The 144,179-nt window shown below is 41.4% G+C and overlaps 4 protein-coding genes and 1 long non-coding RNA gene across 9 annotated transcripts; 1 reads left to right on the top strand and 4 right to left on the bottom strand.

Annotated features, from left to right (window-relative positions):
- Positions 1-19,604: 19,604 nt before the first annotated feature.
- On the bottom strand, positions 19,605-50,599 carry NDFIP1 (Nedd4 family interacting protein 1). Its single transcript, XM_039485862.1, has 8 exons — positions 50,234-50,599; positions 37,028-37,115; positions 33,302-33,432; positions 31,831-31,918; positions 30,132-30,256; positions 27,855-27,921; positions 25,098-25,203; positions 19,605-20,156 (listed from the first exon to the last, which is right to left on the bottom strand). The coding sequence occupies exons 1-7, from the start codon at positions 50,279-50,281 to the stop codon at positions 25,100-25,102; spliced, it is 651 nt and encodes a 216-aa protein (XP_039341796.1). The 5' UTR covers positions 50,282-50,599; the 3' UTR covers positions 19,605-20,156; positions 25,098-25,099.
- Positions 50,600-59,043: 8,444 nt separating this feature from the next.
- Positions 59,044-66,214, bottom strand: LOC120370977. The gene is made up of 3 exons (XR_005584091.1): positions 66,078-66,214; positions 61,321-61,440; positions 59,044-59,167 (listed from the first exon to the last, which is right to left on the bottom strand). It is a non-coding gene; the product is annotated as an uncharacterized LOC120370977 (long non-coding RNA).
- Positions 66,215-67,690: 1,476 nt separating this feature from the next.
- Positions 67,691-77,453, top strand: GNPDA1 (glucosamine-6-phosphate deaminase 1). 4 transcript variants are annotated; one of them, XM_039486371.1, is made up of 7 exons: positions 67,695-67,910; positions 70,019-70,148; positions 71,393-71,494; positions 72,872-73,054; positions 74,140-74,324; positions 75,186-75,360; positions 76,484-77,453. In XM_039486371.1, the coding sequence occupies exons 1-7, from the start codon at positions 67,830-67,832 to the stop codon at positions 76,579-76,581; spliced, it is 954 nt and encodes a 317-aa protein (XP_039342305.1). In that variant the 5' UTR covers positions 67,695-67,829; the 3' UTR covers positions 76,582-77,453. The 4 variants fall into 4 exon arrangements, with proteins under 4 accessions (XP_039342309.1, XP_039342305.1, XP_039342308.1 ...); XM_039486374.1 differs by lacking the exon at positions 67,695-67,910 and adding an exon at positions 67,982-68,035; XM_039486372.1 differs by lacking the exon at positions 67,695-67,910 and adding an exon at positions 68,384-68,974.
- Positions 77,454-78,384: 931 nt separating this feature from the next.
- Positions 78,385-103,413, bottom strand: RNF14 (ring finger protein 14). Of its 2 annotated transcripts, none has more exons than XM_039486369.1 (9): positions 103,087-103,413; positions 95,194-95,379; positions 94,333-94,495; positions 91,367-91,518; positions 86,977-87,504; positions 86,212-86,437; positions 84,616-84,803; positions 82,848-82,978; positions 78,385-81,001 (listed from the first exon to the last, which is right to left on the bottom strand). In XM_039486369.1, the coding sequence occupies exons 3-9, from the start codon at positions 94,484-94,486 to the stop codon at positions 80,959-80,961; spliced, it is 1,422 nt and encodes a 473-aa protein (XP_039342303.1). In that variant the 5' UTR covers positions 94,487-94,495; positions 95,194-95,379; positions 103,087-103,413; the 3' UTR covers positions 78,385-80,958. The 2 variants fall into 2 exon arrangements, with proteins under 2 accessions (XP_039342303.1, XP_039342304.1); XM_039486370.1 differs by having other exon boundaries at positions 84,616-84,788; positions 86,209-86,437; positions 103,087-103,406.
- A 3,309-nt stretch (positions 103,414-106,722) lies between these two features.
- HSPA4 (heat shock protein family A (Hsp70) member 4) lies at positions 106,723-143,656 on the bottom strand. Its single transcript, XM_039486367.1, has 19 exons — positions 143,133-143,656; positions 136,050-136,107; positions 133,616-133,756; positions 132,213-132,335; positions 131,580-131,679; positions 130,821-130,954; positions 126,957-127,201; positions 125,507-125,583; positions 124,980-125,131; positions 123,317-123,423; positions 122,772-122,905; positions 122,001-122,182; positions 117,602-117,691; positions 115,898-116,050; positions 113,518-113,643; positions 110,988-111,095; positions 109,287-109,406; positions 108,564-108,725; positions 106,723-108,078 (listed from the first exon to the last, which is right to left on the bottom strand). Exons 1-19 carry the CDS (start codon positions 143,237-143,239, stop codon positions 107,872-107,874), a joined length of 2,526 nt encoding a protein of 841 aa, XP_039342301.1. The 5' UTR covers positions 143,240-143,656; the 3' UTR covers positions 106,723-107,871.
- Between the last annotated feature and the right edge of the window lie 523 nt (positions 143,657-144,179).

Raw genomic sequence — 144,179 nt, 5'->3', positions numbered from 1 at the left:
CATACCTGGGAAGCAGCTGTACAAACAGCTGATCCCTTTGGACCATATCTGGGGCCTGGCTGGCCTTAGTGCTCTTAGAGTTCTCCTTTCTCTCTAGGGATTTTAGGTCTAAATTCTATGGGCACAGTGTACAGACTGCTATTCAGGCTGGGCTGTGCGCTGCAGCCCAGAATCTACTTACATAGGTAGAGTCAGAGGAGAAAAATCTCCTGCGCTGAATTGGGAAATCCATTTTAGCTGTTATAATAAGCATGTTTGTTACTATGGAACAGCCTCACTTCTTCCAGTTCACTAGGCTGTCCCATAGCAGAGTGGTCTTGGGAAAGGCTATCGGTAAGGCTGTTTTTTTACCAGCCTCTAAAATTCAATTTTGCCGCATTTATAGTGAAGCCTTTTTTTTGTTTCAGGCCAGAGCTAGTGTCTAAAATCAACACCAAAAATTAACCTTCTCCTGGGATGATCCAACTCTTTCCAATATCAAGGGAAATGCTCCTGAGTTGGTGAAAATGGCTTTTTAGTGGTAATTGCCTCAAGCCTCTCCAGGGAGCACAGGAAAGTCCTTGCCATTTTCAATGGAGACAGCTACTTGGCTTTGTCTTCATGAGCCTTCTTCTCCGAACATTTTTCCCCATGACTTTCCCCGGGGCCCTGGAACGTTAACCATCATCTCAACCAATTGTTCTCAGTTGTTTCCATATTGGAACAACCTCAGGATGCCCCTAACATCTAACAGTATGGGAAGGGCAAGATGGTTTCAGGGTAACAGCACCTGTGTCCCCCCTCTGTGGTTCACTGCAGGAGTGCCCAGTCCGCTCTCAGGTCTCCAGACATCCCCTGTCTCTGGCCAGTGATCCTTGTCCCAGTCTTTTCTGATTGGGAGTTTTAAGGCTGCACCGCTCCCTGCCTTACATTGTGATATCCCCAGCAAGGCAGTCTGCTGAACGGCCAATGCCTGTGCCTTGCTCTCTCCCCAAGGGCTATGAACAACATATTGCCAGCAGTTTCAAGTTACCACACAGCTCTTTCTAAGCAAGCACATTTATTCTACAGGCCAGCGCATTACAGAGGAAACAATCAAAACAATAAGTGTTCCGACCTGCATGCTAAAAGCTTACAACCATCTTATGGGTCTCTAGTAGGCTGCGCTCTTTCCAACCCTTCTGCAAGGGTTGGGGCACCCCATGGATAGAAGGTCCTGTCCATTTGATGGCTCAAGAAAGGAGGCCTGGAGTCAGTTTAAATGCAGCCTTTTATTATCAAAAGCCCTTTCTTTGTGTGTTGGTTTCTGGAAAACTCAGTTTGAACCAATCTATGCAAACCACCCCAGGGATAGTCCCTCTCTGGACACGTTTGCATCCTAAGTGATTCACCCCCCACTGTTTTAGGTTCCTGGAGGAACTCTGGTAACGCCCTTCCTCACAGAGTTACATACAGTCCCTGGCCCACTGGGACACACAAACCGTTCATGCGCTTAATACAATATGGTCCCCAAAGTCATTGCAGGGGGTTGTAATATCTGTCACAGTCATTACCCTCAACACCAGGATCTAGCCAGGACTCTCCTACCATTGAGCAATGTGGAAAGGACAAGTTGATCACAATATATAGGAGGTCAGACCAGATGAATTGGTGGGCTCTTCTGGCCTTCAACTCTTTGACCTCCTTACAGTTGCTTGTGACTCCCAGGTTGAGGATTCCTACTCCAGACGTACCCTGAGCAGGGTTAAACGAGCTGATGGTTATAAAGCCAGCACTCAGACAACATTAGTGTTCCCACCACTGTAATTTGATGGAAAAAGCTCTGGTGTAGATACAGTATTTGTCCGCTTCCAATGTTTGCTTAATTATTAATAGCCCTGTGTGTAAGTGGGAGGTTGGAGCTATTGTTTTTGTGCTTTGTTCTTTTATTCTGCACTATAACTTCACAATTGTTAAATCGAAACACAAGGTCCTGAAGTTGATGGAAGACACTATGTTATGTAAAAGTCACAAATGGAAAATCCAGGTATCTGCTGATTTCAAATAGCCACAATGCAATGGATTTTTCACGCATTAAAAAGTACAACTGAAAACTAACCCCAGCCAGTGACATCGATTCACACAGGCAATAGACATACAAAAGGCAAGTCCAGAGGCTTAGGCCTTGTCTGCACAACAACTTTTGGCTGAGTTTGTGTATAGACAAGGCCACAGGGAGAGGAATACGCTTGGAGGTCAGTGGAAATTTCCATTTCCCCCCCACACTACAAATTTACACTTCCTGTACCACGGCACTGAAACATAAAACCTTCCCCATCTCTGCATAGCTCACCCCTCACACCCCAGGAGGGCATGGAAATCAGACACTATTACACTTTCTCTGCCATATGTTGTCCCCTGCATTATTCATTTGGCTTTGAAATCATCTCCCATTTGTTGCCAGCAATGAGATTCTCGGTAGCACTCCAATCGAGTCCGATTGCTGGAATGGCCATTGCTCTTCCCTGGGATTCACTTTCTAACATGTTCAAACATATGTTTTTAAGTAATGCTGTTTGTGGTCGCTTTATTTTCTTATCACGCCTGTGACCTTTGCTTGTTATAGATTAGTGGCTGGAGCCAGTTGGATTTGTTTGATTTTTATTCATGGTTATTAGGAAGAGGAAGTGCCAGAAGGGATTTTGACCTTGAGTTTAAATCTATTCCCATTACAGCCACTGGGTCTTTAATTATAGATCTCTAGCTGCTCTGGTTAAAAAAAAAAAAGGTCAAAGATGCACTTTCTTTTTATCGTTCTCCAAATCTTCAGGAGGCACAGGATTCTTTTGTCTATGCATCATGTTATTGTAAACTCAGGGGATGCTCAGTTAATATAGCCCTTGCTTGCTAAATGCAGGATAGGTTACAAGGATGCAAGCTGTGTGGATTGAAAGCAAAGATTTACAAACAAATTCAGTCATACATGTATGGGCTAGATCTCTGGCTCCATTCAAGCTGTGATCAGCCCAAGACTGGGTTAAGGCAGCCAGAGATGGCTTTAAGCTGTTGTACTCCTTAGTCCTGGGGCCAGCTATCTATGGTCCCAAAGGCTTGCTAGTGCGGGTGCATTTCAGGGATGCCCCTATCACGCCCCTGCACAAGGGGCTGGGAGAGGTGATAGCGTATGAATCACTGCTCTGTGCCACCCAGAGAAACACCCCAGGGCATCCCGAACTGCTGGCTTCATGGGTGCTTTGCAGTAGGACTTGGGATCTACCCCCATATATACGTACATACGTGTGTGTGTGTGTGTGCGCGCGCACGAGAGATGGGGCTGAGTCACAAAGTTTAGATCTGAACTTCCCCAACGTTAAGCATTTTTGGATCTGAGGTTGTGTGTTAGGCTCATCTCCAATATATTTTAATGGCGTCTAGATAATCTGTTTTATCAAGGATTTACCTTCACCATAGAGCATGGGGTTGCAGTGTTATTTTTTCCACAGAGGCCCAACCCTCATACACAGCTTCTTCTCCTGTTTCCTGCCTGCTTTTTTCCAGTTCCATCTGAAATCAGCAGCTTTCCAGCCCATACCCAGATTTGCTTGCCTGAACAGATGGAAAAGCAGGTTCTTGCAGCAAGGTGCTATTCACCAGGTGAATGCTTTATCCAGCTCACGCCCTCAGTCACAGAACAAATTACCTCACGTTTGTATTATGTCAGCAGCTCTCTGCCAGCTGAAGGTAACAAAGCTGACACATCTAAGTAATCCCTATCAGCTCTTCCCACCACATGGAAAGCCAGTTAGATTAATGGGAGCGCTACAACATGGGGGATTACAAAGAACACAGCTCCCATAGCTCAATTGTGCAGCAGAGTTGCAGTTTCCAAAACAGATCCTCATTAGTTCACTTCCTGACTGTCGAGCAACGCAAAAAAACACGTGCGGACAGCGGGCATGCACAGCTGGAGAATGGAGGGTCTTTGTCTCTTCCCCAACCCCACCCTCTCTAGGCAGTAAAAGTGGAGGTGCTGCACCCACCACACCCTGAAACTATAGCTGTGCCCAAGCACAAGAGAAACCATTCCTTAAATATGGGACCTGCTCCAGCTTGTTGATGTCAATGGGAATCTTTCCACTGACCTCAGTGGGATTTGTATCATGCCCATAGAGCATAAAAACCAGGGTATAGAATCACGTCTTGGCCATTAGGCCAAGTTGAAGTGCAGCATAATTTAAGTATCTGATCAGTAGCCTATTAGGGAACTATGTCCTGCTCCCACTATAACAGAGCTAACACCACAGATCCTTTGCTGTTATGGACTCAAATTCCTACGCAATAATGAAGGCGGAGATAGCAGTAAGTGATAGGATGTAAGAGGTCCCCGCTCTAGGACCCTAAAGTAATTTTTATACAATATAAAGAAAGGGCTGGGGGGCCCACAGCTGGGCTCTGGGGAGGGGGTGGTGCATGTGGGTATCTGGGCTGGGGGGCCCACAGCTGGGCTCGGGGGGGAAAGGGGGTCCGGATATATTGGCTGGGGGGACCCCCACGGCTGGGTTTGTGGAGGAGGAAGGTGGCAGAGAAACAGGAAGTGGGTTGTTATAGGGGTTTCTTTAACTCTACTCCTGGGGGAATTTTTACGTGTGTCTGTGTTGTTACAGACATACTTGCTGACAGGTATTTTGAAATTAATTACCAAAATAATGGAAGCTGGCATGATTACGTAGTGTTATTTTGAGAAATAAAAATGTGCAGATTTTTTTAAATTTTTGGGCACAGAATGCCCCCAGGAGTATAGTGGTTAGACACAGGTAAGAACATCCAGCCCTCCTTGGCCAGAGCCACCCTGAGTTGGAGTCTTTAAGGGTGGCATAATGTCCTGAAACATTCCTTCCACATTCCTCCTCAGGGCTTTGAAACCACCAAAGAGGAGATGAGCCCAAGACAATCCAGCCCAAGTTTTACACCAGGGTGGATGAAAATCAATTATTTTTAAAAAAGTTTTTTTAAATTGGATTTTTTTTTAATTTAAAATCAGATTTTTTTGATAAAATGTTTTTTGAGGAAAAAACCTATCTGAAGATAGTTTTAATTAAGGTACATTATAGCTCAAAGATATCTCATCATGGAATAGGGATTATAAATTCTAATTCTATAGTATGAGACAATATATACATGAAATGTTTCAGAAAAGTTTTGTAAATGAGTTCCAAGTTCATGGATTAAGGGACCCAATCTTATGGGGATCCAGGGGCTTCTGTATAGATTATTTAGGTTAATCTTTCTATTTACTCAATGGGACTCAGTGCTCAGTCTAGAGGATACCATCAGAGATGCTTAGTTTTGCAGTTCTCAAACTATGGATTTGTGTCTCCAGAGATAACATGCTTGTTAACAGCAAAAAATCTTTTAAAATAAATAAATACTATATAGAGGTGAGAAATAACAGACCTCAACCCTATTGTCCCTCTGCAAATTTGTGTACACAGGGTCAATCCCTTACCTCTCTCTAAAAGTGCAAAGTTTCAAAAAGTTCAATGAATACAAGATTGTTGGGGACAGAATAGATCTGGACAAGGAGAAGAAGTCTGGAGATAAATGTGAGAAGGGAGGGACAGGCAGGAGAAACAAAAGTGAAACTGTTTGAGCAGCATTTTCCAGAAGTCTTGAGGTCTTTCTGAGTGTAGCCTTCATTGATTTGAGACCTACCACACCATTCTCTCACTAGAAGGGAAAACCTATAATGGCAGCAGGCCATAAAAGAGACGCAGTTTGGGAATAAGAACCATTCAAAAAATAGATGTTTGCTGAGGATTTTTTAAAGAAAGTCACACCAATGAACTGGTGGAAGTCACTTAAGCACTTGGATTCAGAGACTGCTGAAGTGATAATCTCACTTTTAACAGCAGTAGCTTCTTCTGCCAGTGTAGAAAGAATATTTTCTTCTTTTGGACTAATTCATTGCAAATTGAGAAACTGACCTAAAAAAGCAGGAAAGCTTGTTTTTCTTTTCCAGACTATGGACAAACAGGAAAATGAAGGTGAAGATGACTGAGTTAGCTGCAGAAGCCAATATTTCAAGTTTCTCATGTTGACCTGACTGACATATTTGTTTAAAAAAAAAAATTAAAATTGACTATTTCATTTCACTATTTTAACAAAAACAAACCTGATTTTAAAAAACTTGAATGTTTAACTAAATTCAAAAAAATCATATGCGTGTTTTGTTAAAATATTATATGTTTGCTGTTGAAGAAAAAAATCCAGAATACATAACGTTGTTGTTTTAGTTAAATAAAACAGTTTAAATGTCTGTCTGGTGATGTTCTCATCCTAATACAGCACGGCAAGAAAATCCTCCAAACATTAATGATTAACCTGTTGAATTGGAGATAGATATTTATGAAGTCACTGGGAGGTGAACTATTTCGATTACCTTTGGTAAATGAAATAACCAATCATTCATTTTCTGATATAGCTGTAAAACTAATCTGAAAAGTTTTCAAAATAAATCACTTTAAAAATGAATAATGTGCACCTTTTAAAAATGAAGCCTACAGCTATCTCTGAGTTGTGAAGAATATATATTAAGGTTATAACAACCAACAAGAATGTACTTTTATGTAGAAATCCATGATTAAATTAAGTCTTCCTGATTAGTGATTTAAATCATGATTTAAATCAATTTGATTTAAATTAAATCCACCCTGTTTTATACCAAGGCTAATGCAACATGGGACAGGACTGCGAGTTTAGCTGGTGCTATGTGAATACTCATTCAGTGCAGACACAATCGATCAAGCTCACGGCTTTTCTACAATATGCACGTCCCAGTGCTTTAAGGAGCTCCCTAGTAATCCGGGATGTTACAGAAGTGGGGAAGAATACCAGACTATACTACCAGGCAGAGAAATGCTGTCTCACTTCTTGAGACTACTAACTACACCAGAGTCTAACACAGCTGAGAGCCAAGGCTAAGTAGCTTGGTGTTACAGCCAGTCCTGCTCTAGTGAATGCAAGTAGTTAATGTTCATTACAGATGGAGTCCAAGGCAGAGTTGTCTTGGTTTCTTTTTACACCTACCTAAATAAACCATCCCAACTAATTAGTCCTGGGCTACTATAAGCATGTTCTTAAGGATACCACACCTGTATAATTAAATAAAACATCCTGTTCCCAGCACTGCCTGGCAGACATTTGCTCTAGAAGGAACACTGAAGCCGCACCACTGTGACACATCTGAAATTTCAAACTTCACACTGGTGTAGGTAGGTAAACGCATGTGACTGATGAATATGTGCGAATAAACATGGTCCCAGATAAGGCACTGATACCGTGTGCTTGTGCTTCTGCCAGTTCTATTTAAACACCGATAGACTCTGACAAACAAAAGCCCTTTTGTGCATTGTGCATCTGTGGTTACCATCCCCTGGTTTTCCATACGGTCTAGGCTTGTGCTCAGATTATTCCTCATGGTTCATTATTCCACCTTGTGCTTGCACCAGCACAGCTCACCACAGTTCTAAGGCGGAATGAAGGCGCTTTCACCCTAGCAGCAGATGTCCTATTTACCTTGGGGCAAAAATCTGCCTCTTCTGGTTCTGCTGCACAGGGGACAGCTTTGTGTGGCCCACCCCCAGGTCCGCGCTCCTTCTGCCCCAGAGGAGACAACACTATGAGGCTTCCCTGCATGCCAGGGATGGGGTAGGTTTGTGGATGGGGTGATAGGGCCACAACTAGGCAGATATTCTGGACATGCTCCTTTCATGGAGGGAGGGACACAGTGACAGAGAGGCTAATGCAAGCCTGAATGCCAAACAGAGCTACATCATCAAATCCTCCTACAGACTAGTGCATTTTACTATAAATTAATCCAGTTCTAAGCCTCAGTAAAGTTAGATGAGTATTTTGATCACCTGGCTTAACTTTGTCCCGTTTCTTCCAGTGGGTGCATGGAATGACAGCTGCCTTATGGGAAAGCCCCCTTATATTTATTTCCCAACTCCATTTTTTCTTTTCCATTATACTTTCCCAAATACTATAAACTTTATTTGGAGACTGGGGGCATTTGGTTGTTTCCAGCTGGCTGTAATTTTACATTAGACAGCAAAGAACAGAAGCAGATACAAAAAGAAAAGAAAAGAAAATATACCTTTATAATTGTAGGACCCATCAAGACAACCACAGTTCTATCCTACATCATCTGAGAACTGCTAACTGATGACGTGCCCTATCCTGCAAGTTGCTAAGTACCCTCAACTCCCATCCACTACACTGAGTACCCTCAACTCCCATCCACAGTTATTTAACTGCTCCTGCCTGAAATTGTGGGAGCTCAATACACCTCAGGAGTCACTCAGAACCTCACATAACTGGAGCTTACTGTCTTCTTATAGTGGTAAATATGTTATTAGATAGAGACAAAGAAGCCTATTTAATTACATTAAATTCCAGTTTGTCTCTACTGAGCACAACTTGTCTTCCATAAAGATTCCCTTGCTCTTTTATACGTTATGAGACTCACAAGGGCAAGGTAGCACTGGTCCATTATTTTAAATGTATTTTCTTTTATCATAGAGCTTATAGATGATGAGACAGTTCTACTCCATATTTGCATACACAGAGCATCTATAAAAGGTATCCTATTCTTGACCTGGACTAGTTATTTAACTGCTCCTGCCTGAAATATACACAAATATTATAATTCATACAACTGTATGTTCTGTAAAAATGTTTTTAAAAAAAGTACCAGTGGGTAGACATGAAAAAAAGATGCAAATCTGAAGAAAACGAAAAACCACCGTTTTCCTGCTACCCAAGTTTGCTGGAGACATTTATTGTGCTTCATAAGTGATTTTTAATACCTATTAAGTCACTGAAAGTTTTTTTTTTTACGTTAAAACACTAAGGCAGTTTTTAAAAAGATTGGGTGTTCAAATTCACTTGTAGCTGGGGGAGACTGTGCACCCAAATGGCTGAAGCATTTGCATGCAGTTTTCCAATTTATGCACGTAAACCTGCCAACTACATGTTCAAATTAAACATGCAGGGTATTTTAAATGAACGAATGAAAAATATTGATCAGACAATAATCTTTTAGTCTTCACTTCCTCCTTTCTATGAAGAGTGCTGTAAAAACCCCAAACATACACAACGACATTTTCACACAGCTAAACACAAAAGCTAAGAAATGTTTGATTTGCACATGAAAAATCATGGTTTAGACCTACTGTGTGACAGACAATAAATGGGAGTTATCTGGTAAAAACTGTGCAAAAAACCCAACAAGCTCTGCTCCAGGCTAAAAAAAACCCTAGGTACCGACTAGGGTCCAAAGAAATAGCAACCCTGAGAAGTTGCTCTTAAACCCATTACTCTAAGGATAGCATGCTTGACTTGGTCATTTCAAAGCAATGACACCACTTTAACATGAGGATTAGGTAAGAAAGTTGTAAGAAACAATTATAGCCTGCACCTACTTTTGTGTTAGATAATAGACAAGAGTTGATGTTTGTTGCTCGTTTCAATAAATTGAGCCCCAAACCATTGATTTGCTGATATTTATGAACAGCTGCAATAGTTACGAGAATCTCTTTAACCAAACCTGTCAACAAAGGAGATGAAAAATATGAAAAACGTTCCAACATTAGTGGGAAAAGGAAGAGTGTGGGCAACTTTAACCAATGAATCAATTTTCCCATGAGCTCATTCTTTTTGTAAGCAAATGTGAAAGAGTTATGCATCTTCTAATAAAAGGAACTAACTATCCAAAGGATTATTTGCAGGAGGAAATCATATGCTGTTGCTCACATTATTGGAACACCAAGCATAATGCAATTTCTAGTACTGTGATGTTAGTTGTTTCTGTTATAACTCTTAACAAAGAATACTGGGCATACAGACTCAAGGGAACACTTTTGCATTGGTTAATTAACTTCTAAGAAGCAAACATTGCAGGGAGGTGCAATCCTGAGTTCATTTCTTGAGCAGCGGCTGTACTCAAAACAGTATTTTATAAAGGGACTAGCTTGAATGAACTTAATAACCTTTTCCTGTTCCTAACATTGGTAAATGTTTTTATATGATGAGTAATAAGTGTCTTTAATAAACCCAGCCTTGTAAATGCTCCTTATTCAAGGAGTTTTTAAAAGCCTCTTTAATCCAACTGCTACTAGATTTGGCTTATTGTACATATTTTCCGCAACACATTTGTTTATCTTTCCCTCTAATTAAAGTATACTCTGCTCTCAATATGAAGAAATAAAAGCAACAGTATGTGCTCTGAAAACTTATTTCATGATGTAATGAGATGGCAGCAAGTCCCGCATACTCTCTAGATTTGATCTGAAAATAGAGAAAAGCTACACACCAGCAAGCTACTGTAGGTCAATCTGCTTTTTGCCTAAATTATGGGCCCAATCCTGCAAAGTACTAAGCACCTCCTATCTGATACTGAGTGCCTTCAACTTCCACTGACTTCAAGGGTACTCAGCACTTCACAGCAGCAGTCCCAAGAATAACTTAAAAGATCAGGCTACACCACACTGTAAAATGGGCCAAGATAATTCAAGTAATGAGTCATTTATATAAAGGAAGCCACCAAAAACAAATTCAAATCATTGGCTTTGTGATGGCCAAAGTGCTGCACAGTGAATGCACTTCAAACACATTTTTCTTGTAGCCTTTGGCATAAAGCAAAGTCTATGGAAGTTTTTAGGTTTAAAAAAATATCTACTAGTATTCATCAACCACTTCTTGGAAACATAATCGTGTTAAAAAAAAAGAAAATCAGCTGGAATGAAAAGAGGAAAAATTCCTCACTCTTTTTAGGCAGTGAGGAGGTCTCCCACTAACTTGTTTCATTGCTCAGCCTTAAACCTCACTATTTTCACACGAAGGCCATGGACAATTAGCACCAAACCTTTTCCTCTGAAGCTGAACTCCCATTCAAAAGGACAGGTTTCATAATTTCCCCACCTGACAGTCCTCCATTCTTTGCAGACAGATTTAATTTCCTCCAACACATGGTGTTCTCCTCTCATCATCATCTCATCCTGTCTCCATCCACTTGCTTTTTCTTCCTTCAGGGGAGCTGGAAATAAGACATCGAGGAACGTGCTCTAAAAAAAGCTCCAAAAGGGACTTTTAAATGGTTGCAAAGAAAAATGGTGAATCATACAAATGTTTCTAATATTTATATCAAATTAAAGAGTGGCTCCTCTCTAGCACAGCCTGTTCTTTCTGCATATAGGCTAATGATGATGTAAATGGTTAAGCCTATTACTTTATTAGACTTACAATGAAATAATCTTTTGGTCACAGCAGAGGACTGGGAGCCAGAAAATCCTGAATTCGAATCCCATCTCTGCCAAAGGCTCACTGTGTAAACTTGAGCATGTCAATCTCTCTGTTTCTTGATCTGTAATATGGCATGGATAACGTTTGGCTACGTTAGTAAAGCACTTTAAGACCTGGAATGAAAGATGTTAGGGTAAATGCAAAGTACCATCAACCACCAGGAGAGGTTAATAAAAATCCAACAGTTTTACCTCCAAGCAGAAAAGTTTGGTTCCTAAATGGAACAGACAGAACACTGGGCCAAGGAAACAAGTCAGCCTCCTTGAAAGACTAAACAGTAAAGATTGGCCTAAACACCAACAGCCTCAGGCTCTAGGGAAGTCTTGTGGCTCAAGCCCGTCTGCACTAAACAACACATATTGGGTTTTATTTTGTTAAAAATTTCCCCATTAAAATTTCATGGAAAAACAAACAAAAGCATTTTAATTATCACACACTAAGCTAAAGCAGTTCTTAGTGAGGCAAAGAGATAATGTACCTTTCTTTCTTTACAAGCAGTTTTGGGTAGTCCCAATTTTAAAAAAGTCTACAGTTTAACTCCTTAACGTTGGATTAAAGTGGATTAAGGGAGATGTCAGCTCCGGGAATTTGATGCCACATACATGAATTTACCATTTCTGCATGGAAACCCAGACATTTGCTTTGCACACTTTGATAGGGTTTTAAAAATGTTGGATGCCGTTTACAACTTTAATGGCAGGCCTGCTTAAAAGAAACAGATCCAACTCTTGGAATCACTGAATTAAAAAAACAAACCTAAGTTAATAGTACCACACCCTACCAGTATTACCGCAACTCCAAATGTCATTTTTAAGGTGTGGTAAAGCCTCTCTATAAGCTAGTGGGTAAAATAGGATTAAAGATTCATAGATTCTAGGACTGGAAGGGACCTTGAGAGGTCATCGAGTCCAGTCCCCTGCCCTCATGGCAGGACCAAATACTGTCTAGACCATCCCTGATAGACATTTATCTAACCTACTCTTAAATATCTCCAGAGACGGAGATCCCACAACCTCCCTAGGCAATTTATTCCAGTGTTTAACCACCCTGACAGACAGGAAGTTTTTCCTAATGTCCAACCTAAACCTCCCTTGCTGCAGTTTAAGCCCATTGCTTCTTGTTCTATCCTTAGAGGCTAAGATGAACAAGTTTTCTGCCTTCTCCTTATGACACCCTTAGATACCTGAAAACTGTTATGTCCCCTCTCAGTCTTCTCTTTTCCAAACTAAACAAACCCAATTCTTTCAGATGGACAAGACAAACTAGATCATCAGGTCAGACTCCTGGAAAAATCAGAATACTGTCATCCCAATGGAAAATGTATCAGATATTAAAATAATACACAACACTGATACTGATGATATAGTCTTTTAAATTGCATGTGTGACTTCAAAGCTGACATTTTAAGAATGGTACAAGCAGGGCCAGCTCCAGCATTTTTGCCGCCCCAAGCGGCGGAAAAAAAGAAAAGAAAAGAAAGAAACCAGTGGCACTTCGGCAGCAGCTCTACCACCACCGCTTCATTCTTTGGTGGCAATTCAGCGGCAGGTCCTTCCCTCCGAGAGGGACTCGCTGCCAAATCGCCACTGAAGAGCCGGATGTGCCGCCCCTTTCCGTTGGCTGCCCCAAGCACTTGCTCCCTGCGCTGGTGCCTGGAGCCGGCCCTGGTACCAGCTCTACAAATGAAAAGAACTGAACTTCAACAGGAGGATCAGATACAACTCATTGTCAGAGCCTGACTGCTATGGCCCCTTAAAACACACCCAGGGCTGGATTAACCTTTTGTAGGCCCAGTACCAAATATATTTGTGGAACCCCATAGGGGCAATGGGGCATGGCATGGAGGACGGGGTCCCCAGAGCCAGGGGCCAGCCAGGGGCAATGGCAAGAGTGGCCCTGCGCCGTCCAGCCCAGTGCGAGGGCACTGTTAACAAACCGGCAGCCACCAGACACACACTGGCCCAGCGCCCAGCTCTGTGCTGCTAGTGTGCCCCTTCCCCTCAGGGGCAGGCCCACACCATGCCATACTGCCCCCCTTCCGAGCACTTCCTGACTCCCTATGCCCAGCACACACCCCTGCTCAGACCCCCCAAACCTCTATGCCCAGCACCCCCCCACAGACCCTATGCTCAGCATCCCCCCTGCTGAGACCTTCACAGACCCCTATGCTTAGCACCCCCCACTCAGAGATCCACCCCCCCCAGACTCCTATGCTTAGTGCCCCCCCAGACCCACTATGCCCAGTGCTCCACCGCTGGGCCCCTTCCCAGTGTAGGTCCGGCCCCATGGTGCCATTGTAAGCCTGGTACTGGACACACACCAGGAACTGAGTCAGAGGGTATGTAACACCTCTCTAGAAAAAACTGTGCAAGGCAGGGCTGGCTCCAGAGCTTTTTGCCACCCTAAGTAGAAAAAAACAAACAAACCCATGATCGGCAGCACTTCAGCAGCAGCTCCACCACCGCCGCTTCATTCTTCGGCGGCAGGTCCTGCCCTCCGAGAGGGACAGAGGGACCCACCGCCAAATTGCTGCCGGAGAGCCGGACGTGCCACCCCTTTCCGTTGGTCGCCCCAGGCACCTGCTTGCTGCACTGGTGCCTGGAGCCGGCCCTGGTGCAAGGGAACAATTGTCACCACTGCTAAACACAACGTCCTCATTTTTATAGATTCATAGATTATAAGGCCAGAAGGGACCACTGTGATCCTCTACTCTGACCTCCTGTATAGCCCTGGCCATAAAACTTCCCCAAAATAATTCCTAAACCATCTCTTTTAGAAAAACATCCAATCTTGATTTAAAAACTATCAGCAATGGAGAATTCATCATGACGCCTGCTAAATTGTTCCAATGGTTAATTACTCTCAACATTAAAAATTTCCAGTCTGAATTTATCTAGCTTCAACTTCCAGCCATTGGATTGTGTTATTCCTTGGCTAGATTGAAGAGCCCATTATTAAGTATTTGTCCCCATGTAGGTACGTATAGATTGTAAGCAATTTACCCTTAACCATCTCTCTGTTAAGCTAAGTAGATTGAGCTCCTTGAGTCTATCACTATAAGGCATGTTTTCTCATCCTTTAATCATTCTTGTGGCTCTCCTCTGAACCCACTCCAATTCATCCTTCTTAATTGTGGGCACCAGAACTGGACATGTTATTCTAGCAGCGGTCACACCAGTGCCAAATAGAGAGGTAAAGTAACCTCTCTACTTCTACTCAACAGTCCTTTGTGTTTATGCATCCCAGGATTTCATTAGCTCTTTTGGCCACAGCATCACACTGGGAGCTCATGTTCAGCTGATTATCCACCATGACTCCCAAATCTTTTTCAGAGTCACTGCTTCCCCATTGTGTAATTATAGCCTACATGTTCCTAGACATACACATTTAGCCATATTGAAGCATATATTGTTTGCTTAAGCCCAGTTCACCAAGCAATCTAGCTTGCTGTGAATCAGTGATCTGTCCTCTTCATTATTTACCACTTCACCAATTTTTGTGTCATCTGCAAAACTTTATCAGTGATGATTTTATGTTTCCTTCCTGGTCACTTATAAAAAATGTTAGATAACATAGGGCCAAAAACCGACCCCAGTGGGACCCCACTGGAAACGGAACCCGTTCAACAACTATTCCATTTACAGTTACATTTTGAGATCTATTAGTTTTTAATCCATTTAATGTGTTGCAAGATAATTTTATATCACTAATTTTTTAATCAAAATGTTGTATAATACTAAATCAAAACACCTTACAGAAGTCTGTTATGTCAACACTATTACCTTTATCAACCAAACTTGTAATCCCGTTAAAAAAAAGATATCACCTTAGTTTGACAGGATCTATTTCCCATAAACCTATGTTGATTTGCATTAATTACATTACCCTCCTTTAGTTCTTTATCAAGTCCCATATTAGCCACTCCATTATTTTGCCTGGGATTGATGTCAGGCTGACAGGCCTATAATTATCGGGTCTTCTAGTCTTCTGGAACTTCCCTAGTGCTCCAAGACTTATTGAAAATCAACATTAACAGTCCAACAAGCTCATAAGCCAGCTCTTTTTAAAAATCTTGGATACATGTTTATCTGGACCTGCTGATTTAAAAATGGCTAACGTTAGTAGTTTCTGTTTAATATCCTTCAGAGATACTAGTGGAATGGAAAGAGTGTTATCACCATATGAGATCATCTGTTCTTTCCTCAAATACAGAACAGAAATATTTAGTGAACACTTCTGCCTTTTCTGCATTACTGATAATTCTAACATCTCCATCTAGTAATTGACCAATACCATTGTCAGAATTATTTTTGCTCCTAATGTTTAAACACGTATTGTCCTTAACCATGCTGGTCATAGATTTCCCCTTGTATCTCTTGGTTTTCCTTATCAATTTTCTACAATCCTTAACTTTTTATATTCACTACCGGTTTCTCTTTCGTGTGTGCGTGCGCATATCTTTTTTTTTTTTCTTTTTACAGCTGCTTTCATTTCCCTTCTAGTAAGGTGTTCTTAAAATGATTCCCAATTATCATTTTCAATGCCTCTTTGGAGTAAGAAGCAAAATAAACTCTCTTGTTTCTGAGCACGGCCTGGTCAACTCAATTTTTGTTCTGGTATAACTATTTTCATGGAATCAGATATATAGGGCTTGAAGAGATCTCAAGAGGTTATCTAGTCTACCCTACTCGCCCCTTACCTCAGCCTATGTTGAGGCAGGATCAAGTATATCTAGAGTCTAGAGACAATCCTGATGGGATTCCCCAATCTCCCTTGGAAGCCTATTCCAGTGTTTAACGATCTCTACAGTTAGAAAGATTTTTCTAATAACTTTAAAGTCCCTTGGTGCAGATTAAGCCAATTACTTCTTGTCCTACCTTCAGAGGACATAAAGAACAATTGACCATTGTCCTCTTTATGCAGCCCTTAAGATCTTTGAAGATCTATCAGGTCTTCCCTTAGTCTTCTTTTCTCAAGATTAAACATACCCAGTTTTTTTTAACCTTTCCTCATAGGTAAGGTTTCCTAAACCTCTTATTTTTTTTTGTTCTCCTCTGGATTGTCTCCAATTTGTCCACATCTTTCTTAAACAGTGGTGCCCAAAACTGAGCTGAAGCCTCACCAGTGCAAGGTAGAGCAGAATAATTACCTCCCATGTCTTACATGCCACATTCCTGTTAATAAACCCCCGATTATTAGCCTTTTTTGCAACTGCATCACATAGTGGATCACAAATTGAGTCTGAATCCCCAGATACTTTTCTGTAGTACTACTGCCTAGACAGTTATCCACAATTTTGTACTTGTGCATTTCATTTTTCATTTCTAAGAGTAATACTTGGCACTTGTCTTTACTAATTTTCATCTGGTTGATTTCAGACCAATTCTTCAATTTGTCAAGGTCATTTTGAATTCTAATCCTGTCCCCCAAAGTGCTTACAGCCCCTCCCAGCTTGGTGTCAACTACATTTTTATAAGCATATTCTCCATTCCATTAGCCAAGTCATTAATGAAAATATTGAATGATACTGGACTCAGGACAGATCCCTGCAGGGCCTCACTTGACACATCCTCCCAGTTTATCAATGGTTCATTGTCAAATACTCTAAGTATGGTTTTTCCAGTTGTGCACCCACCTTACAGTAATTTCATCTAGACCACATTTTCCTAGTTTGCTTATGAGTATGTCATGTAAGACTGTTTCAGACGCCATAAATCAAGATAGATCAGGTCTACTACATCCCCCTATCCACAAGGGCAGTAACCCTCTCAATCTCAAAGAAGGAAATTAGGTTGGTTTAGCATTATTTGTTCTTGACAAATCCAAGTTGGCGATGTATCACCCTATTATCCTCTAGGTGCTTACAACTGATCTTTTTATAATTTTGGTTAGAGGTGTGATTTATTTTTTTAACTGAAATAGCTATGTTATAACAACCTCTAGTGTGGACAGTTATGCTGATATAAAGGTTGCTCATAGAAGTATAGCTTATTCCTCTTCCCATACAGGAATAGTTATACCAGGGTAAAGCACCTTGGTATCACTATAACTGCATCCACATTAGGGGGTTGTACTTCTTTATACCAGTATAGTTAAAGTGCTATAATTTGGTGCATGCAGACAAGCCCAGAGTCTCCTAGATCTCTTATTCCGTACACAGCTAACTAAAGGGCCCAAAGCAGCTTGACATTTCTTATATGGAAATTGAGAGATTTTTAAACCCAAAGTAATTCACTATAGGGTCATTCTCTTTCCTCATCTGTGCTTAAGCCCTCTAGATTCCCAGAAGTAAATTCTCCTTTGGTGTCTGTTACCCCATCTTTTAAATTATCAAAGTGAACCCTTACTGGGTCATTCTAAGGGAGAAGTATAGACCTCTGCAGCATTTTCTCTACTTCACATGCCACCCCTCCCCCCACCACATACTCAGAACCTGTTCCTCTTGCATTTCTGTGCATGTTACTTCCATTTAATGGGAGTTATATGTGTAGAGTTAGCAAGATTAACATGACTGAACCTAAGACCTTGATCAGAATATAATTTTATCTAAATAAAAAGACAAAGGAAAACACAGTGGTGTGGCATAAAGCTCTTATAGGCATGAGTTTAGGATGGCTGCATTACTGAGTGTGCTATACATGTCATCCCAAATATGTGCCAAAAAAGCCTCACCATCATGTATTCTGCATAGGCCATGGCATGAGATAGCAGACACTATAACTGTCACTGGGGCAGAAGTGAATACTCAACTTAGGCTTCAAGCCACTATCCTTTTGTTTTGGGGGGTGGGCAGAGGGGAGGAAGGAAGATAGTCTACATTCAAGGAAAAATATATTTTTATGCAAGGTTGATATAAAAAAAAAACAAGCCTGCTATTTAAACTTGCTCAAGAATTTAGAATATTGGGAGTCCTAGGGTGATGAACTAATGGGCAAGGGAAGAAGACAAAGGTGTGTGATAAATAATTTATCACACAACTATCTGCACCACCTGTGTGGTATAAAATGGTTTAACTGCCATAAGATTTGCTTCTTAACCCCAAAATAATTATTTGAACTTGGAATTTAGAGAAGCCAGTGTAGAACTCCATTTAACAACAATAAATCCTTCAAGCCCAACCATTCACCCATTTTTACAGAATATTCCCCCCACATGCCTATACATCCCCCCAATTAATGATTCCTTAAACTAGAACCGATATCTTAAACAAGTAATTGAACACTATGGGCGTCTGACAAGTCTTTGGCCACTAAATGAACGGAAACAGGAATGCAAAATATTCCAGTTCTCTGAATATACAAGACCAAATAAGGCCCAAATGTCGAGAGAATAAACACGAGGCTAATCTACCAAGTTTGGGCAAATGTGAATTAGAGTTCTCTAATGCTGCAGATATTACTTTGCCGGGTAAACTTAATTCTTCCTGCTGCAAATGTGTACACTTATTCCTATTTAAAAAAGAAGCCTCTGTGTAATCTGCACAGATCTTTGTAAATTCAACTGCTCATTTGTCACAACTGTATAATCACGAAGACTATGAATAAATCATTTGACAAACAGATAGAGTTATACATTCTAGACTAACAAAAACAATTTAAAATTGTTCATATAACCACTCGTTTCGAAACTGCCAGAAGGATAGCTAGTATTTGGACATTGCCTGAAGGACTTGACAAACTGTTTATATAAAGGGAGAAAGACCTTGAATTTCAGGAAATAGATGTGTAGAAAACTTTCTTCTAGCAGAAAATAAAGTTCCATTTGTACCACATTGGTTTGCAAGACATTAAATAGATGGTATTGGCAGCTGATATCCAGATTCCAATAAAGTTAATTTTCTAAATTAAACACTTATCTACAGCAAAAATTGCTACATAAGTGACATTTATTAATGTTCTGCTATATTTACAGTTTTAACATAGTAAAACTCCAAAGTGAATTACCACTTGGCAGAAAGCACGGAAGTGCACATTAAATCTACACTTATAATGCATCATAGTTTTTGCTAACACAAATTATAAAAGCAAGAATTACAGGTATGTTAGGGATCATCTCAAAAGTCCCAAAGCCAACAAAAAAAAATGACCTCTCTTTTGCAAGGTCAAATTTTTTTAATACAAAGTTGCATTATGATCTTTGAGCTTTACACTACCAGTATATATTGCGGAAATCCCTATATAGTCCAAAAAGTATGCAGTATGAAAGTAAAATATACTGCAAGATTTAGAAGAGACTATAAAAAAAATACTGGTGCCACCTTCAAAATAATACTTTCGCCCCAATTATGCCTTAAAGAATCTATTGATTTTACTTCCAGGTATAGAGACAGCACAGTTTTAGATTTAACAGCAGATAGATATGTGCAAAAATGTAGTCATAACAAAACAGTCTTCTAAACTTTTGAGAACACCCCTTCAAAACAGCCAGCATTATACATATTTTACACTAAAATATTGGATTCCAGAATCATTTTTAAGATGGAGAATGAAATAAAACAAGACTGCCCCCTACTGGCTACAGGGGCATAGCTCATGCTATACTACAAATACTATATAAGGCATTATTAGTACATCACAGACTTGACTGCAATAGCTTTTTCAAACATTAGCCCACTAATGATTCAATGATTACAGAATTCTGCATTAACTATTAAAATTTTACACCTAGAAACAAATAGAAAGAAATGCATCTCTTTATCAACAGTACTTTTATTTATTTATTTTAAAGCAGGTGATTATTTTTTCTTCTGTGTTCAGTCTTGATTCACTTCCTGCAGGTGTCCTGTTACTTCTTGAGGGAGAATTCATTAACGCAGGAAGACATTTGCCAGAAAACATCTGTCAGAGAAGGATATTGAATATTGAAACTATAGTTAGATTGTTATTTTGGTTAAGAGAAGGATGTAGTTCACAAAGAGTGCAGGATGTCGGAAGACATATGACATGCATCTGAGCACAGTTACAAGATTATAGCGATGGCACAATTACACAGTAGTTTTCTGCCTATTTGACAATTTCAGAGTTCAAACCCCTTTAGAACATAAAGCAACAGAAAAAGGAAGACAATGGGCCAGATTCTGCTCTTGGTTATGCTGGTGTAAATCCATAATAACGTCACTCAAGGCATTGGAGTTAACCTGTATTTGAATAATGGCAGAGGAAACTTTGACCCCATGTTTGGTTTGATTTGTTTGCGCCCCTAATATAGCTATATGCTAGCAAACATATGGGATATTGGAGAAGCCAAACCTCCTAAACCCTTTGTCCTGATTACTCTGACTAGGATGTTTTTGCACCAAGGATAAAGTATGAAACTAGTACACCTACAGTGTAGTTTATATCTTCTACTTGGATACTGATTTGCCCTGCCAACTGCATGCAGTCATATACCAGGAAGATTTCCAGCAGTGATAGATAACATGACCCATTAGAACACAGTATTTAAATAGCATATGCCAAGCTTTCAGCCAGGTTCATTTTACTGTTAACTAGTTTTGGCTTGCACAAAGCACCCTCCCCAGTTCCTCAGAAAGCTAAAACCAACAATCACCGTCCTAACAGTGACAGGTTCCAGAGTGTTCTGTGCACTTCTGTCACTCACTCAAAGCGGATGGGATTTTATCCAAGAACAGCTCTGTTCATTTATTTTTTTTTAAAAAGTGATACATACTGGCTTGTAATTCAAGTTAACTAAAAGCAGTATCCTCAGAAAATCCCCACTCCAAGTTCACAAGCCACTCACAAGCAATGATCCTTGGGCCTCTTCCGGAAGCCTGAGCCATGCTTTGGAATCTTTTACCCTCTCCTCATTCCTTGTCCTCGCAAGGTCAATCAGTACAGGCGTATTTGGAGAAAGTTATGACATGCTGGATTCCATCACCAAATTTAAATGATCTAATTGGAACTGTTTTTTAAGGAAAAGTAAACAGAGAAAATGCAACCCTAACTTCTTCACAAGGTTCCCAATACATAGGTAGTGATTCTGTCCACCTTCAATATTACTAAAAATCGTGTTTTTATAATATCCCCTCTTTATTAAGCTCAGCATGTCTGGCTCTCATCAATGGTGTTATGATGTGGGTGGAATGTACTAGCAAGCAAATGCTAATTAGAAGTAATAGTTTCGTTTTTTCAGTGGTCAGCATTTTTCACAGCTATTTATTCTCGTATTCATTTTTAAAAGAAAACAAGTGAAAGGTCTTATTTTAATGATGTCTACTTCAGCTCTCTCAGAAGGAGAAGAAAGCGACACAAGGGCAACAGGAGGAGCTGGTGTTTTGTTCCTACAAAGCACCTACACAGACCATAGAGGCACAGCAGATGTAGAAACCCCAGTGAGATATGTGCAGCTACAGCAGCTGCATGGGAACTGATCAAATATGTGCTATAATGTTTTTTTAGACATATGCAATGCAGTCCAAATAGTTGACTTACACAAGTCAGTCTTTGGTATTATTGCTATGGACAAATTAGCCTCTATTTCATCCTTAAAACAGCATTTTAGAGAAGGATGGGGGTATGTTCCTGGGGCTATGGGGAAAGAACTTTTTTGTTGCTTTGATTTACTCGCTGGTGGTTTGTGCATATCCAGATAGGATTTCTGTTGTTGTTGCTGGATGATCATTATTATGCTGTTATAAGACGTTCAGGGCACCTACAGCTCTTTGTATAGTTTGTTTTAAATCGAAATAAATAAAACAGATGTGGTTTAAACACAGGCCTGAAAATCCAACATTTTAGGGTCACAAAATCCTTTAATAAAACTTTTTGTCTTCTCTGTAGTCAAATGTACACCTCACATATAATTATATTCAATTTGAACAAGACAAAGAATCTGAAAGGACTGTCAAAGAGAACTCACATTTCAGTATATATATAGCATATACATGCTTGTCAGAATTGAATAGTCTGTGTTGATTACACAACAGTCGTCCGCTCTGGCACAGCCAGTATAATTAGATAATATTTTTGGGTAACTTTATAAATGTGACTCTTCTCCACAGCAAGCACAAGTTTTGCTATACATGAGATGTCTCAGTCAAAGAGGAGTAAAAGGTCATAACCATTCTGATATGGACTCTACGTCCCTTCATATATTTTTTTTTTAATTACGTTCTCTATGCTATGAAGACAAATAAGCCAAACACAAACAGTGAAAACAAGCTACTGTACATAGGAACAGTTCCAACAGACAACACTCTCACATGAATCAAATTCCCACCCTCCTTGTAAAGAGCAGGCAATACTCAGATCTGGTTCTGCCAATTAAAATTTTAACTTACATACCTAATCTTCACTATTAATTATGGTCTTGTTCTCAGCCTCCATAACATCTATCCCAAAGAATCTCCTTTTAGTATACATGTATCTCAATTCCTTTCTTAGCGAAACAAACCAGACTTTTGGTGACTAGCTACAATTAATATATGGCAATATAGATGTTCTTAAAATATATCCCTTCTTTCTAGATACAAATATGGAATGAAGTTAAGACTACCCTTCTCAAAACATCTGCGTTAAAGAATCAGGAGAATGAGAACATCACCATGTAGTGCTTGTTTTAGATACTAGAACCAAATATATGAATTTAATGTTAATCTCCAATATCCTCTGACTTTCATAATAAATAATTTTTAGATATATAATCAAGTTTTTTAAATTGTGAGAAGGTAGGTAGTGAAATAGCAGCTTCCCTTCACTGGCACCAGAAAAAGTAAAAGAGGAATCTGATTTGAGGAAGTATGTTATAGTGATACCACAAGTGTTTTGAGATGCTTCTCCTCAATATTTCACATTATAGGTTTATCTGAAGAGTCCAACAGAGTGAAGTTTAGGGCATGTAGAAACATCAAGGCCTAAATTTTCATAGTGCCTAGTGTTTCTGGATGCCCAACTTGAGACATCTTAAAGAGGCCTGATTCAGAAAGTGCCGAGGACCCACACTTTGAAAGACAAGCCCCTTTAATGTGTGTCAGGTTGGGCACCCAAAAATGTAGGCACAAAAATTACTACTTGCATTTCAAAACATAGGCTTCAAGGTCCATGCTACCAGGAACCAAGCAACTCCTATAAGAAATGAAGAGTCAAGTCACTTGAAGAAGTTTGGAGAGGGTCCCATATGAGGAAAGATTAAAGAGGATAGGACTCTTCATCTTGGAAAAGAGGAGACTAAGGGGCGGTATGATAGAGGTATATAAAATCATGAGTGATGTGGAGAAAGTGGATAAGGAAAAGTTATTTACTTATTCCCATAATACAAGAACTAGGGGTCACCAAATGAAATTAATAGGCAGCAGGTTTAAAACAAATAAAAGGAAGTTCTTCTTCACACAGCGCACAGTCCACTTGTGGAACTCCTTACCTGAGGAGGTTGTGAAGGCTAGGACTATAACAGTGTTTAAAAGAGAACAGGATAAATTCATGGTGGTTAAGTCCATAAATGGCTATTAGCCAGGATGGGTAAGGAATGGTGTCCCTAGCCTCTGTTTGTCAGAGGATGGAGATGGATGGCAGGAGAGAGATCACTTGATCACTGCCTGTTAGGTTCACTCCCTTTGGGGCACCTGGCATTGGCCACTGTCGGTAGACAGGATACTGGGCTAGATGGACCTTTGGTCTGACCCGGTACGGCCGTTCTTATGTAAGAAGACCAGAGTACCAGCTGCTGGGACCAGAATTAGCTTTAGTATTCAAGTATTAAATACGTGGCAGTACAACCAGTAACAATGAGAATTTAAGAGGGGTTCAGAGGTTACCACAAACCCTAAGCAGGGGAAAACCCAACCAACCAACCCATCACATAGCAATTTCTTTTTATAGCGTTTTCAGGTTCAGTTTAATAAAGCAGAACCATTTGCAATGTGTGTGGTTCCTGGCCTAGTGAAGAGACAATGGAACAGGAAAACAAAGCCTTGGCTTTGAGGGCCAAACAACTTAATGACACCTGATTTAAAGTTTTGTTTTTCTACTATTGCCCTGGCAACAACTGCTTCAGCTCTGTCCTGGGGAAAACTAGCTTCATGGAGCACTCATCATCTGTGAAGCAACTTCTTACTTACAGGGATTTTTTTCTGCCTCAAGAGAAAGAAAGTTAATGCTAGCCATTATCTATTGTATGAAGGAAATGTGCTAAACAAGTTGAACTACTTAAGCCTCCATCAAGGTCCCACCGAGATTTCAGCAAAGGACAAGAACAAGACATGTTAATGTGCAGCCCAAAAGTGGGAGAATTTTAGATTTAAAAAAAACCCTTAACATTATTCAGGTACTACAATTAGTTAAAGGCATGTTGGAGTGGCTTTCAGAGTTTCTCCCAGAACTTGGCAGAGAATGAGTAATACAGAAAACCCAGATGAAGTGCTGGTTCTGGGACATAAGCCAAAGACATTGCTATATGCCTCTGCTCAGGCTTGGTCTGTGACCTTAACTCATGTTGAAGGTATGCCACATGTTTCAAGCGCATTATTAGTTCTTAAAAATCACATCCTCCAGGGTGCACAAGTGTACCAAGCAATCTTGGAATCTAAAGCATCTAAAATTCCCTTCATCAAATTCTGGAACAGATACTTGATACTTCAAATTAAACTCCTGCTGTGCTGTCATAGGGAAGCTGGACTAAGAAGTATGCACAGTAGCTGGCAGCCCAGGAAATAAAATTTCAGCCACTGGCTTCGGCCTGTGAAATTATAGCAGAGCAGACCCAGCCTAAAGAAATTGCCAAGTAAAGTAAAACAAAAACAAAAAACAGCAAAAAAACCCTCAAAAGTGTATAAGATTTACCTTTAGTAAATAAAGAGAACTCTGGTCCTGGGGAGAGTGGAAAATGTGTCCGGCATCTTCCGAACCTTTGCATAATTGATAAATCCTCTGAGAAACAGCAGAAAGCCTAAGGGGGAAAAAAAACAAACATTTGTTCACTTAAGAAACAAAATCTATATAATTTCCAGTGTTTTCTTCTCTACTTAGAAAAGGACAGTCCATCTCAGAACATCTTACAGAGAAGGCCTCTGATTCTTAGCAATTGTGGCATTTAACTGAATATAGACTTGTTTCTGGACTACGATATTAAAGCTTTGGATTTCCATATTAATGAACAACAAGAAAGTTTATTTTAAGGGTAAACTTAATCACCAAGAAGTTAGTCCTACAAATCTAGAAGTCAGCTAAAGAAATCTAAATTGCTGATCAGAATGAATGCTTCAGTGATCAAGTCAATCTAGAAAAGGTAGTAACTCAAATAAATGAGGAATAGTTTTATGAAATTTAGTCATGTTTCTTGGAAATTTATGATTATGTCACTAAAGATCCGGTACCATTTTTTCTGACATATTCAGTATAATTCTGCTGCAATCTTTTTACAGTTGATTTTTGCTGGTTCCTGGAATGCTTCCTACAACACATTTTACCTAATTTAAGAATCTTGGCATGTTCTGAGTTGCTTGTACTAGGTTAGCAATTCTCAAACTGTGGGTCGGGACCCCTAAGTGGGTCATGACCCCCTTTAAATGGGGTCACCAGGGCTGGCTTAGACTTGCTGGGGCCCGGAGCTGAAGCTCGAGCCCCACTGCCCAGGGCCGAGGGTTTCGGCCCTGGACAGCACAGCTCAGGTTGCAGGCCCCCTGACTAGGGGCTGAAGCCCTTGAGCTTCAGCTTTGACCAGTGGTCTGGAGCAGTGGGGCTCAGGCTATGTCTTGTGTGTGTGTCCCCGCCCTCCCAGGCAGTGGAGCTTGGGTGGGCTCAGTCTTCAGCCCCCACTCCTTGGGTCATGAAGTAATTTTTGTCAGAAGGGGGTCACGGTGCAATGAAGTTTGAGAACCCCTGTACTAAGTAAAGGAATTCCGCCATCTAGTGGCGACTTTATTTGTTGCACATAAAGGAGGTAAAAATATTATTTAGTACTGAGGTAGCATTTTCCATCTGATGCTCTCAAAAACTGGAAGGAGTATTGATGAACTAAGCCTCCTGCAGTGAAAGGAGAAAAAATAATGGTAGTAACATCAGAAGTGTGCATTGTGGAACCAGAAACCTAATTCTCTGTCATGTTGCTACTTATTTTGTGTGTTTAAGAGATATATAATATACATATATACATATGATTTGAGATCTCTAGATTAAGAGTGTTATAGAAAAGAGATTATTATTACTAATATATATTTAGTTGTGATACTTTTTTCTATACTTAACCTTATAGAAAATAAAGGCATTTTATTAAAATATTACAAATTAGAAATTAGAAGCCCCAGTCCCCAAATACACCACTTTTAATGGGTTCTCTCGCTTGAGTACGGAGTTTGCAGGATCAATCTCCAGAACAAAGTCGTTGAAATGGAAAGTTGAAAAGTGTGATACAAGAGATTTCTCTTATTAACATTATGCACCATTGAAAGAACAGACCCAGTAAATTTCTGAATTGAATTACTTTTGAGGCAGAATTCAGTATAAGATTAAAGGGAAAATATATATTAAAAATATTACTCATTTTCCCAACATGACAAAAACAACAATAAGGTTTCTGGTTCCACACTACACACTTCTCATGTTATTACAATTATTTTTTCTCCTTTCACTGCAGGAGGCTTAGTTCATCAATACTCCTTCCAGTTTTTGAGAGCATCAGATGGAAAATGCTATCTAAGTACTAAATATTATTATTTTACCTCCTTTGTGTGCTACAAATTAAGTCTCCACTTGATGGCAGAATTCCTTTACCTAGTACAAGCAACTCAGAACATACCAAGATTCTTCAATTAGGTAAAAAATGTGTCATAGGCAACACTCTAGGAACCAACAAAAATCAACTGCAAAAAGATGCAGCAGAATTGTACTGAATATGTCTGGGGAGACTTTGAGGTGGTCTTTTCAGGCAACAAGTTGCCTTAGAAAGGTGGTCTTTTGTACCAGTTTCACTGTACTATCACTTATATTCTTCCACATAGGTAGATTTACAGCTAAATATTAGCCACAGAGTCAAAGAACAGACTTGCTGAGTATCAGCTGGCTACAGCTCCAGGAGGCATATTTGGAACAGTGACATGCATTACAGATTAATACTACAAAGTTAAGTATTACTTGGTACCCACGGTAACTGGTGTTTTGGTGCAGCAAAGTTGATCTACATATTTTCTGGGTAATTAATTTCCCAAAGGGCCCACCAGTCCTCATGATGGTCCCAAGAGTGTCTGAGACTCAGTATAGGATTTAGAACAAATCACAGTCTACTTGCATTTTAATCACCTCAGTGCCATAGTCCAGTGATTCAACTCCTAGCAGCTACTGTCAGTGTGAGGAAGTGCTGCTCTCTGATTTTCTTACCTCTTTTTTGGTAAGAGGATGTGTATGCTTTTGCTCCTTAATTTTTTGATGACAGTAGAGGAATTTAAATATACACACACAAATCTAGAAGACATTCACTACCAGAATAAAATCATTTAAAAAAGATAACATTTTGGCCATACACCTTTAAACATCTGGTAACGAATACAACACTTGTCTCTAAAAGTCACTTTTTGCATAACTTCAAATGTTATAAGGACTTACCTAATACAAGGAAAACCCACCAGAGCCAGTACTGACCATCAAAGTAACCAGGGAAATAGGTTGAGAACTAAAAAAGAAACAGAAATTATAACACTTGATATTTTCTAGACCCAATCTTGCTACCACTGATAACAGTAGTAGCCAGACTGTGGCCTCTATGGCCTTGTCTATGGCCTTCTACTGGAGGCAGCATGTAGAATATGTATATCCACAAACCACAGTGAAAAGCAGGCTGCATCCACACTGTAGTGTATAGCCACACGGGACAGTGAAAGGCTCTGGCAGTGGGATACTACACTGCTTAAAATAGCAGTGTAGACAGGGAGGCATTTCTTGGGAGCGTAGAGGGCCATACAGGGTATATACCTTAAGGTTCTGGTGCATCTTTACTCTTCTTGCCTAAGCAGTGCCTCACCATCTACACTGCTAAATTTATACCTGTGCTAGGGAGGCATGCGGTATGTGTACTCGACACACCGCCATAAGCATAGACATACCCTTACTGTCAGAGAAGCACAAGTTACAAATCCCAATTATTAAAAACTGCTCCACTGTGACCAAGATGTATACAAGACAGTTCAACACTCACTAATACCTCTCCTGAGATCAGCTAGTAGGGAGACACTGCTGAATGACAGCTCTTCCCATTCTCCCTCACCCACCTGCTGCCTAACAGCCTCTGCCAATTTTGGAAGCGAAAGGCCAGGTTTGCAGTAGTAACCCCTGCTAGCTACACTTCAAGGTTGGATGATGTAACAAAACAGCAGTGATGCCGACGTTAAGTTCTTGTGGGTATGAGGAATCCTCAGACTTGAAAATCTGTTACTAGGAAAACTGCTTCCTGTTAAATGAAAAGTACCCTTGGTGCTGATATAATTATAGAATCCAATTTCATTATGTTGTCAGTGGTAGATTATTAACTTGATTTTTCATTTTTTTAAAGTGTAAATCAGAAGATAGATAATTTAGAAAAACTAGATACTAAGGTTGAAATCAAATTCGCAGTTAAGGCTGCCAGTCTCTCTCACTTCGTTTTCTTATTATCTCAGGAAATGGCACTTAGATCTTCTGTATGAGACACCTGTAGTACCTAAGCACTGTACAATGGAGACAGTTATCTCACTAGATGTCATATTTGCAAGATCTGAGTCCTGGCACAAAAGGATTAAGGATAAAGTGATGACCTTAACTCTGAGGTGTGCAGCCTGTGTGCAGTCACAGGCTGCACAAACGCCATGTTTGCTTGGACAGAAATTGGTTTGACATTTTCACAAAGATATAGCTTTATAATTTTTCATTCCTTTCCCCATTAAAAGCCTTTGCTTTCTTGACCTGCTTTATTTTCACCAAAAGGATTTTTTTTTACTTCAAGAATAAAAACACTTGGGGTAGGAGTATCTCTTTTAAACAACTATTGTTTAACATACAGCTACATATTACACAAGCTGCTTTACTTAATAAGAAAGAGAGACTTATAAAAATGCAGCACTCCTCTGGCACGTTATTCTTATTTATTACACTAACAAGGACCATCCCAGAGCAGTGTCACGTTACCAGCTCTCTTCAAGCTCTAGACAGTCTATCGCAGCCCCCATTCCCAAAGCACACTGGTAGATGTGCCACAGCTGGCAAGTTTACTGCTTCAGATGAGAATAAAGCACGCAGAAAGGGTTATTTAAAAATCACACCTGGATCAAAACAGTCCCCAAGGAACTTTTGTGATGGTCAAGGAAACAAACAGGCTAATCTTCAAAAAGGAACTGCTGAAGGATTTAGGGCAAATTTCACTCTTGGCATGAAGAGTCAGCACAAAGCCCTCTATGCCTCACATTAGCCCTACTGTGAGTTGCCTGAGGGGAGCAGCCATGCAGAGAGGCCTTATATCCCCTGTAGGCTGTGGAGGTCCGCTCCACACCGCCCTGAACAAGTCAGAGAGCAGAGGTCTTTGTGGAAGCTGAAATGTCAGACTGAGTGGTATCAACAGTGGGTGTGGAGTGGCAGCAGCTACTCATGTGGGTTGGGGCACTAGCCACAGATGCACTGTACCCTGCTCATGGGGTGGGAAAGGACAGGATTCTTCTCCCTCCAAAACACCCTGCTTAGTGCACAGTACAACGCCCAATAACTCAGGCTTTTGCAGGTGCAAGTTTTGCCAGGCAAAAAAGCTATTTAATTGTGAACTGAGATGAGTCACTTATTAAGTAAAGTAGCAAATACACAAAGGCCTTATGTTTGTCTGGGCTGCCCTTTTTTTTTTTTTGGGGTGCACTAACTTACCCTGACAATCAGGATCCACTTAATGAGAGACAGACCAAACCCCGAAATAGCCCCATATCGTCCTGCAGCTGAAGTGGTCAGACAGAAGGACAAGAAAAATCCAATCCAGTTGAAGAGGAAAGCCACTGAGAAAGCAAAGGGAAAGCAATAGGTCAAAATGGCTGGAAGCTGAAGCTAAACAAATTCAGACTACAAATAAGGTGTAAAAATTTAACACTGAGATTAATTAACTATTGGAACAATTTACAATTGGATTCTCAATCACTGACAATTTTAAAATCAATATTGGATGTTTTGCTAAAAGATCTGTTCTAGGAATTATTTTGGGGAAGTTGTATGGCATGTGCTATAGAGGAGTTCAGACTAGCTGCTCACAGTGATCCTCTCTGGCCTTGGAACCTATGCATCTATTAAGAGCCTCTTCATATTTTTAGGCTGTCTTCTTCTCGTGTCCTTCCACCACACATCACATGTTTTTCCAGTGTTCGGCACATGTGTAGCCCTGCTGAGATCTTCCGCAGTACATGGTTCCTCGAGGAACCAGCAGACTAACAGATGTTCCACTGTGTGTGTTTCACTGCAGTCATATGTATGTGGGTCATTGGAACAGCCCCACTTCCACATACTGACTTTTGACCTGCCCAATCTTGTTCAGAGGCAACTTAAACTTCACATAAGTTGTTGCAAGTGAAATGAGTGTTGGCTTCAGTCAGGGTTTGCCCACAAATCTTTACGAACAGCAGACAAACTTAGATTTAATATCTGACCCTCTGTGCATTCTGCGCTGCGAAACTCTACATTTCCCCTTTTAACTCAGACTAAGAGAATGCCTCATGACAATTTAGCAACACTACATTTCCAGTGCTTTCATGCTCTTCATATACACACGCCGAGACAACTACTAGCCCTTTCCTAAAATACTGAGAGCTACTTCATTTTTAATTTTAATGCATTGCCAACTAAACTCAATTTTTAAGAGTTCAAACAGTGTATGGGTTTGCCCTAAAAAAAAAAAAAAAAAAATTATATATATATATATCTCCAAATAAATAACTAGTTTTCATAAAGAGCAGAGATGTTTTAGGATCTCTCAATGGCATGGTCGGCAGCATACTACGTGAATGAATAGCCTTGGAACCCCTGATCATCAGTTCAGGTTTTTGTGGGTTTTTTGGAGGGAGGGAGCTGGGGGGGAAGAGGAAAGATGAGACAGCATTCACCATACTTGAGCACGCTCTAGTGGTACATTATGGAGTGGCAGGAGTCTCTACTGCTATTACCCTATAGCTAGAAATTTTGGTTTGCATTATGGGAGATATATAAAGCAAGAGTTGGTTTAGTGAATGAAGAGGTGCATCTCCACATTCTTGTCACTGCCTTGTGGAGGTGAACAGCTCTTCACAACATGTTATTAATGAGGTTTATAGGGAGCAACAGATATTGGGGGATGCGCTTTAGTGGAAAAAAAGAAGAAAAAGAAGGGGATGGGGTTTGTTGGTAATGAAACCATAGACTAACTTGAAGAGTTTGACACCTGCCTGACTGGTAGATCATTTCTCAAGGAGGAAGGGAAATTCTTCCCTTCCCAGAATTTCATACTGGCATATCTAGTTTTTCCAGCTCTACGTCACGTACATGAAAAGGTTAACTTATTCTTGTCTGGACTGAGGAAAAGTTCAAGGTTCTATTGGGTACTTACTGAAGAATGTTAGCATGAAGATGCCATCATTTCCTATCCTCAGCTGGTCAGTATCATCAAAATCATCCCGTGCCACAAAGTCATCCTCCTAAAAGTGAAGAGAGAAAAGGGAATGGCGGGAGGTCAGGTTTAATGCAATCAAAGTCATACAGCAAGCCTGAGGTTATGAGCTTATACAAGATTTTATGGGAAAGGGCTATCAGCTTGCAGAGTTCACAAAGCTCACATTGCAAGGGTACAGAATATCTTTTCATTCAAGAAAAAACTCCTTAAGGACAACAACAACAACAACATTTCTGCATCTAAGACTTCTCCCCTTTGTACCTGAACAATTGCTAAAGATAATACAAGACATGAAATACTGACTTGTCAGGTGAGATTCCCCCTTTTAGGTAGCCCCCCCCCTGAAAAAAAAAAAGATACTCCCAATACGCACCATACAATTTACCTCCCTGTCTTTCTCTAACATTTTCCCTCACTGGGACGACATCATATGTGGTCTCAGTGGGACTCAGGCTCTTATGGGAGAAGACCTACTAGCATTAGACAGCAGATGCTGGTAGCACTACTACCAAATGCTAGCTGTGATCAAGGAGCATGAGGGAGGAGGGCAGACAGCAATGGAGGAAGAGAAGAGGATAATCTCTCCTTTCAGAGACAATGGATTTTATTATTCACAGACCAGAAAAGCCAGTTCAAAAAGTGGTGGGAGTGATGAGGAAAGCCAAGTTACCTAACAAGGTAGGAAAGAAATTAAAATATGACCACCTACTTTTCAAGTTTTGTTCTTATTTGATCACTGGGTAGGATATGGTCTATCAGACAAAGGTATGAAGTGAGCCCTGACCTCTGAAGCTTTGCCAACTCCCGTTTCATAACAATGAATTTGAACTACAGGAACTTACTCAAAAATTGGGTGCTGAGAGATCTTCTGATGGGAGCACAAATTAGTAAGCCATAAGATAAACAGCGAGGCTACACATGTAGCCCATATCAGCTTGCCAAATTAATCAGTACTGCATTCTATGATTTACAACTGTCTAGATTGTAATCAGCACCTTGAATTGGCACCTGGAAATAGATGTGTATGCAACATAGATGTAATATGCATTCACCAAAACTACATATTCTGCACTATGTGAAGGTTTGGATTGGCATTCATTATATCATTTTCATTATAGAGATAATTATGGTCATAGACATGATAATCTCTTGGTAAAAATGGGAATGGAGACTGGTTAAGCCTTCTAAGGAGAGTGCCCATGAGGAAGCTATCTATCTTTTATGCCTTACACTATGCCAGTGGACCAGACAAAAAGTTTTTCAAAAAAAATATTGTAGAACACTGGAAAAAAAAGCCAATGAGAAAAAATAAATCAATATTTTCATTAACAAAGTATTTGGGTTAATTCAGTTATATACATTCTACAAATGGACCTTTCGGGACATTCAGCACACAAAGTGAACTTACTCTTCCAGGAACCAAGGGAATGGTAGCTTCAGCCTTACTTCGCTCCGCTTCATCGTAACTAGGCAATGTTGTGGCCACATTGTAAGAAGGGGGCTTGGGAAACCCTGATTCATCTTTGTAGTCAAAATATTCTGCAAAGAGAGAGTTTACATGAATTGTACGATGTAATATGCCTCTGACGCCTGGTATAAGCAGCTCTACAACCAGCAAAGAAAACAAAGTACGAAGAAGATGATTTTAAAATTACCGTACATTCTTTGGTGAAAGACTGTAATTTAAACTCACATGTATTGAACTATTATGCCATAATAAAGAAAACATTAAAGCAAATTTGAGACCTACAGTAGGATACTAACAGACTTTCAAAAGGGGAAGGGAATTCACCCTAAATAAATTAGTATGACAGTCATCTTGACCTAGACAAGGAAAAGCAAGGAAAGTAGAAACCTTGTTAGAAACTTATGCACCCTATGATACCACATACAGAGGTACTTGAACTTTTTAAGGACTGAAATATAAGAGTTTCACAGCAGATACAGAGTATGAACAAGACCACTTTATAGAGGGTGCACAAAGGCACCTCCTAATCTAGAGCAACAGAGACAGGAACACATGCTGTTCCTTCCCTGATTTCAGTAAGAGACAGAGAAAGATATATTTTAATATTTCAAATGGTTTTGATGAGTAAAAGAATCCCCATAAGGTATTCAGCCAAAGGTGGTCTGAAAAAGACCCCAGTTTCCTTTCGGGGGAAAGAGAAGGGGAATAGGACAAAGTCAAACGTACTGGTTCTGAACGCCAGGCTCTCAGACCTGTTGATGAATTAGAATACACAGGGGAAGCTTTACATGTAGAGAGCCCTGATAGCAGCATATTTTACAGATTCCCTGTGGAGATATAAAAAAAATGTATGTTTCTAGGTGTGTGTGTGTGTGTGTGTACTTTACACAACTATTTCCTCCGTTATGCAGAGAACCATCTGATAAAAAACATGGGCACCTCAGACCATATTGTGTGATCCGACAAGGCAAATGCTCATCCAGACCCCATTCAGTAGCAAGACAGAATAGAATTCAAAACCCTCTACCCAGGGAGACAAAGATCTTCAGAGGTATTTGGGCTCTTAACTGCCAGTGATTTCAATAGAAGTTAGGAGCCCAAATACCTTTCGAGGATCTGTGGCAGAGGACTGACTGGTAGCCAGTTTGCAAGGTCAGTGACCCTGAGTAAAGAGTTTCTGCCCAAGAAGGCAGACTGAAGAGCACCCATTATCCCAGATCGTCCTACAGGCTGTATGAAAGGCAGACCTCTAATGAAGATAGCTGAATTTTTGGATTAGGTCTAAAACTGACCTTTTATAAAAAAAAAAAAAAAGAAAAATGCAACATTTGGAATGGATTGTGATAAGGCTGTACACGGAATTCCAGTTGGGTTTCTGTCTACGTTCTCAGGTTTTTTTAATTTTAAAATGATAACTTTACTGGTTAATTATCCTTAGCTATTTTTTTAATGTCTATTTACTCCTTTGAGCAGTATAAACTGGGACAGGGAGGGGAGGTTACCAGACTGATGGGGCTATCATTTCTTTCCAGTACAATCTTTAAACTTCTCCTTTTTCCCCTCCCACCTTGGTTTCCTTATGCTGCCTTTATGCATCTGATGTGCCTGATTCTCAAATGTGATTCTGACTTTTTATTAAGAAAACGTCCGTGGGGGAAATCAGGATCTAGATTATAACCAGCATGAATGTGATAGCTCCTCTGGAAAGTATTATTGGCTTTTAACTTAGGTCTGATCATGCAGAAAAGATAGATAGCTTCCTCATGGGCACTCTCCTTAGAAGGCTTAACCAGTCTCCATTCCCATTTTTACCAAGAGATTATCATGTCTATGACCATAATTATCTCTATAATGAAAATGATATAATGAATGCCAATCCAAACCTTCACATAGTGCAGAATATGTAGTTTTGGTGAATGCATATTACATCTATGTTGCATACACATCTATTTCCAGGTGCCAATTCAAGGTGCTGATTACAATCTAGACAGTTGTAAATCATAGAATCATAGGACTGAGAGGGACCTTGAGAGGTCATCTAATCCAGTCCCCTGCACTCATGGCATGACTAAATATTTAGACCATCCCTGACTGGTATTTGTTTAACCTGCTTTTTAAAACCTCCAATGATGGAGATTTCACAACCTCCCTATGCAATTTATTCCAGTGCTTAACCACCCTGACAGTTAGGAAATTTTTCCTAATGTCCAACCTAAAAAGCCCTTACTGCAATTTAAGCCCATGACTTCTTGTCCTATCCTCAGCAGTTAAGGAGAACAATTTTTCTCCCTCCTCCTTATAACAACCTTTTATGAACTCGAAAACTTATGTCCACTCTCGGTCTTCATGGTTTGGGACTTGGCTACCTTAGAGACTGCCTTTACACCTATACCCAGGTGTTACAGCAGACATCAACTGACTTTTACCAAGTCCCTAGATGTGAACTGAAGGACTGGAGGAAGGGCATTCTCAGGCCTGGTCTACACTGGGGGGGGGGGGGTGTTAGGGGAGGGGGGAAAAATCAATCTAAGTTATGCAACTTCAGCTATGTGAATAACATAGTTAACGTTGATGTACTTAGACCTACTCACCGCGGTGTCTTCACTGTGGTGAGTCGACTGCTGCCGCTCCCCCATCGACTCTGCCTGCGCCTCTTGTGTTGGTGGAGTACAGGAGTCGACAGGAGAGCGCTCGGGCATCCATTTATCGTGTCTAGACTACACGCGATAAATCGACCCCCGCTGGATCTATCGCTACCCGCCAATCCGGTGGGTAGCGTAGACATACCCTCAGAGGCAAATCTCTGTCTGTGGAAACTACTCCCTGGAGTAGGCACCAAAAGCTTGAATTTGTTAGAACAAGAAGTGCAAGGTTTATGTTTTGGGGCAACATTTTATCAAACGGGTCTGAACAAAGGCATTTTTTCTAACTTTTCAGATATCTTCATTTTAAACTGATGTTTGCTTTATCTTCTATGTGTTCTGATGCCACAGAACACATACTGGATAAGTTACTGAAAAAAATATAAGCGTAGCCTCTTAATGGGTCTATTTCTACTGGATTTCTGCTCTAATTAACAGAGAGTAAGAAGACTGCCATGTTATATCTGAGCTGAGTTCTCTTCCAAGATTTCAGCTCCAGCCACTTTTTTTCCCCTATAGTTGCAGATGATGGGTATTTAAAACATTGTAATGCATTCAAGCATTATTAATCTACAGTATCATAAAAGCATTTGTATATTCTTCACAAGACAAAAATTCAGCATAATGACTAAGAAAGAAGCCCTGAAAAAGTAAAAGACACCAGTAAAGATACCGTTAAAGATCACTGGAAGAAGCAAGATATTACTCAAATACCAGATCATTACAGACCACAAATCCTCACTGCACTACCATTTTCACCTTCTTCTGTATGCTAAGATTGCTGTAGAAAGTAACTTGAGCACCATTTTATGGAGATGACATCAGTTGATTGCGACCAAGGCATGTTTTCTTTCAAATCACAAATAACCACAATCTCTTTGGATCAGGTCCCATCCTTCTCAGTCTTAATAGATGCTGCAATGTCAGACAGCAGTGAGCATATTATAGAAAAAGAAACAACTAAAGGGATGGGAAAGAAAACCAAGAAAAAAAACAACATTTATTTCCTTGCTGTTCAGTTTACCTGCATTCTCCCCAGAAATGCTGCTGTAAGGTGGAGGGGCATCATTCACAGTGTGTTCAGTCTCTCCAGGCTCCTCCTCATTCTGCAACTGAACAGAATCATTTACATTTTAACAGGGCCGAAGAAAAAGGACAAATAAATCAGACTCATCCATAACACAGAAAATTACACAATCATGGTGTCCTGGTCAAAATCCAATTGGGTTAGTTACATTCTGCCTACCTAAATTACCCTGCACTTTCAGGTGCATATGGCAATCTCTTCTTGTCTTAAACTGTTGTACAGAAATGCAGTGCATTCTGTTAAACACGTGACACATTTCACCTCAGAGGTAGCCAAAGTAATCCCATTGGTAGATTTTAATCAATGTGCCAGTTATGATAAGTCTGTATGTTAAGTCGTATTTCTACTTTTCAGGTTCCAGACTGCTACAGAGCATACATGTGTATTTATTATTGTACCTTTCCACTTCCTAAGCACTAATTTAAAAGCTATCAGGTCACGCAAATTGTGAGAAGACCAAATTACATTTGTTTTCATAAAAAGAGGAAATGTTAGGAGACAGTCAGTCAAAATCTCCATTACCATCTGTGGCTTTGCTAAGAAAACTGGTGCTCAGCTGAGTTATGCAAAATAAACTGTTTATCAGTCAGTCATGCTGTGGATAAGAAGGATCCAGTGGTGAGATTTGTAACTGTACACTCTGTTTTGGAGTAATATACACACACAGTATAAATAGGCATACAGCTTTTTATATATACAGTACGTGACTTATATTATGTAGAGTTTGCAAACATTCTTTGATCATAAAAGCTGGCAATACTGGGTTAGGCATGTCCAAAGAAGAGTGTATCAGCTATCATCTAGCTACTTCACTCTTTCTATTGCACATCACTGAATCAACAACACACACACACACACACACACCTGCATAACAAATAGACTCAGATTTAGAAATATTTTTTGGGACTGAACCACTTTCCTATATCTGGAGAGAGATACACTTTTTTTTAAAAAATCATAATTAAATGACAGTAACACTGCAAATGCCAATTCCTTTCTTAATATCTTCATTGACTTCCCTTCATGCATAATAATGCTAATATCCCTGAAGCCATCTGAGACATTTTTCTTCCTTTTCTCTACTGAGACACTTATGACCTCTTTTCACTACAGTATCTGACTGCTTCCCAAGTATTTAAAAATAAAATTCTCTCTCTCTTCCTCTTCAGCCTGCAGAAGTAACAGATCTATTACTTTTAGGGCTGGGTTTCTGTTTTATTTGCACATATGTGAAGTCCTTGAAGGTCTTGTTTTACACGAGCTTGGTCTATATCTTGTATTCAATATGTATTTTTTGTTGTTCATACAGTCAACACCTAAGGCTTAAACTGCATCCATACTGCTTCTGAAAGTCAACCTCAAAAACTTTAAGGACCACATATTCAAGTAATGTATGTGTGCAGTTAATACGTGTGTGCATTGCAAACATTTGTGTCTAGGTTACTTGAAAATCAGGCCCTAGAAGTTTGCTAGAAAAAACAGTTAAATGGACAATCACATGCCTAATTCAGTTGTAAAATTATCATGATTGCATACATAACAGGTAATTGTGCATGCAAATGGCTAATTAGGTACAATATAAAGTCTCCCTAAATTCCTCAAATCTTCATTCTGAAGATGAATTACTAACTCCATAAGCCTCCAAAAATTGCCATTATTCTGACACAGTGGCTTTCAACCTTTCCATAACAAGTCTCCCTTTTCTGTACCAGGATCCCCACTACTTCCACTGAGGTCACCCTCCCCTTCTAGCTAGGATACCACTCATTTACCAATATGGATATACTGGTAGCAACTTAGGCCATGTCTATATTTACTAGATCAGCTGCAATAAATGCAGCGGTGTCAATTTAGCAGGTCTAGTAAAGACCCACTAAGTCAATGGGAGGGCACTCTCCCGTCAACTCTGGTACTCCAGCTCCCTGAGAAGAGTAAGGTAAATTGGCGGGAGAACATATCCCATCGACACAGCGTGGTGTAGACACTGTGGTAAATCAATCTGACAGTGCCTTACTGGGTGACTTTGGGCAAGTTCCTTTTTGCTGTTTGTTTGTTTGTTTTCCCATCAGGCTACTAAAAATTGCTCACAACAGGAGAATTCTGATGTAAGCACAACTTGAGTTAAGTCAGAACAGTCTCCTGCTCTAACTACTACACCATATTCCCCCCAATCTAATTTTAAATATATAATCTAAAAAAAGATTTTAGATAAAAAGTAGTATCAGATTAACTTCCTGGACATGCCCAGCTCATTAAGTACTATTTTATTAGTCCAAATGCCAATAGGTAGGAAAAGATTAATTAATCTGGGGACAAGGAATGATACATGTTGTTTGGTCATTAGGGAAAAATATTCTCAACTTGAAGAGTAATCCTATTCTGAAAGGAGGCAGCTGAGTTATCACTGCAGAGATTGAAGAACAGGTTGGAGAAAACACAACAAGTAATCTAGGGAACAATCCCATAAAATGCAGAGATTCAGACCCGATGACTCTTCTGTCTTCCCCTTCTATGAAGTGTAGGCCCAATTTCAATTCTTGAAAGTTACACTTGAAAATTAAAGCCTAAAATGCTACCCAAGAAAACTGCAGCTATGTAATCTGCTGAGAAATAAACTTGCATAAAAATTCATTTACATTAACAGTGAATGAGGTACAGGTCTGGCACACTAGATGTTCTGTTATTACTCTCCGAGTAGCATCACTTGCTATCTTAACAGTGGAAGGAAGTGTCCCACTGCCTCTCTAATGTTTGTAAGTAAAACGGAGTTAGAGATTTGAGAGATGTAATCCCAAAGGGAGGGAAAGTGAAAGTGCTGGCTAAATGACATAATATTACAAGATGTAATAAAGAAGAAAATGCACTAGTGATGTAAGAGGGCAGAAAAAAACATTCTTGCAATTAAGAAGAGTTTAGAAGATTCCAAGGCCCACAACATTCTAAATAGTTATATGAAACAGATTTCCCTTCTAATGCACATGGTATGCAGACCTGCCTTGCAGCCTTTTTAATGTTTCCAGGCATCTAAAATTCAACTAAGTGCTCATTAACAAAACAGTAAAGGTTCATGTGACAGGAAGAATGAATCATCAGGCCTCAAGTGGCTCAATATTGCCATGACAGCACTAGTCTTGCATTTTCCATGTAAGATGGTGCAGGCACCTGGCATACACAATTAAAAATGCTTTATTGTCTGCTCTTGCAAGTGATTTTTCCTGCTTCAGGCTACTAAAAAATTGCTCACAACAGGAGAATTCTGATGTAAGCACAACTTGACTTAAGCCAGAGGGGGACTTTTTCATTCATTGATCTAAGACAAGAGTTACTTTCCTGTTGATTCACTGAAGTATTTTACTTTAAGAACATTCTTTTTGGTTGGGTTTTAAAGAAAAAAAACATTGGATTAAAATGTTAGTAGATATTTAGAGTGTTAGTTAAAAAAAAATCAGCTAAGTATTTTCCCCTCAATTACTTAGATACTGGAGCAGTAACGTGCTGTGGTTACAGTATGTGATGAGATCCTGGAATATTCCATTCCCAATGAAGCCATGAGGTCACTGTAGGCTATGGGGAAGGCACTCTCCCTCTGTGCCTCAGTTTCTCCTTGTGTAAGAGTTTTATAACAATATTTACATATGTCACAGTGCTGGTGTGAACTTTAACCTTTGTAAAATGCTTTGAGAACTTTGGCTGAATATTTTTCTACTGAAGTGCACAGTCTTCATTTAATAACAAATATTTTTATTTTAGCAATCTTTCAAAACATACTGTTACATGGGCTTCAGATATAGAATCATTTCTGAAATATCTTTTGGTTAAACTCTATGTCTAACTTATCCACAGATCTCACACATCAATTCCAAACAAGTGTTTAAAAATCCATACCCTGGGTACTGAATAGCACATTTAGATAATGTGTTTTATAGATAATCAGGAGTAAAATCTGCAGTTGACATACTACTCAACAGCACTGCAAGATTACTTTTGAACAAATTACAAAAGCTATCAGATTTCCTACCAAGTTCTAACTCTTAAAAAGCCATAGTCAGAAAACAAGATGCTTTAGAAGAATATCAGCACGTGATAACTCGGGCATTTAAAACTGAATCTAACAAAAACTAAATTAAATTAGAAGATTATTGCAAATGGAATGGAAAGAGACAAAATGAAATCCATTCTCCATGCTTTTCTGAACTATTCCAAGTGCAATCCTACAGAATAGAACAGGTGCCAAAGTGTCTGAGTAGAAAGCTGCCTTTTAGATGTCCACAGTCACAAAGCAAATTGTAATCAAACAGAATAGCCTCCAAGAAAGCTTCTGAATTTTTTCTTGTAAAAATCATTCTACAAAACCGTGATTTATTACCAGCAGAAATAAATGAATGTAGATCGGCCTCTGATATTACTGCCATGACAATATGGCAGTGTGCAACAAAATAAGCTCTAAATAGAACTTCACACCCAAGTGTTCCTGAAAAAAAATCAAACTAAGGGTCTCAAGATTGGTCAGGCCAAAACTCTGACTCTCTATCCAGCACTCAAGATCATCCCTATGATAAGATTTGGGGTGGGAGAGAAAAAAGTAAGGAAACAGTTTCTAGCTTCCAAGAGGTATTTCTAAACAAAAGAGAAGTTCTAAAATATGCCTTGATTGGGTCTATTTTAACAAGTTCACAATCAAATTAGTTCATCCACCATTTTTGAATGAGTGAATTTTAAATTACATTTGATTTTAATTTGACATCTTGTAGATATTAAGCCAAGATCTGTTTCAGTACTGCTAAACATTAATTAGACCTCAGTGCCTGGAAAGAACAGATGAGCTCTGCAGTCATGGGCCACAATCCGACAAACACTTATGCACATGCTTAATTTTACTACTGTGACAGGGACTGACTACTCATGGTAGTGAAGTTAAGTGTGCGCATAAATGTTTGTAGGACTGAGGCCTTAGCAAAAAGATGACAATGTAGTTTAATTATTTTTTTGAGCTCAAATGTTCTTGTTTTAAAAGTTCCTTAATATAAAGTTTCCAATCTTAAAAAAATCTAATATCATTTAAAACATGCAACAAAGATGACTGCTTTAGCATTTATCCAATACTTTATTGTTATCAGTGGTCTTCTATGATTCTGTTTGTTCCATTAAAATTTAATCAGTTTTTGAAGGGTTAAATCACTAAGAAACCTTTTAACAAAAAGGATTCACAGACTGGAAAAATTACCATTGCCACTAGTTCACAACTGTATATACTCATTCAAAGGAAACTCTGATAAGTACTCAGCAACACCCGCGCTACTGGGCAGAATCTACACTGAATATGTATTTCAGTTACTGAAATACATGCTCACAACTTCTGGTGTGCTCAAGCAGAAATGCTGAACAGTCCTAGAGTGACAACATACAAGAAGCTCTAACTGCAGATAACTTACATCTGATCTTACATCTCATGCTGTTTCTATGGTAGTGTAACAAGTTCTCTGAGATTTCTAAAAGGAAAACACTGAAGTCACAGACTGCATAAGAATCAATACCGAAAGTTACAGCCTTCCAGCAAGCACAGGTAATAATAACTATGAAGGCAGTGCAGCGCAAGCTTCAGCATGGGCTAGTGAGCCAAGTACCGTATTTATCGGCATATAACACGCACTTTTTCCCCCTGAAAATAGGGGGCAAATGATGTGTGCGTGTTATACGCCGATATAACCTTAACAGGGCCGGCTCTAGGATTTCTGCCGCCCCAGGCAGAAAAGAAAAGCGCCGCCCCCTCCCCCCAGCGGCGCGGAGCGGCGCCCTAGCCCCTGCCCCACTCCCGAGCAGCGCAGCACTGCCCTAGCCCCCCCCCGGGAGGCGGCCCGCAGCTGGCTACCGGTTGGTCTGGACGGTGGGGGGTGGCCGCTGCCCCCAGGAGAGCAGCGGAACAAGCTGAGGAGCGGCCCCTCCTCTGCAGCCCGAGCAGGGCTGCGCTACCGGCTCCCGCCTTTCCGCGGTAAGCAACCCCCCCCAGGCGGAGCTGGTAGCGCGGCCCTGCCCGGGCTGCAGAGACGGGGCCGCTTCTTGGTGTGCACCCGCGGGGACAAGCCGAGGAGCGGCCTGTCCTCTGCAGCCGGGGAAGAGCTCCCGCCACTCTTCCGGTAAGCGAGCCCCCACCTCCCGAGCGGCGCGGCCCGGCCCTAGCCCCCTCCCGAGCGGCCCGGCCCGAGCTGCCTTAGCCCCCGCGCCCCTCCAGAGCGGCCCGAGACCCCGTCCTCCCTCCCTCCCCCGAGCGGCCCTGGCCCTAGCCCCTGCCCCCCTCCCGAGCGGCGTGGCCCGACCCTGCCCGAGCCCCCGTCCCCCTCCCGAGCAGCCCGGCCCGAGCCCCCCTCCCCGCGAACGGCGCGGCCCGCCCGCCGCCCCCTCCCAAGGCGCCGCCCCAAGCACCTGCTTGGTAGGCTGGTGCCTGGAGCCGGCCCTGAACCTTAAGAAGCTTCAAAGTCCTTTATTTGAAATTTAAGTTTTTTTCCTGAAATTTCCCCCTTAAAATGAAGGTGCGTGTTATACGCCTGTGCGTGTTATACGCCGATAAATACGGTATGTACCTAGGGACCATGCTGGGCTTCTACTCCCCATGCTAAAGCCAGTATTGTTACTCATGCTAGCTGGATCATTCACGGCGTCACTCTGCACAGTAAGGCACATGATGCCTCTTCACTACCCTTTAGCAAACTCAACTGAGCTAACAAGACTGAGGAAGAAACAAAAAGCACCAATACCCCTTGGAAATGTCATGCCATCAAAACTTCACCTAAATGACAACAGTACATTTATCAATCACATCCACTACTAACTGCAAGAGTTAAATAACAAGGAAATGAACAGTTGTGGACATCATAAATCTAACTGTGCCCACACAATAAAGCATTAAACAAACATGCCCTTTGCATTTATTTTCATGCTGTAGGGATTAAAACCTCACTTCAACTGGAAAACTGAATATAACCTTAAGTACAAAGCTGCTATTGATGTCTCCATAACCTTTATATTTAGTTACAACTTCTAAAGACTGCTGGATCTTCCCAGACTCTTACGTACACGTACACTGCAATAAAATGCCTGCGGCATGACCCTGGCTGGCCCAGGTCAGCTGACTACGGCTCACAGGGCTCAGGCTGCAGAGCTAAAAATTGCAGCGCAGTCATTCAGGCTTGGGCTGGAGTGCAGGCTCTGAAACCATAGGGGAGGCGGGGCCTCAGAGCCCAGTCTCCAGTTTGAGCGTCTACACTGCAATTTTCAGCTCTGCAGCCCAAACCTGAGTCAATTGACCAGGGCCCTGAGATTTGGTGCCACAGGGTTTTTGCAGCGTAGACATAACCTCATCCTGATCCTGAGCCACTCCAGAGGGTGGAGAGACCCTCAGCATAACTCAGCTTTAGAAGCCAAATTATGGCAGCTTCATGGGGCTCCCCTATGGTACACAGTGCTGCCCAAAATTTCCACTATGCTATGGCCCCATTCCCAACACATCCCTCCCACTTCAGCCTCTCTCTGGCATACCCCCTCTACGCCACATCTTATGAGGGGGTCCCTAAAAGACAGCCTGAAACTGTCTTCCGCAGTTACCCTGGCCAGCTCCTGTAAGCTACTCCAGCCCCTTTTCTCTAATGTAGAGGAGATGGAGTGGGGTTGAGGATTTCACCACAAATGACTTAAATCTATCAAAGAAATACAGCAGTCCCTGAGCCTAGTGAAAAAACAATAACCATAGAAAGCAGAATATACATTATTAGATTAATTGTTGCATCACTTTCACAGCACAAGCATATGCTATTTTTGATCAGTATCATCGCATATTTGAGCCAATCACAATGGTTAAAAATGCCAAAAGATTACCTTAAAAAAAATCAAAATCAAACACCGTTTTTATGTTTCTCTTATTGGTGAAGTGACTTAACCTCTGATCGTGCACCAAGAGAAGGCTCATGGCGGATATGGGGGCCTGCACACAGTTCTCAGTGGAGGATTGGTACTGAGAGAAAAAAAATCTGTCTTCTTTTACACTGAATTTTACCATTCATTCCTGTTGTCTTTAGGATATCTAGACAAACTCACTTTTTCTGAAACAATAACTTCCAGTTTATCGAAGAAACATACTCATAAAAACATTTTACACATGCTAGTTGTCCCATGAACTCAATGGGATTGTTTATGCGCATAAAGTTCAGCACGTGCATAAGTGTTCGCAGGAGTGGGGCTTAAATTACCATACTGTCATAATACATCTAAACCCCTCATATTTAGCCAGCCATGGACCTGCCAGTAATTCACCACTGCTATTATACAATCTGAAACCCACTGACAAATTAAAATTAAGAAAAATGTTAAAAGCAGGATTTCCACCCTCCTCTACCCTTTCATAATCCTGTAATGTAAAAATTACATGTGTGATTTCGATGTATGAGCCTGTTCTATGAGTTGCTTTCTGGGAGCACAGTTTGTCAGTTTACCAGTTCCTGAATTAAATACATCCGCTGTGGTTATTAACTCAGGGCTGTATTTCATGTCATAGTCACAAGTGACTGATCCTTATTCACTTATTCATTACAATACATAGCAACATGGGATAAAATTGATTTAAATTTGACATCTTCAGTGTTAGAAAATGATTCTCCTCATCCTTTCTACACTACAGCTAAATCTCAGCTGTGCATCTTTATTTTCATAGCATACACTTTTGGAGCAAGACAGACTACAGCATACCAATCAATCCAATAACATATTCTTTAAGAGAAGAAAAGAAGAATTGAGAAACTAAGATTTTTTTCCCCTTTCCTGCATGTCCCTTAGGGTCCCGCACTCCAATTACATTTACTCTCAAAGATTCTGTATTGTGACAGCCTTTTCATGGTACCTTCCATTTTCTGATGCTCCTTTTGGAGCAGGGACAATCTTTCTAATCTGTAAAGTACCAGGAAAATTACAGCACTATAGTAACAACAACCACCCTGTTATGTGCATGGTTAAGAGATTAATAGGGCCTGGCAAAATGACAGCTTTGATTTCCTTACAGAGACTCTGTAATGTCATTCTTATCAGTCAGAGGGGTAACTAAAGAGTAATACAATATTCTCCTTCTAGGGAGCAGTATGCTTCCTCCACATATACCCCTCTGGGCTCAGGACCATAAAACCAGAACTTGAATCCTTCTGTAACATAGGCTATGACTTCACTACGGGGGGAGGGATAGCTCAGTGGTTTGAGCATTAGCCTGCTAAACCCAGGGTTGTGAGTTCAATCCCTGAGGAGGCCATTTGGGGCAAAAATTGGTCCTGCTAGTGAAGGCAGGGGGCTGGACTCAATGACCTTTTGCGGTCCCTTCCAGTTCTAGGAGATTGGTATATCTCCAATTATTACTATTACTTTACTTTAGAAACACCGCACCAGCACAGAGGCAGAACTACATACTGTGCCACTACAGCACTTCCATGTAGACACCCACTACAGAGATATAAGGGGTTCTCCAATTGCTGTAGTTAAGCCACTTCCCTTCGGCTTGCATCCGAAGAAGTGGGTGTTCACCCACGAAAGCTCATGCTACAAAACATCTGTTAGTCTATAAGGTGCCACAGGATTCTTTGCTGCTTCTACAGAACCAGACTAACACTGCTACCCCTCTGATACTTCCCTGAAAGACAATAGCTAAGTTGATGGAAGAATTCTTCTGTCAACCTAGCGCTACCTAAACCAGGGCTAGGTTGGCTTAACTATGTCACTCACGGGTGTGGATATTTCAAACCTTTGAGCGACGTAGCTAGGTCGACCTAACTTTTTAGTGTAGAACTGGCCACACTCTGGCTATATCTACACTACGGGTGCTACAACTGCACAGTTATGATGCTGTAGCTGTGCTGCAGCATCTCCATAGTGTAGACGCTTCCTACAGTGACAGAAGGGGTTTTTCAATTGCTGTGTGTAATCCACCTCCCTGATTCTTCCATCAGCCTAGAAGTATCTACAGTATGGTGCTTCTTCACATCCCTGAGCCTCGTACCTATGTTGATCTGAATTTTAAGTGTAGACCAGGCTTCCGACTCTCAGAGGCGTCGTACAGATTAATGTTTAAATACTTTGAGATCCTGAGATAGAAGGTACTACAGAAGTGTGAATATTAGCGTAAGAAGTTTGGGATGGGGGGAGTAAAGCTTTTTTAAATATCTGAGACCAAAAAAATATGACTGAAAACTTTCTTAATGGTGAAAACACCTAAAATCTCTCTCTCTATATATAATATATTAAAAGACTAAATAGACTCATAGACTTTAAGGTCAGTAGGGACCACTATGATCATCTAGTCTGACCTCCTGCACAATGCAGGCCACAGAATCTCACACATCCACTTCAATAACAAACCCCTAACCTATGTCTGAGTTACTGAAGTCCTCAAATTGTGGTCTGAAGACCTCAAGCTGCAGAGAATCCTCCTGCAAGTGACCTGTGCCCCATGCTGCAGAGGAAGGCGAAAAACCTCCAGGGCCTCTGCCAATCTGCCCTGGAGGAAAATTCCTTCCCTACCCCAAATATGGCGATCAGTTAAACCCTGAGCATGTGGGCAAGACTCACCAGCCAGCACCCAGGAAAGAATTCTCTGTAGTAACTCAGATCCCATCCCATCTAACATCCCATCACAGACCACTGAGCATACTTACCTGCTGATAATCAAAGATCAGTTGCCAAATTAATTGCCAAAATTAGGCTATCCCATCATACCATCCCCTCCATAAACTTATCAAGCTTAGTCTTAAAGCCAGATATGTCTTTTGCCCCCACTACTCCCCTTGGAAGGCTGTTCCAGAACTTCACTCCTCTAATGGTTAGAAACCTTCGTCTAATTTCAAGTCTAAACTTCCTAGTGCCCAGTTTATATCCATTTGTTCTTGTGTCTACATTGGTACTAAGCTTAAATAATTCCTCTCCCTCCCTAATATTTATCCCTCTGATATATTTATAAAGAGCAATCATATCCCCGCCTCAACCTTCTTTTGGTTAGGCTAAACAAGCCAAGCTCTTTGAGTCTCCTTTCATAAGACAGGTTTTCCATTCCTCGGATCATCCTAGTAGCCTGCCTCTGAACCTGTTCCAGTTTGAATTCATCTTTCCTAAACATGGGAGACCAGAACTGCACACAGTATTCCAGATGAGGTCTCAGAGCTTTATCTAGCTTTTAGACATGCATAAAAAACCCTAACCTCTGAGTTGAGAATAATCATGAAAAATTTAATCCCAATGGGAAATCGTTTTGAAAGTTTAAAGAGACTGAAAAGAGAAAGTGCCGTTATGGTTTACTATCTATAACTTATTATAGTGTCACTGCTATGACACTGTAATAAGTAGTAGATAGTAAATATTTCATACAAATTCATTCTTTCCTTAAAAATCTAATATGTTTTTCACTGCCCATACTGTTAGTTTACTTTCTGCACTTCACTCAGCTAGAACAATTAAGACCTGTCAGTTTACCTTTCTAGTTCTGATGCATGAGCACAATGCTGAAATATTTGAATTACAAATGCAGGAGAAAGTGCTTTATTTTGAATTTAAACAATTTTAATCAGAAATATTGTAATGACATCAAAACTATTAATTTAATTTGGAGTTGGGTAATTTTCAATACCCACACACGGGAAACCTATATTTTGGAGACTATTTCACATAGGCATTTTAAACAACAAAACAAAATTTAAAAAATTTTCATAAGGAAACCTTCCAGCAAGCTCAAGCAAACCCCTGAGTCTGCACTACATATAAGAACAGGAAGAGAAGATAAATACTGTGTGAAACCAAAACTGAAACTAGGAACGAAAACTATATACAGAATCAAAAGATTTTTGTAATGCTTTTATACTGATCATAATTATTCTCCTTTGTTCAGTCTGCAGCCAATGGACAATTTAATGCCAGTCTACTGAGAAGGCTTCATTGACACTGTGGTTTTCCACCCTCCTGAGTTACCTAGAGTCATGCCTAGTGACACCAACACATCAGTCTGCAGCCAATGGACAATTTAATGCCAGTCTACTGAGAACTTCCATTTGATCCATCACAGAATAGGCACCAACCACTGTGCGGCTGCTCGACTCACGCCCATCTTCCCATGCAGTGCTCAAGTGGCATGCAAAACACTATTCTGACCCTCTATGCTTGGATGAGTTTAATGTCACATACATTCAATTATCTCACCTAACTTCCCACAATTAGAGATTTTAGTTTAGAACTCTTCTATCCAATTTGACCTATTATGGAGACCTATTATGGAGAAGGTGCTTTAACCTGTCAGTGACGGTGAAAAGTCCAAAACACCCAAATAAATGTTACATCCTTGGTTTAGTTTACACCTGACTGAAGATCACTTAACTATTAATCAGCACCAAGTAAATTCATCCCATTAAATCATACTGATGCTAACACAGGATTCTGCTAGACTAAGACACATCAGATCTCCCTCCTACCCTCCCAAATTCCACTTGCACACTCCACCGAGCAATACTGTATGTTCATTCAATGCCACCAGGCGCAGTGAAGCCCCATCTGTGTACGTTGTGATCACACTGATGAGCAAGACCTAGATGATTTTGTTCAGGTTTTCATGCCCGCTTGGCCAGGCTGCATTAGGGCCAGCACTTCTGTTCCGGGAGGCTGCTGTCTAGTTCTTCCCCCAGCCTGTAATTTTCAGGTGTGTCCTGGGCTCTCGGCCAAGGCACCGGCATTGACTTTTGGAAGGGGGCGGTTACAATCCGTACGGTAGTTTTCCTTGGAGGGTCTCCCAAGCCCGGGCTCTCGGCTGCCCTCCCACAGGGCTGTAAGGGGCAGGGAGGGGTTCAGGCGGGTGGCAGCGGTGTGTCGCCCTGGGTGCTCGCAGCCCCACGCCCAGGGCAGGGGCGGCAGATTCTCGCAGCCCCTAGACCCGCGGCTCGGGGTGCCCGGCAGGGCCCCGGGGGGCGGGCCTGGCTGGGGGAGTCACCCTCCCTCTGCTCCCCGCCCCGGTTCCCCACCGCGACCGCTCCCTCTCTCGGCCGGGGCGGGGGGATCGGCTCTCCCTGGAGCCCCACAATCCCCGCCGTGCGGCCTAGAAAGCCGCGGCGCTCGCGTACCCGCCCTGCCGGGCCTCACCTGCTGGTATCGGCCGCTGCTGGGCTCGGCGGCCGCCGCCGCCGCCATGGCGCTGGAGAGGGAGTGGCAGGCGGAGAGAGGAGACCGGGCGGAGGCCCCGCGGGGCTGGCTGGGGTCGGAGAGTCCCGACACAGGTCGGGGCGGCTCTGGAAGTGGCGCGGCTCCGCTCAGCCACCTCTGCCGGCCTCCCACACTCAATGGGCGCCGCCCGCCCCTGCTACTCCCGCTGCTGCTGCTGCTGCTGCTGCTGGAGGCGGAGGTTCGCAAGCGCAGCGCTGCCGGGTCACTGGCTGCTGCCTGCTCAGCGCCAACCACTTCCCTTCCCCCGCCGCCGCTGCCGCCCTCCCTCTGCTGTCACACTCCTGCCTCCCCGTGCTGCCGCCTCGCCTGGCTCACTCCTGAGCCCGCCCCGGGGGCATCCCGCACACCTGCCTCAGCCACCATTCAGCTCGAGACTGATTGGGTTTAATAGGTAGAAATGGTAACGACGGGGCATTCCCAGGTTCCCACCTTCCTAAGGGCCGGGAGTATGGACCCTGCCCTCCTCTTCTGAAATTGGGGCCTTGCACTGTCTGACAGCCTGGTGTCATGTCCTACTACATCCACCCTAGGGCCGGATCCTACTAACCCATTCCAAGCCTTAGCATTTCCCATTTTTTTAACAACTGGCTGACCACCGCTTATGGAATTTGGACTAGCTAAATTCATCCCTATTAAATCTTTAGGCTGATGCTGTCCTGATTAACCAGCACTCATTACCATTCACTACAGCATCTTGGAGAAAAGGATCATATCTTTTCATGTCTTTGTACAGAAATTATCACAATGGGTGCTTCAGTGGGAATGAACAGAACAGTAACCATCAAGAGATCCATCATTCCCTGTCGTCCACTTCCAGCTTCTGGCAAACAGAGGGTTGGGACACTCAGAGAATGTTGCATCCCTGTCCATTCTGGCTAATGGCCATTGATGGACCTATCCTTCTGGAACTTATTTAGTTCTTTTTTAAACTCTGTTATAATGTTGGCCTTCACAACATCTCCTGGCATAAAGATCCACAGGTTGACTCTTGTTGTGTGAAGAAGTACTTCCTTTGTGTGTTTTAAACCTGCTGCCTATTAATTTCACTGGGTGACTCCTCACTTTTGTTATGTGAAGGAGTAAATAACACTTCCTTATTCACTTTCTCCACATCAGTCAAGATTTTCTAGACCTCTATCATATCCCCCCGTTAGTCATCTCTTTTCCAAGCTGAAAAATCCCAGTCTTTTTCATTTTTCCTCATATGGAAGTTGTTCCATACTCCAAATCATTTTTGTTGCCCTTCTCCGTACCTTTTCCAATTCCAATATTTTTGGGGGGATAGGGTGACCAGATCTGCACAAAGTATTCAAGATGTGGGTGTATCACAGATTTACATAGAGGCATTATGATATCTTCTGTCCCATTAGCTATCCCTTTCCTAATGCTTTCTGACAATCTATTAACTTTTTTGACTGACACTGCACATTGAGCAGATGTTTTCAGAGAACTATCCACGACTCCAAGATTTTTCTTGAGTGGTAACAGCTAATTTAGACCCCATCATTTTGTATGTATAGTTGGGATTAGGTTTTCCAATGTGCATTACTTTGCATTTATCAACACTGAATTTCATCTACCATTTTGTTGCCCAGTCTCCCAGTTTTGTGAGATCTCTTTGTAACTCTTCTCAGTCTGCTTTGGACTTAACTGTCTTGAGTAATTTTGTATCATCTGCAAATTTTGCCACCTCACTGTTTACCCCTTTTTTCAGATCATTTATGAGTATGTTGAACAGAACTGGTTCCAGTATAGACCCCTGGGGGACACCACTAATTATCTCTCTCCATTCTGAAACCTGACCATTTATTCCTACCCTTTGTTTCCTATCTTTTAACCCATTACTGATCCATGAGAAGACCCTCCCTCTTATCCCATGACTGCTTAGAGCCTTTGGTGAGGGACCTTGTCAAAGGCTTTCTGAAAGTCTAAGTACACTATAACTAGGGCCAGTGCAACCACTAGGCAAACCAGGCAGTCGCCTAGGGTGCCAAGTGGTTGGGGGTGCCAAAAAGCGGTGCCCTGGCTTGGCAGGGAGGAGCCACCTTCCGGAGGCACCGAAGAGCCAGAGTATTGGCTTGTGGGGGCTGCGAGCCCCAGCCATGGAGGAGCCGGCGTGGCGCAGGGGGGGCAGCAGCCTTGCAAAGGCGGCAGTGCCGCTAGCGGGGAGCAGCCACGCCCCCCACCCCTCCTGCCCAGGGTGCGACCCGGCACCCCCCCGGGGGCTCCTACAGGCTGCAGCAGATGCATGCGGGTGCTGGCACCCATGCACCCCCTGGCTCCTCTCTCACTGCACTCAGGCTCTGCAGCTCCCAGGCATGTGAGCCACCCTGCTCCTGCTCCGGGAGGGGCAGCAGCAGCTCACACTCCCGGGAGCCGCAGAGTCTGAGCGCGGCGAGGAGGGAACCAGGGGGGCGCATGGGGGCTGGCACATAAATGCATATTTAGGGTTCTTCAATAACTTGATATCCCATCACATTGCATTTTTGGCCTTTTGTGTTTTGTGTTTGAAAAGCAGATTCTGTGTTCACCATTGAAAATCTTGGTTACATTCCAGAACAATGGTACAGAATTCAGAAGAAGCCCTAGATTATAGCTTATCATGCAAGATGGGAATATTCTTCAGATTTCAGATTAAAAAAAAGACCAATTACATGGTTGAGAAGTAAATATAAAGTATTTAATGTGTTTATACAAAGTGAGTTTGTTTATATTTGGACCATCACGTTTCAAAAAAAGTCTTGTTTTCCTAACTTTAATATTGTTAAAAATTCACAAAGAAAGAAAATGACTTTGAAAGTTGAGTATGGAAAAACAACCTTTTTTTTTTCCTTCATTTTTTTTCGCGCCCTTTTCTGCTTTTTAGGTACAGTTACTCAAATATTTGCACAGCATATTTTGAAAGTCAAATGAAAAACAACGAACTCATATCAACTAAGCCACCAAGTAGTTCGGTTTCCAGAGGATGGGGAGAGAGAAATACATTTTTTATCTAAGAGCCTAGTTTTTCATGAAAGTTGCTGAAAGTTAGATGAGCAATTAACTGATTTGGCAACTGCAAAGTTGATACTTGGTAGGCTATGCCAAGTGACTTTATTTATTAATTTGGATTTCATTCTAAAAGAAACATCCCACAGCCATACGCACCACTGACAACCTGCCCAGGTGTTTGTCTATGCACCTGTTATATCTTGTCTTTAGACTGTAAACACCTGGTGACTATCATTTACTATGTATCAATTTAGTTCCTAGCACAATGGGTCCCCAACTTGGCTGACACCTCTGACAATATAAATTTTTAATATTAATATTTTTAAAACACGGTGCCATAGGAATTGTAATACATAACTCCATCCAGAGTAGCAGTATTTATCCAGCCCCCATGCTACATGCACTGAGCATGTGAGTAACCTTAAACATAGCAGGACTACTCACATGCTTGAAGTTATGCAAGTGCTTCAGTGCTTTATTGCTCTTTAACCATAAACTGACAGATTAGTGTTGTCCTGCACCCTAGGACACATGGTACATGGTTGCAAGTAGTCCTGCTTAAGGGACTCACCCTTGGTGCACAAATTCCCTCAAAAGGTGCTGGGCTTCAGACTTGGTCATGTTCCCCTTACACCTTTCTCCACATTGGTTGCAAATATGGTAGCATGTCCTCTAGGGATGGTGTACCATGCACACTCCCTATCCCTTCTCTCTGGAGTTCTTGGGAGGCAATTGAAAATGAGGCATATGGGTGTCATGTTGGCCCAAGGATATGTCTATGTAACATCTAGCTCGTCTAGATGTTCCTCTGAGTTGCCTTGCAAGGGAGAAGAATCTGTGTGTTGCAGGAATTCTGAGGAAAAGCTGGGAATAGAACGTGGATCTGCTCACTCCCAGGCATGTGACTCACACACAAGACCTTCCTTCTTAGCAGCATGTATGATTTATATTATAAGAGAAAAAGATTTACAACCCAATAATAAAATATCCCCTCTGCCCTTGTATTGTATGATTGTATTCATTGTATTCATTACTGATCATTAAGAAATATCTTTTTAAAAATCAAGAGGTAACAGGTGCAGTTACAGCTATAAAGGCTCGTTGGGATTTGCCCTCAATGAACCGATGTGCAAGGGGCGAGGGAGCGCAAGGTGGAAGTTTCGCCTAGGGCGCAAAATATCCTTGCACCTATATCCACTGGATGACCCTTGTTCACATTTGTTGACCCCCGCTCAAAGAATTCTAATAGATTGGGGAGGCATGATTTCCCTCTGCAAAAACCATGTTGACTCTTCCCAATAAATCGTGTTCATCTATGTGTCTGATAATTCTGTTCTTTACTATAATTTCAACCAATTTGCCTGGTACTGAAGTTAGGCTTACCAGCCTGTAATTTCCAGGATCACCTCTGGAGCCTTTTTTTAAAATTTGTGTCACATTAGCTATAACTCCAGTTATGTGGTACAGATGCTGATTTAAATGATAGGTTACATACCACAGTTAATATTTCTGCAATTTCATATGTGAGTTCCTTCAAAACTCTTGGGTGAATACCATCTGGTCCTGGTGACTTATTAAAGTTTAATTTATCAATTTGTTCCAAAACCTCCTCTAACTCTAACGACACCTCAATCTGGGACAGTTCCTCTGATTTGTCACCTAAAAAGAATGACTCAGGTGTGGGAATCTCCCTCACATCCTCTGCAGTGAAGAGTGATACAAAGAATTCATTTAGTTTCTCGCAATGGCCTTATCTTCCTCGAGTGCTCCTTTAGAACTTCAATCACCCAGTGGCCCCACTGATTGTTTAACAGGCTTCCTGTGTCTGAAGTATTTAAATTTTTTTTTGCTGTTAGTTTTAAGTTGCTTTTCAAATTCTTTTTTGGCCTGCCTAATTATACTTTTACACTTGACTTGCCAGAGTTCATGCTCCTGTCTATTTTTCTCAATAGGATTTAACTTCCAATTTTTAAAAGATGCCTTTTTACCTCTAGCTGCTTCTTTTACTTTGTTGGTAAGTCGTGATGGCACTTTTTTGGGTCCTTTTACTATATTTTTTTAATTTGGGATATACATTTAATTTGAACCTCTATTATGGTGTTTTTTAAAACTTTCCATGCCGCTTGCAGGCATTTCACTTTTGGGACTGTATCTTTTAATCTGTTTAACTAGCTTCCTCATCTTTGTGTAGTTCTCCTTTCTGAAATCAAATGCTACTTTGGTGGGCTTCTTTGGTGTTATCCCCCACACAGGGATGTTACATTTAATTAGAATATGGTCGCTATTACCAAGCAGTTCAGCTATATTCACCTCTTGGACCAGATCCTCTACTCCACTTAGGACTAAATCAAGAATTGCCTCTCCTCTTATGGGTTCCAGGACAAGTTGCTCCAAGAAACAGTCATTTATGGTGTCAAGAAATATTATCTCTGCATCCCGTCCTGAGGTGACATTTACTCTTTTTATATGGGGATAGTTGAAATCCCCCATTATTATTAAGTTGTTTTTTTTATAGCCTCTCTAATCTCCTTGAGCATTTCACAGTCATCATCACCATCCTGGTCAGGTGGTCAGAAGTATATCCCTACTGCCATATTCTTATTATTCAAGCATGGAATTTCTATCCATAGGGATCCCATGGTACAGTTTGGTTCATTTAAGATTTTTACTACATTTGACTCTATGCTTTCTTTCACTTTTAGTGCCACTTCCCCACCAGTATGACTTATTCTGTCATTCTTATATATCTTGTATCCTGGTATTAATGTGTCCCATTGATTATCATCATTCCACCAAGTTTCTATAATGCCTGTTATATCAATATCCTCATTTAATACCAGACACTCAAGTTCACCCATCTTAGTATTTAGACTTCTAGCATTTGTATTAAGAACCTACGAAATGTGTCGCTTTTAAGCTGTCTGCCTTCATGTGATGTAATTGAACGGGACACCTCTTAATTTGATGTTTCTCATCAGATCCTACCTGTACTTTATCATCTTCCATCCTCTCTTCCATAATAGGATACAAAGAATCCCCATTAATAGATTCTCAACTGAGGGAAGTCTCTGTCCAAACCACATGCTCTTCCACACCTGTTGGCTTTCCCCTAGCCCTTAGTATAAAAACTCCTCTATGACCTTTTTAATTTTACATTCCAGCAATCTGGTTCCATTTTGGTTCAGGTGGAACCCATCCTTCCTGTATAGGCTCTTCCTTTCCCAAAGGTTCCCCAGTTCCTAATAAATCTAAACCCCTCATCCCTACACCATCATCTCATCCACGCATTGAGACCCTGCAATTCTGTCTGTCTATCTGCTCCTGCGTGTAAAATTGGAAGCACTTCAGAGAATGCTACCATGGAGGTCCTGGACTTCAGTCTTTACCTACCAGCCTAAATTTGGCCTCCAGGATCTCTCTCCTATCTTTCCCTATGTCATTGGTACCTACATATACCACAACCACCGGCTCCTCCCCAGCACTACACATAAGCATGTGTAGATGTCTTGAGAGATCTGCAACCTTCACATCCGGTGGGCAATTCACCATGCATTTCCCCCAGCTATCTATATTTCTAATGATCAAATCCCCCACTACTATTACCTGTCTCTTCCGAATAACTGGAGTTCCCTGCCCCGGAGAGGTATCCTCAGTGCCAGTGGATACATGACATCATCTGGAGAGAGTGTCCCAACTGTGGGATCATTTCCCTCTGCTCCACTTTGATGTTCTCCTTCCCTGAGACTTTCATCCTCCTCAACAGCACTAGGCTGTTCTATTCTGCATGTAGTTGCAATTTTCATTGGTTGTAAGTTGTAATGATAAAAAGTGCTCTGTCATTTCTGGAGTGCCTAGTTTGCTGTAAAGAGGAATACTCCCACAGCACACGTCTCAGACTAGATTACTCACAGCTATGCGTTGTTAATCCAGGCACGTAGCTAAGGCTCTCCAAGTCATGGAATATTGTGGGGGAGGGGAAATAAGTATACCAGTGGTGCCAAGATGGCATGGAGGGAGGAGGTATTATGAGCACACTCCTACTCCCATTGAAGTCAGTTGTAGAACTAACTCTCAATGACTTCAAAAGGAGCAGGATTGGCCCTGTGCTTTTACAAGGCCTAATGGTTGTAATGATTCTCCAGGGTGCTGTGGGAGTATGCTAAGCAGCAGCTTTTGGTATCCCTTAGTAAAGGTGTAGGTTATGTTCCCTCTGGTGCCGTTTATTGGCATTTGTTGAGCACAATCATTACCACCTCCTGCTCCACCAAGACAATCCCCCTTCAAGGGGTGGCCCGCACTGTTGGTTACATCAGCCAACTTCCTCCTTTTGCTGTCAAGCTGCCTCTTGAATGGATGAGTAAGAGCAGCCATGCAGGTTCAGCTACTATTTGGTTTGATGAGCACAAGGCACTCAGTTTGGTACCGCCATAACTTTTTCAGTTAGAGTTGTGATTTTTTTTACCATTATAGGCCAGGTTGACACTATCAAGTTTGGTCAGGTATGAAAACACCACACACCCTAACTGACATAGCTTTGCCGGCAAACCCCCCTGTAGACACAGCTATGCTGACAGACTGCTTCTGTTGGCTTAGCTAACATTGTCCAGGGAGGTGGTGATAGCATGTCAACGGAAAAACTCCTTCTATTGGCATTTGCTGTGTCTACACTAGGAGGTTCTGCCAAATACCTCTACTGGCAAAGCATTTGTAGTGTAGACAAGGCCACACTTACAGCACCACAACTCTAGTCTGGTTGCAATTATGCTAGTATAAAGGTGCCTTCAGGGGCGGCTCTACAAAGTAGGCTGCCCCAAGCAGCGCGGAGCGCTGCGCCGCCCTTCCCCAGTCCCGCGGCGGGTCCCCTCTTCCCGCGGCTCCGGCATCCTGGAGAGGGCGGCATTTGGCTCCGGTGGAGCTCCCGCCGGCATGCCTGCGGCAGGTCCACCGGAGCCCGGGACGAGCGGACCTGCCGCAGTCATGCCTGCGGGAGCTCAACCGGAGCCGCGGGAAGACGGGACCCGCCGCAGGCATGACTGCGGCAGGTCCGCTCGTCCCGGGCTCCGGTGGACCTGCCGCAGGCATGCCGGCGGGAGCTCCACCGGAGCCAAATGACGCCCTCCCCAGGATGCCGCCCCAAGCAGGCGCTTGGCCCGCTGGTGCCTAGAGCCGCCCCTGGGTGCCTTATACCAGAATGGTTTATTTCCCTTCGCATATGGGACTAACTATAGTGGTGTAAACCAACTATATCAGTACAGTTAAAGCATCACAACTTTTGTGTGTAGACAAGCCCTCAGAAAGTGCAGCAAAGAGCTTGGTATAAATGCTTAGCTGCATTGGCTCAGACTAGAGAAAGTGAGTTTAAATCACAAGGAAGGTTAATTGTGTGATAAGGCACTGCACTGAGACAATGGAGATCTGGGCTGTATACCTGAGTTTGCCACAGACTCCCTGGGTAACCTGAGGCAAGTCACCTAATCTCTCTGTGCCTCAGCTCCCCATTGTTGAGGATAAATTAATTGTGAGGCACTGAGATACTACGGGGATGGGGGCTGTATAAGCATACAGTGACAGTACTGGCAAGCTCTGGGCCTCCTAAGGCAGCTGGGCTTTGATGGTGACTTGTGTCACGAAGCCCCTACTTCTGACAAACTCATGATCCAAGACTGGCATCCAGGTTCTGCTGGCAGAAGCCAGACAGTGAACCAGGCTCCCAGGGTGCAGTAGTTTCACGTTTTTCCTTCTTATTCATCTGTTTTGTTCTTTTTTTTTTTTTACACCGGAGTGAGAGGAGAAGTGGAACATGCCCAAGCAATGAGAGATGTCAGATGGTAAAGCTGAAAGAAGCCATGTCAACTGTGGGATCTAAAAGAGGCTCCCTGGTAGTGGTGGTGTTTTACAGACATTAAAACAGGAATTTTCATCCCCCCCCCCAAATTAAAAGCTTCTCAGGCAGCTCCCAAAGGGGAAAATCCTGGTCTCTAAACTCTGCTGGGTTCTGCTGAAGGTAACACAGAGAGTAAGAAAAAATATTCTGCTTATTAGTCACCTATTTAAAATTTACCTGCTCTGAAGAGCGGAATTGTTTACTCCCCACAATCTGCTAGTTGTGAGGAAAGGAAAATGATCCTGTACAGGTACCATGGAGCTGTTTAACATTTAAATCACTGACAACAGCCGACTATAAATAGGAAAACATTGAAATGTGTAAATAATCATAACTGCACATGGACTGCACGTTATATTCACACAGCTGCTCATTACACAGACCTGCATAATATGCAGACCACATAGTACTTGACTGCTCTCATAACTGATGCATGCACCTGGGTATCTCTTGGATTGTTTTCCCTCCTGCTTTGGGTTTTTATTTCTGCTTTGCTTTTGTCAGGAGCTGCCCATGGCCACTGTGCCTTTGTGCAGTGTGACGATCAAAGTATCTTTTGAACAGAATGTAAAACAAGGGCTTGACCATTTGTGACCATTAAAATTTCATGGCATTTTTATGAGCTGTGGGGAGTTAATCCAAGTGTCCTGGGCAAAGTCTAGTTCATGTACTATGAACTAGCTCCATTCAGCCTATTCTGGAGGATTGGTTGGATATTGTGGGATCAATCCTCAGATGCAGCAGTGTTCCACTTAGTGCATCTGAGGGGCCAAAGGGCCATTGAAGAATATGCTGCAGACAGTGACAGGTCTGAGCAAGTGCCATGTAGAAGCCTTTGAACCGGATAGTGTTCTAATCACAGCAGATTGGGTGACCTAGCTGCTTCCACCCAAACCCCTAAAGTGCCACTGCTGGGAGAGGCTAGTGCTGTCGCTCTCATAATCAATTCTTATGCAGTCTGTGTCTTCAGTGTTTGCTTTTTAGAAAACTCAGAGACCTGACCATGTTACCATAGTAACAGCATGAGATGTGAGCTCTGATGAGGGTTATCTGCAGTCTAGAGGTTCTTGTGTGTTGTCGCAGGGGGACTATTCAGCATTCTGTCTTTGCACACCAGAAGTTGCACATGTGTTTCAATAATTTAAATGTTTATTTAATACCGATTTCAACAAGTGACACTGGTATTGATAGGGAGATGTACCAGATTTCCCTTCAGATGACAATATGAGAAAAGAAGAACCAGGGATCAAGGCTCTTTTTTTTCTGACCCTATGGACCAGAACTGGTCAGAACTTAAAACTATCACTGGTCCCTCTGATTAGCAATGTTTGCTGGCATTGGTCTAGAAGTGAACATTTCACGTTACAGCTCTGAGATCGGTGTTTGATTCCCCAGGGATTGACAGAAGTCGAAATTCATAGCCTATGAATTCTCTTGAGATCAACAGGTACATTAAAACGATTTAACCCTCACAAGGCAAAACATAACAAGCATCATCACGGAGGGCCATTGATACAGGTGGATTTATTGGCCATTACATTTCCATCTCGTTGTGCAGGGGAAAGCACGTGGGGGAAGCCCAGGCTATCACTGCAGCTGCTCATGATGTACCCACTTTGTGGACGCTCACAGTTGTCAGGCTTTGGCTCCTTTAGCCAACACTACACTCATTTAAATTATTAAAACAGGAAAACCACACAGGCAGGATCACAAGAGAAACTGCCTGTGAAATTATTCTTAAAAATAAAGAGCTCTCTACATAGGAAATAATGAAATAATCTGAGAGAAGAGCTAGATTTATAAGGGCCTGTGACAATGTATAAAGGTGCTCCTTAAGTCCCAGGCAGCATGTAAGGGGTTACAAGGAGAGCCCAGGTTGTGTCTATCACATGGGGGAGCTAGGGTAGGGCTATAAAAGTACAGATGAAGCTACTACAGGGGTCATTAAGTAGGGATGCTGTGTCTTTTCCCCTTACGATCCCACTTGCTGAAAGCTAGAAAGGCCTCTCTCTGGTGCTTGTTACCCAGTGTTCTGGGTTGTTTTGCTCTTGTTTTTTTAAACTTTTGTGTGTGAAAGCCAGCCTTGAAGAAGGGGACTTGAGCTGTGCTATAATTTGGGATGTTATTTTACCTTCCCTGGCTGGTGTCTTGAAGTGCCTCCTTCAACCAAACATAAAGCAGACCTTTAGGTAACGGACTCTGGGCCCCATAGTCCTGTGTTCCATTTCTCTGTGTCTCAGTTTCTCCATCGCTGAAAGAGAGAAGATGGATTGGATAACATGATTGGCTGTACCTCTGCATTAAAGACTGGTGGGGGGAAAATTGATCCATTTCATATAAATTAGGAGGGCTTTAGGAAGTTGCTAGTACAGTCCTCAGATGGGCAAAGTTTGAGCATTTCTGACGTACACTGCGGCTAGGCTCTTGGAAATGCAGGCAAGACAGATATGCTTATGCATCTAAAAATGTATCAGCGTGTTTGGGGCAATGTTTTAACTGACTTTCTGTTCATTTATGAACCATGTGAAAGTGCTAAAATAACTTAATAGGGGAAAGGGTGGGGGACAAAAAGAACAGTCACACATTAAACCTAGAGAGGAAATTTAGTTCTGCAAGGTCTAACTGTCTGTTTCTGAAATCTGGCATCGGCCTAACGAAAGAGCATCACATCCAACATAAAGAACCAACTTTCTGCAGCCAAAGGATGCATTACTTCTTCACAAGGAGAGGGGAAGCAGAGAACTGAGGCTGGGATGAGGTGGCCCATTGGCACAACATCCATTTCTGCTGATACTGTACATTACCTCAGGAATGGGAGGTAGGGGGGTTTGTTGTGTGTGAAGAAGCTGAATCAGCCCAGAGCCTGCTTCCTTTTCCACCCTTGGCTAGCTACCTACCTACAGCATTTATACCACTCACCTCACCATGGTATCTGAGCTTCCATCAATAATAAAATCCCCAGTTAATAATAATAAATAATTCCTAGCACTTATAGTGTGTTTGTCCAGTAGATTCCAAAGCACCTTACTAAGGTGACTAACAGTTATTGTCCCCATTCCATAGATGCGGCAAGGAGCCCAAGAGAGACGGAGTGCTGTTTGGATGTTCAGTGATCTAATTTCCCCTTTTCTGTCCCAACTAGAAATCATCTTCTTCCTCTCCCTCCCCTGTTCCGGAGGTAAAGTGAAGCCGGAGAAGTGAGTTTTAGGTTTGGTTTGGAAAGAGGCAAGACTTGTGGACTGTCTGGCCCAGATTCTCAAAGGTATTTAGATGCTTAACTCCCATTGACTACAATGGGGCTTAGGTGCCTACAAACCTTTTATATAAGAGTTTATAATGATTAGGGAGCAGGATCAGACCCCAGAAGAAAGCTAATCTAAAGCAAGTCTCTGCAAAATGCTTTTAGGAGAAGGATTTAGATAAAGTACATTTGAGAGAGCGAGAGAAGGTTGTTTGTCTCTACCCCAACTGAGACACTGCTCCTGGCTTTGCTTCACAAAGATCTGGTTGCTGAGATACCATGTACAAAAGCTGAACAGCTGGGCCAAACAGACCATTACAGTGAAATACACCCTTCTAAGAGAAGGGGGGAAAAGAGAGGAAAATGTAGGGTTTGTTGGCCTTTTAATGGCAAGGGAAAATGTGCCATTAGTTCCAAAAGATACTTATTTCTTTATATTTCTAAAAACATTTTAAATGATTTTCTGAAGAGGAATACACTCAAACAAATAATCTCTAAAGAAAATGTTTTATCTGAATACACTTTTAACAGCCCAAGTACTTTAATTATAGAAAGTATTTAAACTAAAAACACTACTATTTTAAGTCCCGATCCTGCAAAAACTTCCATAGGATAACGTGTGTGAGTAGAGTTAAGTATGTGCATAGATATTTGCAGAAGTGGGGCCTTATTATTAATTATTATTATTATTTAATTTGTACATCCAATTCTGAGTAGCTGCCTCAGAAAAGAGGATAGGTATTTTTAAATGAATTTTACAAATACTTTTATAATAATTTCCAATGGATTTAGCCCTACATAATTCCTTCTCTTCCTCATTTTTCAAATCAAAGATCCTGCAATGTACAAGATTTTATGAGCAGCATTAAAAGAAAAATACACCAGACATTTTTACACTGATAAGGTAAATAAGGAATTACAGAAATGTAAAGTTAACTGCACAAAGGATTTCATTTTCACCACTGGGGTTTAGATTGTGACAGCACTTTTGCAATAAATTTAGCTTTTCATGGGTTCATTATTCACCCCTGAAAATTTTACTCCAAGGTTAAACTTGTCACAATACATCTTACCACAAAAATTAAATTTGCGAAGGATAATAGGTGAGAATTCAGTGATGATCTGGACTTGCCATCAATTCTAACCAGTTCAAAATGCTACTATTTGCATTTCAGTAGAAAGAAGCTACTAAATCCTGAGATGGAAGTGGAAGAAACATTGTAATTCTCCAAATGCCATTATTGTAAAATTTACAAGCCAGAGGGTTACGGGTGAGTATTTTTGAAATCTCAAGCCTCCAGTGGGGTGTGGTGAAATCTATTGTCAAGAAAGATTTTCAAGGGACAAAGATAGGTCTCTTAAGAACTGTGACAGTTGAATAAATGACTCTTGTGTGGATATCTGTAATCACTGTAATAAAACCACCCCCTCAAGAGGTGGGAAGTAGGTCAATGGAAGAATTCTCCCATTGATTTAGCAGTGTCTATAGTGAAGCATAGGTCGGCTTAATTGCGTCTCTCAAGGGTGTGAATTTTTCACACACCTGAACGACATAGCTAAATTGACCTAAATTTTAGGTGTAGACCAGGCCTAAGGCCCTAATCATGCAAAAACTTAAATACTTTGTGCACTGTGAATGGTCCCACTGACTGGCAGGATCTGAGCCAATCGCTGCTTCCTGCAGCACCTGTGGGTATCCCATCTAAGCACTGACTATTGTCCCATCATGTCTAAAGTAAGGTCCAACTCTGCACCAAATCCCATATAGGTGCCTTAGACTGAGAGCTCTTTGGGACAGAGAACATCATGTCTTTTAATTCACTCTATAAAGCATTGAGCACATTTTTGGCATCATATAAATAATATGTAGTAATAGTGACCCAACCTGCTTAGCTTGAGAGGGCTAACAGTATCATAGCACAAGACAGCACAGCTTTGGCATAGTGCTTGCAGCTATTCTTACAATGTGTCATGTCAACCTTGGCATAGTCATTTATATCACTGGTATAATCTTCTCCTGAATACAAAATAGAGAAGACTATTAACCATGAAACAGAGATCAGAATTAAGGTGCATTTTCCACCTTCTTACCCAGCAGCTCACTGTCTCACATATACACCTACAAACTAATTGAACTATTTATCACACAAACAGGGAAGGAAGAACTAAAAGAAAAAAGTTACTGTTATATCTATTTTTAAATACATAAGAGGATACTTACATGGATACTACCATGCCCCCTGCAGTCCACCTTGTCAGATTGGGGTCCATACACATACCTACTTAGATTAGCTATTTTATAAAATAGTGTCATTGTGGTTTTAGTTTACCCAGTATTCTCAACCCTAACCCATTCAAATCATGAGTCAGGACCCCCAAAATCATGAGACTGGCTTTAAAAAAGAATGTGGTTACAAATAAAAATAAAGGTTGGGTTATATTTATTCGTTGTCTAGTTTCTGAGCTTTAGAATGCACTTGGGTCACATTTTCAAGCTTTTCTCTGCAACCATGAGGGCTAGAAAATTGTTTTTTAAACAAAAGGTGTGGTTTACACAAATCATATGAATCTAGGAGCTGGGGCTTTAAGAAATAACCAAATACGGCAGGATTTAAGATAAAATCCAGATTATTGACAATGTTGTACTTTATCAGCTCTTTTCCAAGAGATCCTTACATTTCTGACAACATAGGAACAGCCATATTGGTCAGACCAACGGTTCATCTAGGCTAATATCCTGTCTTCAATGCCAGATGCTTCAAAGGGAAAGAATAGAACAGGACAATCATCAAGTGATCCATCCCCTGACATCAAGTCTCAGCATCTGGCAGCCAGGGATTTAGGGACACCCAGAGCACGGGGAAGCATCCCTGACCTTCTTGGCTAATAGCCATTGATGGACCTATCCTCCATGAATGTATCTAATTCTTTTTTTAATCCAATTATAGGTTTTGTCTTCACATTTCCTGGCAAAGAGATCCACAGGTTGACTGTGTGTTGTGTGAAGAAGTACTTCCTTTTATTTGCTTTAAACCTGCACCCTATTAATTTCATTGGGTAACTCCTAGTTCTTGTGTTATGTGAAGGAGTAAATAACACTTCCTTATTCACTATCTCCACACCCTTCATGATTTTATAGACCTCTATCATAATTCCCCTTAGTTGTCTCTTTTTGAAGACAAATAATTCCAGTCTTTTTAATCTTTCTTCATATAGAAGCTGTTCCATACCCTTAATCATTTTTGTTGCCCTTCTCTGTACCTTTTTCCAATTATAATGTCTTTTTTTGAGATGATGTGACCAGAACTGCACACAGTATTCAAGTTGGGAGTGTACCATGGATTTATATAGTGTCATTATGACATTTACTGTCCGTGACAATCTGTATCCCTATGCTCATCCTTTTTACAAGACTATGATAAATGTTATATAAAGTATGCCTTGTAAGGTATCATTTGAAAACTCACAATTTACTGATCATTCTTGTCCTGATAAAATATGTGTGGCAACATTGTATGTAAAGTTATAAAATTCTACTGTAAAAGACATGTTCTAAGTCTAGGGAAACAGCTTCAAACCAGTTCCCCAGAGCCAAAAGGCTAGCCAACACCTCAGCCCAGTGTCAACACAATCATATGGACTATTACCTGATTAAGTGGCCATTCTTTGGCAGGAAGAAGGGTCTGAGTGAGAAATTTACATATTGGCAATGGAACAGCTGGAAGTTCCTGACCAAACAAACTTTCTGTCTCCTGAATCTCAGCTGATGATTTTCAAAGTGGAAAATAACTGTAAGAAGTGAGAACAGAGGACACAAATTATCTCTCCCTTCATATCTAGTCACGCACAGCACTGACAATACTTGAAAGACAAAGTAAGCACCAGTCAACTGGGGAGGGATCCTGGCTGAAAGATCCAGTCAATAAGACTACTAGAACATGTGGTGAGAAAGATCCTTTTGCTTTTAGTTCACTAAGCTTGTTAAATTAGGTATTAGTTTGCATTTCACCTTTTATTCTTTGAAACCAATTCTGACTTTTATGCCTTATTCCTTGTAATCACTTAAAATCTATTTTTCTGTAGTTAATAAACTTGTTTTATTGTTTTATCTAAATCAGTGAGTGTTTGGAGTGAAGTGTTTGGGAACTTTAATTAGGATAACAAGATTTGTGCATATTCTTTTCTATTAATGGATTTTATACGAACTTGAATTGTCCAGGAAGGTGCTGGGCAGAAGATGCACATTACTGGGGGGAAATCTGGGACTGGGAGTTTGCTGTTGTTGTCCTGCTGGTGTAATTCATGGGTGGATAGCTAAGCACTCATACAGTATAGCTGGGATTGATTTATATGATGGAGGCTGTGGGTAGGGAGACCAGGCATAGTTGCTCTCAGAGCAAAGCAGTGAAAAAGGCCCCTCAGGGTGGAAAATTGAGGGGACATAGCGATCCATCAGTCCAGACTGTACCCTGGGAAATATCACACTGTCTTATTATCTACCATCGTCCTAATGGTTCCTAACCTTGTTAGCTTTTTTGATTGCTGCTGCACATTGAGCAGCTGTTTTTAGAGAACTATCCACAGTGACCCCAAGATCTCTTTCTTGAGTGGTAACACCTAATATAGACCCCATTATTTTGTATGTATCCTTGAGATTGTTTTCCAAAATGCATTACTTTGCATGTCTTCAACATTGAATTTCATCTGCCATTTTTTTGCCCTCTATAGGAGCAGCAGAAGTGCCCTAAAAGTGGGGGGAGCACAGGCGCTGGAACCATGCCCCCCACTCCTTCACCCCAAGCCCCAGCACTGCCCACCTCACTATTTATCCCTTTCCCCAACTTATAAATGTATGAGTATGTTGAACAGCATCGGTCCCAGTACAGCTCGCTGGGGGACACGCCTATTTACCTCTCTCCATTCTGAAACCTATTCTTTCCTACCCTGGGTTCCCTATTTTTTAATCAGTTACTGATCCATGAGAGGGCCGTCCTCTCTGGTCTCATCCCATGCCAGCTTGCTGTGCATAAGAACCTGTGGTCAGAGACCTTGTCAAAAGATTTCTGAAAGTTCAAATACACTGCAGCCTCTGGATCACGCTGGTCCACATGTTGGTTGACCCCCCCCCCCCCTCAAAGAATTCTAATTAATTCTGTCCCGAGATTGTTGTTTTGGCTACTTTAAAAATGAAGCGTTAAAAACACAGCTCCTGGCTGGTTAATAAATACGGTATTTCAGGAGCTGCATGGAAGCAAACCAGGATTGTGTTGCCCAAGCACAAAGCTCACCGGGGAGGAGCGTTCAGCCTGGGAAGCGAAGCATCTGGCCGGCCGGAGCAGGGGAAGTGCTCGGCGGGGGGGGACGCCTGGAGGCCGCGCTGCTGAGTCAGCTCCTCCAACATGACCCGCCCCCAGTCATATGACGAGGGGCCGCGGCTTGGGGCGAAGCCGAGTCGGGGGCGGGCGCAGCGCGCGGGACAGGTAAGTGAGCTCTGCGCTGCTGGCGGAGGGGCTGCGCCGGGGAGGAGACGGCGGCAGCAGCAGCGGCAGCAGCAGTAGAGGCAGCAGCAGCAGCAGCAACAGGCGCTAGAGTGCGCGGTGCGGAGGTGGCTGCTCGGGGGGGCGGGGCTGGGCTGGGGCCCCGCGGGGAGGGCAGGGGCAAGAGTTCGAGTCCCAGCCGCTCCCTCGGGGTTAAAATGGCGCCCGCGGGAGGCGGCTGGCGTCCCTTTGTTGGAAGGGCTTTAAATTCCCGCTCCCGCCGGCCGTGCAGCGCCGTGGGCGCCGGAGTGCAGGCTCCACGGTCAGCCGCAGCCTCCCGCAGTGACCGTGGGCAGGTGCTAGCTGAGCCGCCGGCCCAGGGGCGGTAACCGCCTCCCTGCTGGCACAGGGGCCTCAGCGCCTGGCCAGACTGAGGCGGGGGGTTGTTGGTAGCCCCTGATGAGCGGGGATGGCCCAGCCTGTGCCTGCTTTGAAAGGCCCATTGCTGCCTTCCGCTCCCTCTCTGCCCCCCCTGAAGGAGGCTAATGCCCCTGTCCCGGAGCGGGGCCGCTTCCTAGTAGAGCGGTCACCCAGCTGCCCCCGCGGAGAGGTGACACTGGAAGGTCTCCGGGCCGAGGCTGGGACTGGGTGTGTGAGGTGGGCCTGATCACCCGCAGGGAACGTAGGACCAAGCTGACGCCTTCCCAGAACACTCTCTGGGGTGGCCTTGTTCTTTACCTGGGGTTAACTAATGCCCGTGATGGATCCGGGGAACCCCCACCCTGTCTTTAGTTTCACTGTCAGGTCACCTGCAGGCAGTGGGTTGCCTTTAGCTTAGCTCTCACTCCCTTGGGAAGAGGGATTGCCTTACAGACAGCTCCCCGAGTCTTCAGACTGGGGGTGGGTTCAAAGAGAAGCTGCATTCCCTGTATCTTACTACACCAGAGTGCCAAGATGCCAGCTTCCTTTTAATTTGGGATTGTATCCTCTTCTGCTGGCATGTGGAGAGGCAATGAGGATCTAGTGGAGCCAGGTCTGAAAAGAAGCCAGGAAGTGCTGCCTCCATGGTATTGTTTGCCTTTCTCCCCATCCCCACTGGCTGATCTGTGTTTATAGGATTTGGGGTGGGGGTGGGGAAGAGACAGGGTCCTGTGGAGGAAGCTGTATACCCCTCAAAACCCAAACTACTAGGATAAGCTAATGCTGCTCTGGTCAACGTTAACTTGCCCCTTTCTTTCCCTTTGTAAGTGGTAACCCTATTTGGGCAGGTTCTGGGGCACTGGCTTGCAGAGAACCCCTTGTAGTATGGCCGCTGCCAAGCTATACCACCAAGAGTCAGTGACAGCTGGGAAGGAGAGTCAGCATGAAGGCATAGGGTCTGTCAGATTTCCCTGTGCCTCCTCTGATTTGAGGAAGGGTATCCTTAGGAATCTACATCCAGTTTCTTCCAGATCCAGAATGCCACACCATTTCAAGAAACTGGATGCTCAGTAAACCCAAGCTCTTTTCCTGCCCCTATATGGGAATAACTTGCCTAGGGAGCAATCTCATCCTTAGTGGCTAATTCTTCTTGGTAGTACCTGCACCCCAATCTGGGTCTATGCCGGTTATGCAATATCAGGGCCGTAGCAACAAAGAACGTGGCCCCCTCCGAACATATGTCCGGGGCCCCTTACAATGCAGAAACATTTTTTTTGCCACTTTTAGGGGCCCCCTTCCTTGCGGGGCCCCCTCCGGTCGGAGGGTATGGAGGGCGCTCGCTACGCCTCTGTGCAATATGTATGTATCTTTTCATCCTTGCAAACCATATCTGTAACCCCCCATAACCCAACCTGACCCCATATGTACAGTACCTTCCCTCTCAACCTGTGTATATTTCATTTTAAACATTTACTTTAATAAAATTTTTAAATCTGCTATTGGCCAACAGTGCTCCTTTCACAGGGCCAAAGTAACTTGGTTATTGCTTCATGAATGCACTCAGATATTATATGTACCTCTTGCAGTGAATGTAACTGGACAGAAAAATTGGTAGCGATATGAGTTCCCAATATTATTTCAATTTAGAAAGTGAACTCCTTTGTTTAAGCTTCTTTATTTTAAACGTGCAGGAGACAATGAAACTCATCATTCTTGAGAACTATGCGCAAGCCAGTGAGTGGGCTGCAAAATACATTAGGAATCGAATTATCCAGTTTAACCCTGGCCCGGACAAATACTTCACTCTTGGACTTCCCACAGGTAGGCTTTGAAAGAAGATTCATTAAGATGCTGATGGTACCTTCTGTTTAATCAACTGTAAAGCATTCTGACTGTTTCACCAGTTGGAGCATTTAAGTGGCAGAATATTCCCCTAATGTGAAGGGAGTGTCTCCTTATGCAACATATAGATGGACAGGTCTGTTGTTGTTTGGAGCGCAACAGGCTATGTAATTTACTTAGCTTAAGAAACCTTTCTCTGTTTTTAAAGTAAATAAATTATATAGAGTGAGGCCTCCCAAATAACGATAATATAGAAGCTGATGCATTGCATAACAAAATACCACTTCACATAAGTGGAATAGTCAGTGGTGCTTTGGAGAACTGTGTGCTTCCCCAATGTGTAAAATAGAGACAGCATTCAACTACTTACAAGATTAGACCCTTACTACTTGAATTAAAAGAGAATCTTCAATATTACAACTCAACAGAATCATAATTGCTCAACTGTGTGTCATAGCCCCTTTATGGCTAATCATGGAGAGTCTCCTTTAGTTCAAGTAGTAAGGGTCTGTAATCTTGGAGCAACAGAAGCTGGACTCTGAAAGTTGACGTAGATTTGTTTCCATATTATTTTTTTTATATTAGGGTTGTGATCCAACCACATTCTTGATTTTGGGGAGGCAGCATCAGAAGTGCAACCCACTGGGCTGCCCCTCCCACCACACCATGTAAGAGCTAGTTTGGTCTCATCCAGGCAACTTATGTGATGTCTTCGTAAAACCACTGTTTAGTACGTGAGGCTGCTTTTATTTTTGTTTTATAATATTTAGTACTAAACATCTTCAAAGCAGCTGTGTTCAGACATTGCCAGTCTCACAACACCCTGCTTTGTAAGGTAGATGAATGCTGTCTTGATTTTACATATAGGGAGTCTGAGGCCCAAAGAGACCATGTGATAGTGGTTGTGTTATTTGCTATACTTAAGTATCAGAGGGGTAGCCGTGTTAGTCTGGATCTGTAAAAGCAACAAAGAATCCTGTGGCACCTTATAGACTAACAGACGTTCTGCAGCATGAGCTTTCGTGGGTGAATACCCACTTCTTCAGATGCAAGACTTGCATCTGAAGAAGTGGGTATTCACCCACGAAAGCTCATGCTGCAGAACGTCTGTTAGTCTATAAGGTGCCACAGGATTCTTTGTTGCTTTTGCTATACTTAGTAATTTTCAATGTCTCCAGTCATTCCACTAACTATTTTTATTTTTTTCTCCGTATCTCTCTTAGGAAGCACTCCTTTAGGATGTTACAAAAAGCTGATTGAGTATTACAAGAATGGAGACTTGTCCTTCAAATATGTGAAAACCTTTAATATGGATGAATATGTAGGTGAGTCGTCATATTTCATGAACTGTTGTGGTAAGGACACAATCCAGCTTTTTTCTTTTTTGGCTCCAAACTTTATTTATTCTGGTGAGTAAAATCAAATGAAATCAGACATTTGTTAATTCAAAATCACTTTGTATAGAACCCAATGTAAAATGATCCCAAAACCAGATGGGGAGGAGAAACAGAGGAATCTGGAATACTGTGTAATACAAATTAACGAGCTGCAACTTTTCCCTTCAATTAGAGAGATCACATTAGCTATAACTCTCTTAAAAGCTGAGTGATATACTACCTGAGTATATAACTACAGAAGTCCCACTGAAGATGCTGTTCAAAGATGTTACATACAATCTACTAAGTTCCCATTTTAGCCCAGCTTTCTTCTGATCAGGGAAACTGCTACTTCTGCTACTTGGCTGGTTTGGACGCAATGCTGCAGCCCTGTCTGTCCTTAATAACAGAGACAGGCAGTACTCCAGCAAGACTGCACTTTAGACCTACTGACACGTGGTCCTATTATGTTAGATTAGGATTGCCTTGTTTGTAAAGTTGTGATATAATATTCTCTTCTCAGAGCTGGTTCAGAGAGAAAAGTGAACAAATCCTCTGGTTATCAAGGTACCAAACATACGTGCTAAATATGTGTGTGTGTTTGCTCTTTGGCCCTAATGCTATTGCATTCTCTTCCTGATTTGAGTGGACAGAATATTCACAGAAAAAATTATCATAGTCAGAGAGTTTTGGGTTAGGGTTAGACAGTTCTATAAAGGATGACTCTATAACAATCAGGGAGTTCTTGAAAGAATTCCCTGATTGTTAACCAGACTAAAATTGCTACTCTGGTTTTGGCATAGTGTTAACAAGCTTGGACTAACAATAATTCAGCAGAATGTTGTAAAGACAAGAAAAATTAGACCTGCTGTGTATCTGCTCTTTTGGAGAACCTGCTCCATAATGTTAATGCACCATATCCATATAACTAGGATGATGTGCCTCTCCCTAACACTGGGATCTTACTGGAGCTATTGTGACTATTTATTTTTTAAACTCATGGAAGTTAAGGAAGCCCAGCTTGAAGGGCAGATGGGGATACTGGCATTAATTTGTAATCAAAACCCCAGATGTCTATGCAAATGTATGTAAAAGTTTTTATATAGGTTATTGTATCCCTCTCTCTTGCCCCCACTTATCAGTTGAGGCCCCAGTCCTGAAAGCTGTAGCAATCAGGGTGTGAAAGTCAATGGGGCCTTGGATGTAAGCATTTGAAGCAGGGATTGTGTTTGTACAACATCCAGCACAATGGGCCGTGTGTCTTGAAGGGGTCTGCAGGTGTGACTGTAATATAAACAAGAAATAATACCTGTTCCTGGTCAACAGGTCTCCCAAGGGATCACCTGGAAAGTTATCACTCCTTCATGTGGAATAACTTTTTCAAGCACGTTGACATCTCTCCAGAAAACACCCATATTCTGGATGGAAATGCAACTGACTTACAGGCGGAGTGTGATGCTTTTGAGGGGAAAATCAAAGCAGCTGGTGGAATCGAACTATTTGTTGGAGGTGAAAATCTGAAGGAATAACAGACTTGGAGAGAACACAACCTTGTTTTTGCCATAATTCTAGCTAACTTTGGGGAATTTTTGTTTTTTGTTTATGCCACTTATTAGATTTGCAGTCAGTAAAGCCACATGTGCATCCCATTTCCAATTACTGTAAGCACACCTGTCTATTAAGTGTTGCCTCTATCCATTCCCTTCTATGGCATTGATGGGGACAAATGCTATGCATAGGTGACTCACTGGTGGTGTATGTGTATTTGGGGTTTTTTCCTGTCTCAGTGAGATGTTCAGGTTGTCCTAGTAGCTGTTCCATCTCTGGTCAAGCCTTATGGCCATACCAAGTCAGTGGAATGTGGCACCTGTTCAAGTAGATGGGTCTCAAAATGTGAACAATAGCCTGGCTTCAAAGTCTGCAGGGGTAGGGGATGATGGCAGAGTGGTTTTGATCCACTTGGCAGTGGATGACACCCTTAATGAGCCCTCTTTACACGCTTAATTTTAAAGTTCAGCCATTTTTGAGGTATATTTGCCCAGAAGGGGGAAGGAGTGTAACTTTTTTTTTCCCACAGAAGTCAAATCGATAATGATGTTGTTCAAATGTATTTATTTGTTTAAATTGCCATTTCATCTAGGATCTAGATTTGAAAACTTCAGTCCAATAGATGAATTCTTCAGAAAAGTATCAAGTAGTAAAAATGGGAGGGAAGGTGTGCTAACCAAAACTGTGTTGCAACCTTTACGCTAGCAAGTTCTACCAGGTAACTGCTGTAATCAGCTAGAACCCCTCTGAGACAGTGGTATCTTCTAACCTGATGCGTTTGGGTGCTAACATCCAAGTTACTACCTCCCAAAATGCAAAGGAACAGTGTCGCTGCTCCTATTGACTTCAGTGGGAAATTTGCCATTCACTTCAAGGGAAGCAGGAGCTTGAGCAAAGCTGCAAGTTCTTGTATGAAAGTAATGTGCTTCACCTATTCTGTAGCTATTCTTAGGAGCCTATAGCATCTTACAGTAAGAATGATGTTGGCTTTGTTTCCTATGATGTGTTAAGGTAGTGACACAGTTCTTAAACTGTCTCCAAAACAGGTATTGGCCCAGATGGTCATATTGCCTTCAACGAGCCCGGCTCAAGTCTGGTGTCCAGAACTAGAGTGAAGACGTTGGCTATGGACACCATCTTGGCTAATGCTAGATTCTTTGATGGTGACCTCTCCAAAGTCCCCACAATGGCACTCACTGTTGGAGTAGGCACAGTCATGGATGCTAGAGAGGTTAGAATTAAAATACAATGACTTAATATCGTGCTCCATGGAGCATCAAAAGGTTGTCTAGTCTTCAAGCAGTGGTACTTTCTGCAGCCCAGCCCCAGGCATTATAACTGAACTTCCAGAAGTGTAGTTTGCTCAACTAAACAACCTACCTTCTTGTACCCTGCACAACTACCTCATAGCTTTTTTTCCTGGGGCTTTGATTGCAAAGATCAAATTAGCCATGCTCAAATTAGACACAAATTGAAGGGCTTATAAATGCGGCATGATGGCTGAGATTTGGTCCTAATAAAAGTAAAACCATACGTGCAGGGAGAAGAAAAGAAGGGTCTGACCAAACAGTCATACGCATTGCATCAAAATGAGCTTATTCATGTGGCTTCCATTATGCTACTTTAACATTTTTAATGTAACTATGCAGAACAGTTGCATTTAGCCTAGGGGGCTGGGTAAGGGAGGTTTCCAGGGGACAATCTCACAAGGTAAGTGTGAGAACCACTGACTCTCAATTTGCTGGTATCCCTCTGAGTTAGAGTCACAAGGTGGTGTGTGGTTGAATTTATTTTTACACCTGTAGTTCATAACCGTTAATCACCTGCTCTAGTCTACTCTTGCATAAACACTAAAGGGAGAGCTCAAAGTAACAGGTGGGTAAACTTTAAAATGGAAAGGCAAGCCATAATTTTACTACCTAAAACAATACAGCCAAAGTGAACAGTGCCCAGTCAATGAAGTGAAACACTAAAATCGTTTTCTTCTTTAGATGACTTACTCGTCTATTGCTTCAAATCACGCTTGGGTGTTCCCTTTAAATGTACATCACAAAACCTAACTGTTATTCCTGTGTTTTGTTTTTGAATTCAGGTTATGATTCTAATCACAGGAGCCCATAAAGCATTTGCTTTGTACAAAGCCATTGAGGAAGGAGTAAACCACATGTGGACAGTATCTGCCTTTCAGCAGCATCCCAGCACTGTCTTTGTGTGTGATGAGGATGCCACCCTAGAACTCAAAGTTAAAACAGTGAAATACTTTAAAGGTAAATATTTGGCCAGATCAGGCCACTTTTTCAGTTAGCTTTTCTATACTTTAAGGCAGGGGTGGGCAAACTTTTAGGCTTGAGGACCACATTGGGGTTGCAAAATTGTATGGAGGGCTGGGTAGGGAGGGCTGTGCCTCTCCACACAGCCTGGCCCCCTCCCACTTCTTGCCCCGACTACCCCCCTCAGAACTCCCAGTCCATCCAACCCCCCCTGCTCCTTGTCCCCTGACTGCCCCCTCCCGGGATCCCCGCCCTGCTGAGCCCCACCCCTTATACAACCCTCCATGCTCCCTGTCCCCTGACTGCCCCCCCCCCAAGAACCTCCACCCCATCCAACCATCCCTTGATCCCTGTCCCCTAACTGCCCCCTATCCAACCTCCCTCCCTCCGCTCCTGCCCCTTTACCATGCTGCTCAGAGCAGCAGATCGCAGCCCGGCTGCAGCCAGCCATGCTGCTCGTGTGGCGGGATTGCTGCGGGGGGACAGGTTAGCAGGGGACGGGCCAGGCTAGATGTAGCCTGCGGGCCGTAGTTTGCCCACCTCTGCTTTAAAGGCTACCATTTAATTTAGAAAATCTTTCCTGTCAGAAAAATTGTTTGAAGGAAGTGCTGTCAAATAATCTCAACCCTGAAGTTTAAAAAAACAACAACAACAAAAAAAAACCCCAAAATCTCCACTGACTAGAAATCTATTCAGGGTAACATTTAGATGTAAATGTTATTTATTTAAATATTCCACTATAGTTTTATGAACCCTGTGTTGAGTTAGTAACTCAGAACTAGAAACTGCTATTGCTTAGAAGCCATAAATGAAATGAGAGAGGCTAGCTTAATTCTCCAAGCTGAGTGAAATATGTCCCTCTTTCTGTACATAACAGAATATAAACTAGATTTAAAAAATTCTATTAGTCTGTAGTGGTGGTAAATGACTAAGGAGTTTTTAAAATTAATTATACTGACACTCCAATATCAAGCTTACAGCGATGGGGTGAAAAATACTTTGAGGGTTGTGGGGGAAGAGGGAAACATAAGGATATTAGTGGCCATAACTAAAAGCAAAAGTCCTCCATTTATTGCACTTAATTACCTATACTCAACCTTTCCTTTTCCCCCTGCACCAGGTTTAATGCTTGTTCATAACAAGCTTGTGGAACCCTTATATAGTATGAAGGAAACAGGAGCAGAAAGAAGACAGTCTAAGAAGCCGTACAGTGACTAGTTTCTTGGGGGCTGGTGTGATGCTAAGCAGGCTCTTCTCTTGGAAACCAGCAGAGGAGGAATCCCTACACATTCTTCTTGTATTTGTTCATAAATCAGGGGAGATGTGCTTATTATTGTCTCCATCTTTTAAAAGAGATGAATGCTGAGTACATTGGGTTTAATAAACTAGATGAGGATGGGACCTTATGTACTGTGTTCTAACAACCACAAAACTACTCTTGCGCTAGTGGTGAAGCCAATTGAAATGAGATGTATAACCTGTAAAGCAAGTAAACGAGAACAGGAAATAGATATCCCTCAACTCAAAGGTGAGGATATGAAAGGAAGTAAAATCAAATGGGTAACTGTATAATGTATTACATTTTAAGGACACACATCTTGGTTTCTCTCCCCCCCCCCCCCCCCCCCACAGTGCACTTATTAATCTCAACTTCACTAGCATCATGAAATGGAAGTACTAGCACTAACTAGAGTTAGCCATTAAATAAACTTCTTCAGAGCTCCCCTGAATTAATTTGTACCATTTTAGTTTGGGGGCTTTCTTGAGGAGATGCTACTAACTTCAGTGTTCATTGATGTATATATGCTTTCACTAAAGCCCTGATTCTGTGATGTGCTAGGCACCCTCCACTTCCAAAATCCCAAACACTGCACTTGCCCTGGCTCTTCAGTTGTCTCATCTTAAAGAAATAACTGTCACCAAATGGTTAAACAGCAATTGTTCCTTCTCCAGCTGTGTAACTCTGGCTACTATTTCACTTCATGGTCGGAATTCTAAAAATCCAAACATTATCTGAATGTCACTGTATGTCAAGACTAAGGTACTGTCATTAGACAATAGCAATCAAGTCTAAATATCTGTGGCTTCAGTTTTCCCCCCATGCCGTTAAGTATTCTGTTAGTTGCAGCAGGGTAGGGCCAATTGCCCTCCCCAAATCTTCTAGCCAGTTCACCTCTTGCCTTTCCTCATAAGTCATGGTGGTATAAACCCTAACCTATGTCTGAGTTACTGAAGTCCTCAAATTGTGGTTTGAAGACCTCAAGCTGCAGAGAATCCTCCAGCAAGTGATCTGTGCCCCATGCTACAGAGGAAGGCAAAAAACCTCCAGGGCCTCTGTCAATCTGCCCTGGAGGAAAATTCCTTCCCAACCCCAAATATGGCGATCAGTTAAACCCTGAGCATGTGGGCAAGACTCACCAGCCAGCACCCAGGAAAGAATTCTCTGTAGTAACTCAGATCCCATCCCATCTAACATCCCATCCCAGACTGAAGGAACGGAAGTACCGGACACACAAGAAGCCACCAAAGATGAACGTGTTGCTTTCAAGAAGTTCATTAACAGAGTGGTACAAAATTATAACAAGAAACCAAGAAGGATGTAGACATAGTGCTTGTTTGTTACAGGAGTGGGTGGGTGAGATTCTGTGGCCTGCATTGTGCAGGAGGTCAGACTAAATGATCATAATGGTCTCTTCTGACCTTAAAGTCTATGAGTCTATGCAGAGAGACCTGTTGTAATTCAGCTGTCCATGAACTTAGCCCATATATTTAACCACCTAAATCCACGTTGTGATGAATGAAACCATCTACTGCTATAGACCTTGCTACTTCCAAAACTCTATTGGTTTTACCCTTACTACTACCAAAAGGGCTTACATCAAACTACTGAAGTGTAAATCTCTGGTGCTGTTTTTTAAGTGGGGGATATGTATTTGTTTACATGGAAATCCTACAAACTATCCATAATGTAACTTTCTACATTAAATGCAGTATTTTTTAATCCAAATAAACTGAGTCATGTTGACTGTCTTTACCCACTAACTCTCAAAGTTTTATTAGGAATTAAAACATCCTGCAAGGCCAGACAGAAATAATTGTAGGGGAAAGAGATGCTCGTGTGTCAGAAAGATGATTAGCGGGCAAAGCTTGATGGTAAGGATTGTCACCGCCCACTGAAAAGGGCTTCTGTGGAAAGAGGAAGAGATGGAAGTAGAACTGGAGGTAAATTCAAGAGTAATTAAGTTACTTAGGACTTCCTGGATGTGCATAGGACTTTGGTGCTCTTGAAAATTTTACTCTCAACACTTCATTTAAAAGTTAACTGAGACAAAACAATCAGAACACATTGCTCGCTATATGGCGGAACCTAAGAAGTGATGCAAGTCTTGGCTTTCTATACATCATTTTGTCTATTACCACCTCTGGATTTAAAAAGCAACTTGTAAAAATAGGCAAGAAAGCATGTTTACTCAATTCCAGAGCCACCTCCTTCAAGCTAGCTTCCACTGTTGCAAGAATTTTGCCTTCATCCTAAATTTGTGTGAAATTGCATCAGAAAAACTGGACGCCCATTTTTAAAGCAGGTCCTACACAGTAAAGAGAGATGCTCCTGCTAGAAAAGTTTACAGAGCTGCTGCAGAAAAATTAAATATTTTGCTTGAACCATAACTTGGGCCCTCTAACAGCTATGGGTAAGATACTGTTAAGTAGCTAGAACTATTCCAGCTTCCATAACTTGTCAATCTTTACAGACATACCTAAGGCCAGAACTTGGCTCTTAGCAGTCTGATTGCCAAAGACCGTAACAAATACTACAGCATTGAGCATCACAAATTGTCCACAGAAGGAAATGGCAAGTTAATGTCTAGGATGTGAAATCAGCAGCAAAAGCACTGAGCCTAGATGCATGTTCTACAGTTAAAAACAAATCTAAATTTTTAAATAACATTTATTCATCTCCCTCTTAATATAGATTTACATCCTTTTTACAAAGCTGAGGAACAAGGCTCTTTTGAAACCTTAAAACATGATTTTAAAGGATAAAAACTTACCAGTCTTTTTACTGCATAATATCTCATGGCTATTTCTGCAAATAATGCTTTGAAAACTAACAGGTAGATTGAGAGAGATTAGGAGGCAGACACTCTCTCAAGATACCAGTGTAACAGGAATCTTTGTCCCTTCCAGAAATGGACTAAAACTATTTACTCAATTCAGCTAAACAGACATCTGAGTAAAAACTGCATATGAAGAGTTGACCTTGACTCTCTGTATCGTTACCTAGCTCCTGAGCCATTCAGGCCCTGCTGTCTTATTTTGAACAAGGTACATGTCTCATTAAAAAGTCAAAGCAGCTGTTTTCTAGCCTATCTTACAGATGAAAAAGTATTTCTAAAAATGTAATCCAAGCACTGTTCTCACATTTAAGACTGCTTGTAAAACTACAGGGTTGGGAGATTTGGTTTTCCAATAACTTCTTATTTTGAAGTATGAGTGTGTGAATGAGTGAGCTAGTTCAGATGGAAGGCTGCCCATTACTCCCAGACATGTATTTAGAGGTCTTTGGCCAAAGAACATAATTTCACAAAAAAATTTAACTAGAAATTGAGAAGGAAAAACATGCAGTTAGGGGATTCAAGTCACGATTGTGTACCTGTAAAATTTCAGTTCAGTGTCTGAGGTTGCTTTTCTTTTATTTAAGCACCTCATTAATATTTGTGTCAAGAAAGACTGCACAGAATTTCAGATTGGGCACACAGACTGTTTTAATATCCATCATTATGAAAATAATCACCAGACCCTATAAATTCCTTCCCTGTTAAGATATGATAGCAATATGGAAATGAATTACTGAAACTGAATCAAGAAGAGTGAGAGTTATGAAAACAGGAAATGTTTGTCAGTAACTTTCTACACCGGACCCAGGCATTGATCCACTCTGTGGTGGTGGGAGGATGGGAGAAGGAGAAGGAATGGGGGGCAAAAATTCTGCAATTTATAAACCTCTACCACCCCAGTGAAGTGAGTCAGTGTTAGAGCAGTGAGCCACCACAGAAAAATCAGTTTGGATCCAGGTCAGGAAATGCTATGAAAGCAACTGGCTCAGTCTCAGAGAGAAGGGAGAAATTCTTATGCTATGTTTAATAGTCTTCCTGCAATGGACACAAGCAGCTTCACCAAAGGGCTCCAAGGAGAGCACGTGTAGCCCACCTCAGTGATAGGAAAGATTACTGCAAAGTATGTAGGATGGAATCCAGAGATCCTTGCAAGGCCAAACTTCCTGGAGAAATTCCCAAACAGAAATTTCTAGGTTGTGTTTCAGAAAAAGGGGCACATTATGGTATTTAGAGTTTCTCAACCATTTGTTAAGCCTTCGGATGACAGTTTGTTCACTCTGTTTAGCACTAATCAGACCTAAACCACTAGAAGAGGAGGGAATTGGTCTCTTCTGTTTGTGGCAACAGCATCCAAATGGTTGTGTAAGCAGCCTGCAGTGTGAAGTGTTACCACTCATCATATGACGGCAAACAAACTTGACGTAAGCAGAAAAGATTCATTTCTGGTTTCTTCAGCATTAGGTGATACAGAACATAATTAGTCTTCATCTTCAGCATCAACATTCATAGCTTGAAACAACCTGTGAGACAGGCAAGAATCTGTATTAGGAATCACTGAACAGCAACTTGAATTTGAAACTATGATTTGAACTTTGCAGCTTCTTTATTTTTGTCATTTCATTGAAATGCATGTATTGCAACAGCCAAAGCTGAGTCAAATAAAATATTTTGCATTTCTATACGAACAATAGTGCCTAGTACAATGGTGTCCTGGTCCATGACTAGGGCTCCTAGGCACTATAATAATAAAAATAAATGATAATTAAGCCTCTAAAGACCCCAGAGAGTATTATTATTAATCATTTTTATTATGGTACTGCCTAAGACCAAACTGGAAGAGAGACCCATCGTGCTAGGCACTGTTTAAACACAGTAGTTGAGAGTACATTGTCCTGAAGAGTTTACAATCTAAGTAGACAAGGGTAGAAAAATGGGGTGTAAACACAAGAAGAGTGAAAAATGTGATGCAGCAAACACATCAAATTAGTTCTATGATTAATCTATTTTTTGGGGTGTGGGTTTAAATTAGGAGGGAATAAGCTAAATGGAAAGAAAGGAGAAGGGAGACTGAACATTGAAGGGATGGTGGATAAGACGGATGGGGCAGGGAAGGGGAATTGTGGAGTGAAACTGAGGAGAGGAGAAGAGACGGTGGGGGAGGAAGAGGGAGGGTTGGAGCAAACAGCCAATCAGCATAGGCCAGAAAGTCCAGTCATGAACAATTCTCTGAACATAGATCCTTTCCCCATTTTACAAGCAGGCAAATTGAGGCACAGAAAGTGGATGACTTTTGCTACTGACTTTCATTTATCCGAGGACAAGGAATAGAACTTGGAAGTCCTGACTCCCATTCCCTCCCATGGAAGCATCAATACAATGTCTAATGTAAGAGACTCAACATCCTAGTGCTAATCTTTAAAGCCCTCAGTGGTTGGAAGCCTGGCTATAAGACAAGACACTGGTTTCCTTTGCTAAAACTTTCTATGATCAAAGGTTTTGTTAAGGCTGATGAAGCCCAGAGCAAAATTTTCAGGAGCCAATGGTCATCGTGCCTTCTACAGCCAATGCCCTGTTGCTGGGAAGTTCCTACCACTAGAGGTTAGGAAGAGTCCAGATCTTGTTGCCTTTACAGCATAATGCATGACACGCCTCTTTGCACAGCATTTACTTCAAAAATGGCTGTACAGTGACCAGCAACATTTCCTCTGGAGATAAGTATTACTGAACACATCCACTTAAGAAAGCAGAATAAGCAATGGAGGGATGAAAAATGTGTCTGAGTATTAATTTGATATGACACTTACATACCAGAGTGAGGGGTATATTATACATGCCCAGAAAGATTTGGGAATGGAATATAATTTTAAAGAATTCTTTGATCCTGCTTGATTAGCAAAACATTCGAAGAGTCAGAATGCAAGTCAGTGAACCAAGCTTTCATGCTAATACACCTCTCATCCACTTCCCCTACCATCTACCCAAGTAGCAATGATCTCCTCTATTCTTCCACACAATCCCAATGCTGATGGCATTTCCCTCCAGTTCTGCAGTTCCTTTAGCGCTGCCTTCCTACATAGTTATACCAGATTCACCATTGTCATATCTGAGCAACCTATACATGAAAATGAACCATTTCAACAACAGTGAAAAAAAATCCCTCAAAGGCATACCATATTTCAAATCACATCTGAAAACATTTTATTCTTTTGCCTACATCTCAAAATTTCTCTAATTTGTATTTAAACTTTGTAACTAGCTATGTAATTAAGTGAAAAAATTATTTAGGGAGGAAGGGGGGCTTGCAAGAAAAATGCTATACATACGGAGCTTGTATTGTGTTTGAGGGCATATATTGTGAATACGTACCGGTTAAAGCATGGGGAGGATATATCATTGAAGTGCCCATATGGGCTCGCCCTAGACAGACAACCCATACAAAGCCAGCAGAAGTACTGCCTGCAGCCAGTGCATGTCATCTTGTTACAACCATCTAGTTTCTGGGGGGGGAAACAAACAGGGAATAGCAATAAGAATTAACCATATAATATATATGGAAATATACCTATCTCATAGAATCGGAAGGGACCTTGAAAGGTCATCGAGTCCAGCCCCCTGCCTTCACTAGCAGGACCAAGTATTGATTCTCGCCCCAGATCCCTAAATGGCCCCCTCAAGGACTGAACTCACAAACCACTGAGCTATCCCATCTCATGTCACTTCTAAGCCTTCAAACCTGCCCTTGTGCAACACCAGCAATCAGTATGCGACAAACGACAGAAAAGTGTATTTTCAGAAATGGAACATCTGTACAGCATTTTACTACATCACACCATCTTTGACAGACTACAAAAAAATTTAACTATAAAAGTTTTTTTTAATAGACTGTTTACCCACTGTATGACTGAACAAACAATTTTATTCAAAATAAATAACTTTTCATCACCAGTTATTTCATTCAACAATAAGGTCAGCAGCTGGGTCTGAGCTCTGGATCTTCAGATCCCCAGCACAGATCCCTGCCTACTTGAACTATAGGAGTAATTATCCTCCATGCGGACTAGCCACTAAAGAGGGGACCTAAGTTACCTAAGACAATTATCCAAGACAGTTACACAGCTATTTGTTAGATAGCAGTATAATACTGCATCAGGATTCCTGGGTTCTATCTCTGGCTCTGGAAAGGGCCTGGCACGTAGATAGGATAATCAAAATACATTGTTTCGGCATATTCAGCCTGAAAGGCAGTGTTGCAAAGTGGCTAAAACTTGATTCTGCTATATTACAGACCTGTCTTCTTCCCAATTCTCCTTGAAGTGATTTGGGATAATCTGTTAATTTATCTGCACAATGGGAGACGAATACTTGACTGCCTTCTAGGATGGGGATACAAGGCCATGGTCAATATTAAAATCTGAAATGGATGGAAATACTAAACAGCAATCAGTAGAAGTGAGGTTTGAAATTATGATCTTTTGGCTCCCAGCTCAGTACACTTTTCCCTAGTTTACAGAATATTTAGTGGCAAAAGAATCTCCCTGGTGTCTGTGGAACACTGCCTGCCTTTGTGATACAGGCAGCTTGATTCAACCAAATCGCAAAATGGCCATAAAAATCTAGTATCCTTGTGAGGTCTGTTGCATGTCCTCACTTCAGTCTCGTTTCAGGAGATGTGTACCCAGAGGAGGAGTTTCCTCTTACTGTAATGCCAACTGCTTCTGCTGGCTGCAGAAGTGAGGACAAGCTCTATTACAAGCGTAAGTCTACAGTATTGGTGAATGTCCTTCCCTGTTTGTGAACCAGTAGCCTGTCACAGAAGCTTTATTTGGCTGCATTACTAAACAAACTGGAATCCTCACTTTTTCCTGAACTGTTTGTTGGCAATTACCAGCACCTGGGGAACTACTGATGAATACCTTTAAAAACTGAAAATACCTACTTTTTATTAAATGTAACACTCAAAAGTAAGACTAGAGTAGCCAGCAGCAGGGATGAGGCACAAATGGAATCATATGGAACCTACGAATGAAAGTCCTAATTCCCTGGCACTGGTCCCCATAGTGAATTGCATTAGCAACATACGACAGTAACAATTAAGAACAAATGTCATTCTCCAAGTTTGGCCCAATAAACTCACCTCTATATGAGTGCCACAACGAGGGCAGGCCTTTGAGTTCTTTTCTAGCCATTCTCTACTTTCCAGCTCCTCAAGGGCTTTCCGAATCCCTCTTTTGCCATAGCGCTGCTCCAGAAATATTTTAGTGGCCTCATCTGCTTCTTGGTACTCATTACGCAAATCCATTAGCTTTTCTAAGGAGTGAAATAAAGACACAGAACAACACATTAGCCTTACATACAGCACTGCATAATGGAAGTCACACTCTTAGCTAAGACGATGAGCCAAACTCATTGTAAATATAATCCAGGAGATTCCAAAGATTGCAAGGGTCAAGAGGATCCCAATAACCCTGATAGGAGAATAAGGCAGCAACAGCCACCCAGAAGTTCTACCCAGTATATACTATATACTAATATAATCTACCACCTCTCAGCCGTGGAAACTCCAGGACCAACAAAACAGAACACACCAGGGACAAGTACTTTATATATCTTTTTTAAACACGTTATGTTTGAGATTCTCAACAAGATGTTCCTTGTACTATTTCATAAATATCTGCTCAATGTGCAGCTGCAGTTAAAAAAGCAAACAAAATGGTAGGATGCACGAGGAACAGAATGAAAGTTTATATTGAAAATATTGCAATTCCATCATATGAATTGCCTTCACTGGGAATGCTGTGTTCCAGTCACCCTACTTGAAAAACCTTAAAGTGGAAATAAAAGGTTTGTGACCAAAACAATTCCGGGCATGGAAAAAAAATTCATATGACATCAGACTGAAAAGATTAGGATTGTTTAGTTCAGAGGGGAGACAAATAAGAGTGTACACGATAAAGGTACACAGTAGAAAGAAGGTAGATTAGACACTTGTATTTACCCTTTCTTGTAATAAGGACTGTCAATAAAATTGAAATAGGTAGCATATTAAAAATTGATGCAAGGAAATATTTTTTGCTAACACCATACATTTAGTGGAAAACTATCAGAAAACATCAAGGCCAAATGCTCAACAAGATTCAAAAAAAGAAATGGACATTTATATAGATAATATCTTGAGTTACATTAGTATGGATTTTAAAATATCTGGACTATAAACCCGCATGCTTCATGGCATATGGGTAAACTCCTCAAAGGCTGGAAGAAACTTCCTGTGGACATGTTATTCCATAAACATCCACTTTAGGGTTTCTTGTACCTACCCTCAAGCGTTTGCTACCAGCCACTGTGGGAAACCGGAATGTACCCTGTGTATCATATTTCCTTCTAAGTTATCGATAATCATTTTGCTTTTAGAAACCTCGAGATATACAAATGGGTATAGTGAGCAATTACAATGCCATAACCACTGTCCTTCTTAACTGTGTCATTTGTTCATCTAACTTGTTGCAGCATGTCTAGACATTCAACTGTAAACTCTTCAGGGCAGAGGCCAGCTCTTCAACTACATTTAACCTCTCATCCTCATTAGACAGAGAGTCCCACAACACAGACAGAGGTGTCAACTCACTTATGCCTAGAAATGTTTCTGAGTATCTACTTAATGTCACTGTATTCTAAAATGAAAGCTGCAATTCTCTGTGTGTTCCATTTCCAAAACAGTGCAACTCACCTGCAGTGACTTTACATGGAGAGACTCCATGATAAGTCATTTTACAGAGGGTACAGAAGGCATAGTTGCAACTGGAACATATGCCCATGGTGCAACCTGGCTCTTGCATCACTGGGGTCTGACAGCATGGACGAGGACAATATACCACGTCTGCCATCAAGTCCAAGCTGGACTGCAGAAGTAGGCGGTCATAACGTGCAAACAACTCCTCTCCAACCAGTTCCTTAACCTAAACAAAAAGATAGAACAATATTATATTTGCTGGATTTAGATGTTCAATCTATTAGCTCTGGTAGAAAAAACTTTTTTAGGACATGGCTACCAACAACTAGTTTGAATTTGCTTTAGCACATTTTAAACATGACTTTCATTCTGATCAGGAGATTATTGAAATAATCAGAGAGAAAGTATGCAAGTTATTGACAATACTCTAATTAAATCTGCAGCTTCTGTATTAAATATTCTGAAGAAGAGATTCACTAGCAATTCAAATCCTGGGCACTGACAGTCCCACAGTGAAAACAATTAGCACAGTCAGTGGGATCATATTAATTCAAATCGGTGTCCAAGACATCTGAAACTAACAGTGGGCAAAACTGGTGCCAGGTGATCTAATTTTAACTCAGGAGTGTGTAAGTGGCCTCTGGGTAGCATGAAAAGACACTGTACTTTAATTACTATGGTTTGAGCAAAAATCAATTATATACAATTCACCTTTAGAAGCAAGCTAGAGGTGTGCATGCATTGATTATATACTTCTGCTATTACCTGGCCAGGAGTAGCAACAGAAGAACACTTTGGTTCTGGACAGCTGAGGCAGTGGACCTGACCATCCCTGATCTGAATTTCAAAGTAGTCCTTTAAACAGGATTTGCAGTATATATGCCTGCACTCCATGAAGTACATACATTCACTACCCAGCTTCTCAGAAAAACAGATGCTGCACAAGAAGATTTTACTGTTAAAGCATTTTTTCTGCTGAGCCTGATCAAAGTCCAAGATTTCCCCTATCAGACTTGAGAGAGACTCCACATCCTGTACAGCTCTTTCATCGAGGATTTCTTCTTGTGCTGTTGCAGCACCTGCTGCACCACAACCATCCAGCTCAGCATTCAGAGGAAACACAGATGTCCTTCTCTGCCCAGTTTCTCGATGGCACAGTTTTAGTTCATATGGGGAGGTGATGTTCAGGTAAGCTAGCGTTTCTTCCTTAAGAAACTGCATCCAGGCAAACAAGACTACACAGCCTCGGTTCTCTTCCCACAAGTTGTCTAAGTGCTTGCAAAGTGCAGTAAGCTAGAAAAGAAAAGTTTGAGCTTAGAACCCAAAAAGAACAGCTCCATCTTCCAACAATTCCTGACTTATCTTAGAACAATTTCCCTCTCATATGGTACCTTTGAAGGCAGCTTCAGATTTCAAGTTTTGGCCATGAACTAATTTAGTTTAACAAGGTCTTTGTTGTTTGTACTCATTGGGAAACTGTAAGAGAGCATCACTTTACATCCTCACTTGATCACTTGCTAACCTCCAAAGCATAAATCCTCAATCTACATCTTATGCTATACATAAAAAGTGTACTGCATTACAAAATATTAGAAAGTATTGCAAGTAATTGTAAAGAAATGTAGATTTAGAAATAAAAATTATATGATGTGATAAGTAACATAGATAACACAGTTCTATATGCTTTACTGTATGGATTAAATAACATTTGCTTCAAGGTGACCTAGCGAAAATATTTTTAAAATATGTCTGGTGGCCGGACTTTTTATGTTTAAAGAAAGCTTGAAGAGTTTGTTTTCAAGTCTCTCTCCTGTTGGATTTTCTCCCAGACATATCAAAATGTCAGGTCTTGTCTTCCCTATTTTTAATTGAGGACTCAGCTATACGCTGGGTGGGATTTTTGTTCGGTTTTTGAGTCCTTAGTTGTCAGGGTGCTCAATCTTAAACATACATTTCCTTCCAATTATTCCCTCCATGTCTGAATTAAATAGGTACACAGAATAGAAATTTTAAACAGTCGGTTAAAATCACTCCCCTTCTCAAATCAGTTTTCACTAGCTTGATAATCTGATATCCAAATTGGTCTACAGAATCTTCCAGGAAAGATGGGGTAGGACAAGGCCTCAATTTCAAAAGTAAAAAACATACAGGAAAAACTAATTTTGAATATCATCTTGCCTTCTTCATAAATCATAAGGCAGAAAAAATTGACACCTAATTTCCCACCAGCTTTGCAGTCATATTTAAATTTATAAATGAAAAGCCACCTGTATCATAATCAGAACTCATTTCCTTTGAAGTGAATAGGTAAGAACACTCTAATTACTGCCAGACCTATATACTGATCTAGATATTTTAGGTTACAGGAGGAAGTTATTTTTAGCGAACAACAAAAACAAAGTAACTACGATGCATATTTACAACTTTGAAGTTCTGAGTTTAATGAAAGAAGTCAGCCTCATTATCCTGACTAGACTAAATGTAGCTCATTTGGAAGCCAATTCAAGATTCAGCCAACTACTCACGTATGGTTTTAAGAATAATGTTTTAAGTGTTTTATCATCTGATGTACTTTAATGGTGTTATTTAAAACATTAAAATCTGTATATACAATAGATATTACATGCTGTATGAATTAGTGCAGGCATTTGCCTTTTAGACTTTCAAACAATGAACACATTCTACTGTTGTGTACTGGAATAGACATCTGCTTTGTACCAGAGACTTCTTCCTCTTCTACTTTTCCCTGACTTGCAGTGAAATTTTAGTATTCCAGTTTCCTTAGTAATTTAAGCATAGTTAAGCATAGTTATGAGTATTCTGCTTATCCTGCAACTAACTTTATTTGTTAAGTATCAGAGGGGTAGCCATGTTAGTCTGGATCTGTTATTTGTTGTGAGTATTAGTTCACTAGCAGCAGTGCACTTTGAAGACAGTCTGAATTCTTGGCCGATTAGCAAGTTTCCATTCATAACCTTTAGTTCCTCTCTTCCAAATTATACTAACCAATCACTGCTCATGCACTGAAACAGCTCATGCTACAATTACTGCATGTTAATTCAGACAACGATTATTGCTGTTTCAGTAAAAGTCAAGTTAACTCAAATGTGATCACCTCACCTGAGTGCACATTTCCCAAAGACTAAAAACTGAACATGTTAATTGGATGACGTTTGCTCTGAAAAAGCCTAATCTATGGAAAGAAACTGATTCTCTATCTTCCTCCCTGATATCTTATACAGCAGGCTATAGAAGGAAAATAAATGTTAACTTTAATAACTCCAACGTATAATTTACAAACAAGGGACATCCCTCCACATACCAAGTTTGTGCTGCTCTTACTAAATTCTCCACTGCTCAACAATGAACTCTAGGTGCACAGTCTAGTTGTATGATCAGGCACAATGTTTTGATCACAATACTCAGTGGAATTATTTGTACACTGACTACCACAATGGAGCTGGCCCGTAGATGCTACTGTAATACAATAATGGCATACAAGAAATAAAGGCCTATGCAACTGAAATTTTAGTTCATTTATGGGAAAAAAAATCTAGATGACATGCTTGTTTCATTTAAACTCACTGCTGCACAGCAAAGAATTCAACAGATATAGCTCCATGTTAGACAATTTTTATTCAAGGGATACCAGCTATTTTGCAAATATCCAGTAACATTAGAAATAGTTAATGCAATAATAAAGAATTCAGAAGTATCCAGATGTGTTACCCACTGTACCCAAACATAATGGAAGCATTCTTCCACTTATGAAAAGATATGGGTTGTTGTCCTGTATAATCTCACTACCTAATGCACGTTTTTGGTTTGTGTAATTTTTTAAAAATTACACATCTCATACACAGTTAGTTCTGATAATGTGTTTTTGAATAAGCAAATTCAAAATGCTTTAAAGTTACATTATTTTATAATCCACTTGCTCTCTTTCTTGCAAGTTTGAAATAGAAGTGTCCTCAGTGAAGACTGCTCTCTAGCCACATCTGCATCCTGGATTGTTATTTTTGGATTGCTCACAAATGCTGGGTTAATAGCATCACATGTTTATTAACATCAGAAAAGGCAGGTTAAATTCTGGGGTTAACAATCCTAACAGCATCTCTTTAATCTAGTATTGCCTTTATCAGCCTTTGGATCTCAAGATCTTTAGCTGCTGTTGACAGAGCTATTCCTCTCTCCAGAGATTTAAAAAATACACACACTTGTGTTCTTTCACTAAAAAAATTTTGTTCTTCAAGAAAATATTTTACAGTATCTTACTCTTAAATAGTAAAAAAAAAAAAAGTATTTCAAGAAGAATATTTATACATTAATACCTACCCTTCTTAAACGGTGGAAGGCACCTGAGTCTCATGAGACACAATACAAAAGATTTTCAGATATAGGCTGCATTTGCACAGCACAGTGTATACATATTCATATATACCTACTCTATAATGCACAGGATATAAGCAGAGATGAAACAGGACATCAAATCGCTATGACTGGGATTTTCAAAAGTGCCTAAAGGCCAGATTTCCAAATAGGTGCTGATAGATGCAGATAAGCACCCAGTAAGATTTACAAAGCGCCTAAAGCAAGTTAGGTGCCCAATACCCATTGAAATCAATGGGAGTTAATCATCTAGGGACGTCTAAAAATGCCACTACGCATCTCTCTGCATCTTTAGTACCTTTAAAATTCTGGCCATAAGTGACTTAGGAACAGTCATATTTTCAAAAATGACCTCAGCACTTAAGAGCCTATGTTTCATTGACAGTCAGTGGGACTTAGTCACTTAAATGCTTTTAAAAATTTTACTCTAAATGATTTAGCAGCCTAAATTCTATTGATTTTCTATGAGACTTGTGCATCTAAGTAATTAAGATTCTTTTGAAAATCCCATCCTTTATCTTTAAGAATCTTGCAGCATTAAGAGAAAAAGACTGTTGGCAAAGGGCACCAATAAAAACTACTTCTTACACAGTAGGAGTATTAGAAGTATGTATTATATTTCATGATGCTAATTGTTTCCTCCAACTGAACCTGGATGTTGAAAGCAAAGTTCTATCCAACTATTCCTTCACCCGCTGCATTTACAAGAAATTTTTTTTATGTTCCTGAAAGGTACAAGAAGTGCCAAAAAGATTTTAAACCAAACCTGGGTCGGGGAGAGCCACTTGCTGCTGAGTGTGAACACAGGCGGAGAGACTGATGGGTAATCTGGTGGGAGTTCAAAATTCAGTACAAGTGGAGGCAGAAAGCAAATTGTGTATTCATATCCACTGTTCTGGAGACACTCTGTGGGACTTCCTGAACCAAAGACAATTGATTGACACAAGTTGAGAGAGAGAGAAAGAGAGAGAGATCAATAGAACTATGATTATAAGTGTTGCAGCCTAATGAAGTTTAACTGTAAGATAAAGTTCCCAAGAAACTTCTTTTCATTTGATAAATTTTTAGTTTAACTGCTTTACTCAGACTTAAGTAAACAATGTGCCTTTTTAGTGCTATAACATTTCATAAACAGTTGTGTGCTGGAGGCTGAATCAGTGAATACTGACTTTGCTAGTATTATGATCTGTCAGACAAATCACAAACCAGATAATCTGGAAAGGCAAATCCTCAAGAATAAGGGTAAATATACTTTGTTATTCTAAGAACAAGAAAAGGAACAAGCCTCTCTAATTTTGATCATTTATCATAGACAGTTTTCCTTAAAGCAAATTCCTACTTCAGAGGTCTTTCCAGAGAAGGGAGTGTCTAGTGGACAGAGCACAGCATTGTGGATCTGTCACTGTTTCACTGTACGACCTTGTTAATAGGTAAACTGAAGCAGAGGCACCTCTGATGTAGTGAATAACCACTTCACAGATTGGGAATCTTAAAAGGACACAATTAACTTGAAAAATAGTCAAATTAAAAACGGAATTAAAAGTAATTTCAAGTCCCTCTGCCAAATGTTTAAAAGTGCGGATTTGTTATCTGTTATTTGTGTTGCTGAGTTTGACCCATACAAACAAGGGAAACTGAATGATTGCATATGGGAACCAAGGAAGCCAGCTACACATGCACAATGGTGTCAAATAAACAAATTAAATCACCTGAACAAATACAAAATAATATTTTCTTGAAACTGACAGTTATAGTAACAACAGTAGGCAATTTTTTTCCCAAAGTGAAGTATCATATTTCAATTGACAGTGTTCTTTAACTAATATTTCAAAACCAGGGGCGGTTCTAGGCACCAGAAAAACAAGCAGGTGCTTGGGGTGGCAAAATTATCAGGGGCGGCATAATGGTGGGGCCCCAGATCTGACCTGAGGAAGTGTCCTGGGCTGGATCCCAACCGCTGTTGTTCTCTGACCGGGTGCCGTCGCAGCTGTGCGCCGGGGCAGGAGGACCCGGCTCAGTGGGGAGCATGTCCCTGCTGCTCTCCCATGGGCAGCGGCCAGCCCCCACTCAGGCAGGAGGCAGTAGCGCGGCCCTGCCCCGGTCACGGAGCGTAGGGGGTGGCAGCGGAACGTGGCGGCAGGGCAGGCCGCTCCTCCAGCGCCGCCTTCAGGCTCCTCCTCGGCTTGTCCCCACCTCCACCTCCCTGCGCCGCCTCCTGCCCGGAGAGGGGAGCAGCAGCCCGGGCTGAGCTGAACTCGTGCCACTGTGCAGGCCGAGCCTGCGGCTGGCTCACAGGTGTCCCGGGGAGTGGGAGGCCTGGGCACGCTGCCCTGTAATCACCAGCTGCCGGCTGTTCTGTCCCAGGCCCCAGCAGCCGAACCCCGCAGCTGCCCCAGCTCGCTCCATGTGAGAGCTACAGGCAGTGCCCCCCACCTAGCTGGCTCTGTCTCCGGCCATGCCGTGGGATGACCGCCCAGGACTCTGGGGTGTTGCTGAGGCTGCCCCAAGCCAGGCTCCCCGGGGTCCGCTGACCCTCCAGCCACGGGGGCCCTAAGCCAGTGTGGGAGCCGGGCTGCAGCCCTGCTCTCAGAGCCTCCTCCCCTTCCCGCGCTGCATAGCAAGACGTGGGATGGTGGGCAGGGCTGCTACAGCCATTTCAGACTGGGACTGGCGCCGGTGGAGCGGAGGTGATTGTGCCCTGGCTCAAGAGACCGAGCAGCCCCCTCTCTCACCACCACCCCCCCCGAACGCCCGCTGCTTGCTCCTGCCGGCATGGGGCTGCGACGCCCAGCTCCGGAGGGCAGCACCAAGCCGCTGGGCGTGCTCGTGGGGAAGGAGAGACAGGAGGCGGAGCTGTTCGGTGTCTCCCACGCAGCTCCAGGCCCCTCTGGTTACTTGGCAGCAACAGCCAAGCAGTGTGGTAGCCCGCCAGCAGTGTGACTTGGTCCAACCCGCACAGGCCACATGAGCCCTGGGGTTGGCGCTGATGTCCTGCCTATGCCAAGGCCTCTGGCGCAGGGGCAGCCCTAGCTCTGCCCAGGCAGACACAGCCCAGCTCGCTCCATGGTCAGCCCAGTGAGTAAATGAGTACACTGGTAGGAAATTGTTTTATTTCACTAACTACTAATTCTCTGTTTTCATCTTTTTTTAATTTAAAGAGAGTCAAAAACAAAACAAAAAAAATTGCAAGCGCACACATGTAAAAGCAAAAAAAAGCCCTGTTCAAAACACAGTCTCAGATGAAAGGCACTACAGAAATGCAATACAATGCAAATGCACACCAGATGAACATGAAAACAACACTTAAACACCTAGACTAGTTTGCTCCAAGGGTCCCCCATGGTCTAATGAATGCTCAATTCACACAAAAATATTCCAACTTCAATTTAAAATATTTTAGGGGAAAAAAAGTATTTTGAAACAGATGAATTCTCCTTTGCAAGTAATTTGAACAAACCATTAAAAATTCCATTCTAGGAAGCTACTATATTTGAAATTTAAAAGTCCACCCTCTTTAGTTTTGATCTTAAAGCAAGAATAACATTGTGAAGTTATAGGTAGGTATGTTTGATATCCATCCCAGCTGTAATTTGTGATAAACTGTTCATGACCTCAAAGTTCTAAGAAGAGAAAATGAAGACTGTTTGGCTAACCACCTTTGGAACATATGTATGAAAATAGACTATTCTAATAAAACCTAATTTCAAGATAATGCAAAACATCTGGACTCACCTCTCACAAATATTTTGAAGTTTTGGGGCAACTCCAGACAAATTCTTGTTTCTCCTCCTTGGGCAGAGTCTGCCCTCTTAAATTCATCTTCATCATAAATACTAGCTAGAGCCAGCAGCTCATCCTCCTGAGCTTCCTTATCTTGTGAAGACATTTAACTTTTCTGCAGAATCAAGAAAACCAACCAAAAAAATCAGTTAGGACTAAACAGAGAAGTCTAACGGTCTGTTAATGTATATATTTAATGTTATTGGAATTTAGAAGAAATTTAGAAGAAACAATAAAACATGAAAACACTACCAAACATAATTACTCTTTCTTCAGGTTAAAGATCCTGCACATGTTCTATCATTTGTTGGCAATTTTAAAGTTACAAAATAATGTCTCTCTTCAAAACTTTGATAATGAGAGACCAACTCTTAGAAAGTCAGAGGCTGAAGAACACTGTAGATTGAAATATGCAACGGAGTGTTAATAGTATCAAGACGGCACTTTGTTAATGCTTGAGATGGAACCACAGACCAAAGAAGGGACGAAGACAGGAGAGGGGAAGGAAGTAGTAACAGTGTAGCTCTCCTTCAGTAGACTGACTATCACCTACATGCGTCTGGCGAAGTGGGTATTCACCCACGAAAGCTCATGCTCCAATACATCTGTTAGTCTTTAAGGTGCCACAGGACTCTTTGTTGCTTATCACCTACTGGGTACATCTAAAAATATATTTTTCATTACAATTATTTCAAATGACAAGCAAGAACACACAGACCCCAAACAGACATCATGTTGGTGCATTTCTATACCGTTTCAGTAAACAATTTAAAGAAGCTTTTAAAAAAAAAAAAACCTTTGCAATTTCATTACCTTTTCAGTTACAATTGCAAAACAGTAGCAACTAGAGTTGCAGGTACTGTTAGTGACCCAGCACAGACACTGCTCATTCTTCAGAGGGAACTGGGAGTCACAAGCTTTTTCTGTGGGAAAGCAAGAAGACTGTAGGTTCTGTTGCCAGGGCACACATGGTGATGAACCTCACTATTTGTCTGCTGCCTATAACAAAAAATTAGAGAGATTAAAATCCTCTCAGCATTTCCATGATGAGCTGCTATCATCAACTGTTTCACTCACGTGAGCCTTGGCATGCACACTCAATGACCTAGAGGTTTTTTGTTTGTTTGTTTTTAAAGCTTCCATAGTACACATCTCAATTATGTATGTTAGCCCTGATCCTGCAATTGGATCTATTAGTGCAGACCCATGGGCTGAGCACAGTCCTACCGAAGTCAATGGGGTTCCATGCTAGTGGATCCAATTGCAGGATTGGGGGCTTACCTTATTACAGCACAGAAAAACTGCTCACTGGTAAATAGTGATGGGTCGGTGGATATCTGTTTGAAACCATTTGAAGTTATCCATGAGATTCAAATGAGTAAATAATACTTTTGAAAAAAGTCTATACTTGTATACATCTATCTTTGTAAATATAACCAAGAAAGGTGCATTTTAAAAACAAACAAAGGAGAGATACAAATCCAATTAAAACCCTTACACACTAGGAAACTGCGTTTTAATTATTTAAATCTGAAATCACTCCTTTCCTTTAACATACCACGGTGCCTAGCATATAAAGAACTCTGCTAACTCTCACTCGGCTAATGCAACAGAATGACAATTCTCCGAAGGACCTGCATGGTCTCACCATGCTTCCAAACAAAACAAATAATACATAGTTTAAGCTACAACTCTCAAAAGCGATGATTAAAGTACATTTTGTGATACAATGCCCTTGATTTCACAACTTGTTTACTTATTAATTTGCAATGGGCCTTTCAATCATCAGAACAAATTAGTGAAGTTCAGCTGTAAAAGACTGAGTGTGTCTTTCTGGTCTCATGCTACGCCTACATTGCAACCAGAGGCATAATTTACATCTTGTGTAGATGTATCCAGGTTAGCTTTAATCTAACTACCTTACTTCAGGGTATGTCTACATTACAAAATTAGGTCGATTTTATAAAAGTTGATTTTTAGAAATGGATTTTACACAGTCGATTGCATATGTCCACACATTGAGCGCATTAAGTCGGCGGACTGCATCCTCACTACCACGCCTAGCGTCGACTTACAGAGCAGTGCACTGTGGGTAGCTATCCCACAGTTCCCACAGTCTCCACTGTCCACTGGAATTCTGGGTTAAGCTCCCAATGCTTGATAGGACAAACAACACTGTCGTGGGTGCTTTGGGGTACATTTCGTCAGTCGCCCCTCCCTCCGTGAGAGCAACGGCAGACAATTGTTTTGCGCCAGACACCAGGGCTGCGCATCAGAAAGGCTTTGAAAACCAGTTTCATGACTGGCCAGGCTTCGGTGTGACAGTTGTGTGTGTTTCTCCTTGATGCAAACCCACCCCCTTTGTTGATTTTAATTCCCTGTAAGCCAACCACCCTCTCCCCTTTGAAATAAAGTAACTATTATTTTGAAACCATACATTCTTTCTTTATTCTGGGGCAGGGGTCATCAACCTTTCAGAAGTAGTGTGCCGAGTCTTCATTTATTCATGCTAATTTAAGGTTTCGCGTGCCAGTAATACACGTTAACGTTTTTAGAAGGTCTCTTTCTATAAGTCTATATTATGTTACTAAACTATTGTTGTACGTAAAGTAAATAAGGTTTTTAAAATGTTTAAGAAGCTTCATTTAAAATTAAATTAAAACGCAGAGCCCCCCGGACCAGTGGCCAGGACCCGGGCAGTGTGAGTGCCACGGAAAATCAGCTCGCGTGCCGCCTCTGGCACGCGTGCCATAGGTTGCCTACCACTGTTCTGGGGGGACTGCATGGACGCCTGTGCTGCTGAGATTGCCATGCTGACCAAAACAGAAATGAAATTCAAAAGTTCCCGGAGCTTGTCCTGTGTACCTGGCTAGTGCATCGGAATTCAAAGTGCTGTCCAGAGCGGTCACAATGGAGCACTGTGGGATAGCTCCTGGAGGCCAATACCGTCGATTTGCATCCTCACTACCCCAAATTCGACCCAGCAAAGTCCATTTTAGCGCTACTCCCCTTGCCGGGGAGGAGTACAGAAGTGGATTTTAAGAGCCCTTTAGGTCAACGGAACTGGGTTGGTTGGTCATTTTTAAATCGACCTAACGCAGCTAAATTTGACCTAACCCCATAGTGTAGACCGGCCTTTGAAAGCAGCAAGGACGTAGTGGTCTGGGCTGTTGAAACCCACTGTGGTCCCCTGGCTATGTACTTGCACTACTAGCCCACACTGACATGTCTCTGCTGCTATTTTACACAAGCTGAAAATTACACCTTGGTTGCAGTGTAGATATAATCTCAGGCCTGGTTTACACATACAAATTAGATCAACCTAGCTACAGTGCTGTGCTGCAAGAAGTCACATCTTCTGAGGACTATGGCTATGTTAACAGAAGAATTCTTCTGTTGACCTAGCTATAACCTCTGAGTGGTGAATTAACTACACCAACAAAAAAATCCCTTGTAGAAGTGTCTACACTAGAGTGGCACAGGGCAGCACCGTAGCTGTGCCACTGTAGAGCAAACATGGCCTCAGGCGCCTGCAACACTTAGGCCTTGGCTACACTTGCGAGTTACAGTGCAATAAAGCAGCCCCTGGCGCCCTAGCTCACTCTCCATTCACACTGGCAAGGCACGTAGAGTGCTCTGACTCCGCAGCTACACCGCTGCTGGTACTCCACCTCGGAGAGTGGAATAACATTTGCTGTGCTTCCACTGGAGCGCTGCGGCACCAGTGTGAACGAGGTGTTGTTACACTGTGCTCTGATCAGCCTCCGGAAACGTCCCATAATCCCCTTAAGTCAAGTAGCCACTCTTGTCATTGTTGTGAAATCAGCTGAAAGAATGCAGAAATGTCCTTTCAAAGCTCCTTTTCGGAGAAGCCGGCTGCTTATCAGCTCCAATAAAAAGCAAACATTTACTGTTTGGTGGGGCGGGGGTGCTGAACTTACAGGACAGCAGGCTCTCACACTCTCAGCACCCCAAAAACCTCATTCTCCCCCCCCCCACATACACACAACACACTCCCCATCACACCCCAACCCACACCCAACTTTGAAAAGCATGTTGCACTCACTTGCATGCTGGGATAGCTTCACATAATGCACCGCTCCCAATACCGCTTCAAGTGCCACAAATGTGGCCATGGCAGTGTGCTTGAAGCTGTCTGTGTGGACAGACCGTAGTACTTCCCTACTGCGCTCTACCAAGGTGAGTTTAACTCACAGCACTCTACATCTGCAAGTGTAGCCATGCCCTTAGTGCTTGTCTTTGTTGCAGTTGTTATAACTCAAGTGTTGCCCCTAACACAACACCTGTCCGTGCACAAAGACCTTAACTCAAGTGCAGTGCCACTTTTAACTCAAATTGGCTGGCCTGTCAGGGGATACAGCTCAACTCCAACCACCTCTCAGCTCCTCACACAATCACACTGCGCAGCTCAAATAGTATTTCCAACTCCCAGTGTGGCTGCTCTTGCTGGAGCTGTTAACTCCAACGTAGACAAGTTGAGTTAACGCCACAGAGTCCACAAACTCAGAGCAGTCTCAGACACAGCACACGCATCACCAGTGATTTCCCTACACCCCCCCTGAATTTTCCCAACACCCCCCCCAGTTTTGTGAGCGAGTTACATACCAATTTATTGACTGTTTGGAAATCTGAATTTAAACTGAAACATTAATACACACTTTAAAAGCTTATACAGTATATGATAAAATACGTGTATCTGAAAAAGTATAATAGATTTGAAAAGTATGAACATAGACTAGCTTCCTTGCTTCCTTATACAGCTGTTTTTTATGATATCAGTGCATTCATTTCAGTGATGTTGGCCAACCTAATAATTTCAAATGATGATTTGTAAGCAAAGTCTAAATGAGTTCTCCCTGACAGCTAGTGATGAGCTGGGGGCTAAGGCTTCAGGGCCAGATTATATTTACATTCACACCTAATCTACCTAGGTATCCAGCAAACAGAGCTGTGTTATCCAAGTGATAGATTTTGGCTAGGGTTGGGTTACAAACCACTTGAATGTGGGGGGAAAGGGGGATGAAATGTTGTTCTTATTGTATGAGTAAAGGGCAGTAGAACTGTATTTAGCCTGTGATGATCTGAAGGCATCAAGAGAGAGGATGGAGACCTGTCCCTCTCCACTGTTTAAAGACAGAGCTGATTAGGCTCCATAGTCTTTTGTTCTGTTAAGTGATCACTGCAGCTGAAATCACTGACAATCAGGTCTAAGTGCTTAGTCCTGTTGTTGGGACAGTGTTCCTGTGGGTACAGTGTTTTTGTGTAAGAGACAGCCCAGACTGCACTAGCAGCGAGGTTCCCGCACTGAGAGCTCAGCTGAAATCACTGAGAGCTGGTGGAACCTCAAGAGACCAACTCGCAGAGGTCACAGTGGTAGGTGACAGCAGAAGGTGACTGTGCAGGGCCATTGGCAACAGAGCGGTGGAGTGAACGGTGGCACAACGAACAGCCGTGGCCAGAGCGAACTGTGCCTTTTTGTCCCCCACCTGGGAGGTGTACTCACGTGAAAGCACCCCTGAACTCTGACTCTCCACTGACCAAGGACAACACCGGTGAGTGGAATGCGGTGGAGGGAAAAGCGAGGGGCACGTTAAATAAACATTTGTTTGTTGGACTATATTTTAGTCACTTTGCTCCCGAATGCTAGATTTGTGACTGGGAATGGAAACTTATATAAATATGTTTCCCAGTAGGCCAAGTTTTTAAAAATGCAGTATTTGCCAAGGTTGTTATCTCACATTGTTGCTGTCTTGGGAGGTCATTATGTTGGGGAGTTTCTGTACTAAACATTTTTATTATAATTAATTTTTACATAAGAATGGTCATACTGGGTCAGACCCATGGTCCATATAGCCCAATACCCTCTCTTACAACAGTGGTCAAGGCCAGGTGCTTCAGAGGGAATGAATAGAACAGGGAATCATCAAGTGATCCATCCTCTGTTGCCCATTCCCAGCTTCTGGCAAACAGGCTAGGGACACTCAGAGCATGGCGTTGCATCCCTCTCATCCTGGCTAATAGCCACAGATGGACCTGTTCTCCAGGAATTTATCTAGTTCTTTTTAAAATCCTGTTATAGTTTTGGTCTTCACAGCATCCCCTGGCAAAGAGTTCCCTGGGTTGACTTTATATTCTGTGAAGAAATACTTCCTTTTGTTTTTTTAAAACCTGCTGCCTATTAATTTCATTGGGTGACTGCTAGTTCTTGTGTTATGTGAAGGATTAAATAAAATTTCCTTATTCACTTTCTTCGCACCAGTCAAGATTTTGTAGACCTCTATCATATCCCCATTAGTCATCTCTTTTCTAAACTGAAAATTCCCAGTCACTTTAATCTCTCCTCCTGTTTCATACCCCTCATCATTTAAGTTGCCCATCTCTGTACCTTTTCCAATTCTAATATATATTTTTTAGGATGGTTGACCAGATCTGCACACAGTATTCAAGGTGTGCACGTACCATGGATTTATATAGAGGCAATATGATATTTTCTGTCTTATTATCTATCCCTTTCGTAATGATTCCCAACATTGTTTGCTTTTGTGACTGTTGCTGCACATGGAGTGGATGTTTTCAGAGATCTATCCACAATGACTCCAAGATCTCTTCCTTGAGTGTTAACAGCTAATTCAGATGCCATCATTTTGTATGTATAGTTGAGATTGTTTTCCAATGTACATTACTTTGCATTTATCAACATTGAATTTAATTTGCCATTTTGTTGCCCAGTCACCCAGTTTTGTGAGATCCCTTTGTAGCTCTTCGCAGTCTGCCTGGGACTTAACTATCTTGAATAGTTTTGTATCATCTGCAAATTTTGCCACCTCACTGTTTACCCATTTTTCCAGATGAATATGTTGAATAGGACTGGTCCCAGTACTGACCCTTCAAGGATACCACTATTTATCTCTCTCCATTCTGAAAACTGATAATTTATTCCTACCCTTTGTTTCCCATCTTTTAACCAGTTACTGATCCATGAGAGGACCTTCCCTCTTACCCTATGATGGCTTACTTTTCAAAAGTCAATTTAAATTAAATACATTTTTTTTTAAATTATATATTTTTTTTAGAAATCTAGATCTGTTATGTGTTTTGGTGTAACTTGCATTTTCCTTATGTTAAATTTGCATTATCCTAACAAAACATTTACTTTATTCACTTTCTTCACACCAGTCAAGATTTTATAGACCTCTAGCATATCCCCCCTTAGTCGTCTCTTTTCTAAGCTGAAAATTCCCAGTCATTTTAATTTCTTCTCCTGTTTCATACCCCTAATAATTTTAGTTGCCCATCTCTGTACCTTTTGCATTTCTAGTATGTCTTTTTTGGGATGGGGTAACCAGATCTGCACACAGTATCCAAGGTGTACATGTGCCATGGATTTATATAGAGGCAATATGATATTTTCTGTCTTCTTATCTATCCCTTTCTTAAAAAAGCAAAGGTTTCAGAGTAGTAGCCGTGTTAGTCTGTATTGCAAAAAGAACATAAGCTTTCGTGGGCTACATCCAATGAAGTGGACTGTATCCCACAAAAGCTTATGCTCAAATAAATTTGTTAGTCTCTAAAGTGCCACAAGTGCTCCTGTTCTTTTTAAAAAAGCAAACAGAATGTTGGGACTCACTGACTGCCGCTGCCCACTGAGTGGATGTTTTCAGAGAACTATCCACAATAACTGCAAGATCTTTCTTGAGTGTTAACAGCTAATTCAGACTCCTTCATTTTGTATGCATAGTTGAGATTGTTTTCCAATGTACATTACTTTGCATTTATCAACATTAAATTTCATCTGCCACTTTTGTTGCCCAGTCACCCAGTTTTATGAGATCCCTCTGTAATTCTTCGCAGTCTGCCTGGGACTTAACTATGTTGAATAGTTTTGTATCATCTGCAAATTTTGTCACCTCACTGTTTACCCATTTTTCCAGATCATTTATGAATATGTTGAACAGCGCTGGTCCCAGTACCGACCCCTCAGGGATACCACTATTTATCTCTCTCCATTCTGAAAACTGATAGTTTATTCCTACCCTTTGTTTCCCATCTTTTAACCAGTTACTGATCCATGAGAGGACTTTCCTCTTACCCCATGATGGCTTACTTTTCAAAAGTCAATTTAAATACTTTTGTTTTTAAATGTATATTTTTTTAGAAATCTACACCTGTTATGTGTTATAGTGTAACTTGCATTATTCTTATGTTAAATTTGCATAATCCTAAAAAAACATTTACTTTATTCATATCTCTTTTATATATCTCATTGGTTCTGACACCCCCCCCCCCCTAATTTCAATTCCTGGGGAAACCACTGCGCATCACCCAGGGTAAAGACGACTCTCACATGCACAGGTGAAAGGGCTGTGAGATAACAAGAAGGATCAGAGAGTGTTTGAAAGGAGACGTTCGGCCTGGGAAGTGCACCCCTAGCAGGTAACCCCAATGGGACTTAGGTTAGAAGAGTCAGGCCCTTGATTCTTAGACAATTTCCCAGCCCGCCCCTCTTCCTGTACCACTCTATGCCATCCCCCGACCAGCCCCTCTCTCCGCCCGGCTCCCCACCGTCCAGCCCCTCCTCCTTCCCTTAGCCAGCCCCGCACCGCTTCTCACCCTTGCCCCAACCCACCCCTTCCCCTCCTCGGTCCCGCCCTGCCGTCACAGCGGCCCCACATCCCGGCCTCTCACCTCCGCGCTCCTCGGCCCGCACGCTCCGCTCCCAGCGCCGGCCCCTGGGCCCCAGCCGAGGCCTGGTCCGCGGGACTCCCTGTCCCTCACGTTCACCTGGGCCGTGAGCAGCCTCCACCCTGCCCGCCCGTCACCGCGCAGCCGGGCCCTAAAGCGGCGGCCCAGGCCGAGCTCTAAGCAGCGCGGCTCGGAGCCAGCGCCCCCTAGAGGAGGGAGGCGGGCCCGGCGGAGCGGGACAGGGCCGCCGGTGACCCTTGGGCGGGGGGAGCCGCTGGTCGGCGGGCTGCGCGGACAGGTTGAGGGGAAGATCCGAGCGGGCCCCGAGCTTGGTTTTCCCGTAGCTGCGAGCCTGGAGAGCAGGGGCGGGAAGGAGCTCGCGGGACATGCCGTTTAACAGGCTCCACTCGGAGCGCCTCAGCTGACTGCCTCTGACGCCCTGCAGCCGCCGCTGTTTGGGAGCCACTTCTCAAGTCGTGCCCATGGGTGAGGGATACAGCAGATCCCCCTAGGGTGACCAGATGTCCCGATTTTAGGGTCTTTTTCTTACAGAGGGTCCTATTACCCCCTCACCCTGCCCTGATTTTTCACACTTGGTGCCTGGTCACCCTAGATCCCCCTCTTAGAGCAGCAGGTCACAGGCCAGCCGCCCTCCGAACAGGCATTTGGGATCATTGTAAAACTAATCTGAAATGTAGTCTGTTGCAACATTAAATTAAAACAGATAATGAACTGAATTATAAATGCCTCTAATGGTAGGAGCTCTTCATTTTGCAAAATTACCAAAGGCAAAAAGGGAATCCCATCAGATATTGCATAAACTCAAAAGCTTGCTTCACTCACTCGGAGTTGGTAATATCTTTTGTTGGACCTCACCCACCTTGTCTCTCCACCATCCTGAAACAAAACTCTGCTTAAATTATCTCACTGTAAGCAATTGTGTTTTAATGTTAGGTTACTTAAACTTAAAAAATCAGTAACTTTAACCTATTAACACACAGGCCCAAACTCGGGCCCTTCAGTGCAGAATTTTCAAGGTGAAGTTGATTTAGACATGTAGTCCCATTGACTTCAAAACAACAAACACTGATGGGATACAAGTTAGTAGTTGAAGCATTTCATTTTTGTGTAAATCTGATATAGCAGAAAGGGATGGTGATTGCAAGTAACTGGTTTGAGCATTGGCCTGCTAAACCCTGCTTTGAACAGGGGGTTGGACTAGATGACCTCCTGAGGTCCCTTACAACCCTGATATGCTATGATTCTATTTATTTACTAACTTTGAATCTACTGCTAATACAGAAACTTCTGTACATCTAGGTTTACTCAACTTGGGCAGTGCTGTTTTCCTTGTAATCCTGGTTCTCCCAATGAAGTTCCTTATGTAATCTTGCCTGTTAGACACTCTTTAGGGCAAGGTGCAAATTGTGGCATCTGCCTACACTATGAAAATATTTTGCATTGGTTAAAATACTAATCTTATGGGTGACATTGTCTGTTGCCGTTGCTAGCTTCACTGATTGGGGGGAGGCAGGGGGGGAAGAGAGAGAAATCAAATGAATACGCTTCTGTAGGTTGGTTTTTCGCTTCAGCGTACACAAATGCTTTTCAGAAGTCCCAGATTTCAGCCACAGCTAGCATTTACAATTTACTTAAAAATTTGAGTCAAATTATGCTGCCTTTTCAAAAACAGAGCATGTTCCCAAAAATAAGACCTCCCCTGCCCCCACACATCTTCAGAAGATGAAGGAAATCAGCACTATCTGGAGAAGGCAAGCCAACTATAGCCTGAAAAAGATTACAGAAATAGCAAAGCCTTTGCACAAGCCATGCCATGTTTAATCATGTCTTGCTTCTGATCCAATTTAACTAGATTAGTATAGACCAGTTCTGTGCTAAAGGACTGTCAATTTCATTGTTATAATACAGCTAAAACTTTATGACTTTACTTCTGAAGTGGTTTGCCATTCTGGCTAGCATGAACTGGTTTATCATGTATACAGTTTGAGTCACCTACCTCACAATTTTAGGTACAGCACAAAACTCTTAATTTCTTTAAAATTAGTGTTTTAAAACAGCTTTGTATGTAGAGGGCTGTCAAAATATTACTCATTTCATGTAAACAAGCTCGTTCTGGTCTGTTTGCAGGATCAAATGGTGCAATAAGATTCCCAATAATGAAATTCTTAGTTGTTGGATTTCTGGCATTCAAAACATGCTCATAAAAGCTCAGCTGCATTGGTCTGGGCATCGCATTTGTACAGCTGACTCAAGAATAACCAAGGCCATATTTTATGGTCAGATACATCAAGGCACCTATTCTTCTGATGGCCAGTGCCAACGATATAAAAACACCCTGAAGTCAAACCTGAATTCATATGAGGTTGACTCCAGCACCTGGGAAGCAACATCCCATGACAGTGCCAGATAGCAGCATATGTCATGTTGCTGTTAACCACTTTGAAGCAAGGCGCAATATGTAATATATTCCCTGATAACCAGAAACTTCTATGCTTACACTCTGTACCATTCACTTTTTTTTTTTGAACATCTTAAAAATTATTAAATCTGAAAAATGCAAAGCAAGGATACAACAGCCTGTGATCTTGCGTCTTACAGATAACTGTTTGCAGTTCTCACATTAGTCTGATCTTGCATACATATGGTCACTTAGTATTTGCTTAATCCTCATACATCAATGACTCCATCCTCAAACAAGTTTTTAAAAAAATGGGGATTTTTAAAAAAAATTAAAATTGGTGGAACTGGAGGATGGAAGGACAGATGTGTGATACTACTGGTTTCCAGTACGGTCACTCAAGAATGAGTGGAAATATTATAGGAGTGTAGTGGGAGTATTAATAGAACTAGTATTGAGAGCTAGCATTGAAGTGATTCAAGCTGAACTGATGTGGGCTGATGCAGTTTTAAGGTTTGCTCAAAGACAGTGCATTTGGACCAGTAATTGTACTGTTTCACAAGCATTCTAATTTTGAGTGTACAGCACTTTTAAAAAGTGTTTCCAGTACGCCTCTACCCCAATATAATGCTGTCCTCGGGAGCCAAAAAATCTTACTGCGTTATAGATGAAACCACGTTATATCGAACTTGCTTTGATCCGCTGGAGTGCGCAGCCCCCTGTCCCTGAAGCACCGCTTTACCGCATTATATCCAAATTCTTGTTATATCAGGTCATGTTATATCAGAGTAGAGGTGTACTTGAAATGGGTGTTGTAAATACTGTTAACTGTAGGATAAGCCCCAAGGTAACTCTTAACAGCCACTCTACAGGAAATATTGCACACATGGTGGTATTTAACTGCAAGTTCATTAGTGACAACCCTTTACCATAAGATATTAAGATGTATACTATTTCTGAAGCCCCATAAAATGGATTTAAGTGAGCTATTGTAGAAGCACACAATGTTCTAATTGATTTTTTTTATTAAAGGAACACCATTCAATTCTTGCATTTGTCTGGAAAGAGCAAATGGAGCAGATTGTACACACTGCAACTTCTTGTTACTTCAAAAACATCACTGTGGCCAATAAAATTGAGGCTGCTGTCACTTATCAATTTATCCCCAAGTTGCAACTGTTGCCTTGACCATACCTGACAATTTAAAAAAAGTAATCCAGTACAGTCCAGTGCATTTATTTCTTGTAATATATGTGGATGTTTCAACTTTTGATTTAAAACACATACAAATTAACATTTTCAGGTTTATATGACAATTATCAATACTAGAAGCAAAGTTATGGGTAGAAGAGCTCATGAAAAAAAGTCAAATTTTTCTCTTGCTGGAAGATAATTAAACCAAGCATTTCAAATGCAGGTCTCATGGAAACAAGTATCTCTTTTAATGGTTAGCAACTAATCAAAGTCATCCATCAGTTCAAGCAGCCAGGAGTATAAATCCTCAATCTCTCTACAAGCAGCTAATTTAACTAGGGACAAAAGTTTTGTACAATATTTAGATGGCTAGGGAGAGTTTACCATGAACACAGACGCTTGCATATCTAATAGCAGGTTCAGATAGTCTGAAATATAGATGTATACAATTGCTACTCTGCATATCAGATATCTGAATTTGATTTTATACTCAGTATTAATGCTCTATCCATAATGGAGCATGGACCCCAGCTGAGGAAGAATCTTGAGCTCAGTTCTTAGGAACAGGTATACAGGTCACCTCACCCATGACTCCATACCTTCCATAGCTATCAACTGCACAAGTGCAAACATGAAATTAGTGGAATTCACAGACTGGAACATGTCCTTATTGTGTCTGTTAATGAGAAATAAGAACTAGATTCAAATGGTATTTAATTTAGCTTATGTTCCTCTGTGCTCTGGAAAAGAGCTAAAAACCTCACTGCCATCTCCATGTAGTCTTTGAAATATTAATGGACACTTACAACATAGTTGCTGAAAACCACAATAGAAACTTAGTGGTAAGTTGGAAGTTTCATGTTCTGCCATCTTACTTCTTTAAATCAAGACTCTGCATGAATATAATAAAACAGAATCAGCTGATGGCTGTTTCAGTAAATCTATTAAGAATTACTAGGGACTTCTAAATAAACATTATGGCAAGAGATACAATATACTTGACTGAGTAGTAGTTAGCTACTTGGGCATTCTGACTCTCAATACATTGACCAATCCTCTCCAAACACTGCTGTGATAAAGTTGTAGTATTCACTTGCTCCAATTTATATTCAGAACATACAAAGTTGACAATTTAAAGCTTTATTGTAGTTTGTAATATAAACAAGTGCTGACATTCAGTCAATGTCCATTTCTGGGAGTTTCTTTTCTGTAGCTGTTGGAGCAGTTGTATTAGTGCCCTGTTCAGCAGGCTGGGACCCTATGTTGGCATCTCCCTGGCCTTCTACTGGTCCATTCTGTTCAGCTGGATTTTGCTCCTCTTTAGGGATTTCTGCCTTGGGTTTTGGTTTTGTGACTATAGGATTGCAGATACCTGTCAATTCCTAAAATACAAGAGTTGAGAGAATTTATGTTAGAGCACACATTAAGGCCTATACCTACAGTCATCACCTAAAGTAGCTTACGACAACACTAGTTGAGTGTTCTCAGCAGAAGGCAGAAGTGCCACTACATAGTTTTGGGAGGCGTAGTTGAAAATAGTACTACTCTTATTTCCCACTTTACCTCCTCCTCAGAGCCTCTCTGAGCATAAAGAAATACTGGCAACTATAACAATAACTGCAGCAAAGAGTCCTGTGGCACCTTATAGACTAACAGACGTATTGGAGCATGAGCTTTCGTGGGTGAATACCCACTTCGTCGGATGCATGTCATGTTAGTCTAAAAGGTGCCACAGGACTCTGGATCTGTAAAAGCATCAAAGACTACCCCTCTGATACTATAACAATAACTGGTAACAATAACTCATACCACTTACGCAAAATGAAACTGGTTTCATATTTCTCTGCAAAGTCAAACAAGATCTTACTTTAGTTTTAGCTTGGATGTCCTTAGTCTTTATAATGGGGTCCAAAGTAAGACTTCTCTTGTTCTGAAGATTAAGCTTATTGTTCATCCATTCCATAGCTTCACTTACACTCTTCTCCACTTTTACCATATCTGCTGCATCTAAATGGTCATACTGTTCATCCTAAAGTATGAAAAAAAATACACAGCACATTTATACATTTTCACAGTAAGTGACACTACTATTTTAAACATCTAGACAACACATTTGTTTTGCTTCTCCATCAAATCTTATCCTCCAATTTCAGAATGGATTGTCAGCTGGAATTTGCCCAAAGGGAAACTTTATTTTACACTTAGCAGGGCAAAATTTTGCTGAGCAGCCCATGGTACCATTCTGAGTATGGTCAAATGGAAGAGAGCTGGCAGCCACAGAACTTCATAATGCTCTGTGATTTTCCCCCAGTGGAGGGAACTTGTCTGGGAGAAAGCGGGTTTACAAGTGTCACTGGCAGCCATCATTCCAATTATATGAACATACAAGAGTCCTAGTTTTATTTGTAAGAAAGTCAACATTAAATATTGAGACGTTAATTCCTGCCACTGCTCCCCAAACCAAGAGACTGCATTATTTGTTGGCCATTCCCACCACATCTTATGCTGAAAAAATGTGGAAAGAAATCCAAGATAGCTTTTCAACACTTCCTTATAATCAGCAGCAAAACATTCGAAAAACTGAAGATACCTTTGCTTTGAATGCATGAATAACTTTCATATACTGTTGTATTTGCTTCCCCAGATCCTCAAATGCTTTTGGTCTTTCCTCTGATTCTTGAAACCGTGCCTGAATAGGCTGACCCAGAGACTGAAATAAAGGACAGAACAGGTTACTGAAATTTTAAACACAGCACTGTATTGGACCTACAGTGACTTTTTAATACAAAGCAGTGCTTCCTAACTTTTGAAAGCTGAGTCCCCTCCTCCCATTTTAGGAAAATGAAATTAGTCTCACACCCTCCTCCAACCTGCCATGTGTTGTTGAAGGCACATCCATATTGTAGCTCAGGGGTCGGCAACCTTTCAGAAGTGGTATGCTGAGTCTTCATTTATTTACTCTAATTTAAGGTTTCACGTTCCAGTAATACATTTTAAGGTTTTTAAATAGTCTCTTTCTAAAATTCTATAATATATAACTAAACTATTGTTGTATGTAAAGTAAATAAGGTTTTTAAAATGTTTAAGAAGCCTCATTTAAAATTAAATTAAAATGCAGAGCCCTCCAGACCAGTGGCCAGGACCCGGGCAGTGTGAGTGCCATTGAAAAAATCAGCTCGCATGCCGTCTTCAGTACGCATGCCATAGGTTGCCTACCCCTGTTGTAGTTCTTCAGAATATGATGCTTCCTCCCCTTTCTTACATGCTTTGATGGGAACTGAAAGTTAACTATTGACATTTAGATTATCATTGGCATTCTAGTTAGCACAAACTGAGTGCAAGAGGCAATTCATGTCTCTGAACTATTGTTTCATGCTCTGTCACCTCAGGGCTTGTGTACATGAAGCACCAATGTGCACTAAAGGGGTGTGATTTCTATAGCATACTAACGTGTCGCACATTATTTGATCTGTGTAGACCCTGCCGTTGTGCACTAAAAGTTCCCTAGTTCGCTTTAATGCCCACCTCAGGGGACATGTCCCACCTTTTATCAAATACTGGTATTGTGTGTATTTCATCACTATTGTCAAGTGAAAATATAGGGCTCTACTTATTCACATATTAATATTTTATAAATCAAAACAAAAGCCACACTGGGGAAGCTTTGCCAAGACTAATTACAAGTTTATCTTATTAAAAAACGTTAAAATAGTTCATTATACCTTTTCATAATAAATTACAGAATGCTTTCAAATTCACCAGTATTCCTGCTAAAGACATTAGAGCATCTTCCCCCCTGCCGGCAATACAGAATATAGCTAACCTTTTACTTCTAATTTACTTTAGATAAACTGTACAGGAGATTAAGCTTAGACTACCATTAGGATTAAATATGGCAAGGTAGTTTTCTTCTAGCCTCCAAAATTAGTCTTCCATAACTTTAAAGCTCATTTGTATAAAAACATTTTCCTGTTATAGGTCACCTGCGTTACCTTTTAAGAGCAAGTAGCAATTCTCACATCTACCTTTCCTTCCCTCTCCAAAGAGATTCAGGAGAAAGAAAAATGCCTACACAATGCAGCACTCGCATCACTAGCATTTCCTTTCACTTTAGGCTCAACTAAAAGCTTCTCCTGCCTATGCTCTTAAATTATTTTCTTCTTCATGTTTGCAAGCAACACCACCTCCCAACTCATTTAAATAATGTATTGTTCATTAGGGCCTGATTTATAGTGGAATAAACTCAATTGAGACCTGAAGATGACAACTACAGTGCTGAAGTGCCACTTACCTTGAGTTCAGTTAGTTTATCAATGTAAACTTGTTTGGGTTGGTCTTCACCATCTTCATACAACCAATTTTCAGTGTCTTCCAGTTTCAAAGTGAAACTATTTCTATCCTGAGACCAGAAACAACCAATATGAATTGAATACTGAATTTAGAGATTATCTCCCATAAGAGAAAAGTGATAAATATCTGGTGTCATCTGGATAGTCTTTCCTGAAACATGATGGACATTTTGTCTGGTCTGTTAGAACTTAAATATTTTCTTTAAAGAAAGCTTGAAGTGTTGGTGTAGAGTAGAATTTTTTTTTTTAAACCGAGGCCTTGTCTACCCCAGAAAGGGTTTGCCAGCCCAGCTATACTGGCAACAAGCCTTTTTTCCGGTATAACTGCCATTTAAGCTAGAGCTTTTGCTGGTATAGAAATGCAAAAGTCACACCCCTAATGTTATTTTACCAGCAAAAGTTTCTAGTGTACACCTAGCCTTATTGTTAAGATAGAGATCATAGAGTAAGGGGTGTCAATCTATGACAAGGGCTGAATTCTATTCTCATTTGTGGGCTGGAACATACATTTAAAAATGGATACCTTCAATTGGCTGTGGTCAACGGGGCCAACAATCCTGGAGAGCATAAATGGGAATTTTGAGTAGTAGAGAGGTGATTTAACCTCTATATTCAGCACTGTTCCAACTGCTGCTGGAATATTGTTTCCCATTCTGGTGCCCACAATTCAAGAAGGACATTAATATATTAGAGAGGGTTCAGAGAAAAGCCACAAGAATTATAGAACAATAAAAAACCAAGAGAGACTCAATCTATTCGGTTTAACAAAGAAAAGGTTAAGGGGTGACCAACAGTTAGAGCCCTTAAATAAAATAAAAACTGAAATTTTTTTTTCCAGGATTTACAGGTGTTTATTACTACAACAAAGATGAAAATCATGCAAAAAATTTCTGGATAAATTTTGGGGGTTATTTTGGTGGACAGAAGGATGGAGGGGGGTGAAGTATTCAGTAGATTAATGCTCTGATGAATAGAATTCAATGTGGTTTGCTGCAGAACTAAAACAAAACTCAAAACACAAAGCCACCTCTGAGTTTAAAAAACAATACATCTCTAATCCCCAAATAAAAACTTTTCATTTGAATAAACAAGGTACTGTTGCAGACTTAGAAGTATTAGCCAATAATATTTACATTAAATAATTGGACCACACCATTTGCAACGCATACTCTCAGCTTCATCCTTTTCTTGTTTTTGAACTTTTGAATACTTCCCTTGTGGTCTGAAACACATCCTGATACAGATTTTCATTTTCTTCCCCTTTTAGTGTGTCAAATCTTTAAACTGTTATCTGCTAATAGCCTGAAATGCGTACATGAGATTTATCAGTACGTTCAGCTGTGCATGCACTTCAGAGCTTGTGTGCGCACGCTTTTTTATTGTGTATATCTTCTAGACCACCAATACATAGTCTTACTTTAACAGGCAGCTTTGCATATACACATACAGACTAATGTATTATCGTAATACATATCTCTCATGCAATGTATTGTATTTTCCTAATAAAACAAGTTATTTTTTATATATTTGAATGATACAAAAGTAATAGAGTAAAATTGGAGAATTATTTTTTTTGTAAAATCTGGGTTTTTTCAGTAAAAAAATCAATTTAAACTGAAAACGAAGGGGCTTAATTACAGTCTATAAATATCTACATGGAGAACAAATATTTAATAATGGGCTCTTCAATCTATCAGAAAAAGCTATAACAATCCAATGGCTGGAAGTTGAAGCCAGACAAATTCAGACTGGAAATAAGGTGTACATTTTTAATGGTGAGAGTAATTAACCTTCAGAACAGTTTACGAAGGGTTTTGGTGGATTCTCCATCACTGAATTTTTTTCTAAAAGATATACTTTAGGAATGATTTTGGTGAAGTTCTAGGTCACCACAATTGTCCTTTCTGGCCTTGGAATCTTTGAATTCACAGCAGAACTCGTGGGAGATTTGCACTGAGATCAGGGGTAAAAAAACAACACAGTGGTCCTAAAAATGAGAATATTTTATCCACCAAGTGAGGCTGACCATGACAATAAAGTACTCCCCATTCTCATTCCTTTGAGCTTTGCTTCAACTCCCTTCTCTATTTCACCTGGGAATGATCACTAATTAAAAAGTTAATATTTGCATTCAAGTGTTATCATTTGGGTTCTAGAATTAACACTTCCCTGAGGTTAATGTAGGGCAGACGAGTTGACACTTGAGTTCTTATCTCAGGTAGTTTGCAAACTAAGAAAGGCATTATCAGTTTACACTTGGTCTCATGTTTGAAATGTTTATTCTCATAACCATGGAGGACTAGAAAGTTACTTTTCTTAAAAAATGAAAGCTACTTTTCTGAATGTAACATGCAGGCCACAAACACATCCAGGGTGTTTGACAGACTTGGTTTAAAGACTGTTAATGGAAGAGACCTGAAATTTTAGACCACAAAGAACAAAAAAGGTATTAGTCAAATTGGCAATACTTACATCTTCACTAACAAATTTCTCATACAAGCCACAGAGCTTGTCTCTCATATCATACACATATTCCTCCACTGCATTCTTGGCATCATTCCGCTCTTTCTCCAGTTTATCCTGCATGATCATTTTACCCTGCAGAAAAGAAATTAGTTCAATCTTACTCAATAATTAGACCTCAATTAAAGTTTTTATAATAGCATTAGAGACAACATACTGAGGAGCAAGTATAAGCAAATGCCTGGATGCATCAGAGATGAATGAAGCCATCAGGACAGAGACAATTTCAATTGAGTATTTTTGTGGGGAAATGCATTTTTAAGCTCATCTACCCACACTACAAAAGCCACTGAGAAACAGGCTGATGTCAGCCTTTAGGGTATCTGTGCCATCTAAGCTTAAATTTTAATTGATGAATGATTTTATTCTCCTGCTTGTTGGTTCCTTGAGAAGAAACTTGTTTTCCCTAAGGATTGCTGTATTTTTAGTTAGAGATGCCTATGTAAAGGTAACCCAGACTTTAGGAACCAAATTCAATTCTGACGCTGCTAATAAGACTTCTTTGCATTACTTGGGCACTTTCATTCTGCTTTGATATCTCCAAGGGAGATTCTCCTATGGTTTGGAAAGGAAGTACTTTTTGGCAATCAGAGTGCTATCATCCTGCTCTGTTTCCTCTGCTGAGGGAGGATGAGTACCAAGTGTAAGTAGGACTTGTATCCTCAAAGGAAGAAAGGAAATGTTTCATGTGGCTGGGACTAACCCCTCCCAGCAGACTCCAGAAATTCTCCCCCACTCTCCAACCCTTTGCAAGGTCAACACTTCCTGAGCCAGTGAAAAAATTAGCACAGCAGCACATGTGCGCCTGCCAATCCAGTGTCTAATGCCTTAGATTTCAGCAACAAGCGAACACATTTCTTGTCGCTCATAGAACAACTCACTTTAAGCACTCAAACTATCAAGCAAGATCACAGGCAAATCAGGAAGAGGATAAAGAGGCAGCTACATCAGAAACATTGCCATATGGATTTGTATTTCAATGAGATACAGTTTTACAACTTTGCTGTAACTGTGAAAGATGGAAGGTGATGGTGAACAAATTCCGTATTGGAGATCTCTCTTAAGACGACAATGACACCAACAGGCTAGGCTGTATTATTTGTATTAAAATGGAACGCAGAGTCCCCAGTCAGGATTGAGAACTCATTGTGTTGGTTGCTGTAGTGACAATCCCTGGCTTTATTAAAAAAAAAATGTACAGTCTCAGAGAGCTGAATAACCAATTACTTTTAAACACAGAATTCAATTTAGGCAGCATACTGATCCAACTCAAAACTTGGTACTCCAGTTTCCAAGTTTTAAGACTGACTCTAACATAGCAAAGAATTCCAAGGCCAATACAATCTGAATTGCCCAGGCAGTTGGAGGACAAGTGCTCTAGCTGTGGCCATCTGAAGAGATACCAATGATTTAGTAGCAGACATTCAGGGAACCAGATGGATTGACTTTGATTGGAGCAGGTGACAAGAGCTTCAGAATAACCAATAAATCTATAAAGCAATCCAGTACTACTGATAAAGAACAATCAATATGAATCAGAAAAATTTAGCTGCTGTAAACAGTGTGCACAGGATTTTTTAATCACACTGAATTCTTTACACAGTTGTAAAGAAAAAGGAGCTACTGGTTACCTCATACTGTGGTGTTTTTACCATTTAAGAAGGTCTCAGATGTCGTTTGAAGTCTTGTGATTTGAAGCGACCAGCCTTCATTAACTGACCTATTAACAGCTCCCCAAATGCCACATGACCCAAGAATTGAGATATTAGCCTTTGATTAACTTACTTTACCATTTCTGGTGGCAAAAAATGCACTGCAAGCTTCTCTTTTGGAGTTTGTATTATATAATTAAATTGTCCCGCTCCTGCCAACATTAAATGCATTTTTTATACCTTTAACATTTTTCCACTGAAAACACTAACTAGCAAGACATTAGATAGGTGCTCAGAAACGAACGTGATGAGTGCAGTAATAAATACCTAGGTTATGGGTTCAGAAACTTAGTGTCAGTTCACAAAGCACTTTTTCTAAAATGTAGCCATATTCCCAATTTGCAATTGTAGAATACCCCCTGTAGCAAGTTACAGCAGATGCTCATCAGGAAAAGGTGTGTATTTTTAGCTGTCTTTAGTGCAGTTAGTTTTGCCCTCCTTGGAGAAAGTTAGCCATACTGTCTGCTCTTGCTCTTCATAACATCTCACCCTCTCCTCTGCCTTTCTCCAGTTGGAAATGAGGAGAATCAGCACCTTGTGACCAGCAGTCTCTGTGCAGACCACCTTTGTAAGACTATAGCCTAGATAGAGGTAAAAGTACCATTCAGTTATTTTACCTCATTCTCAATGAATAAGTTCAGCATATCCTTCCCTATCTGCCACAGCAACTGATTCTCAATGGGAAGGTCCACTGTACTAGTCTTTACTTTAGCCTTCTTGGCTTGAGGAGGTTGATCCATTTTCTTGTCTTTTGATCCAGCCTGAGATGTCTGCATTAAAAAAAAAAAAAACACAACAATATTTAGAGCACAATAGTCACTAAAGCAGGCGAGGGAAAACTATGGTCCAGGGGAACACATCTGGCCCTTCAGATGTTTTCATCTGCCCCTTGAGCTCCCGCCGGGGAGCAGGATCAGGAGCTTGTTCCACTCAGCACGTACCGTGACTCCACACAGCTCCCAGAAGCAGCAGCACGTCCCCTCTCTGTCTCCTACGCACAGGGGCATCCAGGAGGCTCTGCATGCTGCCCCAAGCGCTGCCCCCGCAGCTCCCATTGGCCGCCAACCATGGCCAATGGGAGCTGCAGGGGCAGCGCCTGCGGACAGGGCAGCGCGCAGAGCCACGTGGCTGCGCCTCCACATAGGAGGGACATACCGCTATTTCCAGGAGCTGCTTGAGGTAAGTGCTGCCCGGAGCCTGTACCTCTGACCCCCTTCAGCACCCCAATCCCCTGCCCCAGCCCTGATCCCACTCTTGCCCTCTGAACACCTTGGTCCCACCCTCCTGCACCCCGGGGCCCGCACCACCAGCTGGAGCTCCCCGCCCCCCACCTGCACAACCCCCTGTTCCAGCCTGGAGCCTCCTCATTTCTGGGCCCACCCCAGGGCTAGCACCCCAACCCCCAATTTCGTGAGCATTCATGGCCCCCATACAATTTCCATACCCACGTGGCCCTCAGGCCAAGAAGTTTGCCCACCTCCGCACCGAAGGGACACCCAATTCAAGTCACATTTGTCTTAATTTTTCTATTACTATGTTTATTAACATTTTAAGTTACTAGAGCAAACTATCAGTCAGTGCTGCTTCATTTCTTCTGAATGGAATTGTCAGCTGCTTTGAAATTCTGTGACAAAGTCTATAGATTTTGCAGCTTTCTAGTCTGGTAGTAAGGAAATTCTGGAACAGCTTCACTTATATTAAAAATGAAGACTTGTTTAAATACTGCATTGACTGCATTCAGTTCAATACAATAGCCGTGTGCTATTCATTTTAAAATTGAATTTAGTTTTATGCTGCTCCAAATTCTATTTTAAACATGTCATACATTTCTGTATCAAAGGCAAAACTACCTGGTACAAATTGTTAGGGGAAATTTGTGGTTTTGGCAGCTGAGTAGCAGACAGTGGGAGCATTTGGTACTAGGAGTGTAGCTTGAGACTGGGCGAAGCACACTTTTGCTTAAATGATCACCAGTCAGAGTTAGCATTGACATTTAAGTAGTCAGTTTAGTGTTTGGCGTGAACAATCCTTTCAAATGAATGTGGCAGTTCACACATCCCAGAGATACTGTTTCAAGTTATTTGCAGTCTCAGAGAGACAGCATTGCATCAATTTATGGTCTGTTCGTATCTGAAGGCACTAGTCGCAGTCAGGAGAACTAGAAATACTTTTAAGTGAAAGCTTAGTTTCCAGAACCTAGTTCTGTGGCAAGGGGTGGAGAATGGGTTCTGATTATACATTACAGAGCAAACACTCCAGAAGGCAAAATGCTCTAATCAGATGAGCTAAGCAGACAATAAGACGTCAAATACACTTAGTACCTCCATTTCTTCAGACTCTGCCTTACTGTCAGCTTGTGCTTGCTGCTGCTCTTCATTCTTTTGTTGCTCTTCCTGGTCTACTTGCATCTTCTGAAATTAGAAGAAAACACTTAAATGTAGAGCTAAGTCTCAAATACTTAGTTTTATATGACCCAGTGTATAACCAATTTAAACTTCTGGACTGGTCACTGTGATTGTAGAGTTAGTACTCTTCAGGTCCTGCAGTGAAAATCTAAATTTAGTTAAAGTGAAGCTAGAAACTATGTAACAGGGTTAATTAAGCCTTTGCATCTAACCTTTATTGATGCATATTTGCCATACTGAGATTTCTAATACATATTAGCACAATTGTTTTGTACTTGTTTTTAAAAACAATGGTTACCCACCCTACAGTAACTGCAATTCTTCAAGATGTGCTGTCCACACAAATGCCACGCTCTGTACACACGCATGTGAGACTGGATTATTTTGGCTAAGAGTGACCTTGAGGCCAGGTCTGTCCTGGAACCCCCCACTCAAGGGCTTAAAGGACAGGGGATCCAACTGTCTCTTAGTTCCTTCACCAATACCGACTCCCCTAGGAATAGGATTCTGTTGTCAAGGGGCAGGAGGGAAGGTTGTGGAATCTGTGATAACACATCTCTTAAGAACTACACTTACTGTAGGTAAATAACTGTTCTTTCTTCAAGTGACTGTCCACAGTGATTCCACTCTTGGTGACAACTAAGCAGTTGTCTAATTGCTTAGAGGTGGGAAACAGGAATTCTACTTAAATAACGACTACCACCAGTTTTAATAGGGCTGTGCTGCATTCAGCCTGGAAGCCTCTACTAAGGAATAGCATTATAAGTGTGGCTTAGGCTGCCTGAGCTCTAGTGGAATGAGCTACAATATGGCTAAGTAGATCTATCTTGGCTAACTGATATCTCCTTTTACTCAGAGACCCACTAGGAGAACTGTTCTCAAACTGTGGGTCGGGACCCCATCTTAATGGGGTCAACAGGGCTTGCTTAGACTTACTAGGACCAAAGCCCGAGGGCTTCCGCACTCAGGTTTCAGGCCCCCTACCCGAGGCTGAAGCCCTTTGGCTTATCCCCCCCACCACCACCACCAGGGGCCCGGGCTGGCTCAGACTTCAGTCCCCACACCTGGGGTCGCATAGTAATTTTTATTGTCCAAAGGGGGTCATGGTGCAATGAAGTTTGAGAAGCCCTGCATTAGGATAACCTCCACGAGGACAGAGAATATAGCAAAAGCTACAAATAGTATGTTTCTGGAGGATTTTTCAGTGCTCTTACTACATTAAGCATGTGAAGCCTACATTCTTCTGGGGGTTGAGTGAGGTTTAGGAATGAAAAACTAGAAATGGTTTATATGGAACTCTAAGACAATCTTTAGTAAAAACTAGTGTTGAAGTCTAAGTAATCCTGTCCTTATGAAATACTGTATATTGAGAATTCAGGTCTCCTCTTCCCTCCTAGCTCATACAATGGCTACCAAAAAGACAGCCTCCATTGAGAGGTGGTATAGGGAACAGGTTGCTAAGGGCTCGAATAAGGCATTCATCAATTCTGCTAAAACTATATTAAAGTCCAAAGAAGGAATGATTCCCAAACTAGGGGGGGAAAAAAAGCAGGAGGCCCTTCAGGAATCTTGCTGCTGTAGGATGGGGAAAATCCAGTGTGGCCCTGGATCAGGGGGCATTGTGCAGATATTGTTGCTAAAAGGACCCTTATGGAAGGGACAGAAAATCCAGATTGTTTGCTAGCCCTGAAACAGTCCAGTACCACTGAGATTTGGATTTCAGCACCACCTTTCTCCCTTATTTCCAAATAGAAAATCTCTTTCATTTAGCTTTGCAAGTCAATCTGGTTATGGATTTCTTGCTTTGGAGCACACCATTGTAAACAGCCCCTTTCAGTGGATGTACCGAGGCTATCAAGTACTGTGATGCTGGGTTCAAGTGCAGGAACTGGCAGTTGTTCTGGGAGACTATCAGTCAAAGCAGCAAAGGTTTCTGAGGAGCTGCACTGAAAGATTAATCAGATCCTAATACCAGAACTGCCTAACTCATTCAGGAAATCTCCATTTGCAAAAGATGCTCTATATGCCTGAGTCTTATAGATAACTCATGGTCACAGAAATGCCTACTAAGCTGGTTTGCCAAGGTGTTCCGAAGGCCAGGAAGGTGCAGAGCCACTGCTGTGACTTGGTTCAGGATGCAGATTCCACAGATGTATGGTTTCCTGACAGAGTAGGAATGATCTTGCTCCCCCTTGCCTGCTGATGTGCATTTCTGTGATTTTTTTCTGTCCCCACTTGTACCATGAAAAAGAGGCAGGAACACTTTGCATGACAGACTGATGGCCGTGAGCTCTAGGATGTTATGTGGAGAAGAGTTTCCTGGGGGGGACCACAGGCCTTGAATCTGAAGGCCATCTAAATGAGTGGATGCATCCATCAGAGCCTTGGTAGGAAAGTGTAGAGGAGGATTTTCTGCTGCATACTTGAAGAGTGTCTTTCCACGATTTAATTTGGAGAGGACTTCTTGTGGTACCACAACCCTGTTCATCTAGTGTCTCTGGGTAGGATGTACTGATTTCAATCATCCTTTCATGGAGCACAGGTGAAGTCTGGCATGCTGTGTGACATAACTGCATGAGGCCTTAAAACTTTTACAGGTTTTATGCAGGGGGTGAGAACAAACAATTTCTGTTGGTCCTATTAGGCTCCTGACATTTGCATCAAACCTGCTACTTAATGGAAGCCCCAGATTGTAGGGTGGGAGGAGGAAGTGGCAGAGGCTAGTCACTAGGGGAATTAGTTTCTTCCTCACCAGCTATAAGGATCTCTGTAGCTGACTATCACTGGACAAAAGAGCACCGTCTAAAAAGATGATTTATCATGTCTGCTTCCTCCTTGAGGTCAGGAAATAAGAGTCCCAAAGAGCACAGTCATCCTTGAATCTTTTAGGGAGTGGAAGGCTTCCTCTGTCCTGCCACTAGCCTGGCGTATCAGTGCCTCCAACACTGGTAGTTTGGCAGGCACTTCAGTTTCTTGAGTAGAAGTGACTATGGTACCAGGTCCACCAATAAGTAACTTGACACTATATGAAGTTTCAGTGCAGAGATGGAAGGCAGTCAGCACTGAGGTGGAAAGTACTGTGGCTACTGTGAGAGACACTCAGTGCCCAGGCTTTGACCCCAAGGTACCAGGTGCTAGGGTCAGTGCCAAGGTATCAGTACCAACAGCAGTGTGGTCTGCTGATTTGGAGGGTATTACATGTGTTGCCTTGGAAGTCAGAACCACCCTATTGTACTCCCAATACATTGCTTCGCTGTCTGTCCATTTAGACTAAGTACCTCTAGACAAGTTCACTGACTTATGTACAAGTGCAAAGCACACTGTTTTATGCAGTGTTGTGGCCATGTCAGTCCAAGGATATTAGGAGAGAAAAGGTGGGTGAGGGAGTATCTTTTATTGGACCAACCTCCCCTATATACCAACCTCTTCATGGGCCACCTTGAAGAATTTCTGGACAAATGCATCAAGAATCCAGTGATATACCCGATACATCAATGATATTTTCATAACAGAAGTTGGTCCAACAAAAGATTATTTCACCCACTTCATCTCTCTAAGCACACTGTTGGCATTTACCAAATACATGTTTACTTTTTGCCCTTCATTCATTTTCAATTATTCTCAGACAAGTGTTTGAGAGACAAATGCTGCATGAGAACATTTAAATCAAAACAAAAAAACCTTGTAAGTTTTACATTTACAAAACAAGTTTTGCCTGTAAGCTACCAAATACTGTTCCTTACAAAACTAATGTCTTTAGTTTCTTTTTTGTTTGTTCACTGACTCATCTGAAATAGTATTGTTGTGCAAGGCTGGTATTCCCAAAATACAGAACTATTAAGTATGAAATAAAAGGTACAGCCCTGTATTATCTTCCCTATATATTTAGCAACATTCTTAAATCTACAGCTGTGTCACCAACCCAGACCTTTAGTCATGGGCTTTCACTGGGCAGAGACTGACAAACGTGTGATGATTTTTGTGATGGACACAAATTGGGAAAGAACTATCTACTTGTGACTTGCCTATAATTTGGCCCTAGTTTCAGGAAAAGTCAGGGCTAATTCATTACATTTAAATACTTGCATCATAATCTAGATTAATTAAGCAACATTCATACACTGTGTTCAAATCCATCTGATGCCTAAACTGCAATGTAGGTGGAAAGGTTTCAATTGTTACTTGATCTGGTTTAGAGGGTTAATGCGCTAGTCGTGGCTTTTTTCTGAAACTGAGACCAAATTATGAGCAATCCGTTTGTTCTCAGTCTCAAATTCTTTCCCTAGATGACCTCCATACCAATAAAATGCATTACCTCTTCCTCTTTTGCATGCTGGTCTGTTTCCATGGGCTCTTCATTCTCATCAGATTTGTGAACCTCTACTAAAGATGCACTGGAAACACTGAAAATACCATGGATGTTTACTCTGACTTTGACTTTCACCTTTGAACTGGATCCATCTGTTTGTGGCGTGACCTTTTGAACCAAAAATTGAGCTAAACATTCCAGGAGAGAAAAAAAGGATATATTTACTTAAGATAAATCAAGTGTGAACATTTAGCAGATCCTGACTATTGCTGATAATAGACTGCAATTAAATGCAGTTGTGGAAGTCATTTGTCAAAAATAACTGAACCAAATGATTTATTTTATTCAATTAGTCATAGTAACATTACTCTGCTTTGCAGTTTGTCCCTTATTTCCTGTATACACTTAAAGTTTGGAAATGTGGCATTTGGAAAAATGGCTGTGGGTACTTTTAGGAAACCTTTAGCTTTTCCCAAATACGAAACTATCTTTTTCCATTTGGCATATGTTTCTCCTCCACCAATTAATGTGGTTTTGGGAGTTTGGGTTTTAAATCCATGTGAGTGGAGAAGAAAATCCTAATCTGAGTCATACTAAAAATGTATCCAAAAGATACTAATGTGTTAACACACCATCAGTACCGTAATTGTTGAAGCGGGATAGGAAAGTCCAACCTACAAGACCAGAAAGTTGACAGCACTCCACCCCCATCCCCCCAATGTTCTTTTCTAACTATATGGAATTAGTTCTCACTTCTTCTTCCCCTTTGTTAAATACCTATAGAAGGGTCTGGGTAAGGCAACTCCTTGGGAGAAGTATAGTAGGCCTCAAGAGTGAAAGGCTCCCTTCTGAAGAATGAGAGGACCTTGGAGAATGGAGCAGCATGATTCTTGGGGAAAACTTCACAGTTACTGTGGAAGGGAAAGATGTAAGAAAGTAGGTAGCTGTTATAACATCTAGTAGGAAATATTTAGCAAGACCTAGTAGAAGCACTAAAATGCTTGGTAGAGGTGGATACAGAGGTGACAATTTAAGTTTACTGGACAACATATGGCTTTACATTGACCACCATTTTACCATAGGCTCATTAGCAATGATACAAATTAAACCATGGGTGTATTTAAAAAGCTAAAGTATTTAACTAGACAAAAGCTAAAATGATTGCTTTTTACTGTTACCACCACAACAGCGGCAATTGAAGTTTTGGCATTTAGGCTTTAAAAACTTTCACAATAAGTGAGTCCATCTGGTTTAAGTTTAGGAAGCTTCTGTTTTGAGCCTTTTATAGGCATGCTAAAGTTTTGGTAGTGTTAAATTCTTACCTTAACCCTTCCTCTGCTGGTGAATTCCATCTTAAAGAAATAGGGTATGGTACCAAATCTGTGATAGAAAATTCTCTCACTTTGAAAGCCGGGGACAAAATAGCACACTGTAAGAAACAGCAGAACGGTAAGTCCAATTGTGCAGAATGAAAATATAGGTAGGCAGTAATGCCAGACCTTTAGTTTGTTTAATTACTATTACAAATATAGTAACTCCAAGTTAAAGACATCTAAATTTTTAAAATATCCTATTTCTGTTCTGATGGAGTCATGTGCTTTTGCTATAGTTTAGCACACAGTTATCAGACAACTTCAGGGACAGTCATGTTTTGTTTGTATTCATCCTAAGTGAATCTAATTTCTCCTCCAGTTGTTCATTCAAGACTTTAAGGTCAGAAGGGACCATTATGATCATCTAGTCTGACCTCCTGCACAATGCAGGCCACAGAATCTCACCCACCCACTCCTGTAACAAACCCCTAACCTATGTCTGAGTTATTGAAGTCCTCAAATCGTGGTTTAAAGAACTCAAGGTGCTCACTAATCATGTCCATTCTGGTGGCAAGTTTTCTGGTTCTGAATATTTTAATGATTCCAATAAAATGTTTTTAGTGCTAACAGATGATGCAGTAGTCAAAAACTTAGATTAACAGGGATTTGTAAGGGGCATATCACCATGGTATTCAAGTGCCATACAACAATTAAAGCAAAGGCCCTTTCTTGAGAATAGCTAGAAACAGATGTTTTACACTATACTAATGGCTGAAAAGGCAGTTGTCAAAAAGGACATGATTAGTGAGCACCTTGAGGTCTTTAAACCACGATTTGAGGACTTCAATAACTCAGACATAGGTTAGGGGTTTGTTACAGGAGTGGGTGGGTGAGATTCTGTGGCCTGCATTGTGCAGGAGGTCAGACTAGATGATCATAATGGTCCCTTCTGACCTTAAAGTCCAGAAGTCTAATACATAGTATGTGCTTCTAGCTCAGGTAATACACAAGTTATTGGACCTTTAAACTTGTCACTCTAGCCATGACTTTAGCACTGCTCCAGGGTTGGCTATAGCAAGCGTCACACCAATGTCGTTTTCATTTGCAAGAATTTAAGTCAAGCCATGTCATCTTATTCTTTACTTGAATTATGTTTCACGTCTATAAAAATATATGCAATACATTGAACTAAGCAACAATGCAATATAATCTTGCTTTGCCTAATTTCATGATTACTTTTAATGACGACCTGTTCTTAGTGTTAGCTAAATTCTTCTGTAGAACTATCTGACAAGATACCAGTAAAAGTCTTGCAGTGGAAAAAATAATTTAATATTTTACATGTTTATATAGCATCTATTGTTTCCAGTCATAACTGGAATATATACCCAACTCTAGAGGACCATGCCAAGTTGTTGGCTGTGCTGTCTGCCCCAACCAGACATCTCAGTTGATCAACCAACAAACAGTCTATGCAGTGAGCCAATCTCACCTGTCCACTGCCCACTTCTTAATGTTCAATCAAATCACTTCTACAACACATATGCACTTCAAAAGGTGAAATAAGTTTCACAATGCTTGTAACTTAGCAAGACATGCCCTTAGGCTTAAATGCTCATTCACTTCAATAAGAAAGAATCATGAGACCCCTAGCATACAGGCAATTGTTTACCTGCAATGCACAGCCTCGTGCAACAGCCTCATCTGCATTCAAAGTTGTACTGACTTCTTTACCGAAAAATTTACTGATCCTCTCCTTTACAGCAGGGATTCTTGTAGTACCACCAACTATTTCTACTGCATAAATATCCTCCTTCTTTAACTCTAAGAAAAAGTAGACATACATTAGCAACTTTATGTTATGAAAATTCCTAAATTAGCAGTAATTAATTCCTCTTAACAAGGAAGAAGATATTGCACTTGATACAATAAAATCTCTAGAAATTTTATTTAAAGTTATTCTAGCCACCATTAAAAGTTTTGTACTCTTACCAATATCAAAATATCTTATTTTACACAGGGATTTTTTTTAAAGGAAATTTTTATTCAACTTGCAATTGAACTGCTACATAAAACTAAGTGTGCAAAATTTAATTTAAGATTTGACAAATGTCTAAAGAAAGCTAAAACCAGAGATATATTTTTCTCCTGTACGTAAACCATTAAGCATTGTAATCAAGAGAATGCATGTACACTTACTAGCTTGTTCCAGAACACTGCGAAGAGGTGGTTCTACTCTGGCTAAGAGACCATCACACATCTCTAAAAATTTGCCCCTGTTGGAAAAAGCCATATGTCAAGTTAGACTCCCATGAACAAAAATTTAAATTGCAAAATATAACTGTATGCAGCTGAAATTGAAAGACACAATTTTAAGTTTGCAAAGTGTAAATTTCCTATTTCTCCATCCAGAATCCTACAGTATTTTATAAAGTTCTGTGTTTCATTTAAGCAATTTTTTGTATAAGAAAACAAAGCTGAATATTCCACAATACAAGTGTGTGAGATTTACAGCATCCCTACACCCACGCCAAAAAGAAAACCCATCAAGAGCAAGATACTTTGGTATATACTTTTGGAGAGAGTCCCATGTACAAATGATACTTATTCTGCCATGATCCCTCCAACTCCAGTCATCTTTTATATTAGGATAGTGCCCAGAGGCTGCTAATCAGGATTGCAATCCCACTATGCTAGGTACAGTACTTCACAAACTCAGTCTCTGCCCTGAAGAACTTACATTATATCAATTTTTTATAGTGATTACATGCATTAATTACAACAATCAACAAAAAAACCTATCAAATGCTAAACTGAGTATGTCCCTCTTCCCTTGCACTTGAAGGTCCCTAGATTTGGGTTCTGACAGGCCACCAAGGAGCATGAAGATAAGTGCCCACTACTGCTGATAACAAGGTTCAAACTTAGGTTCTACCCTGAGTGCTTACAAGCTGTCCTTAACTTCTGTTACAGAATGTAGGGCAAGAGATGATGAAACTTACTAACTCAATAGTAGTGACAATCTCTACGAAAGAGTGTATACTAGTCATTTCCCTTCTTCTCCTGCTCATTGTCTAAACTATTGCTATTTATAAGCTATGCTGCTATGTACCAGTTTGTTGTTTCTTAAGTGAGAGCCTCAGTTTCCTATTACCTGTTAAATGCCAACCTGAAATCCTTCTTTTAACTAGTTTCAGTGATCTAGAAAGTGCCACATTAACAGTTAGTAATTCAAATTGTCAAATCCCCTAGTGATCACATGTACAACATACAAAGAGTCAATGTATATTTCTCCCCTACTATCCCAGAAATTTTTGTGAATGTTGCTCTGGAGGTATCACCTGTACTAGTTCTAATACTAGAACACAGGTGAACATGGCACCTGTAAGGGCAAGAAGATGGTTCAATCCTAATTCCCATTCACACTTTGACCTATGGTCAGACTGACAACTGGTTTTTTTTTCTGACAACTCAGACTGCCTGCTTTAATTTACGCAGGCTACTAAAGAGTCATTGTTCAGTACTTCGATAATAACTCAAGTTAGAACCAGTGACCTAAATGTACCAAAGATGATCAAAACATTTGTATTTACCTATTTTTGCAGTTTTTAAATCAATTCAGACTTTATGCTAAGTAATCTGAAGATACCTGTTCATAGTTCCAGAAACATCAATATCATTCATGAAGCATTCTATGTTCATTGGGAGATCAGAGGCATTAGCACTCATCAGCTTCTTCAGTTTCTCACACTCCTGAAATAGTCTCAGCAATGGACGAATCTTTGATTTGATGTCTAATTTATATTTTTTCCCAAATTCTTCACAAAAATAGTTAACTAACATTTCATCAAACTTCCTGCCACCAAGCGTGGTGTCAAATGCTGTAGCAAGAACCTAAAAATGAGACAAGGAGTAAAATATTTCAGTAAGAAAATGGTTCTATTTACTGATTACTCACTAAAACTTGATAGTAACCAATACACGTTAAGCAATTTCTTTGTCTGAACACTCAGAATAGCTTGTTCCAGTACTTTGTTTGACAGCATAATCCTGTCTAGAAGAACACCACCTGGCTGCTCCAATACAGATCTTCTGCCATGACAGAAATAATCTGATATATTGCTCAGCTTTATTCCCCTACTGCCACCATGGGTAGGTAAATGCTTTGTGTTGGAGCAGCCTGGTAACCGCTTTCTGCTACTAGAAGAAAAAAAGGAACCAATTATTAACCTTTTATTTCCCTCCTCAATGCCTCCCCTTGGTTCATTCCCTGCCAGCAATAAAGTGTCAGTCCCATGCCACTCTGGCACATTTCACTTCACCAGGACTGCTGGCAGAAGTAGTTATTTCACTCTGATGCTCCTACTTGTGCCACTGTAAAAGTGCCTTGTGTAGGAGCAGCAAGGGTGCAATCCTGACAGAGCTGGTCTTTTCCCTGGGCTAGCATTGTAGAGACAGTTTTAAGATTAGATGATGCTTGTAGTCACCAAGTCCATAGCTTGTCAAGGATAGTATGTCATACACCTTATCTGTCTACACCAGTTACAGGTGACATGGATTACACAATACACCAAAATGGAACAGAGCAAGAAAACTGTGTAATGTTTTGACTGTTCCAGCCTATTTTTCAGCAGCTGTACTGAAGAAGAGGTTACTCGCCTTATGCAGTAACTGTGGTTTTTCAAGATGTGTTTCTCTATGGGGCTCCACTCTAAGCATATCCGTGTCTCTGCACCTTAGACTAGAGATTTTAGGTAGCAGTGTCCGTTCGGTCTGCATGTGTGCTCTCCACCTCATGCTTTGCCTCACTGCTATATAGTGCTGTGCAGACAAACCACCGTCAGTTCCTTCTCTATTGCACAGCTCATTGATAAAGAGCTCCAAAAGAGAGGGGAGGAAGGCAGACAGTGGAGCACCCATAGGGGGATACATCTTGAAGAACCAGTTACTGCACAAGGTGAGTAACCTCTTCTTCTTAAAGTAGTGTCCCTGTGGGCACGCCACTCTAGGTGACTACAGCAGTACCCCTAATGGAGTGGTGAGGCTTCGAAGCAGAGTCCAATATTGAAGGCAGTACAGCCGAGCCAAATACAGCAGCAAATGCTAAGTCACGGGTGACTGCAAAGTGTTCAGCAAATGTACGAGCAGATGCCCAAGTCACTGCTCTTCATATTTCCGTGATAGGAACGTTATTGAGGAAGGCTGTGGAAGTGGAGACAGATCTTGCAGAGTGAGTTTGCGCTCCAGAATGAGAATAAAGGTCATGTGCACGATAGCAGTAGATAATACAGTCTGATATCCCTCTAAAAAGTCTTTGCTTAGAGATTGGGGATCTCTTAGATCTGTTGTTGATTAATAGGATTTCGATCCAAATAAATCCAGTCTTTTCCAGTCCTTGTCATATGGTGTTATTTTAGCATGGTGCTGGGCTGCCACATTTGTTAACAGCGTTGACAACCAGGGAATTTGGGGAGGGGTGAGAAAATAAAACAGCCATGTCTTTAGAGGGCAAACAATATTTTTTTGTCCGCCCATTTGCGCGTAAGAGGTATTGTGGCTAGTACCTGCCATATAGTTTTCACCAGATTGAGCAGGGTCTCACTGACGGGGGACGCAATTCTATCTGATAACTACCTCAATTCTATCAGAGCCCGAGACGGAGAGCGCATGTGCAGGCTGAATAGACACTGCTACCTAAAATCTCCAATCTGAGGCGCAGGGATGAGAATACACTACTTGAACAGTAAGTTAGTTCACTTCAAATTGCTAGTGCCTGCAGGAGTTCCAAGCCTTTATACAGATACAGTCCTGAGCTCTGGCACACACAAAAAAATCAATATCCCCAAATATTAAAAGGCAACTACGTCATATATGCATTAATATGGTGATATTGGAGATTACAGTAGCAATTATCTGGTTCCCCTGCCTTAAATTGTCATAACCTTTGTTCTGCATAACCCTTGGCACCAATCTATTTCTAGACACCTGGGTCTCGTGCTAGCACTAGGGTAGCCAGGACTCCCACTGCTACAGGAAGACTTTTCAGTTAAGGATACCAACACAAGGAACATAGGTGCAGTGAGTGGCATGATCTTGTACTCTTCAAGCATTACCAAGAAAGTTTCCAAGCTTTCTTACACTACTGCCACAGTTTGAGTCATATCCCAGTTTAATGTACGATGCCTAAAAGGGTACTGCCTGTATGTCTACACCAGGCTGAAAATAAACTCATTTGTTTTCTTCATGTTTAACTCCTGCTCATTCATTCATCTGTTAATTCACATCTTTATGACAACTCCCTTCTCTACTGCCTCTCCAATCTGCCTGAATTCCAGACAGCTTTGAAATGCATGTACCACTTGCACATGCACACATGACCCCAATCTCAAAAGGCCTCCTCGTCTATCATTACTAGAAAATGGCTTCTGAGATTAGATGTAGGAGTGAAGGAACTAAACTCATTCTGCTCTTACAACCACATTCTAAGATTGATCTTTTCCTGTTGCATCATTTTACCTCCATCTTACTGATTTCTCAATACCTTTTTCAGAATATGCTGAATTCACAATTCCACACCACTTAAAAGTGCTGTTATCCCATTCTGCACACCAGTACTTATTAACAACACTTCACCTCTCTCCTTCAATATGTACCATTCCTATTGTTAATTTGTTCTTGGACCCATCAGAGCACGGTAGCCGTCTGGTTCAGAACATTATCTCAGCTATATTTCATTTAAACTAGCATTCCGTAAGACTTTAGCCTACTTTTCAGCTCTCGAGGCATTACTCTCCTAACTATCTGAGCACTTATCACAACACATTTACTTGTTCCTTCAACTGAAGCAGCAAAATAGGATTATTGGATTTCATAATATGTTTTTGGCTATAATGCTAACATTACTGAAGATTTTTATCTCATAGGAAAAAGAAATGTTAATACCTAATAGAAACAAGAGTTAAGGCAATTGTGCTTCAAAGTAAGACCCAATCTAACCATCTGCTCAAGTTGAGAAAGTTCTAAGAAATTTAATTAACTGTTGACACTTCACACCTATCATATTTCCTATAGTGCTCATATCATAGGTTTCAAGGTCAACAGGAAGCATTATGGTCATTTAGTCAGACCTTCATAACAAGGAATTAATTCAGTAATTCCTGCTTTAAGACATGAATTTGTGGTCGAATTAGAGCACCTTTTTTAAAAAGACATCCCGTCTCTTAAGTTGTACTATTACTATAGAGAAGTTAGTTCAATTTATTTTTTATTCTCACACTATACCAAAAAGTGACTGAAGAAAACATATTTGTTTCAACAAGCGTAGCAATGAAAACTTAAGCAGATCATCTCCCCAGTTCTCTAACATAGAACAAAGTTGAACCTTTGGAAAGTATAAATTGCATTGCCTGCATACACTGCCATATTAAGGCAGTCAACCAAGCCTATTCTAGTCCATAAATGTAATGGTGAATGTTTTTACAGGTAATTAAAATGGATGCATAAGATTGTTTACTTTCAGTTTTCCTTTGTTGAATGCGCATACTGAAACTTGATATGCAGAATGTCCCATATCAACAAAAACAACGTTTCTTGGCTTCTCTTCTAGGGCAGGCAGGTCTTGTTTATAGATTCCATATGCAAGAGCAACTACAAAAAAAGAGACAAGTCAATATAGTAAACAAAATGGCAGTCATTCAACTCCATTTTTGGTGTTGCTTTCCTAAACAGTATTGGTTAAAGAATGACTATACTGTCAAGATTTAATGCTACTTTTCAAAGTTATAAAAAGTTTGAATCTGGTTAAATAATGGACCAGATACAAAAGCCATGGCATGGAAGACTAACTACAAAAACAGTTAGTTCCTCTTATGTCTTGCATTTATTTCTTGGATGTCTATTTCCAAGCATCTTTAAAGAAGAAAGTCTTGAGCTGTATTACCATAGAAATAACTTAGATTCTAGGAACCTTGGAGAGCAACCAAAGTCAGATTAGTGCAGGGGTTGGCAACTTTTCAGAAGTGGTGTGCCGAGTCTTCATTTATTCACTCTAATTTAAGGTTTAGAGTGCCAGCAATACATTTTAATGTTTGTAGAAGGTCTCTTTCTATAAGTCTACAATATATAACTAAACTATTGTTGTATAGTTTATAGTATATGTAAAGTAAATAAGGTTTTTAAAATGTTTAAGAAGCCTCATTTAAAAATGCAGAGCTCCCTGGAAAGAAGTTTTATAATTTCAATCCTATATACATTTTAAAGAGAGTAAGATTACCTGAAGTAGTTTCATTTATTAGTCGCAAGCAGTTGAGGCCAGCAATCTGTGTAGCATCCATCACAGATCTCCTCTCTGCATCTGTATAGAAACAAGGAACCTGCAAGCAATGCACAGCAGTGAGATACATATTTGGAAGGACAATCCTCAACAAATCATCAGAAAAATATTGTTCAGAGGGTTGGTACTAACCCATCCCCCTCCTTTATTTTTAAGTATTTCCTGCAAGTTTAAGATTTATTTTTATTTTGAATGTTGCAAGCAAGGAAAAGTGAGTAGCTACATGGGGAAGAGAATGGTTTGATTTAATTGCTTACATAATTTTCTCATGCCGTTCCACTTGAATTCACCTTTAGTAAAAACTGAGGAAAATCAGCTACAAATAATATTATTCTATTGATTAAATCTATAATATATTTTACAATGTTAGCGTGATAAGCTAAACATCAGCTTTCAGGGAGAGAGCTGAGTAAAAAAAGGCACACGGTTTACTGAAAACAAGCAGGGGCACTGGTTTATGTGAACCTTGTTTATAAATTGCAATACAACTCCATTACCACCATAATTCTTCAATTTATGCAGATACACTATGTAGCCAAGTTAATGTAACCAAGTTTACCATCACCTACTTACAGAAACAACACAGTCAACTACAGGCTTCTTAAGGGCATTCTCAGCCGTTTCTTTTAGTTTGGTGAGGAGCATTCCTGTCACCTGCTCAATGGTGAAGTTTCGTTCTTCTTCCATATACATAACCTTTAGTGAAAAGCTTGTATAAGTATGGTAAATGACAAGAAACAACATGCTCAAGTGATATTAAGGAGTTGACCTAAGCCTGCAAAAACATTTTTTTTTAAGTGGTCCTTAAAACCAAGCCTAGCGCCTGCAGCATACTTGTATAATTGCCCCCACTTCACTGCCTAAGCCATGTAGGGAAGGCACCACAGAATAAGAAGACAGTTTCTCATTCTAGTCATATTTAGATTTGAGAATTCAAGAGATTTTAAGAGAGGCAAGTTGAAAAGGACATACACCTCTACCCCAATATAACGCTGTCCTCAGGAGCCAAAAAAAATATTACCGTGTTATAGGTGAAACCGCGTTATATCAAATTTGCTTTGATCCACTGGAGTGCGCAACCCCACCCCCAGAGTACTGCTTTACCACATTATATCCAAATTCGTGTTATATCGGGTCACAGTGTATTTACAAGCTCCAGTTTCCTGGGTTCCGAATGTAAGAATGTATGCAGTTGACTCTTTATTGGGCCTTTAATAACAGCCTATTCCATCAGATACCACAAGACTATTTTTAAGTTAAGGAAATTCTTCCCATTGTTGAACAGGTTTTGCAACTAAAATATAAATATATTTATTGAAATTTGGTCTGAAATATTTTGCTTTTCTCCTCTAGCCTTGCACTATATCTGAAGCATTAGTACTGAATACTATTGTGGTATTTTCTTCATCTCCCAAACTCACTATGGAGTGCAAAAGACTGTTCACACAGCAAAGAGGTTTTTTAATTTAAAGCAGACCTTGATAAACAATGGCATTCTAATAACTGAATTCAAATCCTGGATTAGCTAAATCACAAGTGAAAAGGAATCTGAGTCTTAATCCTTACTTGTGCACATCAGTGACCACTGTTTGTTACAATTGGGAATGTCTAATCAAGATGCTTCGGACTCAAAAGGGTACTATTCAGGCCTGAGTCAGATGAAAAAGTTCGCATAGATCCTTCCCACACTACATACAATTCTAGTCAATTAAGTTCTCAAGCATTCTGAAATCACTTAGTCTATTTCACAAAGCAGTTCTAAGCCTCCTTCATAAAATAAGAAGATTTTACTCTCTTGAATTTTAGTCTACGCTACAGATCTCCCTACATTTATTAATCCAGCGATAATGATTTTTCTAATGGAAAGTGCATTTGCAAAGATAGATGCCTCGGTGAAAAAGAGTTCAAAGCTAAACAGACATATGAATTATCATTGAGTTTCCTCTATGGTTCTCTTCCAAGTATGTCTGACTCACCTTGATGCCAGCTGAGCCTGTTGGCAGCTGGACAAGTTCATATGCCAGGTTATTTTTTTCAGCTTGAACAAAGGGATCTGAGAATGCACGGCCATGAAATCTTTTAAAGCCTTGTACAGTATTCTTTGCATTTGAAATAACCTAAAGGGAGAAATATACATTAGTCTGAGATGGTTGGGGAGCTTCTGAATTTCAGAGAAAATAAGCCAATAGCAAGTTTGTTTATACTTTCCTTGCCAAATCAAAATTTGTAATTAATCTCTATTTTCCAACAATATAAGGAGTTTACTAAAATACGCAAACCCAAAATCCTACCTCTTCCCCTTTCATCTCCTAAAGGATTCTTGAGGGAATTTGTTTAGATTTTTTTTAAATTCTATTTTAAAACCTTGAGCAAACGTTTATGAAAATCCACATACACACAGTTCACTTTTAAAAGGTGTTTTGCAAATAGCTGTAAAATTCCATCTTTAGCAGTATACCTCTCTTCACTGGATTCCTCTTTCCCCTACCTTTCTCCCCACTTTGACCACCTTCCTCGGCTTGCCACCAACTAAGCTAGGAAGGACATTGAGCACATTAAATGTCACTTCCAGGTCCATCATCTTGTCCTGCTCTGGCCAGCCAACTCCACGTGACATTCCTGCATGATACTACTACCTACTTTGGAGCCTTCCTACCTAAAAAACCTCAAGTGTTTTCACGAACCTACTTAAAATCCAAATGGGGACTTAAAAGGACAGTCAACTTGAAGTAGTGAAAACTGTCTATATACTCTCGTTGTAAGTAACACCTCTGATTAATGTAAACCAAGGATTAGAAGGAAAGCATCTGCTTTTAATTTATTTATATTGTGTATGACAGCACTTTATGCATAGTCATTTTTCTGTATACCAAGTTTTCCATTATATTTACATGATTCTTTCACTAGCAACAAGGGAGAGGAAAACACAAGGGAAAGCTAAGGGTTTGTCTACACTTAAAATGCTACAAGCAGCACAACTACACTGCGGCACTTGAGTGTAGAGTCACTCACTACCATCAGCATAAATAATCAACCTCCCCCAGAGACAGTAGCTAGGTCAACAGAAGAATTCTTTTGTCGACCTAGTGCTGCCTACACAGGGACTTAGATTGACTTAACTACACCGCTCAGGAGTATGGATTTTTCACATCCCTGACCAGCGTAGTTAAACTGATATAATTTTCTACTGTAGACCAGGCCTTAGCCAAAAATTGGTCTAGGTGCTCAAGGGCATGTGTAGGATCAGACATTTTCTTTACTTTTTTTTAAATATATATAACTTGATTTTAAATTGACTGTCCCTTTAAAAAGCAACTTGCTCCCAGAATTTCCAAAAATCCAGTTATTACAGTTCAAATTGCATATGAACTGTATCCCTGCACCAATGTGTATCTCTAGGCTGTGAACAGCTTAGTGCAACATCAGACTAAGCACACATGAGGAGTAATTCTGCATTTGACAAGATGTTTACATTTAGCTCTAGCAAAGAAAGAAAACACACTGAACATGTGAGGGGTCACAATTATAGCATGCTTGCTGTATATGTTCAAGCATCTCAGGGATTCTGGAAATTATTTCCTAATATCTAAAGATATTTGTTCTTGGAAAAAGTTGACCGTGTTTGAAGAGTCACTTTCTGCAGGTGACTAACAAAAGATCCAGCATGAAACATCTTTTACAAAAATAAAAATTGGTGACAATCTGACTGGTAGACAGGAAGGGTCATAAGTCAGCTAAGTCTTGCCTTACTCCCTGATTAATATTTACATAACTACTCTACTTGGCTATACAAAAAACTATTAGCAGACAGTTATTTAGGTTGTAAAGTCAGGCACTCAGAAGTTAATGACATTTATAGTTGCTTGGGCAACCATACATCTATCTGCCCCTTTTGCCTCCAGCCTGTGCAATGAATTAGGCAAGGATCCTGTGGAAAGAACAGTACACAATCTTTTAATTAAAGCCTATCCTAATACATATGCACAAGAGGGATGAACTAATGTTTCATGAGAAAATGGTATTTACTTTGAGTGCTTGATTATGCAATCCAAACAACATGAACAAGTTTTTAGTATGTAATTTCTCAGGTTTCTTAAAAAAAAAAAAAAGGAAAATTCTATTATGTACAACAACAAGTAGTACACTCTTACGTAACCCTTAAGTCCCATTCCAGAACAATGACAGAATACATTAGAGTAACAAACTGAACAGCTTAATAAAGCTCAAATGCTTCTTAAGGCATTTATTAAAGATTTAATTTAGAAGCAAATATCTACTTCAACATGGATATTTGTAGTCTCTCCATAAATGAAAAAATACTGGAAAAAACATTTTTTTTTTTTTTTTAACTACTGTGTTAGTATTTTTTCTTTGGCTTATAAGCGGTTCTTGAACATACAAAATCCTTACTTGGCTTTTAGCTGCCGCTCCAATTGAACGATTCTTGGGTCCAAAGGCTATACATGACCTATAATGAGAAGAAACAACTAATTCAAATTTAGAAATAACGACTATATTTCTAACAAGCAGCCACTGAGTGATTTAAAAAAAAATGTATTTAAAGATAAGACTATTACTAGATAAAACTGTCGGTTGTATAGAACAAGATTACTGTCATAACATTCAATTTTAAAACTGCCTTTTTCCCCCAAGCTCTTCCCACTGTTAACCACTAACAGTCAATATATTAAAATGTAAGACCTACTCTGTCATTATGGCTCTAGAATAATATTTGAAGAGCATAACACTCATTATGGAGTAGTTTTCTAACAAATAGTAAACTTATGAGCAGTGAAACCTATTAATAGTCAAAGGAGCAAAGAGTCCTGTGGCACCTTATAGACATATTGGAGCATGAGCTTTTGTGGGTGAATACCCACTTCGTCGGATGCGTGTCCGCAGGTTCAACCAATCACAGCTCCCAGTGGCTGCAGTTCACTGCTCCAGGCCAATAGGAGCTGCAGGAAACTGTGCAGGCCGAGGGACATACTGGCCACCGTTTCCCGCAGCCCCCATTGGCCTGGAGCTGCAAACCGTGGCCACTGTGAGCTGCGATCGGCCGAACCTGCAGATGCAGCAGGTAAACAAACTGGCCCAGCCCACCAGGGGCTTTCCCTGAACAAGCAGTGGCCCTAGTTTGAGAACCACTGCTCTAGGCCAAGTTATTTACAATGTTGCTCAATAATAAAGGGATTATTTCAACCAGTTTTTTACTACTAACAAGCACATTTTAACAGTCATAATTATTACATTGATCCCAATGCAGCAGACAAGAGAGTTGCTCTACAGAACTGGTTGCCCCATGGGAAATGAAAGAAACAGGGCTTCTGGAATATCCTGCTATGTTGAATTAGTTTAACATATTGAATAAACAGACACCACCAGCATGGACATTTGTCGTGGCATGATTGTGTTGATTGTTTTATAGCCATTGTTGGTGCACTATCTAGTTAACAAATTAAAGCCAGTCATGCACTTATAGGAGTACACCGTAATGAACTTAAGGAGGACATATTTAGAAACATGTCTTGTGCTTAATAACGTGATTCAAAGACTTGGCCAATAAAAAGCTACCAAGTTCTGTTTCATGGAAACATTAAGGCAATAATAAAAGTAATACTATGGACTTGTCTACACCACAAAGTTAGGTCAGCTTAATGGCATAGCACAGGGCTGTGAAAAATGTAATGCACTGTGTGATGTAAGTAAGCCAACTTAAGCCCCAGTGTAGACACTGCGAGGTCAATGGAAGAATTCTTCTGTCGGCCTAGCTATGAAAGGTGGATTTATTACAGCAATGGAAAAATCCCTTTAAATCACTGTAGTAAGTGTCTACAGCGGTGCAGCTTCAGTGCTGCAGCTACGCCATTAACATTTTTAGTGTAGACATAACTATATATTTGAGGCTTCAGGCTAAACACTTCACAAGAAACCAGATTTATTAATTCAATTTGGCCCTTCGGAAGAAATTAATATAGAAGCATTAATTGAAGGTTCTACTTCTCTCCTATGCACATAGAACATATTTAGCTAGTTAACTGCAAAATTCATGAGTCATTCTGAATTCACAGGAACATCACTACGTTTGGTTTAGTTATTAATGTAGTGCTTCTACATAATTCCAGATTAACAGTTCTGAGACTAGAATCCTCTCTCTATCCATAGAAGAGTGCCACAGGGGCAGCAGCAGTAAAGGCTTTCCTACACTGCCTCATATTTGTTCTATTAAGATCCCAATAGGGCTCAATTTTTTTAAAAAAAATTGTGCTATGTAAGATTATCTTAAAAAGACCTTATTTATATTTGGCTTTAGTTAACATTTATGTTCTAAACCGCTGCCTCGTGTATGTTTTGCAGATTTCAAAAACATCTGCCGAAGTGCTAAGGAAGAAGTTTATCAGGGATTTCTGTGTCTGGATGGTGGAAGAGGAATGTTGGGAAGCTTTCCAATAATTTAGTTTTGTATTTGGGACCTATGTGGCCCATACTGGCATTACTGGTCAGATCTTAGTTAGTGTTTTCTGTGTATTTTAAGACACTAGGACAGGGGTTCTCAAACTGGGGGTCAGGACCCCTCAAGGGGTCACAAAGTTATTACATGGGGGGGTCTCGAGCTGTCAGCCTCCACCCAAACCCCATTTTGCCTCCAGCATTTATAATGGTGTTAAATATACAAAGAAGTGTTTTTAATGTATAAGGGGGTCGCACTCAGAGGCTTGCTGTGTGCAAGGGGTCACCAGTTCAAAAGTCTGAGAACCCCTGCACTAGGAGCTATTTCCCCTTCCCTCTGGCTGACGGAACGCAGACCTCAGTCACAAGTATACATCAGCTATATCAATGCTCAAGCTATATACTTTGTTTTCTTAAGCAACAGAGAGACAAGTTATAATTTCAAAGAACATTATAGGATAAGCACACAAATTGGTGAAAATGTAGTTTAATAAACACCCATACATTTTAAATAGAAGCAGATGCAATCACAAAGAGACATGGGAAGCCTAGTGAAATCTTGTTAAGATAGGATTTCTGAAAAGTTAAAACTCTGAACTATCATATTAATAAGTTAGAACAAAATAACATGTGGGTGCTGCTCATATATCACGTTAGTCTCCACACTTTGGATTACACTTATCCTTTGTCTCCATGCACTACCTCGGAAGATGCATGCATCCCGTCTGTCATACAAGACGGCAGTTCAGTCAACACAGAAATTGCACTGATTTTGCTAAATCAATTTTTTAATCTGTTTAGTTAAATCAGTACATCTTCCTTGTGTGGACATTCAAACTGGCTTAAAGGTGCCTTAGCTTAGTTCGATACTGAATCAATATAAATTGATATCTGCTACTCAAACCATTTAAGAGTGCCCATACAGGCTGCACTGATTTAACTAAATCAGTTTAGAAAGATTTAGGCCTGGTCTACATTTAAAACGTAGGCCAACCTAGCTGTCACTCAGGGAGTGAAAAATCAGCACCTCTGAGCAACATAGCTATTGCTAACCTAATCCACAGCGTAGACAGAGTTAGGTTGATAGAGGAATGATTCCATCAACCTAGCTACTATAATTCAGAGAGGTGGTGTTCCTCCGCCACTGAAAAAACCCCTTCCGTCAGCATAGGTTGTGTCTATACTACAGGATTATGCCAGCATAGCGATGGCACCAAAGCAATGCTGGTATAGTTCCCAGAGTATAGACATGGCCTTTGATAAATTGGTGCAATTTCTGCATGTAGTTCAACCCCAAGCTTCTGTTTGATGGCAATTCATTTTCTCCAGGTAATTTGTTTTGTTCAAGTTTATTTTTGTGTCATAATATGAGCACTTCAAGAAATCTCCCTTTTAGATTTCTTCATCTCAGTTACAACTGAAGTGAGCAATCTCAACACAAAAGCATTAGAGCCAGTGATTGTTCAGAGGGTTTGTGCATAACAGGTCTAGTCAACATGTAAGCAAACACCAGAGGGGCAGGGGAAGGCATATGGGGGACTCCATATATTCAAAGTTGAATGAACACTGAGCAAATATACTTAGGGTCAAGTTCTGCCTTGGGATGACAATCTGTAGATCCCACCAAACTTAAGAACCTAGCAAGCATGGATCCAAAGGCAGAATTCAAACACACAACTCATTCTCTTTAAACTACTGTACAAACTCAACTGTGATCAGTTGTGCAAAGTGATTTTGCTAAGGTTACAATATTTCAATATATATACTGGTTACAGCAAGTCACACACCCTGACCCTGTCTTAGGTTTAAAATCTTGTTATGTAAACCAGAATCAACCACATTATTTTACTCTGCCTCCACATTGGTTTCACCCCCACCCCAGAAAGTGTTGAATCTGTGGAATCAGGTAGTATCAAGTAGAGGAAGTTCAAGCCCCACTTTGAGCTAATCTTAGATTACATATTGGGCCCAAAAGTGACTAGTGATTTTGGATGCCTCATTTTTCTGAGTACACAACTTTAAAAAGTCTAATTAACAGAAAGTGCTAAGCATCCAATCCTCTGAGAGCCAGGCCCTCTTCTCTCTCTCAAGCAGGGCATTAAGTAATTTTATCTTTGGACATTTGTGTTTCAGCCTTTGGTTAAAGTGTATTTAAATTTTGTTTCCAGGATTTATTTTAAATGCATTTAGTCGGAGGGAGGGATAGCTCAGTGGTTTAAGCATTGGCCTGCTAAACCCAGGGTTCAATCCTTGAGGGGGCCATTTAGGGATCTGGGGCAAAAATTTGTCTGGGGATTGGTCCTGCTTTGAGCAGGGGGTTGGACTAGATGACCTCCTGAGGTCCCTTCCAACTCTGATATTCTATTATCCTAATGTTATTAAAATGACGTGGTAATTGTATGTAGACATTCCATGATAATTAGCATTTTACTCAGAGATGCTGGAGAACCTTTTCAGGTTTTTAATCCTCTAGTACCAATCCAGCATGGATTTATTTTTGAACATCTACTAGCTGTTGTGGCAAAACGGCACTGCACATATTGAAATATAAAGACACACCCACTTTAGCGTTTCAAAACTAAAAAGCAGTAATTTCCTGAAACCTGGGAAAGATTTCTGAAATTAACCAACATCTTGTATCTGTTATTCTCTAATTTTTGTAGACATTGGTTTTCAAGACTGTTTAAATACATGTTTAAGAAACAAGTTTTGACAGTAGTACTTTGTATAGAACTAGTAAAAGTATAATGAATTAACATATTAGTCATACAGCTCTTCTCCATTCCTTCCTTAAAGGCAGCCAGAGTTATGGCATTACTTACAACGAAGCAAGGTGACGCCATATTGCTGGCCATCCATCACTGTTGCCAAGGCAAGATGAAAGAAAACTGAAAAATTGAGTTACTAATGAATTTTTACCTTGCCTAGGTAGTTTGTTGTAAAACACTATCAGTTCCTACCACACTGTGTTCAAGTGAATGGACATTTTACTCTGAAACATCGCACTATTTTACGCTGGAACACCGTTATACAAGACAGCCCTTAAAAAAACACCTTATGAAGAAGACGACCTCAGAGTCAGGGACCCCCAAGTTCTAATTTCAGCTATACTACTGACAATAGGTCACTTTACCTCAGTTTAACTTCTCTTGCTATTTTATTTAGTGAGTTATTTATGATCAGAAAGGAAGCCATCTTCCTCTACATTGGTACAGCATGAAGCTCACTATTAGCATTGTTGAGGACACAGTTACAGAGATGGCTCACAACAAGCTTAAAATAGTTCAGTCTTAAAATATAGAGGACTCTAGCTGTATTTCAATTGCCATTTTTGTTTCTAAAATAAAAGCATGTGTGGCCCTTTACAGTCATGATGAAAAGGTCCCTGCCCCAATACTCCTGGGGAAATTCTGCACACAAAAAATTAAGATTTTTGCATATTTTATTTATCAGAACACAATAAAATCACACCAGTTTCAATTATTTTGGTAATTTCAAAATACCTGTTAGCTAGTATGTCTAACAATACAGACAAAGAGAAATTCCCTCACAAGTAGAGTGTTAAACTCCTACAACAACCCAGTTCTTGTTTCTCTGTTATGATTTTGTTGGATGCCTCAGTCTGGGTATGTCACAGGTGCCAGCTAGGTATTTCTTGGAGGAAAACTGTCCCTCCAGTCTTAGTCAATTCTCTTTTTTTCACTCTTCCCTGTAAGGTTACCATAATTCAAGCTCCCAAACAGAGGACACTGCCAGGGGAGAGGGATCTGGACGGGTGTACAGTTGAGGGGGTTGTGTACTGGGAGGGGCTACTTGGAGGCCCAGATGCTCACAAACCACTCCCCACCAGAGCCCAGCTGCAGGGCACCTCCCGGCCCAGATGCCTGCCACCTCTCTGTCTCCAGAACCCAGCCACAGGCTCCACTCAGCTTCATTACTGTGCCACCATGGCACCATCCTTTGAGAGAGCCAGCACAGCTAGGTCTCCTGGGCCCACTCCAGGTGGTCCTGGGTGGATGAGGATCAGGCCCAGCAACCAGACTGCGCAGAGACTCAGGACCTCCATCCGCACCAGGCTGGGCACTCCCTCATTGGTGGGGGCCACAGCCCACATCCCACCTTCTTTGTTCAGGGCATGCTGGGAATCACAGCCCATCTGCACCTCTAGCATAGGCACACTTAAGTGAGGAGCCAGACTGCTGGGTCCAGTGACCTCAAGCAGCAGCCAGACACTCTGCAGTGCCAATTCTGCCGGGAAAAGTGAAATTCTGCACAGAAAATTAATTCTGCAGTTGTATAGAATTCCCCAGGGAAGTATCCCTAAGAGCAGACAGACAAAATAGTCATAACATGCAAAGGTGGAGCATGGAGGACAGCTTGAAGCATATAAGCACAGTGACAAATGAGCATTTTTTGCACAATCTCAGTTCCATTATTTTATTTATAGGTCACAGATGTGAACCAAATAAGCTTGCACACGCTTCCTACTTGAAAACGTTTGATTTTTTTTCCAAGTTACATTTCCCTCTTCCCCACCTGCTCACTTCAGTGGAGGTGGCCAGGCCAGGCGGCCCCTAGTCCCTTTCCCGGAAACACATGTCCCCAGCCGGGCTCGCCGAGCTGCACTGTGGCTCGCCCGCACAGCTCCCATGCACGCTACTAGATGGGAACGGCGTGTAACCCGTGCTGGTACCCAGAGGGGAGCGCCCCGGCCTGCAGTGAGGTCTCCCTGCGGTACAAAGATGCGGCCGGGGTGGGCAAGGAGAGGGCACGGCTCAGCCCACACCCGCTTCCCAGGGCCGCGCGCTACATGCGCAGCACCAGGATTGTGTGAGGCTTTTGCACGCTCCGGGGATTCACCCCCAAGTCACCAGCGCTCCCCCACCAAGGGAGGGGGAGAGAGAGGGGAGGGGCAGAGCCGCTTTTCACCAGGCCCCAGGCACAGGCCTAACAGGGGCCGGCCGGCCGGGACCCGGCAGGTCCCCGGCGCGCCTCCCCCCGCTTCCGGTCGCTACTCTCCCTCCCCCGCCCCCCCTTACTCACGGGGTGCTGCGGTCGCTGTACTCGTTGGCGACGGTCTCGATGCCCCCCGCCCGGGCCACGGCTACATAGCAGCTCTGGAAGCCCAGATCGATGCCCACCACCGACATGCTGCGGCCGGAGATGGGCTGAGGAGGGATCCGGGAGACGAGCCGAGGGTGCCGGGCAAAGACCGAGCGGCTGAGGAGCTCGGGGAGGGTGGCTGAAGCGTCGGGCTCGGTCCCGTCCGGCGCCTGCGCTACACTAGTGCGGACGCAGCCGACTCAGCCCGTTTAAATGAGCAGCGGCTCCGGCAGCCTCCACTCGGGGGAGGGGGAGAGATCTCGAAAGATCCCGTCCTGTCGGCGGAGGAGGGGAGCGTGGAGATGGAGGGAAAGCCTCTCGCGAGATTCCCGCGGGGCGCTCGCTCGCTTTCTTTCCCCGCCCCCACCGTCAGGATACGGGGGCGAGAGCGACGGTTGGGATGTCCTGAGCGGCTCTACGCCAAACAGCCAGTACGCATGCTCAGAGAATATCTCCCCTCCCCCCCCCAGCTGCATAAGGGAGGGGCCGCTGACTCGCCTTCTACACGGCTCCTCCCCCTTTTCTCGTCCTCCCCTCCAACCTCCCCTTTCACTCCTCCCTCCCGGCACACCCTCTGAGTCGGGCACTGTGCCCTGCCCTCCGCGGGCTGCCAGCCTCCGCGCCTGCGACGTCACCTTCCTGCTCTGCCCCGCCCCCGGGGGCCTGGTTCCTTCACAGAGCCCTGGCCTCACGCCGGGGGTTAGAGTTGGGCAATTGCCCCACCCTGGGCTGGGTTCATCCAGGAATGCTCCAGCCAGGGCACAACATTGTCCCACACACCACTGCCTTGAAATACAGTACCTCAGAGAGACAGTGACGCACACCACCTCAGAGTCCGTTCTTACACTGGTGCAAAGCCACAGTCACTCCCATCACCTATACAGATTTGAATGTAGTTAATCTGGATTAGCCAGAATCCAGAGTATGAGTTGGCTCACAGGCAACATTACAGACAGACATAGATATCTGACATAGACAGACAAGATG

The sequence above is a fragment of the Mauremys reevesii genome, linkage group 8 (genome assembly GCF_016161935.1).
Source record: "Mauremys reevesii isolate NIE-2019 linkage group 8, ASM1616193v1, whole genome shotgun sequence".
NCBI classification, from domain to species: domain Eukaryota; kingdom Metazoa; phylum Chordata; order Testudines; family Geoemydidae; genus Mauremys; species Mauremys reevesii.
This window is presented reverse-complemented; position numbering and strand designations above follow the sequence as displayed.

Bases quoted from the DNA above. Each gene is read 5' to 3' on its own strand.
- RNF14 (XM_039486369.1), bottom strand. From the start codon at position 94,486: ATGTCTTCACAAGATAAGGAAGCTCAGGAGGATGAGCTGCTGGCTCTA. The intron at 87,505-91,366 runs GTTTGGTTTAAA...TTTCTTTTCTAG, and splicing joins AGTGGCTCTCCCCGACCCAG to CTTACTGCACTTTGCAAGCA. The intron at 81,002-82,847 runs GTACGTATTCAC...CCTGTCTCACAG, and splicing joins TCCTCCCCATGCTTTAACCG to GTTGTTTCAAGCTATGAATG.
- HSPA4 (XM_039486367.1), bottom strand. From the start codon at position 143,239: ATGTCGGTGGTGGGCATCGATCTGGGCTTCCAGAGCTGCTATGTAGCC. The intron at 131,680-132,212 runs GTAAGTAGGTGA...CATTGCTTGCAG, and splicing joins TAGTTGACTGTGTTGTTTCT to GTTCCTTGTTTCTATACAGA. The intron at 123,424-124,979 runs GTAAACAATTGC...TGTTTCTTACAG, and splicing joins CACGAGGCTGTGCATTGCAG to TGTGCTATTTTGTCCCCGGC.
- NDFIP1 (XM_039485862.1), bottom strand. From the start codon at position 50,281: ATGGCGGCGGCGGCGGCCGCCGAGCCCAGCAGCGGCCGATACCAGCAG. The intron at 30,257-31,830 runs GTAAGTACCCAA...TTGCTTTCTCAG, and splicing joins CTTCATGCTAACATTCTTCA to TGGCTTTCCTCTTCAACTGG. The intron at 25,204-27,854 runs GTAAGTCCTTAT...TTTCCCCCTTAG, and splicing joins GTGGGTTTTCCTTGTATTAG to GCTTTCTGCTGTTTCTCAGA.
- GNPDA1 (XM_039486371.1), top strand. From the start codon at position 67,830: ATGACCCGCCCCCAGTCATATGACGAGGGGCCGCGGCTTGGGGCGAAG. The intron at 71,495-72,871 runs GTGAGTCGTCAT...CCTGGTCAACAG, and splicing joins TAATATGGATGAATATGTAG to GTCTCCCAAGGGATCACCTG. The intron at 73,055-74,139 runs GTGAAAATCTGA...TCTCCAAAACAG, and splicing joins AATCGAACTATTTGTTGGAG to GTATTGGCCCAGATGGTCAT.